Here is a 144,179-nt window from a genome sequence, read left to right on the forward strand (position 1 = left end):
TTTTTAAGATTAGAAACGTATCATGAGGCACTTAACATCCATAGCCTTTCCTATGCATTTGTTTCAGCCATATCTCATACGATAGAGTGTCCTCATTGTATGCAAAGAGCATTATACTGTACCTCATAGTACTGACCGATAAGGAACATAAAAAAATATAGAAATAGCTAAAAATATAAAGTAAAAACAATTTAATACAGTATTGAAATACATCTGATTACAATGTGTAACGTCCATATACATTTTACATCATACAAAAACAAACTTGAGAACACTTTTTTTTTAATTTAGAAAATATGTTCTTGTATGTAACTAATTCTTTTCCAAGGTTGAGGAATGGCGAGAAGCAGACATAAATCAATTACACTCAATAACCATGTTTTGGGAAACATTAAGATATCCAACAAAGGTTATGCAACTATTTAAATTGAGATATTTTCACTGTAAACAAAGCAAAGTTGATAAACCTTTTTAGCTCTGAGGAAACTAATGTTCTCTAACTATTGAAATTTTCGGAATAAAAACTCTATATTTTTTAACGTAAAAGCACTTTAGACATTCCTGATATCTCCTTTCTCAAAGAAAACACAGGTAAATTATAGGGAATCAATGTCTTTGAGCTGAAATTTAACAATAAATACAACTGGAGCATAATTTATCATGAAATGATCTGAAAACTTTTGCAAAACAGAAGTCAAAGAAAGTGCAGCATGTTACATCAAACAAAATTCAGATTTCTGAAAGAATTCTATCAGTATAAATAACAGCATAGCATCATATTAAATACCGTAATTTTACAAAATATTTTTAGCATTTCTACAGGACACTGTTCAGAGATAAAGTTGTACCAGTTTTCAATTGATATATGCAGTTTTAAAGTGAACAAAGCTGTATCAAGTTATATCTTAAACCAGTTACATGTTGCACTCATAAGTTTTAATTATAGCTGAAAATATTGTATATAAATAAAACGGAATAGACCGCAAAAATTGCTCAATGATGAGAAGCACATGTGTGACATAACTTTGTATTAAAAAACAGTCTGTCTGTTTCATAATTAACGATTTCAGATGTATTCAGTAAAAAACAAAATCTCATATCGAAAAAAATTATTTGATTGTTATTTTGATCATCATTGTTCAAACTGAGCATTCAGACTAACATCTAAATTAAAATTAATATATTTTTGTGTTACTCGATGAATATAAATATTAATGAAATGATTGTGAATGTGATGATGTATTCATATAAAAATGATGTGAATGATGATAGGCAAGTGTCAGCCAGTGAAGGACATGAAAGGAAACAATCGCTGAACAGAAACGGATACAGATATTGTTTAGTAGTGGCAGGAGAGGAAGTAAGTTTGACATCAGGAAATCTATTAGACAATAATATTTTCCACGTGTAAGGCGTAATTATTACAAGAATAGCAAATTTTATTAAACGGAAAATATGGAAAACTGTTCGAAGGTACCATTGTGAAATAATACAGAACTGTGTGAAAGTAAATGCTAACTATTAGTGCCTTTATATTCAGTGAAACATACAATTAAATCACATTCATGAGGTAAGAAAGATATAAAACGAATTGTTTCAATAATGACTTGCAATAAATATTTCTGGTGGCATTTTTGTCTTTTTCCGAGGGTAAATTTAATTGGTACTATGCCTATATGCAATAATTTTTATCCTCTAAGGGAAGAAATATTTCCTGGTATTGATGATATCAATTTTCTAGACAACATTCGCCAGAAATTGTCTTAATATCTCTGTTAAAATCTGAAATTTACACTCGTTACTGATTGTATCGTTAGACCGGAACGTTTTCATTTCCGAGTACAAACTCGGGCTAACATTCAGCTAAATAGTTACATCAAATACTGTGGGGAGTTGTCAGACAGACCAGAAAGGTGGATGCAAGCCTTATTCAACTACTGCCATGTGTCAATCAGCGAGCCATGCAATGCTATGAAAAAATATGGCGTAAGTGCAGGCGTCTGAAATCATAGGTCGCATTACCTCTTCAAGGCGAAATTTTGTGTAGAAAAATGGTCTCATACATCACACTGCAATCGCGAAGGAGCAATATCTGTTCTGATTTCTGGTAGCTGAAAAGCGGCTGGAGGCCATTGTCGTAAGTCGCAGCTATTTGAATAAACCTAACAGAATTGGGTATAATGGTTACTGGTTGATGGCGTGACATATGGATGTGCAACGCTGGGGTATTACATGTCCCATCATTTGTTTATGCCTTGGTGTGATTTCGTGATCATGTTTAGGAACTCAGTATTACGATAGCCTAAGTTACTGCTCTAATGGTCTGGAGAGGACATAATGAACTATAGCCTCTGCCGTCCAGATGTAGATGAGGAAGTTTCCGGTAGGTATTTCTACGAAAATGTGTGTTTTGCTGGGTTTGGGTAAACTCAGCATTTACTAATTATGTGTCCAGAAATCGGCTCGCAACGTGAGGCATTAACTTCCACTTAACATCCTATCAAAAATGGCTCACTTTGGGGACACAAAGTATTTTGACAGTGAGCACCTGTACATCACAAAAAAACACAGTTATAGTTGTGCAACGGTGCCTAGTATTCATAGTTTGATCCTAGAGCACTCTACCAGGAGAGACACAGTGCAGTGCCAACAACGGCAGACATATTGAGGGAATTATAACCGCGCCCGTCAACATAATCAACTTTTTCGTCACAGGTCAGTGACGTAGATCAATAGAAATGCTTCTGGACTATATGCATATGAAATGCATATGTTCCGATGCTCACAACACGCCTTGGACATGATCTCGAGATCATTAAAGCTGATTGATACTGGGAGTGAGTGATTAACATACAGTTAATGCAACTGAAACACTTTTATAACCACCATAACAGGAGCCGAAACGAACCAGTCGTAGCTGACTTGTGTTTGTAAAGTAGATACCACACCTGCAATGGTGATCACGCTGTAGGGCTATAGCATGTATTATATCGGTATTTTGTGCTCGTTAGTTGTCTACTATACTCGAGATGCTGTGTAATATGGAAACACACATTTTCTTAGCATTCTCAAACGTTCCAGACATGGGCACATTTAGTCACCATTCCTTTTAATATTCGTCACAGATTTCATAATGAGAAAAGCCATGAAAAAATCCAACATGGGCCAACATTGGAATGAGTGTTATAGGCTTACGGATCTGGATTTTGCTGATTACCTGATTGTTCTGGCAGAAACAGCACGAAGTTTACAACTAACGACCGTCATGTTGTATGCAAAGGTGAGTTCTGTAGTGTTAAAAATAAATGGTGATAAGAGAAACACAATGTGCTTAAAAGGTGCAAATGTATCTACTCAAATTACAGTGAAACACAAGGTAGTACAAGATGTTGACCGATTTTTCGCATCTTGGCTGCCTTATGTGCAATAACAGGGACGTAGCTGCAGATATGAGTAGGTGCACTGGGAAAACTACTCCAGTCTTCCGACGAATGCGATTTTCAAAGCTTCAGCAGTATTTCTGTATCATCCTGTCGACAGCCATATATACATATGAGACCTGTAAAAGTGAGAAAATCGACCACAGAAGCTCAACTTTTTCGACAACGACGCTTGAGCGAATTTTGAAGCTCAGTTACCACGACCACATTTTAAACGGTGAAGTGCTGAGAATAAGTTTTGTACGAAGATCGCACGAAATTAACTGAAGCTTACAGCGCGTTTTCTATGCATGAAAGATGGGAGAATACCAAAATGTGAAAAGCAACAAATGGATACATAAGTAGAGGAAGCCCTCATAACAGCCTTTAGCAAAGGACCTTCAATGAATGGGCATGGAGGAAGCTGAAAACCTGGCAGATGATCAAGTTTGTTGGAGGAATCTTATTGCCCACTGGAGGAGCTAAGATCTAAGGTACTTTAAGAGTTCTTTAAGACTTCTATGGGTTACAGTTCTTTCTCCATCGTTTTTCCAGCAGGCTCCAAGACAGATATGGCAAGGACATTATTAAATATGAAGTAACTTAGTATTAATATGTTTAAAGTAATAATAGATGCGAGTATTGAGTAATAAACATCTCATTTCAATGAACTGGAGCTGTTTCCTAGCTCCATAATTGTAGGCATGTATTACTTAGCGCTGGAGGAGCTAAGATCTAAGGTTCTTTAAGAGTATTTTGGCTTCTACTTACAGTTCTTTCTTATTAAATATGAAGTAACATAATCTGAAGGTTAATTTTACTTGAGTTCCAGTACAGCACTCGTGGCTGCCGCATCGCGGTCACGAAGTAGAGCCAAGGCAGTTTCAGGTAAGTTTTTACAGTCTGACGATAATTTATGGATTGGTAATTTTAGCTTGACGATGTCCACTATGGACAAACGGTATTTACTGCTATTCTGAAGAAGGTTGGGTTATCCCGACTGAAACCTAGGTAAATTCTAGGTAAACGGTGCAACTGAGGCTGTTGATTATTAAAATTAATATTTATACAGTTGCTGACAGGGGCGCGAAACGTTGAAGATATTTAATCTGAAGATGATTAAAGTTATAATAGATGCCAGTAATGAGTGATAAAACATCTCATTTCATGGAACTGCAGCTGTTTCCTAGTTCCATAACTGTAGGGAGCCTGCCAAATTTATTTTGTGACTTAATAGTGTATGGCCTCAGTATGACAGATAGGAGCATTATTCAAGAAATATTGGTGTTCATAGCGATAGGCACTGGTTAGAATGAGTGCCAAGTGAATGCACCGGTCATAGTTAGATGTAACAGCTTCAAGTACAAGTGTTTGAGTGTTGAGAGGAGTAAGTTGAGTTAGGTGAATAGGGAGTTGAAAGAGATGGTTGGAATGTATATGGGATGAGAGGCAGTGGTGCTGAATAAGTTCTCGGCCTGGAGGCCCGGATGATGTCACCGACACTTGACATCAAGGGGTGAGTGACGGCTCTTCCTCCTCAGCCGTGTCGTTGCGGCGCTGGTGGTTGAGGCTGAGCACCTTGGACACGATGTCGATGTCCTCCCGGAGGGCCCCGCCCAGGACGTTGTTCTGCAGGAGGCTGGGCCGCTGCCGGAACTGCTGCTGCTGCTGCTGCCTCTGCAGAGACTGCAGGGCCGGCGTGATGGTGTCGTACTGCTGGGGGGACAGCGGCCGGAAGCCGAAGGGCGGCGGGGGCGGCTGCTGGCGCTGGGGGCGGAAGGCCTGCGGGCCCGGCTGGAAGCTGCCCAGTTGCGGGAACTGCTGGAACTGACACACCAGCTTATTATACCACACGTCCCACTGGGACACCCCACACATACATATTAAAACATTCCCTTCTACGGCGTTCTTGGAGAAGCCCAAGAGCGTTTGTAGCGCCTATGAAGAATTACATTCACACTATGGATCGCTATTGACAGGACTGAAACCTATTCATTCCATCATCCGTGTAAAGGTTCAAAATGGTTCAAATGGCTCTGAGCACTATGGGACTTAACTTCTCACGTCATAAGTCCCCTAGAACTTAGAACTACTTAAACCTAACTAACCTAAGGACACTAAAATGTAGCCTTTCACGGCCGGAAATATCATGTCTATTATAATTATCCGGGCTGTTATGCCGTGGTCGGCTGATGAATTCTGTGTCAATTCCCAACGTTTCGTCTCCGACTGCGGGAGACATCTTCAAGAGGGTCCGTAGCTCGATGGAAGGTCCAACACACCCACTGACAGTAGCGAGTCAGTGGGTGTGTTGGACCTTCCATCGAGCTACGGACCCTCTTGAAGATGTCTCCCGCAGTCGGAGACGAAAAGTTGGGAATTGACACAGAATTCATCAACCGACCACGGCATAACAGCCCGGATAATTCTAATGGACATAACCTAAGGACATCACACACATCCATGCCCGAGGCAGGATTCGAACCTGCGACCGTAGCAGCAGCGCGGTTCCGGACTGACGCGCCTAGAACCGCTCGGCCACACCGGCCGGCGCCGGATGTCAGTTTGTGGGGTGCAGTTCCATGCTGGTTATAGATGACACCGAAGTTGTAATCCGTGCTCAGCTGGAGCATATTGAACAGGTCGGTAAAGAACTGTGGTAAAACTGAGTGTAAGATGCGATATAAAATTATTGTATGAACAGTAAACCGCAATGAAACATTCCTTTTACATGAGTGGCAAACAAGTTTTAAATTTAGTGGGGATATACAGGGTGGTCCATTGATAGTGACTGGGCCAAATATCCCACGAAATAAGCGTCAAACGAACAAACTACAAAGAACGAAACTACCCTAGATTGAAGGGCGCTATGGTTGGCCCGCTAGATGGCCCTGCCATAGGCCACACGGATATCAACTGCGTTTTTCAAAATAGGAACCCCCATTTTTTATTACATATTCGTGTAGTACGTAAAGAAATATGAATGTTTTAGTTGGACCTCTTTTTTCGCTTTGTGACAGATGGCGCTGTAATAGTCACTAACATATCACTCACAATTTTAGACGCACAGGTAGGTTTCTTAAATTAAAATACAGGACGTAGGTACGTTAGAACATTTTATTTCGGTTGTTCCAATGTGATACATGTACCTTTGTGAACTTATCATTTATGAGAGCGCATGCTGTTACAGCGTGATTACCTGTAAATACCACATTAATGCAATAAATGCTCAAAATGATTTCCGTTAACCTCAATGCATTTGGCAATACGTGTAACGACATTCCTCTCAACAGCGAGTGGTTCGCCTTCCGTAACGTTCGCACATGCATTGACAATGCGCTGACGCATGTTGTCAGGCGTTGTCGGTGGATCACGACAGCCAATATCCTTCAACTTTCCCCACAGAAAGAAATCCGGGGACGTCATATCCGGTGAACATGCGGGCCATGGTATGGTGCTTCGACGACCAATCCATGAAATATGCTATTCAATACCGCATCAACCGCACGCGAGCTATGTGCCGGACATCCATCATGTTGGAAGTGCGTCGCCAGTCTGTCATGCAGTGAAACATCTTGTAGTAACACCGGTAGAACATTACGTAGGAAATAGGGCATACATTGCACCATTTAGATTGCCATCGATAAAATGGGGGCCAATTATCCTTCCTCCCATAATGCCGCACCATACATTAACCCGCCAAGGTCGCTGATGTTCCACTTGTCGCAGCCATCGTGGATTTTCCGTTGCCCAATAGTGCATATTATGCCGGTTTACGTTACCGCTGTTGGTGAATGACGCTTCGTCGCTAAATAGAACGCGTGCATAAAATCTGTCACCGTCCCGTAATTTCTCTTGTGCCCAGTGACAGAACTGTAGACGACGTTCAAAGTCGTCGCCATGCAATTCCTGGTGCATAGAAATATGGTACGGGTGCAATCGATGTTGATGTAGCATTCTCAACACCGACGTTTTTGAGATTCCCGATTCTCGCGCAATTTGTCTGCTACTGACGTGCGGATTAGCCACCACAGCAACTAAAACACCTGCTTGGACATCACCATTTGTTGCAGGTCGTGGTTGACGTTTCATATGTAGCTGAACACTTCCTGTTTCCTTAAATAACGTAACTATCCGTTGAACGGTCCGGACACTTGGATGATGTCGTCCAGGATACCGAGCAGCATACATAGAAAACGTCCACTGGGCATTTTGATTTTTCGCTATTGCTAAACGGTCCATTTTAACACGGGTAATATATCACGAAGGAAAAACCGTCCGCACTGGAGGAATGTTACGTGATACCACGTACTTATACGTTTGTGACTATTACAGCGCCATGTATCACAAAGCGAAAAATGTGGTCCAACTAAAACATTCGTATTTCTTTACGTACTACACAAATATGTGATAAAAATGGGGGTTCCTATTTAAAAAAAAACGCAGCTGATATCCGTTTGACCTATGGCAGAACCATCTAGCGGACCAACCATAGTGCCATGTGGTTTCCCCCTTCAAGCTAGACAAGTTTCGTTCTTTGTAGTTTTTTCGTTTCACGCTTATTTCGCGAGATGTTTCTCCCGGTCACTTTCAGTGGACCACCCTGTATATCTCCACTAAATTTAAAACTTGTTTTCCACTCATGTAAAAGGAAAGTTTCATTGCGGTTTGCCGTTCATACAATAATTTTATATCGCACCTTCCACTCAGTTTTACGACAGTTCTGTAACGACCTGTTCAATACGCTCCTTTACTACGCAAAATGCACTTTTAAATTATTTCGTGTATTTTTTATGAAATTTTTTTTTCTTCTTAATTTTGAATGTAAACCACTAAATTCAATTTGTGAAGAGCCGAGCTAGTGGCTCCGGCTTTCTCCTCTCCGTCAATAGATGGCAGCACTTTTGCCACTCTGGTTTACCAATTTGCCTCCTCGTTCACACCCGCTTCTCCCTGTTCTATGCTCATAGGCAGCGCACCCCGCCTGCTACACGCCGGCGCTCGGGGACCACAGCACAGCCTAAGTGTCGTGACACCATTTGTATACATTCCCTACCCAGGCAGTCGTCCATAGTACTGTGTGGTGTCACTTGCGCATTGACATAGGTTTCACAGCACCTAGCCCGACCGGCGGTTTCAAAGTGTTTTTTTTTTTTTTTAAGTTTATAAAAATGTTTGAATTTTTTTTATTTTTATGTGTGTTGCGGCGTATGAAAATTACCTCCCGTCTTTTGCTATTTCCAGTACGATACCTGAAGATGGGCTTATAACAGCCCCAAGCCGGTCGTGTGAAAATAAAGAAATTTACAACTGAAGCGGTGTTTTCGACCTCCGCTGTTCACGATCGGTTTGAAGAACAGTCTGGGCGATTCGAGCGAATGATTCGACCACCCATATCGCCCGGCATGAATCCCATCGAACATTTATGGGATGTAATGGAGAGGTCAATTCGTGCAAAAAATCTGCACCAACAACACATCGGCAATTGTGAACGGTTATGTAGGCAACAGGGCCCAATATTTCTGCAGGATACTTCCAACGACTGTTTGAGTCCGTGCTGCTTCGAGTTTCTGCACTATTACCGCCAATAGGAAGTCCGACACGGTATTAGGAGGTAGCCCATGGCTTTTGCCACCTCAGTATACGAGTGAAAGTTGGCCTTGTCAGTTGCTGTTGTCAGCTGTAACTATCAGTCCACAGTGCTGTAGAAGATGTGTAGCGTACCAGTCTTCTACCGTAAATCAACAACTACAAACAGCCTTGAAAATGAACACCACAGATGGGTATGAACAAAGCTGACGACTAATGGGAAGGTGGGCAAACGATATTGGGAAACGTCTGGGAGCAATACTCATCCCTCGAAAACAGCGGGATTTGACTTTTGTTCAGCAGTTGTTGGAAGATGGCTGATGAGTACAATGACGATATTACTGAAGTAATGGGCTCTAACTGATTAACACTGTTCTAATAACTGGATGACATCAGAATCAGAATATTTGTCGTGGACGTTCTCTTGCATACATCTACATTTTTTTACAAAATCTGCTGTGCATTATGTAAAGCTGAAATACTGTCTGAAAAATTCCACATATCCTTAGTGTCCAGTGTCTTGAAAGGAGGATATAAGACGAACATCAACAAAAGCAAAACGAGGATAATGGAATGTAGTCGAATTAAGTCGGGTGATGCTGAGGAAAATAGATTAGGAAATGAGACACTTAAAGTAGTAAAGGAGTTTTGCTATTTGGGGAGCAAAATAACTGATGATGGTCGAAGTAGAGGGGATATAAAATGTAGACTGGCAATGGCAAGGAAAGCGTTTCTGAAGAAGAGAAATTTGTTAACATCGAGTATAGATTTAAGTGTCAGAAAGTGGTTTCTGAAAGTATTTGTATGGAGTGTAGCCATGTATGGAAGTGAAACATGGACGGTTTGGAGAAGAAGCTTTCGAAATGTGGTGCTACAGAAGAATGCTGAAGATTAGATGGGTAGATCATATAACTAATGAGGAGGTACGGAATAAACCTGGGCAGGAGTTTGTGGCACAACTTGACTATAAGAAGGGATCGGTTGGTAGGACATATTCTGAGGCATCAAGGGATCACCAGTTTATTATTGGAGGGCAGCATGGAGGGTAAAAATTGTAGAGGGAGACCAAGAGATGAATACACATCGGTTGGAACCACCCCGCTACCACACATGGTGACTAAACCGAACCCATATTCAATAGAAACTTCACCACAGGTAATTTTCAACCTTTACTGCTCATCCAGGATGCAAAAAGGCGACGTGAACAAAATTTTACAGTGTTTAGAGAAGGTAACAAAGAAGCACGTTTTTATGTGGCAAAATTGTCACAGTTGCATCGTTTCTCCGCTAAGGGTCCATAAGATTTTGATGATGGTGGAACTCAAGACAGTGTCCAAACTGCTTTGCAGCGAATAATGTTTTTGAGACGTTGATTAGTGTCGTCCGTTACTGTGGTCCATTACTGCATCTGTGCGCTAATTATTGTCTAACGTGCCAAAACAATGAGGCGTTTCACGCATAGTGGTTGCAGCCTTAATGGGAAGAGCAAGCAAGTCTTCAGAGGGTATATCAGTATCTCGTACACTTCATGTTTCCCCACGAAACGAAGCCGGCCGCTGTGGAGGACCGGTTCTAGGCGCTTCATTCCGGAACCATTCGGCTGCTATAGTCGCAGGTTCGAATCCTGACTCGGACATAGATGTGAGCGATGTCTTTAGGTTAGTTAGGTTTAAGTAGTTCTACGTCTAGGTGACTGATGACATCAGATGTTAGGTCCCATAGCGCCATTTGAACCACAAAAAGAAAATCGTAGTAGTGAGGTCATGAGAACGTAATAGCTGCATTATCTCCGTGTTTATGCAAGGACGGCAGCTTCACAGCAATACATCTAAGTTGCGCTGGTTGCCGGTCTGGCAGGCGTTAACCGCCGTCATCAACACCCTACTCGGCGTATCCTCGTCTGTTCCTGTGTAGCATATACGCTACGTGGGTCGTTCCAAAAGTGATGCCTCCGTTCTATTTTTTTTTTTTTTAGGTAACTTTGGATGTCCGCACCAGATGTCGTTGGTGTAGTGTTAATGCTTGAACCTTTCTCTTTCATTTGCAGGTGGTTCCGTTGTTCTGCGGTTGTTGGTGCCAGCAAGGGAGTGCTGCAAAATGGAGTGTCACATGGACAGCGATGAGTGATTGAGTTCCTTATTGCTGAGGAACTGCGCTGATTGGACTCCATCGACGCTTGCTAAAGGGCTATGGAGACGATACATGAGCAATGTGAGGCAACGGATACGGTATTTTCAAAGTTCTGAAAAGTGTATGCATGACATCTACATCTACATCTAGATCTAGATCTACATGGGTACTCTGCAATTCACACTTAAGTGCAGGACAGAGGGTTCATCGAATCATTTCTACCATTCCACTCGCGAATGGCGCATGGAAAAAGTGAACACAAATCTTTCCGTTCGAGCTCTGATTTCTCGTATTTTATTATGATGATCATTTCTCCCTACGTAGGTGGGTGTCAACAAAATATTCTCGCATTCCAAAGAGAAAGTTGGTGATTGAAATTTCGTAAATAGATCTCGCCCGCAAAGAAAACCGCCTCTGTTTCAGTGACTGCCACCCCAACTCGCGTATCATATCAGTGACTCTCACACGCCTATTGCGCGATAACACGAAACCAGCTGCCCTTCTTTGCACTTTTTCGATGTCCTCCGACAATCCTACCTGGTAAGGATCCCGCACCGCGCAGCAATATTCCAGCACAGGACGGACAAGTATAATGTACGCTCTCTCTTTACTGAGTTTGTCGCATCTTCTAAGTGTTCTGCCAACAAAGCGCAGTGTTTGTTTCGCCTTCCCCACAATATTATCTAAGTGGTCTTTCCAATATAAGTTGCTCGTAATTGTAACTTCTAGGTATTTAGTCGAATTGACAGCCCTTAGATTTGTGCGGTTTATCGTATACCCAAAATTAATCGGATTTCTTTTAGTGCTCATGTCGATGACATTCGCACTTTTCGTTGTTTAGCGCCAATTGCCACTTTTCGCACCATACAGAAATTCTCTCTAGATAATTTTTTAATTGGCATTTATCCGTCTGATGATTTTACTAGACGGTAAATTACAGCGTCCTCTGCAGACAATCTAAGGGGGCTGCTCAGATTATCACCTAGATCATTTATGAAAACCAGGAACAGCAGAGGGCCTATGACACTACCTTGCGGAACGCCAGATATCGCTTCTGTTCTACTCGATGATTTACCGTCTATTACTACGATCTGTGACCTCTCTGAGAGGAAATCACGAATCCAGTCACACAACTGATACGATACTCCAGATGCACGCAATTTGATTAATAGTCGGTTGTGAGGAACGGTATCAAAAGCCTTCTGGAAATCTAGGAATATGGAATCGATCTGAGATCAATTGTGGAGAGCACTCAGTACTTCATGGGGATAAAGAGCTAGCTGCGTCGCACAAGGACGATATTTTCTGAATCCGTGTTGGTTATGTATCAATAATAATTTTCTTCAATGTGATTCATAATGTTCGACTACAGTATATGCTCCAAAATCCTACTGCAAATTGAGGTCAGTGATATGGATCTGTAATTCAATGGGTTACTCCTATTTCCTTTCTTGAATATTGGTATGACCTGTGCTACTTTCCAGTCTTTAGGAACAGACCTTTCGTCAAGTGAGCGGTTGTATATGATTGCTAAGAAATCTGCATATTCTGAAAGGAATCTGATTGGTATACCATCCGGAGCGGAAGACTTGCCTTTCTTAAGTAATTTGAGTTGTTTCGCAACACCTAAGGTATCTACAAGCCACGGTCCGTTAAACCCGGCGCAGTTGTCAGGATGAGCGTCTTGATCAACTCATCAGTGCTGATCGGCGGATAACAACCAGAGAACTGTGTGCAAAGCTGAATGTCGGGGGTAATGCCTTGGAAACGATGTTGGAGTATCTCAAAGTCTGTGCGAGATGGGTCCCGCGGATGCTTACAGAAGAACAAAAAACTCATCGACTGGAAATTTTTCGGGACCTGCTGGACCAATACGAAGCTGAAGGTGACAATTTTCTGAATAGCATCGTAACTGGAGATGAGACGTAGTGTCACAACCACAAGCCGATATCCTACAGGCAGTCCACGGAATGGAGACATGTGAATTCTCCGTCAAAGAAGAAATTCAAGACACAGCAGGCGAAGTGATGTGCACAGTCTTCTGGGATAGCCAGCGTGTCGTTCTTTTGGATGTCCTGGAGCCTGGAGAAACTGTCAGTTCAACACGCTACAGGACGACAATGACTAAGCTGAAAGCCCGAATTTCCAGGGTAAGACCAGAGAAAAATATCAACTTCCACCTGAAACACGATAACACCAGGCCCCCCACATCAGTTTTGCGACCGCGCAACACTGCAAAATTCGGATAGGACTGTCTTACCACATCCACCATACAGTCCCTATTTAGCGACTTCTGGCTTCCGCCTCTTTGGCCTCTAAAAGATGGACTTCGTGGCGAACATTTTCAAGGCTCAGATGGTGATGTCAAAGCGGTACGGAAGTGGTTAGCCTCAGCTGGTGCGGATTTTTACAAGGGCGGCATGCAGGCTGTGGTTCGGCGTTGGCAAAGTGCATAACGAATGGTGGCACTATGTGGAAAAATTACAGTCTGTGGCTCTATTTAGCTGTTGTGATTTATGCATCTCCTGCAGCATCCACGAATAAAAATGGGAGGCAATACTTTCTGAACGACCCTGGGACTTTCTTTTCTTGCTCAGGGAATAAACCCAACTCGAAAAAATGCCTCAAATGGCTCTGAGCACTATGGGACTTAACTTCTGAGATCATCAGACCCCTAGAACTTAGAACTACTTAAACCTAACTAACCTAAGAACATCACACACATCTATGCCCGAGGCAGGATTCGAACCTGAGACCGTAGCGGTTGCGCGGTTCCAGACTGAAGCGACTAGAACCGCTCGGATGCTATTGTTCAAGGACTTTCGTACGAAAACTCTCGAGGGCGTGAACTGGCGATGAATGCTTGCGTACGATATATTTGTGACGTTCTACGATCACATCACTCCAGCCTATGAACAATTATTGTGGCTACGTGCTGATAAACGTAGGGACTGCCATACTTTATGTTTACTCCATCGTCTTCTCAATCATCATACTCCCTCTTACTTATTTTCAGCCATTACATTACTATCTGAACAGCACAGCAGAAATACTCCTTCTCAACAAAGTAAGATCCTCTCAGTACCATTACACAACACCGTCATGTTTTCTAAAACATTTTCTGTATCAGGAACTCGACTTTAGGACAATCTTACTCAAAATATCAGAGAAATTAAATCATTTCCAGGCTTCAAAAAGCAGCTAATGGCTCACCTTCTCTCGCAATAGCTGTCTCTCCCACGTATTGGTCTGCAGCCGACACCCTTGAATCCCCCCTCCCCCTACAACTTTCCCTTCTCCTCGCTTACAGAGTTATCTACCTAAATCAAGTCCTCTCCTAACAGCCAATATTATTGTCATTCCAATTTTCTTGTTCTTCATCCTTTCTTTTTCTGACAATACTAAACATTATTTAAGTTCTAAACTAGTCTATATTATTTTTAATACACTTTCATTTATTATTACTGTTGTTATTGTCATTTATTCTTACTTTCATTATTGTCCACTATTAATATGATTATTATTATTATTACTATGCTTATTATCATATCTAAGATTGTTATCATTTTCATGAATGCTTTGGTAATATATATTTGTATGTGTTGTTCTGGTCAGATGTAAGACGGGGCCCTAAGGCCCTAATCTGGACAGGCTAAATAAGCAAATAAAAAAATAAATAAATCTGCAGGATGCCTTTTTCAATGAAACAAAGATTGAATTGTTGATGGTTGAAACTTTTTTTGGATGTCAATCGTTTAAAACATTAATTGGAAGATTCACGATAAAATAAGCAGAAACAGCTGTTCCTACAAAAGTGTTGTCCTGAAATTGATCACTGCATTTAGGGCAACAGATTCAGTCGCTAACGCCAAACGTGACCGTATAAACAAAGTTTGTTCGCTGGGTAACACTGAATGTATTTAGGAGAATATGGTAAAAAGTCCACGGTAATCAACTAGACGTCTATCCTCACAGCTAAATATCTAACGAACGTCATGCCAGATCATGTTGAAGCTGTCACATACGCAAGCATACAAAGTAAGAGTGATGCAATGATTAAAAGGAGGATTACGAATAACGACAACACTATTGCGAATGGTTACTCATGCATGTCGCTGATGGTTATCTGGATGCAAATCACTACTTGACCTCAGACGAGGCATGGCTTCACCTCAGCGGATTCGTGACCTCTCAAACGACACGCTATTAGTCAACAGACAATCCCAGGGAACGCTTTGAGGTGCATCTGCGTGATTGGAAAGTAGGCATTTGGTGGCCAGTTTCCAGCCAACGGATTTAACGCCCCATTTTCTTTAATAACACCGTCAACTCACAAGTGTATGTAAGGGAATTTTGCAACCATTCACAGCGCAGCTAACGGACGAAGAACGAGAGTATGCGGGTTTCCAGCAACACGGTTCTCGATGTCATACGTCCATGAAGCTTTCGGAGAAGAACGTTCAGTTTCCGCAGGTTTATGGCGTTCCACATTCACCGATCTGTCTAGCTGTGATTTTTCATTTGGGGGCAGTTTAAAGGGTAGAGTCTACAGTAACAACGAGCATACAATTTATAGAGTTCAAAACAAACATTCACAATGCGATTGCAAAAATCACACCAGATGAAATGGAAAAAGCTTCCAGAAACATATTGAGACGTGCTGAGTGTGTGCCGAAGTTTATGATGAACATTTTCAGTACCCCTGTGAACTGCTTACCTACTGAATGTTCAGTACACTATTTCTCATAACAATAATTTACTTGTATTCAGTGTTTACAACAGACGAGTGAACTGTCTATGTGAAAGGAGTCTCTTTTATTCTGGCCACCCTGTACCATTGATCAAATAAAAAGTTTGCTTCCAAATTACTGTTGTACTATGTTTAAAACTGTATACACTGACTGACTGACTTTAATAACAGAGTTAATATATGGATACATGGGAGTCACAATTAAGCGTGTTGTTCTCCTTGACCCACTTCTGCCAGTCCAACAACTGAGGAAAATTTAACTTCTTTCATCATATTAGATGTTTCGGGGAATCCTGCAATTGTGTCACTCATGATTTAAGTAATGAAACTGCACCAGTTACTTACGTTTTGATGCTTAGCACAACGCGTTTCGAGAATTTTTTTTCTCATTTTCAAGCGCATTTGTGCATTTGTTTACATGATAATGTTTGGTGATGTTTACATATGTGATTATCCGCCTCTTTTGCGTCTTTTTCCGGTTAGACTGATTAATTTTGTTAGAATTTCTGATTGCAGTCTATCACAAATGCGAGAGAGGCAGAAAATCACACATGCAAACATCGCCAAACATATTCATGTAAACAAATCCACAAATGCACTTGAACATGTGGATAAACTTTCGGAACATGCCGTACTAAGCATCAAAACACAAGGAACTGGTGCACCTTTCATTATTTAAATCATGACTGAGGAAAAGATTGTCGTTTTCTGGCGGCAGTGGGAAACTGTGGTGAGGTCCTGTCATGCTGGAACTCTAATCGTTGTCTTTCTGCTAGTGGGGGACATTCTCCAACATTGATGATAGTACTCCAAGGCTTGAAGGCTAATGTCCACACTTTTCTGACTGCTTTGTATGCGAAACTTTGACCCTGGAATACGATCTGTGAGACAGTTACGTCTTAACGGTACGAAGGGGGGTAAGGATAAAGATGAAGTAACTTCCTCTGTGCGTACTGGGTAGTAAATATGGCCCAATTACATGATCGTGAACAATACCTCGCCTCATAGTGGAACACGTGAGTTTCCTTAGGATTTTCAAACTTCCAGACATGGTTGTTGTGGCTCTTGAATATTACCTCCCTTTTCAGTATACAATACATACGTTCGGAAATCTCGTAGCAGTAACATGAAAATGCCTTACAGATCACATTCCAGGGCCAACTCTTTGCATACGAAGCAGTCAGAGAACTGTTTACCTTACGCTAAGGGAAGGTCTACAAACCACTCAAGAGCCCCAAGCAGGAAACCGGCGCACTTCTCGTATTTGTGTCATGTAAAAGGATGTTTCTTTTAATCTCCCCTAATAATTCTACATATCTGTATAAGTAATTTTGTACACCCTGTATGCGATACTAATCATACATAGCTGATTTCCTGAGACATAATGAATCTCACGTTTAAGAATGATAGTGTTCTACGCTGAAGCAATGTATTAAAATTTGTACCAGCACCAGGATTCGAACCTTTGTTTCCTAGTTACTAGGCACATGTGCTATCCATGACGCCCTCTCGGCACTACAGCTATCACAGCTGCACAGATTACGTTTCCGTCCCTGATATAAACTCCAATTCACCCATCAGACATTGCTAATCTCCATCTAACCTGACTCACATCAGTATTGCCAAGGCATTCCACCTTAGAAATGAGCAAAGTAGGGTTAATCCTGAATATACTTCAGGCATAAATGATATAATAATCATACACTGTTGATGTTCCTAAGATATAATGGGCCTCACCTTATCTACGGTGATGATGCAACTGTGGTAACTGCAGTGCCAGTATGGTGCATGCAGAGCAAGGAGGGGACACGGGATGGATTGTTTCAAATGGTTCAAATGGCTATGAGCACTATGGGACTTAACATCTGAGCCGGCCGCGGTAGTGTAGCGGTTCTGGCGCTGCAGTCCAGAACCGCGGGACTGTTACGGTCGCAGGTTCGAATCCTGCCTCGGGCATGGGTGTGTGTGATGTCTTTAGGTTAGTTAGGTTTAAGTAGTTCTAAGTTCTAGGGGACTTATGACCTAAGATCTTGAGTCCCATAGTGCTCAGAGCCATTTCAACCATTTGAACTTAACATCTGAGGTTCAAAAATGTGTCTGAGCACTATGGGACTTAACTGCTGTGGTCATCAGTCCCCTAGAACTTAGAACTACTTAAACCTAACTAACCTAAGGACATCACACACATCCATGCCTGAGGCAGGATTCGAACCTGCAACCGTAGCGGTCGCGCGGTTCCAGACTGTAGCGCCTAGAACCGCTCGGCCACACCGGCCGGCCATTGTTTCAGCCTGCATCATTGTGTTATAATAGTGTTATGAAAGTAAAATCTTGGTTATCTTCCATTACATGGCGTGGTCCCATGGGGGAACTATGAACATTATTTTGTGTGAATCCCTGCAAATTGCACAAGCTTAAAGGCTCACTTCTGATGGAGTGTGCTACTGACGATGAGAGTGAACCTACCGAAACGTCCTGCGGCTGCGGCTGTACGGGCAGCGAGAAGGGCACTGACTGCTGTATCAGCACCTGCTGTCCCCTGCCATCTGGAACCTGCCTACTCAGCACGGGGCTCGTGCCGGACTGCAGCAGCTGCTGTTGCTGCTGCTGCTGCTGCGCCCGCACCTGCAGAGCAGACACTTCACTTTATATATGTAGGAAGAGAAGATTTAATCAAATATTTCTTTTAATTTACTTACTAGAACATGACTGCAACTAGCATTTCATGTTTGAATGCAGTAACGTTCATGACAGATCTTGAATGCAATGTATGTGCCAAAGGTAAAAAGCTATTTTTTGTGTAATATAACTACAATTTAACAATTTCCAGTTTATTTTACTTTACGTAAGTGGCCTAATCTTGCTTTGACTTAGAAAGTGTAAATCTTTAACACCGACAGGAGAATGTAAAATTAAGGTTTTGACATAAATCTGAAAATTCGGCTAACTGTTTCACACGAAAATAGGTCTTAACAAACTGAGAGACTGACAAATGGATAAAAATAAGAAAAAAATATTTCCCTGAGATATTGTTACAAAGTAACAATTTTTTTATTTTTTCCTGTAATTGTATTGTAAAACCTTGGTACTTGCCATGTTTTACGATTCTAAGTTAACGGAAAGCACCCTATAACTTTTCATGAGTGAGTTTTTGAGTATCAAAACATATGACATAAGTGGCCGAATCTTTTGAGAGCCTGATATATTTTACATCGCTCAGGAACCATAGAATTTAGTTCGTGACACGAATGTAAACTTGATAAGCCAATCTGTTCAAGAGTAAAAGGGAGCAGACGGAGAGACAGACGGATAAAGAAATGAGAAAAAAAATTTGTGTCACATACTTAAAAATTAACGACTTTCTGATATTTCTTTTATCTGCACTGTGAAACGTAGCATCGTGCCAAATTTCATGATTCAACATGAACGGGGAGTACCCTATAGGTTTTGATGAGTGCGTTTTCGAGAAACAAAACATCTACATCTACATAGATACTCCGCTAGCCACCAAGCGGTGAGTGACGGAGTGCACAATCGTGCCAAAGTCATATTCCCCCCCCCCCCCCTCCCCCTCTGTTCCACTCGCGGATCGCGCGAGGGAAATGCGACTGTCTGAACGCCTCAGTACGAGCTCTAATTTCCCTCATCTTTGAATGGTGATCACTGTGCGATATGAAAGTTGCTGGTATTAATATATGCTCTACATCCTCGGCGAAGATCGGATTAACGAATTTAGTGAGCAGCCCCTTCCGTTCAGCGCGCTGTCTGTCTGCAAGTGTGTCCCACTTCGAACTTTCTATGAGATTTGTAACGCTCTCGCGATGGCTAAATGTTCACGAATCTTGCCGCTATTCTTTGGATCTTCTCAGTCTCTTCAATTAGACCCAACTGGTAAGGGTCCCATACAGACGAACAATACTGTAGGACTGGACCAACCAACGTATTGTAAGCTATTTCCTTTGTTGAAGGACTGCATCGCTTCAGGATTCTATCAATAAACCGCAATCTAGAGTTCGCCTTACCCCTTACTTGTGTAATCTGATCATTCCATTTGAGATCATTTCGAATAATCATACCCAGATACTTGACTGATGTTACCGCTTCCAAAGACTGATCATTTATTTTGTACTCGTACATTAATGGGGATTTTCGCGTTGTTATACGCAGTAGGTTACACTTACTAATATTGAGAGATAACTGCCAGTCATTACACCACACAATTTATTTTTTGCAAATCCTCGTTGATTTGTTCACAACTTTCGTGTGATACTACTTTCCTGTAGACTACAGCATCATAACCAAACACTCTAATGCCACTGTCAATACCATCAACCAGATCGTTTATGTAAATCGTAAAAAGCAGCGGACCCATTACGCTGTCCTGCGGCACACATGATGTTACGCTTGTTTCTGTTGAAGTCACTCCATTCAGGACGACATACTGCTCTCTGTCTGTTAGAAAACTTTCCATCCAACCGCATATGTCATTGGATAGACCGTAAGCGCGCACTTTTTGTAGCAAGCGACAGTGCGGAACTGAGTTGAACGCCTTTCGAAAGTCGAGAAATGTGGCATCAACCTGGCTCAAAATGGTTCAAATGGCTCTGAGCACTATGGGACTCAACTGCTGTGGTCATCAGTCCCCTAGAACTTAGAACTACTTAAACCTAACTAACCTAAGAACATGATACACACCCATGCCTGAGGCAGGATTCGAACCTGCGACCGTAGCAGCAGCGCGGCTCCGGACTGGAGCGCCTAGAACCGCACGGCCACCGCGGCCGGCGCATCAACCTGGGAGCCGGCATCTAGAGCCTGTTGCATATCATGCACAAAGAGGGCCAGCTGTGTCTTGCATGACCGCTGTTTCTTAAAACCGTGTTGATTTCTGCAGATGAGCTTCTTATGGCCATATCTTTTGAGTGCAGTGTCTTAGAAGCTTAAAATTCTTACACCGCCAGGGGACTGTAGACCCTAGTATGTGACACAAATTTTAACTTGATTTGTCCAGCTGTTCGTGAGAAAAGTTAGAGAGAGGCAGAAAGATAGAACCCTTATGTCATAGCATTGTTGTCCTTCTGTTTTATCAGATTGACACACAGAATCCTAAAAATCAAGTGGAGGAGGACCTGAAACTAGGAAATTTCTTCTAACTTCATACAAGGTTCAAGATAAACTGACAAAACAGCTGGGAGAGCGGTGTGCTGACCACATGCTCCTCCATATCCACATCCACTGATGCCTGTGGGCTGAGGATGGCACGGCGACCGATTGGTGCCGTTGGGCCTTCATGGCCTGTTTGAGCGGAGTTTCGGATTTTAAGAGTCGAGTTGCTTCGAGAAGTGGCCTAAAGTGCTGCAAACAGAGTTTAATTTTCTTTCCACGTATCTCCTCGGTTTCCTTTACTGCTTGCCTAATGTGTTGTCTGTCGGGTAGTCAGAAACCCATGATGAGTTAGTGTTCAGTTGTTTGTCGGCCTGTGTGGCTGAGATACCTGTTGCTGAGGCGATGCGGGCGTCGGCAGGAAAGCCGGCAGGCGCTGACTCAGCGCTGGGGAAAACCCGCGGAACTGCGCCGCGTTGTTGTTGTTGTTGTTGTTGTTGTTGCGCAGCAGGGGTGGGGGCGGTGGCTTTAGCTCGGCGCCCACGCTGGGCAGCACGTCCACGACGCCGGGGTTGGCCGTCGCCGACTGCTGCTCCTGCCTCTGGGACCTGTCACACACACACACACAGGGTAGCCAACCAGTGAGCCGTCAGGATAACCAACCTCCAAACTTCACTCTACTACTTAGCCTTCTGTGAACCCTTGTGGCTAAGGTTTTGATCGGTTAGTATCCAGTCAGAGAAGAATGCAAAAAAAGAAAGAAACTACTGTAGGGGGGAGGTGGGGCACACTGTAACAAAACAGTTATTTCCTTAAATTTTGAAAAATTTGTTTGTGAAGACATTCTTCTTCTCATACATTTTATCTCCCTTAACAATCATCTCACAGCCTCAGTAAGGATTTGAAACGGATGTAGTTAAAAAACTACTGCTAGCACTAGGATGGGTGATCATCTGGCCTCCCGAGCGCTGTTGGCAAGCAGGGCGCACTCACTCAGCCCTTGTGAGGCAAAGTGAGGAGCTACTTGACTGAGAAGTAGCGGCTCCGGTCTCGGAAACTGACATACGGTCGGCAGAGCGGTGTGCTGACGACATGCTCCTTCGTATCTGCATACAGTGATGCCTGTGGGATAAGGATGACACGGCGGCCGGTCGGTACCGTTGGGCGTTCATAGCCTGTTCTGGCGGTGTTTACTTTAGTTTTACTTCATTATCGATAGTACGAGCGGCGTTCAGTACATAATGACAGACATTCTGTAAGGAGGTTGATTTTACGAGTATTCGGAATCCAAATACATCATATTATTCCCCACTCTGTTGGCTACAAAACCCTGTTTTTCAACATAATCTCCGTTCAATGCGTCGGTCTTACACCACCTTACTGGCACATATGCCTGCACGGTGCCACTCTACTAGCCGACGTCGGAGTCAACGTCTTGCTGGATCAATAACTTCCTCATCACCCACGTACTGCTTCCGCATCCTTCACTCGACACAATAGGTGGAAGTAATAAGATGTGAGACCCGGGCTGTAGGGAGGATGAGGAAGGGCAGTCCAAAGCTCTGTGAGGCCGTTTCGCGTCCGCAGACTTGTATGAAGATTTGCATTGTCATGAGAAGGAGAAGTTCGTTTGCATTTTTGTGGTGAGGAATACGCTGAAATCGTTTCTTTAATTTCCTGTCAAGTAAAAATGTAAACTGTTACAGTGTGCTCAGTGTGGGGTAGAGTGTAACACATATTGTGTATGATGCAACAAGTATTTCTATTGGTATAATTTGTATTACTCAACTGCTTCAGAATACAACCTAAAGGCTAGAAAAAATTAATATTTAAAACCTTTGAAAATAATTTCAGTGTTTTTTATAATTTTCATTGAGCAAAAAAATTTTAAATTGATGTCAAATTTAAGGCATCACTGCTGCCTTTTGATTCTTCTGAGTAAACAGGTGTTTGGTAAAACCATTGCTAAATGTAAACTTGGCTGGAAATTCCAGGCTATTTAGCTGTTTTCTTATGAATTTCTTATTCAGAACCAACAACAAGATATTCCTCAAACTGTGGCATTATACAGCGGAATATTTTAATAAAAACTGTTGCTACACTTTTTTCCATCATATATGTTGTATCGGTTGTGTGTGGATACACAAACGCATTTGTCTTTTTGGCCCTGCTATGGAGAAATGTTACTTCATACTCATCTTCATCTTACTTATTCCTGATCACTTTATCACTCTTCAGATCTTGGAAAGGAACCCTATTGAGGTAGAACTGAGTTCAGCAGCTGCTCTACTGTTTTCTTCCTTGCCCTGCTTTTAATCTTTAATATCTCCGTTTATTTTTGTATTTCGTTGTTCTAGGTAAGTCAGATTCTCTGGAAAAAAGATTTCCCTTCTTGGTTTTAATTTTTAGTATCCTGTATAGTCACTCACTGCCTTGAATGATCTGCAGACACTTTCTTTTACTGGCTTATTTGTTACAACGCATGTTATTCCCTCTGTCTAACTTTTTGTTTGCTGGTTCTTTCATTAGCTTTAGGGGAAGCTTGCAAAATATCAGGACCAACCAACTCTCGGCATCGTACGGCTAGCTCAGTTGGTATATTATACTGAGTTGGGCTTCCTGAGACTCACTTTGTACCTCGTTATTTTTAGTGCCAACCAGAGCAGGGGTTGTACTCTCCACATCGCTGAAACAGTGTTACACTGTGTCCCACATTAAACCATTTATATAATTTTGTAAGTTTCGAAAAAAGTGCAAAACACTACGAATTTTTTTGCGATACAGTATGATACAGTAGTTATTTATTTCTAATTTCTGCTACCAATCACTTTTTTATTTTGTGTTTAATCTAAAATAATACAACGCGTTTCTAACATGTTCTGTTCACCTTCAGGCGTTTATACGTACATACATACATACAGAGAAATGTTACTTAAAAATAAACAGTATTAAACTAGATTAATCTAAAACTGTTTGTCCATTGTTTGTTACTGTAGCGGCTGGTGCGGCATTTGAATATAATAATTATCCTCCATAAATAATTATCCCACACAGTCACGGTTCACTAACATAGCCATTATGGCCGAGAATAATAATTATACAATAGTATACGACTAAGGCAATAATACACACAATTAGAGCAATTTTTCAAGAATGTAAATAACAGAGAAAATGTTATACTATGATACTTCATACACCTCAAAACACATTTTTTGCACTACACACTGAAGATGAATTTTAATCCAAAGCATGATGGCCAAAGGTTGTAACGAATGAAAACCGTAAAAGGTTACTCACAAGGCTACGAACATGTTCACTTACCCACAAACTGGAATGTTACCATGTGTCCCATGTTACACCGTACCCCGCCTTCTCCTATTTATTGAGTGGGTATTACAAGAAAAAATATTCGCCATAAGTTCGAAATAGCAATGTCAACAATAACACCTTAAGCAATACCTTTGTTTATATAACATGATCAATGAGACCCTTCGGGACCCTCCCATACATATGGTATTTTTACATCGTTGTTGCTTAAGAATTTTAATATGATATGTAAAATGAAGTTCTATGGGCACCTAAAAAGGCTAGACTAGAAAAAAATAAGAAACAAATTTTTAACTTTTGCATGCAGACTCAAAAATATCAGTGATGTGGATCAAAGCAATGGAAGCAGAGCTGTGGAAATAAACTACTGGCAGCTCTTGTTCCCTCAGTAGTTTGGAGAAGTGCTTAATTTCTATGGTGTTAATTGATTAGGCTGGGAGAATGCTTTGTGGAGTCTTTTCTTATGTTATTATTAATATTAAACTAAAGCCACAAAACTGTACACATTCAGCGGAATTGAGTTAATAAATATTTTTTCAGGTTTAGGTTCCATCTATCAATGATGTCAAACATACACTTCTGGCCATTAAAATTGCTACACCACGAAGATGACGTGCTACGGACGCGAAATTTAACCGACAGAAAGAAGATGCTGTGATATGCACATGATTAGCTTTTCAGAGCATTCACAGCAGTTTGGCGGCGGTGGCGACACCTACAACTTGCTGACATGAGGAATGTTTCCAACAGATTTCTCATACACAAGCAGCAGTTGACCGGCGTTGCCTGGTGAAACGTTGTCGTGATGCCTCGTGTAAGGAGGAGAAATGCGTACCATCACGTTTCCAACTTTGATAAAGGTCAGATTGTAGCCCATCGCGATTGCCGTTTATCGTATCGCGACATTGCTGCTCCCGTTGGTCGAGATTCAATGACTGTTAGCAGAATACGGAATCGGTGGGTTCAGGAGGGTAATACGGAACGCCGTGCTGGATCCCAACGGCCTCGTATCACTAGCTGTTGAAATGACAGGCATCTTATCTGCATGGCTATAACGGATCGTGCAGCCACGTCTCGATTCCTGAGTCAACAGATGGGGACGTTTGCAAGAGAACAACCATCTGCACGAACAGTTCGACGGCGTTTGCAGTAGCACGTCCTATCAGCTCGGAGACTGTGGCTGCGGTTACCCTTGACGTTGCATTACAGACAGGAGCGCCTGCGATGGTGTACTCGACGACAAACCTGGGTGCACGAATGGCAAAACGTCATTTTTTCGGATGAATCCAGGTTCTGTTTACAGAATCATGATGGTCGCATCCGTGTTTGGCGACACCGCGGTGAACGCACATTGGAAGCGTGTATTCGTCATCGCCATACTGGCGTATCACCCGGCGTGATGGTATGGGTTGCCATTGGTTAGACGTCTCGGTCACCTCTTGTTAGCATTGACGGCACTTTGAACAGTGGACGTTACATTTCAGATGTGTTACGACCCGTGGCTCTACCCTTCGTTCGATCCCTGCGAAACCCTACATTTCAGCAATATAATGCACTACCGCATGTTGCAGGCCCTGTACGGGGCTTTCTGGTTACAGAAAATGTTCGACTCCTGCCCTGGCCAGCACATTCTCCAGATCTCTCACCAATTGAAAACGTCTGTTCAATGATGGCCGAGTAACTGGGTCGTCACAATACGCCAGTACTACTCTTGATGAACTGTGGTATCGTGTTGAAGCTGCACGGGCAGCTGTACCTGTACACGCCATCCAGGCTCTGTTTGACTCAATGCCCAGGCGTATCAAGGCCGTTATTACGGCCAGAGGTGGTTGCTCTGGTTACTGATTTCTCAGTATCTATGCACCTATGTTGCGTGTAAATTTAATGACATGTCAGTTCTAGTACAATATATTTGTCCAATGAATACCCCTTTATCATCTGCATTTCTTCTTGATGTAGCACTTTTAATGACCAGTAGTGTATATAGATGTAGATATAGATCACCACAAACTGTGTGACGTGGTCTCACCTGAATCCCTGCAGTGTCGGCCTGCCAGAGAAGAAGGCCTGCTGCTGCTGTACCACAGATGGCGGCGGCGGCTGCTGTCCCAGGAACAGCTGCTGCTGCTGCTGCTGCCTCTGAGACTCCAGCTGCTGCTGCCTTTGCAGCTGCAGCTGCTGCTGCCTTTGCGCCTGCAGTTCTAGCTGCTGCTGCTGCCGCAGCCGCTGCGCCTCCAACAGCTGCCTCTGCCGGTGCAGTTCCAGCAGCTGCTGCTGCTGCAGCTGCCTTTGTCTCTGCAGCTCCAGCTGCAGGCGCAGCTGCTGTTCCTCCACCTGCCTCTGGCGCTCCTGCTCTGCACGTTGCTGGGCCAGCAGCTGCAACACGATCAGGCATAGAAGCAACACTCCAGCAGAGCGAAACTACACATGTTATAATACAAATTTTTTAATAAAGTAATTATAGAGACAAATTTTGCTGGTACTTAACAGAAGTGTCGGTCAAAAAGTTGCCATTCGAAGGAAGGAAGGAGCATTGGATTTAACGTCCGGTCAACATCGAGGTCATAAGAAACGGAGCAGAAGCTCGAATTGGGGAAGGAAGCCGGCCGTGCCCCTTCAAAGGAACCATCCAAGCATTTGACCAACTGCGACATAATCGCATATACAAACAGTTATCCAATACTGTAAAATGCTTCTTTATTCCAATCTCTGATCGCAATATGAATTCTTTAGGCGATGACCGGTTTCAGTCTGTAATGACCATCCTCAGATCTTTTTTATGCCATGTCCTAAAGTGATATGGCCATAATGGCATCGTCAAAATGCTGATTATATTTATATGTTTTGACGATGCCATTATGGCTGTATCACTTTAGGACATGGTGTAAAAAAGATCTGATGATTTTCATTACAGACTGAAACCGGTCATCGTCTAAAGAATTCATATTGTGATCAGAGACCGGAATAAAACAGCATCCCAGCATTTCTCTGCTGCGACTTAGGGAAATCACGTTAAACCTAAATCACAAACGCGAGTCCAGAATTTTAATACGAAAAGATGAAGTATAATTATATGGATAACTAAACAGGCTACATGGGCACAGAATGAATATTTACCTTTTCTTTACTGGAGCTCAAAAAAATCAAAGATGTGGATCAAAAGAGTGAAGGTAGACATGAGGGGAATGGAAATGTTGGAGGAAATGTTCAGAGCTAAAGTAAAAGGTTTCAGGTCCTTGCAGGAAAAACACATAGGAAGACACGTACAATGTTGACAACAAAGACGAAAAAACAATAGACAAAAAATGGAAAACTACGAGAAAGAATGGATTACGGAAGGAAAGAAGACCTAAGCTACTTCATGTGGTTCTCAATGGGCGAAACCAAGAAAAAAATAGTGACGTTAGGAGATGAAAAATGTATTTCTTCGTGTAAGTGGTATTTTCTGAGACAGCAAGTTCTGATGGAGAGCAGTTTAGGTAAACTGCGCAAAATATCTGTTTTGGGAAATGAGGAACATTTGCTTGGAATGAAAGATACTCTGGTATATCGGTGTATGAGTGCGTACAGGAACAAAGGCAGACATAATTGTTAGTTTATGTCAGCAAGTGTTTGTCCGTGACTGTCACGAAGAGGGCTTCCATGGTGCCGCATAATGGCCGCTTCAGCTGCAAATTATTTTCTTGTAGAGTAGATGGAATATTTCAATAATAATTTTCACTCTCACTCGCACCGTCCCATTCGAAGGTCATACAGTCCAGAAATGGTATACCAATGAGGCAAAATCACCATGGACATTGAGGCAATAATCCCTCAGATACAGTAGTTAGAATATACCTGTTTAGTAGAACACCATGCCCTGGTGAGTAAAGAAGTATGTAACTTTTTGATGCACTTCCTTGACCAACAGGTATCAACGATCCTTCAAGGCCTTTGAAACGTCTCTGTGAAGTCGTTTCATAAGACGCTTGTCGAATTCGGTTCAAGCTATTTATTTTACTACCCGATTTTAGCTCAATTCATGAACTCTTCCACAATGACTGAGCACTCAAATAAGGCATATTGAATATTACAGGTGTGTTTTAATGTGGTTTTCGGTTTTGTTTTGTGGGAATCGCTGAGTTGGTCACCGTCTGCTGGGAGCAGACGATGTTGCTTCTCGTTCAAGGAAGAGCACAGGATGACCAACTTAGGTTTCCAGTACCAGAACAGAGAGGTTTACCCATCTTAGTCGAAGGCTGTTTTTGTGTGTGAGGTTGGTGACGGTAGCTTCCGCTGCACGGGGAGCTAGGTAACCTCGAAAGAGAAAGCGGCACTCTTCGGTGAACGCTTGGTGAGTACGGACCCTAGCTCTTAAGGGGGGTTTCAGGTGATAGGAAGCAGGTTGACTTAGGACTTCGTCATGTTTAACTGGTGAAATATTTAAGAATTTTAGCTTATCTGAAACGTGTGAAGCGAGTTATTTTTTTCAATGATTTTTGATGTTATATTTTGTGGAAATTGCTTTTGTTTTTGTGTGTCGATTTTGTGCCACGTGTTTGGTAATCAATGACCCTTCTGGTTCACCACGGCACCGCAATAGGCTTTATTTTAACAGTTTGCTTGTTTAGTGAGCTACAATTTTTGCGAGGATATCTGTTCTTTCGTGCGCTTTCTACAAATCAGCACAACAGTTTGAGTCAGAATGCACCACGTTTTCTAGTTCGGCCGTTTGCAAGCAGCAGACGCAGTTAGTATGTTAAATAAATGTCTCTGAGCACTATGCGACTCAACTGCTGAGGTCATCAGTCGCCTAGAACTTGGAACTACTTAAACCTAACTAATCTAAGGACATCACACACATCCATGCCCGAGGCAGGATTCGAAACTGCGGTAGCTCGGTTCCAGACTGTAGCGCCTAGAACCGCACGGCCACTCCGGCCGGCGGATGGTTAAATAATTATCGCACAGCCTCACGTATTGGTTAAACCTCTGTCCAGAATAGTGCATGCCTAGAATCGTAATGCAAATCTCACTGAGATATTTTTATGGTATTAATGCAAAGAAGATGATAGTGTAATTGTCTCCCACCCCCGTCTTGTGTTTCTTCTTGCTGTAGTTAAATTGTGCTCTGTTTCATTCTCACGTAATTCTTACTTAAATATTTCGAGTCAGGCACCAGTTATGTGTAGTTAGGATGTGCAACCAAATATTTAGTTACAATAAATAATTTACGTGAAAGATAAATTCTTTGGTGTCGATCTTACCCCCTTACTCTGATTTCCATTTCTGAATTAATCAAGTTGCTTCACGCACGACATGGAGTGCTATTTATGTGGATCCTTAAAGAACTGTGCGTACTTGTAATTAAATTATTAAAGTAATTAAACTAATAACTTTCCGTCGGCCAGTGTGGCCGTGAGGTTCTAGGCGCGTCAGTCTGGAACCGCGTGACCGCTACGGTCGCAGGTTCTAATCCTGCCTCGGGCATGGATGTGTGTGATGTCCTTAGGTTAGTTAGGTTTAAGTAGTTCTAAGTTCTAGGGGACTGATGACCACAGATGTTGATAGTGCTCAGAACTAACCATAATAATTTTCCAGCTCCGTTTTTTCTAAATGGTTAGCAAGAGCTTGGGCTGGTGGCGACCCTGAATTTCTGAATTTTTATCATTACAGTAGAGCGTCGATTATCCGAAGTAATTGGGGGACAAGGGTGTTCGGAAAACTGGTTTGTTCGGATAATCGAACTGTACATATTTATTTGCCAAATAGAAGTACTGTGCAGCAAATTTATTCATAAAAACAGGCATCTCTTTTAGTATTACAAAGTAATACGTTTTCGAGAGCATAATCTTCTTCCCTTAATACGTCCCTTAGTTTGATAGAATCAGCTGCTGAAGAATCATCCGACAGTTTTTCTCCCTGTATTGTAAGCTCACGAATGCCGTGTCTTGACTTGAAGCGTTTTAACCAGCCCGTGCTCGCTTTAAAGTTCGAAGGCCCTCCAAGTCTTTCGTTAGACTGCATTGCCTTCTCACACAGAATGGGACCTGAGATAGGTTTTGCTTCCGATCTCTTTTGTGTAAACCACTTGTAAACAGCATCATCTAGATCTGTGTTAGTGGCGAGCTTCATAGTTTTACGGCTTGTTGATCCATCAGTAGAATCGAGCATAGCTACAAAATTTGCTATGCTCGTCTTTTGTTTTTTCATATCCGTAATTGTCGACTTCCCCTCCTTGTACTCATTTGGCAAAGTGGTTGCAGATTCACCTTCTTCTAACCTTTGTCCCTCATAGAAAGGACAACACGTTTACGTTTAAGCATTTTGTATCATCAAGTTCACTTCTCCACGCAGCAGCACACAAGTGGTCGTAACAGAGAACAGAAGGTGACTGTTTGCACCGCGAGAAGCTCTTCTTGGGGGCGCGCAGTCCTTCAAACTGCGCCTCAACTTTAAGCTGGCGCAGCCGTTGCTGTGAACAGCTTTGATACTGCCGCTACTTCTACTGCCAGTGCCAAGCCGACAGAAGTGTGCCGATTGTTGAAACACAGCGACTGGCGGCTCGGCCGGTCAGGAGCGCCTTCTGAAGGCCCCATCAGAAGCAATGTTCCGCCAGCGGTGGCCCAGTGCGGCGACTACCGTGGGACACTTGGTTTGGGAGTGAGGGGGATGATGGACGGTAGGGTGGGAGAGTAACAGGCGCGAGCGAGTGCACAGTCCGGTTACACGGTCGTTCGGTTCACCGACGTTCGGATAATCGACGCTCTACTGTATTTGTGTGAGAGAAGCAGCTAGAAATGCGTGATAACGTGTATGGATCGATGAGAAACGTCGTAAACATAGTAATACGTTACACCTTTTTTGAGGGACCGAAGGCGTGATAATGGCGTTTGTAGAGACCAGGACTGTTGGGTGGGGCTCGAGTGTCTCTCAATTGAGATGGCATAACTTCGGCGTTACAGCATTTGCGATATGGGGATGTGTGTTACCATGGAGCACCCCTTAACGCAGTTTTCCCGGATGTTTCGTCTTAATTGCACACCATAATTTCTGCAATGCTGTTCACTACCGATCCCCAGTCATGGACACACCAGGTTCCTTGAAGACAATAAGTTTGGGCCCCAGTACTCAAAGGACATGGTGAGGATGAACTCCCAACATTCGACTGGCTCTTTAACTTCTTGAGTCGAGGGGCGTCTTCAAGACATCACTGCCTCGACGACGCTCTTTGTTGCATCTCGCCTACCACTGAGCACCAGCAGCCGAATGTCTGCCAGCAGCACAGCTCAAACACTTGTGGCTCTACTCGAACCGAAGCTGCGCCCAGAAGTCGGCGAGCTGCACGGCTATTGAAAGCATCGCTCCTGCGAAACGCAACTCTTCCTTTTTTCACGTGATATCTTGCGAACCATGGACGAAGGGTATCAGACGGATGCCATATTCCTTGACTTCCGGAAAGCGTTTGACTCGGTGCCCCACTGCAGAATCCTAACTAAGGTACGAGCATATGGGATTGGTTGCAAGTATGTGAGTGGCTCGAAGACTTGTTAAGTAATAGAACCCAGTACGTTGTCGTCGATGGTGAGTGTTGATCGGAGGTGAGGGTATCATCTGGAGTGCCCCAGGGAAGTGTGGTAGGTCCGCTGTTGTTTTCTATCTACATAAATGATCTTTTGGATAGAGTGGATAGCAATGTGCGGCTGTTTGCTGATGATGCTGTGGTGTACGGGAAGGTGTCGTCGTTGAGTGACTGTAGGAGCATATAAGATGACTTGGACTGGATTTGTGATTGGTGTAGAGAATGGCAGCCAATTATAAATATAGATAAATGTAAATTAATGCAGATGAATAGGAAAAAGAATCCTGTAATGTTTGAATACTCCATTAGTAGTGTTACGCTTGACACAGTCACGTCGATTAAATATTTGGGCGTAACATTGCAGTACGATATGACGTGGGACAAGCATGTAATGGCAGTTGTGGGGAAGGCGGATAGTCGTCTTCGGTTCATTGGTAGAATTTTGGGAAGATGTGGTTCATCTGTAAAGGAGACCGCTTATAAAAAACTAATACGACCTATTCTTGAGTACTGCTCGAGCTTTTGGGACCCCTATCAGGTCGGATTGAGGGAGGACATAGAAGCAATTCAGAGGCGGGCTGCTTGATGTGTTACTGGTAGGTTTGATCATCACGCGAGTGTTACGGAAATGCTTCAGGAACTCGGGTGGGAGTCTCTAGAGGAAAGGAGGCGTTCTTTTCGTGAATCGCTACTGAGGAAATTTAGAGAACCAGCATTTGTGGCTGACTGAAGTACAATTTTACTGCCGCCGACTTACATTTCGCGGAAGGACCACAAAGATAAGATAAGAGAGATTAGGGCTCGTACAGAGGCATATAGGCAGTCATTTTTCCCTCGTTCTGTTTGGGAGTGGAACAGGGAGAGAAGATGCTAGTTGTGGCACGAGGTACCCTCCGCCACGCACCGTATGGTCTATTGCGGAGTATGTTTATAGATGCAGATGTAGCAGGCCATCAGAGGGTGACGCTGGCAGCCGCATTGAAATCTCAATCGTCGAGCGCAGCCAGTGTCGGTGTGCGCCGATCGGGACTATATTCTGCTTCCGCGACCCAGGCGAGCAGATGTAGCTCACCTCAAATCGTGGGTCTGAGCTCGCTCTCGGGCAGCACAAGGCGGAAATATCGGCAGCCCGGAAGCCATGAACGTCACCGGAGTCACCGCCGCTGCCAGTGTCCAATCCACCATCCACTGTCCACCACCGCTCTTCGACCGAGAGTCCATGCCCCAGGGGAATGGACTCCAGTTGCTCAGGGAGCGCAGGTGCACTTTTTCATCGTTATGGTGATTGCAGCTAGGAACACTAACTTTTTCTTTATTCATGCTCAGGACAGAGTTAGCGTTCACAACGAGTGAGCTTCATAGTGTGTGTGTGTCTGTATGAAATCTTATGGGACTTAACTGCTAAGGTCATCAGTCCCTAAGCTTACACACTACTTAACCTAAATTATCCTAAGGACAAACACACACACCCATGTCTGAGGGGAGGGAGGAGTCGAACCTCTGCCGGGACCAGCCGCACAGTCCATGACTGCAGCGCCAGAGACCGCTCGGCTAATCCCGCGCGGCTGCTTCATAGTCGTTTGTCGGAACTTTTGCTGTGCCAGTTACATCGTCCAGCAAGGGACATGATTATTTGTTTTCTAATTATTGACGTCCATGGATTTTAATACATACTCCGAATTTTTCTTTTGTTTCCATTACTGTTTGCTCAATATACAGATTGAATAGTATAGGGGAGAGGCTACAACCCTGTCTCACTCCCTTCCCAACCGCTGCTTCCCTTTCATGCTCCTCGACTCTTATAACTGCCATCTGGTTTCTGTACAAATTGTAAATAGCCTTTCGCTCCCTGTATTTTACCCCTGACACCTCACTTTCAAATTCTAAAGATGGTAGGGGTAAAATACAGGGAGCGAAAGGCTCCTCTTTGTGGTACCGATGTATACCTGTCCACAACTACAAGGAATTTTATTTACCCCCGGTGTAGCCGAAGGGTGTCGTGCATCTTTTGCCGATCTTAAATATTCTTTTATTTTCCTGGTGGGTCTGAAAATAGTTTCTACCCCATACTTGCTTAAAACTTTTCCAATGCGATATGTGACCTTACTAATGTACGGAAGAAAAACTTTGCCCTTGGGCGACTGTTTTCGTTGTTGCTCCTGATTCTCTGCCTAGAGCGAAGTGCTCGATCTATATCTTGCTATAATAGCCATTCTTCACGAAAGTTGACCGTAGATGTTCAATGTCATCTTCTAAATAAACAGGTTCACAAATTTTGTACGCCCTGTCTACCAACGTTTTCATTACACCTCTTTTTTGTCAAGGGTGGTGGTTTGAGTATTTATGCAGATAACGATCAGTATGTGTGGGCTTTCTATACACCTTATGGCCCAACGTTGCATCCCGTCGTTTAATCACAGACACATCCAGGAAATTCAATTGCCGATTCCTTTCCGTCTCCATAGTGAATTGGATTTTCGGATTAATGCTGTTTAAATGTGTCAGGAAGGCATCCAGTTCCTCTGCTCCGTGTGTCCATACTACGAACGTGTCATCGACACAGCGATACCATCTGGCTGGTCTCTTACTGGCAGTCTGCAACGCCCGTTGTTCAAAAGTCTCCATAAATAAGTTAGCCACAGCAGGGCTGAGAGGACTGCCCATAGACACCCCGTCAATCTGTTCATAAAAGTTATTATTGTACTGAAAGTAGGTTGTGGTGAGACAGTGTCGGAATAATGCCACATTATCGGTAGGAAAAATATCCACTACGCATAAGATAGCTTTGTTTCCCGGAATCGTGGTAAATAACGACACGACGTCAAAACTGACGAGGATATCATCCGGGCCCTTGCTCGTTTCCTTTAACTTGTCAATGAAATGAGCTGAATTTTTAATATGACTGTCTATCCTACCAACATAAGCCTGCAGCATTGACGCAAGGTGTCTAGCTAACTCGTGTCTTGGTCCACCTATAGCGCTGACAATTGGCCTCAACGGAATCTCAGGTTTATGCACTTTGGGTAAGCCATAAGGTCCAGGTGGATAAGCTTATGTTTTACAAAGCAGCTTCTTATCGTCGGTGGCGAATGAAGACGCTTTCACCAGTTGATTGGTCATTCTTAAAATCTTCATAGTCGGATCTTTCTGGAGTTTTTTGTAATTGGATGTAACCAGAATATCACTGATTTTTCCATGATAGTCCTCACTGTTCAATACGACGGTGGCATTACCCTTATCTGCATTAAGAACAATAATGTTTTTATCTGCATTTATATCCCTCAGCAACTTCCTTTGTACCTGCGATAAATTACTGTTAGGTGGGTTGCATGTACGTAAAATCCTAGCCGTTTCCATCCTAATGACGTCAGCGGACTGCTGTAGAAACTGACGGATGTTAAGGGTCAGTTGCCACTTATAATACACTCAAAGACAACAAAGAAAAAGAAAGACGACGTACAATGACAAAATATCGAAATAGGACGGAAATCGGTAGATGTGACGAAGCTGATTACAATTTCATAAAATGTGGATGATTTATTCAAGGGAAACAACTTCACAAATTAATCAAGTCAGTTACGCACTGATTCACCCCTACCCCTTGTGCCTTATTCGGCTTGGCATTGATTGATAAAATTGTTGCATAACCTTCTGAAGGATATCGTGCTAAATTTTATCCAGAGTATCGCAAATCAGAAAACATCAAATCTGAGCTCCAAATATTACACAAAATTCCGAAAGGCATAACCATAAATGCTTTAGAAGAAACTCGAAATTATGTACATATGCATAATCAACTGCAAAATATTTTAGACGAACAGAAAGACCTAAAACACAAACACTAACTAGAAAATTTTATTGACATTCTAAAACGATAAGCCGTAAAGAATGAAACCTAAAGATTGCACACATAGTCTAACAATTATAGACGAAACCCTGAACATTATCTATGATAAATATAAATAAAAGTAAACACACAGCATCTTTGGAGTACCTTAAATAGCTGTTAAACTTCATTTTAAATAAATAACGTTTCACAACAGATGAAGATAGCAAACAACGATTACACAAAAATGGAATACGCACGTACGGAAAGAAAACCTAGAAGGAATTAAAACTGCCAAACATTTTTTACGCAATTTACCACCACGTGGGTGACATCTATACCGTTCGTATTAATTCCAGGTTTTACTACAAAATAGCACTTACATCAAAATAGGGCTATAGTACAGAATCAACAAACTGTTCAGCAGCAAACTGGAAATATTTTTTATATAATCCACTTAACGCTATTTGACTGTCAATGTTGTTGTCAGGTGCTAATTTTATAGTTGACTGAGATAAGTACACTGCTAGCCATTAAAATTGCTACACGAAGAAGAAATGCGGATGATAAATGAGTATTCATTGCACAAATATACTAGAACTGACATGTGATTACATTCTCTCGCAATTTGGGTGTGCAGATCCTGAGAAATCAGTACCCGGAGCAATCACCTCTGGCCGTATTAACGGCATTGATACGCCTGGGTATTGAGTCAAACACAACTCGGATGGGGTGTACAGGTACAGCTGCCCATGCAGCTTCAACACGATACCACAGTTCATCAAGAATAGTGGCTGGCGTATTGTGACGAGCCAGTTGCTCGGCCGCCATTGACCAGACGTTTTCAATTGGTGAGAGATCTGGAGAATGTGCTGGCCAGGGCAGTAGTCGAACATTTTCTGTATCCAGAAAGACCCGCACAGGTCCTGCAACATGCGGTCGTGCATTATCTTGCTGAAATGTAGGGTTTCGCAGGGATCGAATGAAGGGTAGAGCCACGGGTCATAACACATCTGAAATGTAACGCCCACTGTTCAAAGTGCCGTCAGTGCGAACAAGAGGTGATCGAGACGTGTGACCAATAGCACCCCATGCCATCACGTCGGGTGATACGCCAGTATGGCGATGACAAATACACGCTTCCAATGTGCGTTCACCGCGATTTCGCCAAACACGGATGCGACCATCTTGATGCTGTAAACATAAACTGGATTCATGCGAAAAAATGACGTTTTGCCATTCGTGCACCGAGGTTCGTCGTCGAGTACACCATCGCAGGCGCTCCTGTCTGTGATGCATCGTCAAGAGTAACCGCAGCCACGGCCTCCGAGCTGATAGTCCATGCTGCTGCAAACGTCATCGAACTGTTCGTGCAGATGGTTGTTGTCTTGCAAACGTCCCCACCTGTTGACTCAGGGATCGAGACGTGGCTGCACGATCCGTTACAGCCATGCGGATAAGATGCCTGTCATCTCGACTGCTAGTGATACGAGGCCGTTGCGATCCAGTACGGCGTTCCGTATTACCGTCCTGAACCCACCGATTCGATATTCTGCTAACAGTCAGTGGATCTCGACCAACGCGAGCAGCAATGTCGCTATACGATAAACCGCAATCGCGATAGGCTATAATCCGACCTTTATCAAAGCTGGAAACATGATGGTACGCATTTCTCCTCCTTACACGAGACATCACAACATCGTGTCACCAGGCAACGCCGGTCAACTGCAGTTTGTGTACGAGAAATCGGTTGGAAACTTTCCCCATGTCAGCACGTTGTAGGTGTCGCCACCGGCGCCAACCTTGTGTGAATGCTCTGAAAAGCTAATCATTTGCATATCACAGCATGTTCTTGCTGTCGGTTAAATTTCGCGTCTGTAGCACGTCATCTTCGTGGTGTAGCAATGTTAATGGCCAGTAGTGTAGCATCTGAAGCTGGATAACATAGCAAATTCATCACCACTTGAAATGTATTGGAATACGCAGCCTGTAATTGGACGCTAAGGTTAACTGTAGCAAAACCTCCTCCAGCTGTATACAGTAACGGACAGTTGATGTTAGACGCACCTGCCGCTGCCTCTCCAGCTCGTCTATCTTCTGGCGCTGCTGCTTGAGGAAGACGTGGCGCTGGTGCACGGCCAGCAGCTGCTGCTGGAAGGCGATCGGAGACGCCACTGGAGCCTCCACCAGCGGCTCCACGCTCTGCGGCAGGCCGGTCAGGTCGTGGTGCAGCGTGAACGCCGCCACCAGCGGCGCCTGGAGAACACCGTCACTCACACACGTCACGTCACGCTAGTCGCCTCAGTCTATATTACCCAGTGTCGCCTTGAATGTGACTTTTTTTTCTGTATTGTATTTCGATTCCCCCCCCCCCCCTCCCACGCCCTAGGTCCCTATCCCAGAGGGGGCAGCAGCGTAATACGCCGCTCTGCAGCCTACAGATAAAATTAAAAAAAAACATAATGAGGTGCATCAAATTTTCAACGTAGCTGCTAAGGCTGAGTGACCGCATTAGAATTATATTAGAACAAATAAGCCCTCGGTCTCAAATATTAAGTCAAAATTGACCAGGTTACGACGCTGCTATGAGCGTCGTCTTCAGAATTAGACTAACTGTTCTAAAACATATTAGGTATATAATACATTAATAAAATTAAAGTTTGTACTGACTGGAAAAAGATGCAGTACTTACAGGTCACATATTAAAAAAGGTCTAAGCCGGAAAGGCGACGTCATGAATGGTCGTAAGTGAGATGGCGAGCCGCTAAGGGCTGCTCGTACTGTGAACAAGGGTTGCAACAAGTCTCATAGTAGCATCGAAACCTGGTGAATTTTGACTTAATATTTGTGACCGAGGGCTTATTTGTTGTAATATAATGAGGTGCTGTAACAATAAAAAGAGGTGGTGAAACGGCGACTGTTTAAAACTGGTACATGGCGAAAAAGTTGTGAAGAAAACAAAAAAGAAACACTTAGGAGATAGGAGGGCACAATTAAAAAAAAAGAAAAAAAAACATAGCGACAGGTCTGGTTTCTGTTCGCAACACTTTAAAAAGGCGATGCACGACACTGAACAGTCACGGAAAGCACTGCACGACAGAGTACGAAGGGATATGGGTATGGGGGGGGGGGGGGGCAGCAGAACAGATGGGGGGGAAAGGGGGGGAGGAGAGGAAAAACAAAAAAAAAGGGAGGAGCCGATGGAGGGAGAGGGCACAGAAAAAGGGGAGGGGGGCACGGCGGACGCGAGAAAGGAGTGAGGAAGACATTGGGAGAGAAAAAGGACTCAGGGGGAGAGAATCGACTGAAGGTAGGCGGAGAAAAAACTGGATTGAAGGGGTGGAGAGGGAGCCCAGGAAAAGGACTGAGGGAGGAAGGGGGAGTTAAGGATCATAGTTGATTGGAGGGATAAATGGAGACAGGGCATCATTTGGGAGGGAGAGGGGACTTTCCAACATGAGTTATTCACGTGGGGAAGTGATCAGTAGCAGCTTACAAGCGCAAGTCACAAGTCACACACACACGTCGCGTAAGACGTAACACCCCCTTTATTCCGGGAGCGATTGGACGCATCGGCATGCGGTTTTCGGAGAATCATAGCGGACTATGGGGCACATACGTTGGTAGATGCACAATAATCACAACGTTTATATCGACCGAGATAATGAGGCAAGTACATGTTTTTTAAATGGGACGCTATACTTTTTTTACCATCATTCGAACGCTCTGGAAAAGACGCGTATAGTGATGTAACGCATGTAGCTACTGTGAATCAAACTTTGCTTAAAAGAGGGCGGATGAGGATTTAGCTACGTAGAGTAGGCCGTGCGTGCTGCACAGAGCACGGCAACTCGGACTGCGGGTCGCGCGAGGCGTGTTTACTGTCTGCAGCCGCTTCCGACCGCCTCGACCTTCAATCGTACAATATTTCCCAGCGTCTAAAAGGGAAGTTTGAATCACAATAGCAACAGGCGTTACATCACTATATTGTGCATGCACCAAAGTATGTGCCCCATAGTCGGCTATGATTCGCCGAAAGCCGCTTGTCGATATGGGCAATCGCCCCCGGAATAATGGGGGTGTTACGTCTTACGCGACTATGATTTCCCACTTTATTCTCGTCTTTGGGAGCAGCAAGAGAAACGCGCAACTTGGTTTAAAACAGGTGGTCACTGTTTTCGTGTGGTTGACAGACATGGCATCACTGTATGGCAAACATAACTCTAATGGCTGCTGCGACAGTGAGGATTGATCCTGGTACCAGAAAGTGGGGTACTATCTTCCCTCCAGAATACTTGGTCCAAAAAAGTGCCATCATCATTAAGCTTGCCCTCGGGAACAATAAGGGCCATAGTCTGCCCTCGCTTTCAGCCTTTCGCATTACCACCACATATGGCCACGTTGGCTAATGTCACAAGTCCAGATCCGTCAGTCATCCAGATGGTTGCCACTGCAGCTACTGACCACACTACTGCCTGTCTCCACAGATATCCATGCCATATGGATGCGTCTACACTACGGCCATCTGCACTGTGGAAGCAAGTAAACCAATGCACCTCAGCGAACTTTATCGTTCATGGTGGATCACCAAAGTAGAATGGTGAGCGTACAAAAATAAAATTATGAATATATAAATCTCATTATAGCACAGTTTACTATTTGGAGCTTGCTCAAAATTTGTTATTTATGTAGTTTTTAGTGCTATTTTCTCCACTGGAATGGCTCTACAGTGAAGTCCCTGCTATCCATTTAGATTACGTTATTAGAATAAATGCGCATAAGTTATGCTTAAGTTACGCAAATTACATAGCTTTGTGATATTACACCTTGTTCGTCACATTTCAGTGTTCACATTGTTTGTTATTTACGTAGTTCTGCCAGTGATTTTACTCGTTTTTTACAGCTGGTCATAGGGTTGGTCGCACAATGCACACACACAGCCACTGCCGGGGTCGTGGAAACTCTTGTTCCCGCAGGGAACCCTTTTTCATAGAGGAACTGTGTATCAGGCTCCCATTCGCCGAAAACTCGAATAAACTCCTACATTTACATTACAGATACTGCAGTTATGTAGGCCTATCATTGTTTGATTTACAACAACCTTGGTAAAAGTTTGCTGTTTTGAAGAGCGCGCCGCAGCGCGTAGTGTGAAGCAGTCGCCCTCCGTTTCTGGCGCTGGCGCCGCTGTGGCAATCGCAGCTTTGGTGTCTCCCTCTGGTGGGAAACCGGAAAGGTTGCCTGTTCACGTGCATTTAAGGGGCGGCATGAGCTGAGGAGTCTGCTGAGTTGGTCAGCCGGATCAGTGTGGGGCAGTCAGTGTCTGTCTGTCGTCCGGAGTGCTAGTATGTGTTAGGCCGCCAGTCTGCTCGAGTTTGTTCAGGCAATGGTCACTGGCGGTTGCATCGTTCGGTTGTTCGGTCGCGCACTGAGACACGAGATGACTAGAGCGTCGGCGCATGCGATGTCCCCACGTGAGTCCAGTGGGCCGCGCCGTATAGCGAGGGGTAGTGGCTTCGCGGCCGACACGAGAGCAACAGGAGTCAACCCACGACGTCGCTCTGGCCGGGGCGAGCTGCGACGCCGTGAGACGGGAGATCGGCGCGCCTTCCTGCGTCCGTTGAAGCGGCTGGCAGCGGACGGTTCGGGAGAGCGATTTGGGGGTGCTGCGCCAGGTCTTCGCCAGACATCGCAGCTTATTAGTAGGTAAGTGATTCGTGATATGTTGTTTCATGCACGTGTTAAATACTACTACTTGTTTTCTTGGTCAGTCTCTCGTCCCCAGCTTGCTCGTCTGTCTCTCGTCCGCATCTGTTAGGCAGTTAGTGTCTTTCTGTCTGTCTGTCGGTCTGCCGTACGTTTATAGCTGCCTCTCATGTTTGTCGGATTCGGTGCTAACGAATTTATTGCTTGAAGTGTAACGGCCGAATTCCTGAAACATGTCTTTATCTTGCCTGTCATCTTGAGAGGCGGTATATGTGTAATGTAGAGCATGTTTGTATATTTTATGTAAGACTGCACTTCATGGGTCTTTATTTAAATAATCATTTTAGTATATAAAGTTGCCACCCTTCCACCGTAAGACTTTTCTTAGAAGTTAAAATCAAGTCGCACCTTCGGTGGCAAGGTTAATATTTTAATTGTTAGTGTGATGTTGAGGGTATTAGATTAGGAAATGAGACACTTAAAGTAGTAAAGGAGTTTTGCTATTTGGGGAGCAAAATAACTGATGATGGTCGAAGTAGAGAGGATATAAAATGTAGACTGGCAATGGCAAGGAAAGCGTTCCTGAAGAAGAGAAATTTGTTAACGTCGAGTATAGATTTAAGTGTCAGGAAGTCATTTCTGAAAGTATTTGTATGGAGTGTAGCCATGTATGGAAGTGAAACATGGACCGTAAATAGTTTGGACAAGAAGAGAATAGAAGCTTTCGAAATGTGGTGCTACAGAAGAATGCTGAAGATTAGATGGGTAGATCACATAACTAATGAGGAGGTACTGAATAGGATTGGGGAGAAGAGGAGTTTGTGGCACAACTTGACCAGAAGAAGGGATCGGTTGGTAGGACATGTTCTGAGGCATCAAGCGATCACTAGTTTAGTATTGGAGGGCAGCGTGGAGGGTAAAAATCGTAGAGGGAGACCAAGAGATGAATACACTAAGCAGATTCAGAAGGATGTAGGCTGCAGTAGGTACTGGGAAATGAAAAAGCTTGCACAGGATAGAGTAGCATGGAGAGCTGCATCAAACCAGTCTCAGGACTGAAGACCACAACAACAACAACAACAATGTTTTGCACCATTTCCATCCTCCTTACGGGGTGCATAGTTTATGTGTTTGCGTGAGTTGTTAAAATTCTTAGTTTAAAGCAATCTGGTGTGCTGCAGATTTGCACCAGCGTAGTCTTTCAGAGGCTGTTCTGAGCGGTCGTGACTACGGCCGGGTCAAAAGGCAGTGGCAAGGTTCTCAGCCCGAAATCTCATACTGTCAATATTTGTTCATTCTGCCTCTGTATAAAACTGTAACTTGATATTTTGAGGGTGCTTTGTGATTATAATTTTAAATCTGTTTCGAACAAAAAAAGGGCTTTTAGGAATAAAATTTCCATTTGTTGAAAGAAATTTAATTCTTTTTCATCAGTTACCCACTGGCAACTACTTCCACGCTCACATAGTGTGATGAAAGGTGTTAATGTTCTCGATGAGTCGTTAGTAAATGAAGTATATTCTTAAGAAAAGCTTTTGAGAGTAAATTCACGGTTCAGTATGCACTAAATATATTTCCCGATATTGCACCGAGCTACAAAACACAAGGGTATCACATACTTAGGATATGTCGTTTTGTTTTCAAGACAGCTGTTTACATTTACGAGGGTATTCAAGTTCAGAGATCTCCCACTTTCCTTTGTCGGGGCAGGGAGCACAGAGAGGCGTGCAGTTCACCTTAAAATGTGGGGAACCCCTTTAAGTATGCAAGCCACAGATGGCAGCACGGTACAGCACACGAAACCCCAGCGGTCGGAGTGGTTAGTGATTTTGTTCTAGAAATGGCGAAGGTGTCATTACTCTAGCAACTTGTTATCATCCGGCTTTGTTCGCTTGCATAGAGAACCTGAACGACACCGGAGTTAGATGTGTAGCGATGGCATCATAAATGTTGGTGCCACAGTTCCAACAAAGCCAAACGTTTTGTGGCAACAAAAAACAAACCTGTAAGAATGCAGCAGTATTTAATAATAAATTCACAAGTTTACAGTCACGTCAAGTGATGAAATGACATGAGTCCTCGGCCAAGCACTCCTCAGTCCTGAGTGTGAAAGGTATCAGCTCCATAGTTGGGAACATTCCATGCAATCCTCTACGATGGTCCAAGACTGCGGTGTGTCCCTGACATAGGATCCTTGCATGGTGATAGGCGACTGCAAGACTGCACACTTGGTAATGTTGAACATGATCACAGCATGAATGCAGCTTTCCTTTCACCAGATTTGAGACTGGACAAGACATGGATACAATTTTTTTGTCCAGCGAACAACACAGACTCGCCAGGGCACAAAATAATTTTCGGCAATGGACCAGTGTTGAAAAAATGATGTTGACGACGTGACAGCGTAATGGCATCAATATGTCCCAAAGGGCCCAACAGTAACTGATGCAGTTGGTCGTGGTGGCCGAACGGTTCTAGGCGCTTCAGTCTGGAACTACGCGACCGCTACGGTCGCAGGTGCGAATTCTGCGTCGGGTATGGATGTGTGCGATGTCCTTAGGTTAGTTAGCTTTAAGTAGTTCTAAGTTCTAGGGGACTGATGACCTCAGATGTTAAGTCCCATAGTGCTGAGAGCCATTTGAACCATTTTTAGTAACTGTTGCAACCTAGCAAGGCGCGGTATAAAGTAAGATCATTCCAGCACTGAGGCATGGTGTTTCAGCAAGACGATGCACCAGCAACTTGGCCGAATGCGGTGCGTAAGTTTCTTCATGGAAAAAAAGAAAAACACTTTTAAATGCTTCTCATGCTCTTTATTCACCTAGTCCGGCTTGTAGAGACGACTGGCTTTTCCCAGCAACAACACATGATCTGCTTTCGCATATTCTCCAGTCCTGCCACTATTGCATCAGCGATCTTCCAGTAAACAAAACATACTCCTCAAGAAACATTCACAACAGCCATGGGGTCGACGTTGTGAAAAGAGTGTAAAGCTGCAGGGAGGAAACTATGGCAGATGACAGAGCTTTCAGATTGTCTGAGTTAATATTTTGTGGAAAAGAAAAATTGGGGACCTTAGAACGTAAATGAACTTCGTAGCAACTCTGAGTCTTGATATGGAAACCCCGCGTTAAGCAAGACAGCCGTAAATTCCTCTCCATAAATCTTCGACAGGGTAACCATAAAAAGTCAGCCAACGATATTTCACCCTCGATACCTGCCCATCCTCACAGCTTTATGGAGACGAGAACAGATTGCCAATGTCCTCGCCTCCTTTACAACAGCTTTCATTGTGAGCAGCTGTCAGAATGCTGTCTGCTGAGAGATGTTGTTATAGCCTAGCACTGGAAGCAACCGGTCTTTTGCGAGCAAAAAAAAAAAAAAAAAAAAAAAAAAAAAAAAAAAAAAAAAAAGAAAATCTGATCCGAAAAATGTTTCATCCATCTGAAGATAGGCAAACCAACTTACACTTATAAGCCAAAACATTATGACCGCGACGTTTTATGCAGTTTGGTGGCATTGCGGGCACATGACGCGGAAACAAAAGAATGTAAGCGGAGCAAACATGAATGGGAAATCACCCTAGGAAATATAACGATCCAAATGACGGAATCCATTGAGATAAGAGAGTTTGACAAAGGCTAAATTATTATACGGGGTGTTCAAAAAGTCTCTCCGCAGTGCCGTATGATTGTTAGCCGCGCTTGCCGTTTGCCGCAGTGAATATACCGAAATGAAACTCAGTGAGATACAAGTTATTAACTTACTGAATATTCATTTTTACTATCAAATTTTCGCATTAAATGTTGAAAGTGTCCCCCCTCTTGTTGAATACACAGTTCAATTCGTATAATCATGTTTGTAAACACAAGCTGTAACATTTCTTCTGTAACAGTAGCAGTGAAAGTAGATATTGAAATTTTCGATTCATCGATGGATTTTGGACGGTTTTTATAGACAGTTGCTTTCGCTGCACCCCAGAAGAAAAATTCAGGTGGTGTTAGGTCAGGCGATGGTGGAGGCCAAAGTCCCTGTGAAATTATGTGATTACCAAAAACATCAGCAAGCAGTGACATTGATGGCTCTGAGCACTATGGGACTTAACATCTGAGGTCATCAGTCCCCTAGAACTTAGAACTACTTAAACCTAACTAACGTAAGGACATTACACACATCCATGCCCGAGGCAGGATTCGAACCTGCAACCGCAGCAGTCGCGCGGTTCCGGACTGAAGCGCCTAGAACCGCAGTGACATTGAAACGCGAGCTGTATCCTTGGTTGCACTATCTTGTTGAAAATAACCGTTCAATATTTCACTTAACACAAGTTCTCCTATGAATGGGTACAGAATATCACTGCAGTATCGTTGTGCATTTATTGTTTCGTTGAAAAATATGGGACCCACAATCCGACGTCTAGGAATTGCAGTCCAAATTCCTATTTTCACAGAATGAAGTGGTTTCTTAAGAATACACAATGGATTTGCAGTACTCCATATACGAGAATTTTGCGAGTTCATGTACCCGGATAAATGAAACCACGCGTCATCAGTGAAAAACGTTTCATTAAGAATATCCCTTCCATTTTCTTGAACGAAATTTTTGAACCATTGACAATAATGCAGTTTCTTGCCATGGTCAGTATTTTTCAGTTCTTGCACGACTGTCACTTTGTATGGGAAAAGTCATAATTTTTCCTTACAGCTGTGTGCGCCGTTCCGAACCTAACATCGATTTCCTGGGCGAGTTTTCTTACTGACTTGTTCGGACTCGTGGACATTTTATCGGAAATATCGAGTATCCTCAGACAAAACGCTAGGACGATCACTTCTCGGTGCATCTGTCACTGAACCCGTACTTCGAAACTGGTTAATCAAATCTCGCACAGTATCGCGATGTGGGAGTGTTGTCTCCGGGAAAACTGAATTAAATGTCTGACGAACTGAAACTTTGTATTTACCGACAGTTTCGAACGCTTGTTCGACTGAAAACACACGTTCTTCAATGGTTAGCATTTTAACAGTGACGTAACGAAACAAACTAACATACGAACTAAACTTAAACGTTCACATCAACACGTAACGACCCACACCAACGATGCTACTGACGCTGGCTGAGATAAACCAAACAGTGGAATGTTGGGAGAGTCCACTTGAAGGGAAGTAACCCAGGCAGGCGAACAATCATACGGCACTGCGGAGAGAATTTTTGAACACCACGTAATTATTATTACACAGAGGCTGTGAACGAATAAGTCTAAAACGGCGAAGCTGGTCGAATGTTCGCGTGCTACTGTCGTGATCGTCTACAGAAAGAGGTAGAAGGACGGTGAAACTACCTTTAGGCACTAAATTGTTGTACGTCCATTGCTCTGTAAAGTGGCATAGATGGTGATCTGCGGCATCTCTGCCAAAAGAGCACAATGCTGGTGCGCGCACAAGTGTTTTGGAGCACACCGTTCATCTTACACTGTTGAACATGCAAGTCTGCAGTAGACCATCCTTACGTGCTCACATGTTGACCCAGCGACATTGTCAATTACGACTGCAGTGGGCAGGGGACCATCGGGATTCGACCGCCGATCAATGGAAACGTGTCGACTCTTCGAGTGAATCAAATTTTTTGCTACACTAAGTTGACGGTCGCCTCCACAAACGCCGTCATCGAACTGAACGGCGGCTCGAAACGTGCAGTGCGCCACGGACGCAGGCTGGTGCGATTTGTATGAGGTGCATTCAAGTTCTAAGGCCTCCGATTTTTTTTCTAATTAACTACTAACCCGAAATCGATGAAACTGGCGTTACTTCTCGACGTAATCGCCCTGCAGACGTACACATTTTTCACAACGCTGACGCCATGATTCCGTGGCATCGGCGAAGGCTTCTTTAGGAATCTGTTTCGACCACTGGAAAATCGCTGAGGCAATAGCGGCATGGTTGGTGAATGTGCGGCCACGGAGAGTGTCTTTCGTTGTTGGAAAAAGCCAAAAGTCACTAGGAGCCAGGTCAGGTGAGTAGGGAGCATGAGGAATCACTTCAAAGTTGTTATCACGAAGAAACTCTTGCGTAACGTTAGCTCGATGTGCAGGTGCATTGTCTCGGTGAAACAGCACACGCGCAGCCCTTCCCGGACGTTTTTGTTGCAGTGCAGGAAGGAATTTATTCTTCAAAACATTTTCGTAGGATGCACCTGTTATCGTAGTGCCCTTTGGAACGCAATGGGTAAGGATTACGCCCTCGCTGTCCCAGAACATGGACACCATCATTTTTTCAGCACTGGCGGTTACCCGAAATTTTTTTGGTGGCGGTGAATCTGTGTGCTTCCATTGAGCTGACTGGCGCTTTGTTTCTGGATTGAAAAATGGCATCCACGTCTCATCCATTGTCACAACCCTACGAAAAGAAAGTCCCATTCGTGCTTTCATTGCGCGTCAACATTGCTCGACAACGTGCCACTCGGGTAGCCGTGTGGTCGTCCGTCAGCATTCGTGGCACCCACCTGGATGACACTTTTCGCATTTTCAGGTCGTCATGCAGGATTGTGTACACAGAACTCACCGAAATGCCAACTCTGGAGGCGATCTGTTCAACAGTCATTCGACGATCCCCCAAAACAATTCTCTCCACTTTCTCGATCGTGTCGTCAGACCGGCTTGTGCGAGCCCGAGGTTGTTTCAGTTTGTTGTCACACGATGTTCTGCCTTCATTAAACTGTCGCACCCACGAACACACTTTCGACACATCCATAACTCCATCACCACATGTCTCCTTCAACTATCAATGAATTTCAATTGGTTTCACACCACGCAAATTCAGAAAACGAATGATTGCACGCTGTTCAAGTAAGGAAAACGTCGCCATTTTAAGTATTTAAAACAGTTCTCATTCTCGCCGCTGGCGGTAAAATTCCATCTGCCGTACGGTGCTGCCATCTCTGGGACGTATTGACAATGAACGCGGCCTCATTTTAAAACAATGCGCGTGTTTCTATCTCTTTCCGGTCCGGAGAAAAAAAATCGGAGGCCTTAGAACTTGAATGCACCTCGTATTACGCTATGGGAGACATTCTCCTGCGCTTGCATGGGACCTGTGGTAGTTTTCGGTGACGCCCTGAAACCTATGAACCATTTGAATCCTTTTATGTTTGATGTCTTTGCCGACGGCGATGTCATCTTTCAACAGTATAACTGCCCGTGTCTCGGAGCCAGAACCGTGCTACGGTGGTTTGAGGAGCGGTATAGTTAACCCACGTTGATGTCTCGGCGACCGGATTCGCCTGACGTAAATAATCTGGAACCCATCAGGATCGGTACCGGGCGCCATCACAGCATCCTCAAGTCAGAGGCCCGTTATTTACGTCAGCTACCTGATCTGTGTACCGACATCTAATGCCTCATATCACCACAAACCTACCAACAAAATGCTGGACCCCTGATAGGCAGAATCTGTGATGTATTTCGGGCCAAAGACGGACAAATAAGCAATTAAGCAGGTGGTCACAATGTGTCGGCTCCTCAGTGTGTGTCATCTGCCCTGGGAAAAAATGAAGCAAGTTGTATTGTATGTGACGGTAGTATCTGTTCCCAAAGAACGGTTACCGTAGGTGACCATGCAGCTTTGCTAGAAATGAAATGATAATTAAATGGACACCCTAGCTGCAAACAAGCGTTGATGTACTTCATTGAGGACATGTTGAAAATGTGTACCCCGACCAGGACTCGAACCCAGGATCTCCTGCTTACATGGCAGACGCTCTATCCATCTGAGCCACCGAGGGCACAGAGGATAGTGCGTCTGCAGGGACTTATCCCTTGCACGCTCCTCGTGAGATCCACATTCCCAACATGTCCACACCACTACATTCGTAGTTTGCCCATCATACTCATTACTCGTGGCATTTAATTATCATTTCATTTCTAGCAAAGCTGCATGGTCATCCACGGCAACTGTCCTTTTGGGAACAGATACTACCGTCATATATAGTTAAAATATGGCTTCCCGGCCGTTGACCTTCTTGTGCGAACGCACACGCTATGCCCGAACTCGTACGGGACTTGGTAGATTAATCTGCCACGAGTAATGAGTATGATGGGCAAACATCTATTAGGTGCACTACGAATGTAGTGGTGTGGACATGTTGGGAATGTGGATCTCACGTCCATGCAGATGCACTATCCTCTGTGCCCGCGGTGGCTCAGATGGATAGAGCGTCTGCCGTGTAAGCAGGAGATCCCGGGTTCGAGTCCCGGTCGGGGCACACAACATGTCCCCAATGAAGTACATCAACGCCTGTTTGCAGCTAGGGTGTCCATTTAATTATCATTTCAAGTTGTATTGCCTATCCTAAGGTGCATAAAAAATAAAAACGAGGATAATGGAATGTGATTAAATGAGGTGATGCTGAGGGAATTAGATAAGGAAATGGAACTCTTTAAGTAGTAAGTGAGCTTTACTATTTGGGTAGCAAAATAACTGATGATGGTCGACGTAAAGAGGATATAAAATGTAGACTGCCTATGGCAAGAAAAGCGTTTCCAAAGAAGAGAAATTTGTTAACATCGAGTATTGATTTAAGCATCAGGAAGTCTTCTCAAAGTATTTGTATGGAGTGTAGCCATCTATGGACGATACATAGTTTAAATATCTTCAACATTTCGCGGCCCTGTCAGCAACTGTGTAAATATGAATATTAATTTTAATAATTAACAGCCTCAGTTGCACTGTTTGCCTAGAATTTCTCTAGGTTTCAGTCGGGATAATCCAACCTTCTTCCGAATAACAGTAACTACCGCCTTTGCATAGTGGACATCGTCAAGCTAAAACTACAAATCCATAAATTATCGTCAGAGTATAAAACTTATCTGGAACTGCCTTGGCCCCACTTCGCGACCTCGATGCGGCATCCACGAGTGCTGTACTGACGATAATTTACGGATTTGTAGTTTTAGCTTGACGATGTCCACTATGGAAAGGCGGTAGTTACTGTTATTCTGAAGAATGTTCGGTTATCCCGAATGAAACCTAGGTAAATTCTAAGCAAACAGTGCAACTGAACTGTTAAGTATTAAAATTGAAACTGATACATAGTTTAGACAAGAAGAGAATAGAAGCTTTCGAAACGTGGTGCTACAGAAGAATGCTCAAGATTAAATAGGTATCGAATAGAATTGGGGAGAAGAGAAATTTTTGGCACAACTTGACTAGATGGAGGAGTCGGTTGGTAGGACATGTTCTGGGGGGCATCAAGGGGTCGCCCGTTTAGTACTGGAAAGAGGCGTGGTGGGTAAAAATCGTAGAGGGAGACTAAGGGGTGAATACACTAAGCAGATTCAGAAGGACGTAGGCTGCACTAGGTACTGGGAGATGAAGCAGCTCGCACAGGATAGAGTAGCATGGAGAGCTGCATCAAACCAGTCTCTGAACGGAAGACCACAACAACAACATCAAGTTGTATAAAACTTTTTTTGGGCCTGATTCTTTTTTTTTGTGCTCATACTGTATAAGATGAATGGAAACTGATGGAACGCACCTACAGAGGTTTCGTTTCTCAGTCATCTACGTGAAATCTGACGGACAATGGAAAAGAATCGCCAGTGGACTGGGAGGAAGTAAGAAACGTAGAGTAGTAAAGACGTCCTCGTTGCCAGAATACCATTATACTTTTGAGCATTTTCACAAAACATACAGAAGCTCATGGCTCTGGAGATGCAGAAGGGGGAGACGAAACAAATCAGAACGATGTTGATGATTTGTTGACTGTCATTCATCGCTGGCCTGTCAAATGTATAATTTGCTGATGCACTTGCCGCAGACATCAACTATGACACAGCATATTAAGAAGTCAAGCAGAGAGGATGTACAATCATCTGAATGCAGCCGCGTAATACATTACAAATGTTTGCGCAAGTTACTTAAGTTGTCTGTGAAGTGTTGGCAGAAGAGCCAACACTGTGTTGTTAGAGGAGGCCGAAATGCACGCGTTTAAGCTCACGCAGACTGGCGTGAGGTCTGGAACAGGTCAGAGAAATAAGACTAGCAAAACAGGAGGTAACTGGTAGAATACTTAACTTTAATCCATAATCGGTGTACATCGCTCTTGACTGTACATGTTATAACCTCAATATAAACTGGTAATGGCGCCTTGCTAGGGCGTAGCAAATGACGTAACTGAAGGCTATGCTAACTATCGTCTCGGCAAATGAGAGCGTAATTTGTCAGTGTAGCTTCGCTAGCAAAGTCTGCTGTACAACTGGGGCGAGTGCTAGTAAGTCTCTCTAGACCTGCCGTGTGGTGGCGCTCGGTCTGCAATCACTGACAGTGGCGACACACGGGTCCGACGTATACTAACGGACCGCGGCCGATTTAAAGGCTACCACCTAGCAAGTATGGTGTCTGGCGGTGACACCACAGTCTGACTTCTACTACGTAGCTGGAGTAATAACGCCAATCAAGAGAGACCAAAAAAGCTAAATATCGGGAATAGCTCCTGCAGTAGCAAATTTCTCTACAGTGGTAGGAAGGAGTGCCACGAACAATAGAATAGAAATCCTGACTCGTGAGCGACGAGTGAGGGGTTGGAGGTGCGTTTGAAGCAAAATTGCTAGCCGGAGTGGCCGAGCGGTTGTAGGCGCTACAGTCTGGAACCTCGCGACTGCCACGGTCGCAGGTTCGAATCCTGCCTCGGGCATGGATGCGTGTGATGTCGTTAGGTTAGGTAGGTTTAGTAGTTCTATGGGACTGATGACCTCAGAAGTTAAGTCCCACAGTGCTCAGAGCCATTTGAACCATTTTGAAACATTTGTAATGTATTACGCGGCTGCATTCAGGTGCCTATATCGAATATATAAGGTGCAATGCCGACTAGCAACAACGAACGAAACAGACTTTAGTTTTATAGAAATCTTAAGAGAAAAGATCACTCAGTACTTGAAAATTCGCTTGTGTCAGTCGACTATTATACCAGCAACATTACGCGGATTTGAAGCATTAATATTTAGAAACCGTTAATATTTGAAAGAAAAATACCAAGAAAAACTTTTTGGCTAGTATTGGATGAAGATAACATGGAATGCAGGATAAGAAAAAATGAAGAATTAAGAGCGCTGTACAAACACCGTAACATCGTAGATGTGCTAAAGAAGAGAAGGGTGAACTGGGCAGGCCATATAGCAAGAATGACAGAAAAGAGACTATCTAAAATAGCATTCGGAAGGACGATAGGCGGTAGGAGAGGAAGAGGAAGACCCATAAGTGAGTGGAGAGGATAAGATCCGGGAGGACGCATCTGGAATGAATACGAGCACTGGATGGACAAACAGGGCGCTCAACACAACGCAGTGGAAGAGGTTTGTAGAGCAAGCGTATGTTCCATTAGGCCCTTGCCAGTTGTTAATAATAATAATAAGGTGCAATGTATCTTCCATCCAATTTAAACGACTCTAAAGTACACAGCATAATTGTTTAATTTATTTGTTTATTGGATAAGTCGTGTCAATAGTGTATTTGTTTGTTTCAATATACGTGATGCCCTCTGACCTGCTTTTCCTTCATGTACTCAACTTTATGAATTTCGGCGTTGCTCTTTTATCTTCAGGTAGTAAAAACTTCTAGTCTTTAAAAACGGCAGCAGGTAATGTAATAAGGGCTGCACAAGTGATCCGGGAAAGTACCGTCCAGTACCGTAGGCATGGATGTGTTATAGAAGCTCAGAGCATTTTCTGAGCTCAAACGGAATAAAGTACAGGCTGGCTATAATGAATTTTCGTTACTTCGCCCAGTGTAGACTAAAAACTATTTACGTATGGGTAGCCAACTGTATAGGAATGATGTTCGGACTGTGGGCTGCAGGATTTGCGTTGTTAGTACTGTCAGCGTAACGACTTGGCATTAGGCGCCGCTTCCGGTACGGCGACGTAGACCTGAAGCACAGGCATCACCGTGCATTACAGTTGCAGACGGTCAACACGGTTCTGGACAAGGTGAGCAGGGGTTTACGCAAACTTCTTTTATCAAAACAACACCAACAGTACTGCGGATCTTCGCTAGAATCGCCGCATTAAAGGATTACGGCGAGGTCCTTTTTCTCCACCATGGTTGAAGGACACGATTCAGAAGTTGTAATTAACTGGCGATTTGGGAATTGCTCCTAGGAGCGCCGACTGCCAATTGCGCCACAAACACTGGAAGAAGTTACTGCTCCCGTGGTTGAGAATAATGGAGGCAAAGTGCGATCTTCAAACAGTGCACGGGCTGTATTACTACATCTAAACATTCCGTGGTCCACTGACCGAGAAGTGCTGCGAACAAATGTGAAATGGTATCCGTACGTACTTTACAATACGCACTATTTTTTTCCACGTGACGCAGACGTTCAGATAGACTTTCCTCTTAGGTTTCTTGCAAATGCTGATTTGTGACGACATGTAGCCTTGGAATATTTTGCGAGGGTTGCCCAGAAAGTAATGCACCGCTTTTTTTTTCTGAGCCGGAAGCAATGCTACGAATGCGAAACGTCACGAATGTATTACAGTCTCCTGAGCGAGCGCGCCAAGTTTTCGCCACTTCCGATAGATAGCGTTGACAGTTTCAAAATGGCATCTTTAGGTGATGTACGTTACAACCATGGAGGTAAGAATAAGGGGAGATGGCGCTACGTATCCCAGCCGTACTACGTTTTGAAGCCATGGGGGCGTGGATCGCTGCCATGACACTCTGACCAAAACACTGCCAGTGTGCTGTAGCGCTGCGTGTATTACAGTCGTTAATTGCACCATATATGCATCTAACGACATCAGATTGGTTGTTTCAAAGTTTTTGTTTAAAATAAAATCTCGTAAAGGCGAAATTCCGCGTTTCTTCTGATTAAAAATAGTTTTTAATGTAATATTACGAATGGCTAGTCTTCAATGTAAACGATACAATTTTGTTAATTCAGTAATAAACGTGTATCACAAACTAAATAATAGAAACTGAAAACTAAGTTAGATATACCCTCCCTCCAAAGCCCCATAAATACATCTTGTTCGTGATACGTACTGGGACATTTCAGTTACGTTACACTGCTGGGAAACACTGTTCATTACCACCAATATTTACTGAAATACGGTACATAGAATGGCAAATCTACACAGTGTACTGTTTAGGCCTGTACTTTACGTCAGTTAATGTAGTGTTAGCTTTTAATTTGGTACATGATGAAGACAAAGTGAGTTACTCAACACTTCGCTTATCGACGATACGTACGTATTATACTGAAACGTGAACTTGAAAACTAAGAATTTAATTCTTTGAATTAACATACCTTTTGCAAATGTTTTGGGTGTGTAGGGAAAACTGATGGTACAGCATTTTCTCGGAGCCTTACTGTTGAAAGGGAAGTTCGGTCTATCTCCTCTTCACGGAAATGCTGAGAACATATAGTGCTCCATTTAGACGGACGCCAATTCTTCCTCCTCACGGCATTCTCCCACAGAGCTTTCCGACTTTCATTTTTAGGAAATGTAAAATCATACAGGGGAAAAACACGCTACAGTACAAGTACCGATGTAGCACACGTTCATTCACAATGAAGTTGTAAAATCACACTTAACGAGACAGCTTACACATGAAATGTTATTGCCTTCGATTTCGCATCACAATCAGAACGATTCGTACATCCGAACACCACACAAGTCACCATAATAGCGCAAAATCCTTCCAAAAGCGAGCGACAAGCCTATGCACACAAGCTTACAGCAGCAATGTTTTGGTCGGATTGAGATGGCTACCCTCAGCTTCACATAGCTTCACAGCTGTGACGTCACGGCGTCTCCCTCTATTCTTACCTCCATGGATACAACCAACGTGCCGTCATTGAATTTCTCACTATAGAGAAAGAAGCTGTGTGGAATATTCACAGACGCTCGTGCAAAGTCTGTGGAGCATCTGCTGTCGACAGAGGCACAGTTAATCGCTGGGCACGGAGGGCGAGGTCATCAGAAGGCGGTTCGGCGGAGCTCCACGATTTGCAGCGGTCGGGGAGACCATCCACGGCTGTCAGACCTGACGTGTTGCAGCGAGCTGACGGTGTCATTCGCGAGGACTGACGCATCCGAGGAAGACATTTTGAGGACGATGAGGAGGTGATTCAGACAGCGAAGCACTGACTCCGCCACCAGGACAAGGATTGGTACCGACACAGCATACACGCCCTTGTTTCGCGCTGGAGAACCGCCATAGAACAGGATGGAGATTACGTGGAAAAATAGGGTGTGTAGATGAAACAACACTCGTGAGTATAATTCTCATCATGTTCAATAAACAATTGTTGACGGGGAAAAATGCACTGCATTATTTTCTGGGTAACTCTCGTATGGTGTTTACACAAACAATACGACTATGGGTTATTTTGTTACTTAAAGCCGAAAGAGTAAAAGACAAAGATGAAAACCAAAATAAATCTTTAACTCACATCGCAAGATGATGATACTAAGCTAAAAAGTAGTGCCGCCCTTTCGCTAAAAAGCTGCACGAGCTGCGCCAGGGAAAATGATTTGGGGAGAGGCTGGCTCTGAGCACTATGGGACTCAACATCTTAGGTCAGAAGTCCCCTAGAACTTAGAACTACTTAAACCTAACTAACCTAAGGACATCACACACACCCATGCCCGAGGCAGGATTCGAACCTGCGACCGTAGCAGTCCCGCGGTTCCGGACTGCAGCGCCAGAACCGCTAGACCACCGCGGACGTTGGGGAGAGGAAAAGGTGTTCTACAGAGTAGCATCGCTTGAAGATGTGGTGAGATAGGGTATGTAGTGTGTGAAGGTATACGGACGGTGGGACGTGTTTCTCAAGATGTGGCATCATACCGCGATTTGGGATTACAGGGGAAACAACGGGGTTGTGGGAATGTAGTTTGTGGATAGCGTAGGATATACAGAGGCGTTCAGTGTGAGCGAGGAGCTGTGGGAATTTGATGAGATGATGGTGGGTTAGGACAAATGGATGCAAAACGGAGGCGGAGTGTAAGGAATCGGAGAGACTAATGGAACTCTTGAGAATGTCATGCGTAAATGAGTCGTAAGGTGCGCGAATAATAGCAGAACAAGATAAATATGACAAAAGTGACATTCATACGTTCGCATAGTCCCGCTCGACCAACATAACGAAACTGCAGTATGAGATGATTTATTGGCAGACATAAGTATATGTGGCCCATAGTGAAGCAATACAATTTGTAGGGCACTGCTGCATTAACACGCTGCAGAGAAATCAAAAATGAGTAAAAGGCTGAATTTTATTTAACCGGGAATGAACTTAAATAGCTATATGAAGCATTAAAAAATTTGTTACCTCAAGAAAATTCATCACAAAGATGAGACAAAAACAACGTTTAAGTACTAAAACGGAGTGAGTCACATGCTTTACTAAATTATTTTTACAGTCTTAATATTTGGGAAAAAAGTAGTTACTTTAATCCTTATGTGTCACTCTTAATACCTTTTTCTTGCAACCCAAGGTCCATCAGATACTTGTAACAGAATCAATATGAAAATAAATGGCATTTTGTGAGGGACATAATTTAAATTTTGGCATCTGTTCATTTGCATTTGTACTCGGCTAAGAATGATGTTGTTAAAAGGTCTTTTGTCTCACAAATGAAGACTTCATTACTTTTTTTTTTTTTTTTGAGTGGAACTCTTTCCGACGGTAAGTGGCTGATTGTGAGCTCTCTGACGAACTGGATGTGTGTCAGCTGAATAACGTTGGTTGTCAATATCTTAGCAGTACTGGTTTGTAAACAAGTATTAGTGTTGTTAGTTTTCTGTAGAAAGTATTCACGTAGTGTTGAGCTTGTTTCTTCAGATTAATTAGCTGACATGTAAAAAGTATAGTAATTTTCGAACAGTGAATCTGGGAACACACAACTCTAGACTATGCAGCTGAGCAAATGTCAAATATTTTCAGCCGCATTGCAAATGTAGTTGTGGTTAGCGCGAGAAATCATCATGTGTCTAAAAACGTGACTGACATGGTTAAGACTTTGAAAGGTGACTTATTGAAAGAAATACTTAGCACAGCTCAGAACGCTGAGTGCGTTTCAAGTACCTGGAATATGGCGACCTCCGGCTTTCCGCCGGTGGTGCCGTTGGTGATGTTGTTGGCCGCTGGCGCGCTGGGGAGGTTGGTGGAGATGCTCTTCACCAGCTCTGACGTCACGACGGGCTTCTGCTGGACCAGCGACGACGAGGAGGGGATGACGTTGGAGCGGATGTCTTCGCCGGCGATGCCTGCGCTAGCTCTGTGAACAGAATACACGGACAGATGTAGCGCCAAGTCTCAAATATCCTCTTTGGTACAGTCCACTGTCTGCTAAAAATTTTCGATCTGATGCCGCTTCGGCGAGCTACATATTTCGCTGTTTATTTCCTGAACTAAAGTGCGCGTCATTTACGATGGCGGCCGAGTTTAGGTTCGTTCTGCGCATCTGACGTCACAAAACACAGTCAGCCAATGAACAGAGAACGACGTTGCCAGAGCTCGACTGCAGCACAGGGCATGGATGAGTGTCTTCAGTTTTAGAAGCGTTCAGTCATAAATAAAGTAACTGAACGAAAGTTCAGCAGAATTTCTTTTATAGAAAGTTTGGAAAAAGCATTCTTTATACCAATTGCTTCATATTCTATTAATTAATTAAAGCAAACAAGCCATAAGCCTCCTAATTCAGGCGATAGCTTTTACCCAATAAAGAACAGCCGTAATTGTTTATTTCCTATTGTACTTTGACGAAACGTAATTCAGTCATACCAACAGCGTTTGTCAGTATTTTGCGTCCCTGTTTAAAGTCCTCCAGGAACTGTATTTAATGATGAACTGCGTTAGTGTAATGGTTAAAGTGTTTGGATGCTACTCAAAAGGTTCCGGGTTCAAACCTTATTCTGTGCTTAATATTTTCTTTCTTTAAAAACAATATCGAAGTGTATTACTTCATGAATTTTATTCATTTGAATCTAATTTTCTGAAATTTCTAGTGGTAACTGAAATCAACCATACGGAAAGTATACGCTATGGACTTTTACCTCTGTAAACTCTTCAAAATTTCGTGCAATGGTTTACTACATTTAATGCTGCACAATAACTGCGTTGAACATCGAAACAAAATTAAGTCATTTTTGGGGGGAAGGTATCAGTCAAGAAAATGTGTAAAAATCAAATTTTTGGGCTAAATAGTTTCTGTGAAATCGAATGATAAGTGTGTCAAAGCAGTCGGAACACCGTGTGTCTGCACAGGCGAGCAGTGCAGTGATGACAAAATCGCGCACAGCGCGGAATGCGGGGAGCACGTCTCTGTTGCAGCGAAAGGGCTAATGCGGCCGTGGTGGCTTTACTTCATAAACTGCGCGCTCCCCCCTAAACATAAGTTTGCGAACTATACTATACTATGGCGCTGCGTCGTTTGCAACTGGCAACGCAGCAATCTCCCGCGTCTGGGCGGGCATGCGCGAACCGCCAAGGTAAAAGAATTGAACTATAGATTCTCACTTGTTCGCTAGGCGCTGGCTAGGCCACTTTCAATACATTATCACTGTACAAAAATCTCGATGTCATGACCCAGAAACGAAGACTGAGGACGAACCAGAAATGTACAATGGAGTAACGAATCTTTATTTGTTCATGAGACCCAGAAAATATTGGATACAGGCTCCCAGGTGGATGCTATTTTTCTTGACTTCCGGAAGGCGTTCGATACAGTTCCGCACTATCGCCTGATAAACAAAGTAAGAGCCTACGGAATATCAGACCAGCTGTGTGGCTGGATTGAAGAGTTTTTAGCAAACAGAACACAGCATGTTGTTATCAATGGAGAGACGTCTACAGACGTTAGAGTAGCCTCTGGCGTGCCACAGGGGAGTGTTATGGGACCATTGCTTTTCACAATATATATAAATGACCTAGTAGATAGTGTCGGAAGTTCCATGCGGCTTTTCGCGGATGATGCTGTAGTATACAGAGAAGTTGCAGCATTAGAAAATTGTAGCGAAATGCAGGAAGATCTGCAGCGGATAGGCACTTGGTGCAGGGAGTGGCAACTGTACCTTAACATAGACAAATGTAATGTATTGCGAATACATAGAAAGAAGGATCCTTTATTGTATGATTATATGATAGCGGAACAAACACTGGTAGCAGTTACTTCTGTAAAATATCTGGGAGTATGCGTGCGGAACGATTTGAAGTGGAACGATCATATAAAATTAGTTGTTGGTAAGGCGGGTACCAGGTTGAGATTCATTGGGAGAGTGCTTAGAAAATGTAGTCCATCAACAAAGGAGGTGGCTTACAAAACACTCGTTCGACCTATACTTGAGTATTGCTCATCAGTGTGGGATCCGTACCAGATCGGTTTGACGGAGGAGATGGAGAAGATCCAAAGAAGAGCGGCGCATTTCGTCACAGGGTTATTTGGTAACCGTGATAGCGTTACGGAGATGTTTAATAAACTCGAGTGGCAGACTCTGCAAGAGAGGCGCTCTGCATCGCGGTGTAGCTTGCTCGCCAGGTTTCGAGAGGGTGCGTTTCTGGATGAGGTATCGAATATATTGCTTCCCTCTACTTATACCTCCCGAGGAGATCACGAACGTAAAATTAGAGAGATTAGAGCGCACACGGAGGCTTTCAGACAGTCGTTCTTCCCGCGAACCATACGCGACTGGAACAGGAAAGGGAGGTAATGACACTGGCACGTAAAGTGCCCTCCGCCACACACCGTTGGGTGGCTTGCGGAGTATAAATGTAGATGTAAATGTAGATGTAGAATGCCCGTTGGTACCACAAATTCTGTTTCTGCTACTGCGATGTGGTTCAGCACGACACAAATAATGGAAATTGCAGACGACTCGAACGTGTGATTAAAGACGTGGGTGCAACATTCAGTTGATTGATGATGTCAGCTGTTCCTGCACACAGGTTGGGTGCGACAGCGCAGGCAGTGTGACAGTCTCTCCACTTTGTTTGCTTCACTGCTTTCGTCTGCATCTACACGCTGCAAGCAAAGTTACGTTATGTGGCGGAGGGTACTTTGTGTAGATTAGATAGATTAGATTAGGTTTTCGTTCCATAGGTCCCAGCTGAGGAGATCCTCGTGGATGTGGAACATGTCTTTTTTTTAAAGCTGAAATAACAATACTAATAGTATGAATATATACAATAAATCATTTGTTTCTATTAAAAAATTCGTCAATGGAGTAGAAGTAGTTGGCCACTAGTAAGTCTTTCAGGCTCCTTTTAAACTGATCTTTATTTGAAACTAAATTTTTTATGTTTGTTGGCAAATTATTGAAGATGAGTGTTCCTGAGTAGTGGACCGCTTTTTGAACTAAAGTAAGTCCTTTTAAGTCCTTGTGCAGATCATTTTTGTTCCTGGTATTGTATGTTTGAACTGAGCTGTTTGTTGGAAAAAGAGATATATTATTTAGGACAAATTTCACTGAGGAGTAAATATGCTGTGAGGCAGTAGTTAGTATACGCAGTTTTTTCAAGAGGTTTCTACAGGACGTCCGTCAATTTACTCCACAAATAATACGTATTACACGCTTTTGGACTCTGAAAACTAAATACTTTGTGTCTCCTTTCCTCTACCAGTCGCGAACGGGTCACGGGAAGAACGATCCACACGTCCGTGTGGACGCGACTCGCTCTAACTTTACGTTCATGGTCTTTTCTCGAGATATAAGTACGCAGCAGGAAGCAATATATTGAACTTACACAGCAGACCGAGCCGTGTTTGCAGACTTCCTCTCTTGCAGTCTCTGCCACTGCAGTCGGCTGATCATCCCCGTGACGATTTCGCGCTTACTAAATGAACCTGTTACAAAACGCGCAGCTCTTCTTTGGATCATCTCTGTGTCCTCAATAAGTTCTGTCTGGTTCGGATCACAGACAAGCGAGCAACATTCAAGTATTGATTGTTAAAAAATATATCAGCTCAACCACTTGTTTATAGTGTAAAAGACTTAAGACTGACGCTTTTTGTGAAGTCAAACTTCCAACATCAGAATAATAAAAAGTAAAAGAACCTGTTAAAACTCGCTAAAATGGAACATGCACCAGGCACAATAAAATTAAAACATCGTGGCCACTTCCCTTGTTGCAGCCGTGTCTTCCAAGGTGCATCTCCACATAGTCGTCAAAATATAAAAAACTCTAAAAGTATTAGGAAACAAAATGGTAGGCAAGTTTTTAAAATATTTAGGAAACCAACGACAACTGATGTGTTGATACAAACGTTGTCAATAAATTGATACGACAGAAACAGCGCGCGAACGCAAGGAAGAATACCGCAAATAATATTACGAGAGTCACAATACCATACTTCGGTGATATTTCGCAAAAAGTGGCTAACATTTTCAAACCTTTTAAAGTTGATATCGCTTTTCAGACCAATAATACGGTGCGGTTTAAACTAAGAAATAATTTACAGCAGGAAAGCGATAAATATGAGACAGCTGGGGTCTATAAAATTCAGTGTAACACGTGCAAGGCAAGCTATGTAGGCCAAAGTGGTAGGTCCTTTAAAGTACGTTACAAAGAACATAGCGATGCTTTCCGGCATAAAATTTCGAAAAGTCAGCTGTAGCCACGCATATTTGGGAAACGGGACACCCCATGTTGGGAATAGATCAGGATCTCGTTATTTTACATAGACAGGACAAAGGCAAAAAGCTGGATCTACTAGAACATCTGGAAATTACGATACATAGCGTGGATAATCAGAATACACTGAATGAACAGGTAACTGGCAATACAAATAACTTTTTCAAACTTTTCACTGGTTTATTTTAGTAACTACATTTTTAGCAGTTGGTAGGATACCATCATTTAATGAGGTCCTTGGAACATTTATACGTTATCTCCTTGTATAGACATCTCTGTGACTTCCTTGTTTACTTGCGCGTGAGCTCATTCGCGGTTCAGTGTCGTGTTTGGCTACTTGGTGTGTGGTATCAACGAAGTCGCACGGGCGGTTTACGACGATAGAGGAAAGAGCCACCTTGGAAGACACGGCTGCAACAAGGGAAGTAGCCACGATGTTTTAATTTTATTATCACTTTTATTGTACCTGGTGCATGTTCCATTTCAGCGAGTTTTAACAAGTTCTTTTACTTTTTATTATTCTGATGATGGAAGCTTGATTTCCCAAACGCGTCAATCTCAGTGTTTTATACTATAAACATGTGGTTGAGCCGACATATATTTTTAAAATGAACATTCACAACCACGACCTCTCATCCAGTATGGATAAAATCAAAACTCAAGTATTGGTTGAACGAAGGTTTTGTTAGCCACCTATATCGTGTGCGCATTGCTCTACCTAGGCAGTCTTCCGCCGATCTTTCTCGCATCTGCCTTAGTTGCGATTAGTTTTGTGTGGTCGTTACATTTTAAATCGCTTTGTACTCTTGTATACAGGGTAGTTATAATTCAACTTTCGATACTTTAAAGTGCTCCTTTGAAAAACGAGTGGTAAGTAAGACGAAGAAACTTTGCGGAAGCATTTGTAAAAACACGCGAAAGAGAAATAACGAATAGGCCATTGAGGAGAAACACATTTCAATTTCGATAACAGAGGGTAACATTTGTTAATTGGGTACCATGTTTACGTTCGAGGTAACGAACGTTGTTCCGTGTGCATCCATGATAGACTGGAACCGACTAGAGATACCATTTCACAACTGTTCTCACAACTTTCGAACTGTGGGCCATCGAACGTTCAGCTGTCTTAGCTCGTCCACTACTTGAATATCGCGCATTGCGACCAGCATTCTCAGCCATAGCAACAACAGCTTCTTCAACAATTTGTCGCGCAATTGGCAGTCGGCCTCATTGCAATATTGTACGGAATCCAAAATATGGACAATACTTTTCCAATTACTTAGGAAGAACCCTACGCGACCCTCCTGGCAGCTGTATCTTCAACAGGTAGAAGAAGATAACCTTTGATTGAGCTGTCTAGAACATGTCCGATTCTCGGTGGAATAACATACGGCATTCGTGAAGACGTACCTGGATGATGCAGCGTGAGTAGCGACAACCCTTCTGCATCGTGTACGAAGCATATTTTTCGTTTCTCCATATATATTACCTCGCTATAATAAAGTGCAGAGACATTTGTCTTGCTTACTCAGTGCACGATGCAGTACTAGCGTGTGTACTACGGTGTGGTATAAGGTAAATACAAATTACAGGGTGTACTACTTTGCTTCTGCCGTTTCTTCCCCAACATTTGAGGCTTTAATGAAACAAACTGGTTACACATGTATCACTGAAAGTATTTTCCATCCTTGGCCACTACCTTCTCCCATCTTTCGGGCAGTATAAGAATCCCGCGTCGAAAAAATTGTTCAAATTTTGAAGCGATCCACGAATCTATCCAATTTGTGACTTCTTCATGAGATCGGAAGTGTTAGTCAGCCAGGCCACGCGCCATTGATTTAAACTGGTGACAGTCAGAGGGAGCAATGTCTGGAGAATACGGCGGGTGGGGTAGGACTTCCCGTTTTAACGTCTACAAGTACGTTTTGACCTCTTTTTGCAACGTGGGGTCGAGCGTTGTCGTGATGCAAAATCAATTTATCGTGCATCTCGCTGTATTGCGGTAGTTTGTCTTTTAATACTCTGCTCAAACGCATTAATTGCGTTCGCGAACTAGCACCTGTGATTGTCTCGCTTGATTTTAACACCTCATAGTACACGACGCCGAGCTGGTCCCACCAAATGCAGAGCATGATCTTGGAGCCGTGAATATTCTACATCTACATACATACTCCGCAATCTACCATACGGTGCGTGGCGGAGGGTACTTCGTACCACAACTAGCATCTTCTGTCCCTGTTCCACTCCCAAACAGGAGGAGGGAAAAATGACTGCCTATATGCCTCTCTACGAGCCCTAATCCCTCTTATCTTATCTTTGTGGTCTTTCCGCGAAATGTACGGTGGCGGCAGTAAAATTGTACTGCAGTCAGCCTCATATGCTGGTTCTCTAAATTTCCTCAGTAGCGATTCACGAAAAGCACGCCTCCTTTTCTCTAGAGACTCCCACCCGAGTTTCTGAAACAGTACTCAAGAATAGGTCGTAATAGTGTTCTATAAGCGGTCTCCTTTACAGATGAACCACATCTTCCCAAAATTCTACCAATGAACCGAAGACGACTATCCGCCTTCCCCACAACAGCATATTACATGCTTGTCCCACTTCATATCGCTCCGCAATGTTACGCCCAAATATTTAATCGACGTGACTGTGTCAAGCGCTACACTACTAATGGACTATTCAAACAAACGGTGTGGCCGTCGACGTGCAAGCATGGCCGAGATATCTCCATGATTTTTTTTCGTTTAGGGTTACCGTAATGAACACATTTTTCGTCCCCGGTCACAATGCGATGAAGAAATCAGTTCCGTTTTTTGCCTCTGAAGCAACTGTTCACAAACGCCGTTCAACGCCTCTTGGTTTCAGCTCACACGGGACCTACGTTCCTTCTTTCTGAATCATGTCCACAGCCTTGAGACGTTTTCAAATGGCTTGCCGTGTCACTCCCTCTAATTGTTCCAATTCTTCTTGAGTCTTCACTCAGAAATGACTCCAATTCTGCATCTTCGAAAACATTCTCTCTTCCACCACGTCTATGACGTTAAAACACCGTTCTTGAAGCCTTTCTAACAACCCTAACACAACAAAGGTCAAAAATTAATTATGATTGTAGTGTTGCTCACGCTGGTAAATTTTGCATTTTCGGGCAACAACAAAGTTATTATGTGGCAGGTGTCATTAGAGCACAGTTAATAAAGTCATTTCATGTAATAATGAATAAACTAGGCACTCATCTTTTCGTGTTTCCCACGCTGGTCTCGTTGTGAACTCATGGCTCAATAGTCGAAAATCTAGGTGGTGATGATTCCAACCTCGGATGCAAAGAGGCCTAGGTATTATTCTGCGATATTCAAAAGTTTTATATATGCGTTTCATAAACCATTATTGAAGATTAAACTTTTGCAAGTTAGCAGAACGGTGATGTAAAAAAATAATCAGCACTCCGAATTTAAGTCACACTTTTTCTTTATTACTTTTGTTGCACCATCACTTCAGAAATATGTTAACTATTTTACAGAAACTATTTTACAGAAACCTCTCGTATCGAGAGGTTGAGGTGAGGTGCCGCAAATGGTTACGTAATTCGAGAACTATTACACGTTGAAACCACTCATGACACGTTCTTTCACTGATAGCGCCCGTACGATACGTACTTGATAGCATTCTATGAGACTCAACCGCTGTTTTTTTCGTATAGAAACAAAACAGTAACACCTCCTGCAAATGACGAGAATTACGCTTGTAAACTGACATTTTCAGTCAGAACAATTTAATGATGCAAACACATCTACATCTACATCTACATGATTACTCTGCAATTCACATTTAAGTGCTTGGCAGAGGGTTCATCGAACCACAATCATACTATCTTCCTACCATTCCACTCCCGAACAGCGCGCGGGAAAAACGAACACCTAAACCTTTCTGTTCGAGCTCTGATTTCTCTTATTACACTTTGATGATCATTCCTACCTATGTACGTTGGGCTCAACAAAATATTTTCGCATCCGGAAGAGAAAGTTGGTGACTGAAATTTCGTAAATAGATCTCACCGCGACGAAAAACGTCTTTGCTGTAATGACTTCCATCCCAACTCGCGTATCATATCTGCCACACTCTCTCCCCTATTACGCGATAATACAAAACGAGCTGCCCTTTTTGCACCCTTTCGATGTCCTCGCTCAATCCCACCTGGTAAGGATCCCACACCGCGCAGCAATATTCTAACAGAGGACGAACGAGTGTAGTGTAAGCTGTCTCTTTAGTGGACTTGTTGCATCTTCTAAGTGTCCTGCCAATTAAACGCAACCTTTGGCTCGCCTTCCCCACAATATTATCTATGTGGTCCTTCCAACTGAAGTTGTTCGTGATTTTGACACCCAGGTACTTAGTTTAATTGACAGCCTTGAGAATTGTACTATTTATCGAGTAATGGAATTCCAACGGATTTGTTTTGGAACTCGTGTGGATCACCTCACACTTTTCGTTATTTAGCGTCAACTGCCACCTGCCACACCGTACAGCAATCTTTTCTAAATCGCTTTGCAACTGATACTGGTCTTCGGATGACCTTACTAGACGGTAAATTACAGCATCATCTGCGAACAACCTAAGAGAACTGCTCAGATTGTCACCCAGGTCATTTATATAGATCAGGAACAGCAGAGGTCCCAGGACGGTTCCCTGGGGATCACCTGATATCACTTCAGTTTTACTCGATGATTTGCCGTCTATTACTACGAACTGCGACCTCCCTGACAGGAAACCACGAATCCAGTCGCACAACTGAGACGATACCCCATGAGCCAGCAGCTTGATTAGAAGTCGCTTGTGAGGAACGGTGTCAAAAGCTTTCCGGAAATCTAGAAATACGGAATCAACTTGAAATCCCCTGTCGATAGCGACCATTACTTCGTGCGAATAAAGAGCTAGCTGCGTTGCACAAGAACGATGTTTTCTGAAACCATGCTGATTACGTATCAATAGATCGTTCCCCTCGAGGGAATCGACTAACGTTTGAATAAGGTTATGTTGACAGAGGTGCAAGCTAACTGCCTGACGTCTGCGATCTGTTTCTTTCTACCGCTACTTACCCTTATCGCCACCTATCGGCAAACAGCGGAACCAAACTTTTACAAATATGTCAGAAAATTAAAAAAAAAAAGACAGCCAAATGGTAAGGCGACCGCTCACGATAAACGGGATCCCAGGTTCGAGTCCCGGTCCGGTACAAATTTTGTTTGTCGTCATTGCATTCTACAGGTGAAGGTTGTGAAAATATTTAATAAAACAGGTTCAGTGTAAGTGGCTTACCTCGCGGAAGGTGGCTGCGACAGCAGGGTCGCCGCCGTAGGCAGAGGGCTGGCCGGCAGGTTGAAGGGCAAAGGGCGCGCCGGTTCGCTCTCTGGGCGGTGGTTGCGTGGGATGGCCGTTGGCGGCAGTGCCGTCGTGCTGCAACACCCAGCCCATCAGCAGAGTACGAAACCCCTCGATGAGCGTCTTTTCATGCATTTATGTAACCTTATCCCCTTCTTTCTCATGTCGCTCATATGAAAACAACCTTATCGATCCTTACAATTTTGATAATTTACACTACTGGCTATTAAAATTGCTACACCAAGAAGATATGCAGATGATGAACGCGTATTCATTGGACAAATATATTGTACTAGAACTGACATGTGATTACAGTTCCATGCAATTTGGGTGCATAAATCCTGTGAAATCAGTACCCAGAACATCCACCTCTGGCCGTATTTAACGGCCTTGATACGTCTGGGCATTGACTCAGACACAGCTTGGACGGCGTGTACAGGTACAGCTGCCCATGCAGCTTCAACACGATACCACTGTTCTTCGAGAGTAGTGACTGGCGTATTGTGACGAGCCAGTTGCTCGGCCACCATTGACCAGACGTTTTCAATTGGTGAGAGATCTGGAGAATGTACTGGCCAGGGCAGCAGTCGAACATTTTCTGTGTACAGAAAGGCCCGTACAGGACATGCAATATGCGGTCGTGCATTATCCTGCTGAAATGTAGGATTTTGCTGGGGTCGAATGAAGGGTAGAGCCACGGTTCGTAACACACCTGAAATGTAACGTCAGTGCGAACAAGAGGTGACCGAGACGTGTAACCAATGGCACCCCATACCATCACGCCGGGTGTTACGCCAGTATGGCGATGTGGAATACACGCTTCCAATGTGTGTTCACCGCAACGTCGCCAAACACAGATGCGACCATCATGATTCTGTACACAGAACCTGGATTCATCCGAAAAATGACGTTTTGCCACTCGTGCACCCAGGTTCGTCGTCGAGTACACCATCACAGGTGCTCCTGTCTGTGATGCTGCGTCAAGGGTAACCGCACTCACGGTCTACGGGCTGATAGTCCATGCTGGTGCAAACGTCGTCGAACTGTTCGTGCAGATGGTTGTTGTCTTGCAAACGTCCCCATCTGTTGACTCAGGGATCGAGACGTGGCTGCACGATCCGTTACAGCCGTGCAGATAAGATGCCTGTCATCTCGACTGCTAGTGATACAAGGCCGTTGGGATCCAGCTCGGCGTTCCGTATTACCCTCCTGAACCCACCGATTCCATATTCTGCTAACAGTCATTGGATCTCGACCAACGCGAGCAGCAATGTCGCGATACGACAAACCGCAACCGCGATGGGCTACAATACGACCTTTATCAAAGTCGAAAACGTGATGGTACGCATTTCTCCTCCTTACACGAGCCATCACAACAACATTTCACCAGGCAACGCCGGTCAACTGCTGTTTGTGTATGAGAAATCGGTTGGAAACTTTCCTCATGTCGGCACGTTGTAGGTGTCGCCACCGGCGCCAACCTTGTGTGAATGCTCTGAAAAGGCAATCATTTGCATATCACAGCATCTTCTTCGTGTCGGTTAAATTTCGCGTCTGTAGCACGTCAACTTCGTGATGTACGAAATTTAATGGCCAGGAGTGTACTTATGGGACACTGAAGTAACGCAAAATTAATTTTACATCTCAGTCCGGATTTTATAAGCACAGAAATATAGCATGTCCTTCAGTACTACGACGTAGGGTTTCCGGCACCCTTGTGTGAGAATGGAGACACTTTATAGCATATTTGTCCGTGATACGTGTCCTCGCACCAGAGTTTATGTGCCCGTTTTAGGAGTACAAGTAAGATAATTTTGTACCCCTGTATCCCGGAAATATAACTATGTAAAGAAAATTTTCAGGTTTTTTAAAGTCAGAATTTTAGAAATATATCGTAAAAATTTCAGCCATTTGTTGTGCATAGACGTCTTTGAATCCGCAGCTTTGTTATGGTACGAAAAAATGGTAAAAAGTTTTTGTGGTTTTCTATGGAATCGCTCATGAACTAATTGTACCTGTATAAGCCCATTAAGGCCCACTGTAGACCACATCACGTGCAAAAGAGCCAACTTTTTCGCTCCATTCGCCTAAGCAGGAACAAGTGTAATATTGATACTTTCACCTTGTACTGTACGTTAGTGACACTAAGACGATCCTTCTGTTGGGTATACAAATGGTCCCTAGCCCAAGAGCTGTGTGAAACATTTGACCCTACCTTTTTATCAACAATAGCAACCAAGGTATAAGCCCCAGAATGATCCCGTTTTTGTGCACAGAGTTTTGGAACATATCACATAGCGCACACTGTCGCATACATACCGATACATGGAAACTGGAGTGGACCTGGTACTGAAATATGGGGGGGAGGGAGGGGCATCACACATTGTACTGTGCACAGGAGACGTTGGTGGAGCTCACGACCAGCATACAACGCATTATCAGGTTTCAACCCAAAAGAACAGTGTCGTTTTATTCGTAGGTCACTGGAGCTTCATTTACACATTCGCACATGAAGAGTAGAAATGGATCTAGTACTGAACCTTAGGGGACACTCCACATTTAATTGCGCGGCAGAGCCGTTGGCGGCGCTGTAGTCATGTTGGGGCAACACATTGAGTGTGACGTACTTCTCATTGTTCAAATGTGTGTGAAATCTTATGGAACTTAACAGCTAAGGTCATCAGTTCCTAAGCTTACACACTACTTAACCTAAGTTATCCTAAGGAGAAAAACACACACCCATGCCCGAGGGAGTACTCGAACCTCCGCGTGGATCAGCCGCACAGTCCATGACTGTAGCGCTCTAGACCGCTCGGCTAATCCCGCGCGGCGTACTTCCCATTATTCACAGCTCACAACAGTCAAACATCAGTAGCATGTCGATTGCTTCTGACTACAAGTTCTTTGGGTTTCTAACCTACATCTTCGTGTATTCATGTAATACAACACTGACTCTCGACTACAACAAGATTCCTTGAAATTTCCTGTCCCATTTCGTAACCATCACCTTACGTAAAGTTGCTCACTCAGTAGTCTACAATGATTGTAACTCGAGTTTTTTACAAGTAATTATGCATAACATTACTAACATTTGTTGGCAGTCAGAACTAAATTTTATTTGCAGCGGTATAATACTTCCACGACCTAATCCCATAAGATGGTGCCCCACTTCGTTTGAGGCCCTGCGTAGAAACAGCTTTTTCAAGCAGCTGCAGCAGTCACAGGCGGCCAATACCTCTATTCACAGGCCTTATTCCCAGCACAAACCAATATTTTAATTAATATGAAAAATTCAGAACCAATATGAGGACAAAGAATACATTTCACACACAGAACCTGGAAAAATTCATATTCCCATGATCTAATGCAATTGTTTCATATGCGCGACCATAACATTCAGTTCAGATTTAATGTTGGCAATGCTTTGGAAGAACTTGCTTTCTTAAATACTTCTATAACTACTATTCAGCCCTGTTAAATTACCATCTTATAAACATCGGTTGCATGGATGAAAATGGTTCTGCGCGAGTAGGCCTACCTTTCCTTTACACTACAAACCACTGGATTGTGTAGTAATTTGGCCCAAGCCTTCATCTACGGAAATAAAAACGCAATTGTTCATCCGAAATCTCCGAAACTTGTTGACCGGCTCCTTTGAAATTTAGATTAAAGAAGTAGATACTTAACAACATATCTATAAATATATGTCGTTAAGTATATATATATATATATATATATATATATATATATATATATATATATATATTTGAGATGTTTTTGTAGCAATGTTTCCCTATTTTTAAATTTATAAAAAATATATAATAAACATATTAAAATAAAGACACACATGTATTCCAATGCAACAGTGCATCATAATTTCAAAGCATTCGATCAAAACCTTTCTGAGATTTGTTAATAGGAGCATTTGTATTTCTATATAAGAACAAACGTAGATGTTCATTTCTTCATAATCTCAAATCTCCGAAAGTACTTTACGGATTTCTTGACACATCATTGTATTGGAATATTCACGTGTTTTTACACACCCACTAGAACGTCATCTGGTATACATGTAATGTACATATAATAAAAGGGGGAACATTATAAAAAGGTAAATGTTGGAGGCTGATAGTTCTTCACCGATTGCTTTGAAATTTGGACAAATCATTTAATTCTAATATGGGCGTGTTTTGAGATACATATTTCTTTAATATATGTATATTTTTAAATTTTTAGTATATATATATATATATATATATATATATATATATATTTTTTTTTTTTTTTAAACATTATAATTCAGTTATTAGGACACAAGCAACATATGGATCAGAGTGCGTAACATTGAATAAGAAAGGCGAATTAAGAGACCTAGAAAAAAGAGAGAAAAATATTAAGAAAAATTCTAGGTCCTGAGAAAAACAAGGAAAATAGGTGGATTAAAAGGAGAAATGAAGACCTATACAAAAATACAGAAAAGATCACAGATACAATGAGGAAGAGACGGCTAAAATTTTATGGACATTTAAAAAGAATGGAAGAAACACGGATTACAAAGAAAATTTTTAATTACGTTAGTAAGCTGAAAAACACTGTAGGATGGATAGAAGCAGTAAAGAAAGACGCCAACAAAATAGGTGTTACAGAAGAAATACACTCCTGGAAATGGAAAAAAGAACACATTGACACCAGTGTGTCAGACCCACCATACTTGCTCCGGACACTGCGAGAGGGCTGTACAAGCAATGATCACACGCACGGCACAGCGGACACACCAGGAACCGCGGTGTTGGCCGTCGAATGGCGCTAGCTGCGCAGCATTTGTGCACCGCCGCCGTCAGTGTCAGCCAGTTTGCCGTGGCATACGGAGCTCCATCGCAGTCTTTAACACTGGTAGCATGCCGCGACAGCGTGGACGTGAACCGTATGTGCAGTTGACGGACTTTGAGCGAGGGAGTATAGTGGGCATGCGGGAGGCCGGGTGGGCGTACCGCCGAATTGCTCAACACGTGGGGCGTGAGGTCTCCACAGTACATCGATGTTGTCGCCAGTGGTCGGCGGAAGGTGCACGTGCCCGTCGACCTGGGACCGGACCGCAGCGACGCACGGATGCACGCCAAGACCGTAGGATCCTACGCAGTGCCGTAGGGGACCGCACCGCCACTTCCCAGCAAATTAGGGACACTGTTGCTCCTGGGGTATCGGCGAGGACCATTCGCAACCGTCTCCATGAAGCTGGGCTACGGTCCCGCACACCGTTAGGCCGTCTTCCGCTCACGCCCCAACATCGTGCAGCCCGCCTCCAGTGGTGTCGCGACAGGCGTGAATGGAGGGACGAATGGAGACGTGTCGTCTTCAGCGATGAGAGTCGCTTCTGCCTTGGTGCCAATGATGGTCGTATGCGTGTTTGGCGCCGTGCAGGTGAGCGCCACAATCAGGACTGCATACGACCGAGGCACACAGGGCCAACAGCCGGCATCATGGTGTGGGGAGCGATCTCCTACACTGGCCGTACACCACTGGTGATCGTCGAGGGGACACTGAATAGTGCACGGTACATCCAAACCGTCATCGAACCCATCGTTCTACCATTCCTAGACCGGCAAGGGAACTTGGTGTTCCAACAGGACAATGCACATCCGCATGTATCCCGTGCCACCCAACGTGCTCTAGAAGGTGTAAGTCAACTACCCTGGCCAGCAAGATCTCCGGATCTGTCTCCCATTGAGCATGTTTGGGACTGGATGAAGCGTCGTCTCACGCGGTCTGCACGTCCAGCACGAACGCTGGTCCAACTGAGGCGCCAGGTGGAAATGGCATGGCAAGCCGCTCCACAGGACTACATCCAGCATCTCTACGATCGTCTCCATGGGAGAATAACAGCCTGCATTGCTGCGAAAGGTGGATATACACTGTACTAGTGCCGACATTGTGCATGCTCTGTTGCCTGTGTCTATGTGCCTGTGGTTCTGTCAGTGTGATCATGTGATGTATCTGACCCCAGGAATGTGTCAATAAAGTTTCCCCTTCCTGGGACAATGAATTCACGGTGTTCTTATTTCAATTTCCAGGAGTGTAATACGTGACAGGAATAACTGTAGGCTACTTATAGAAAACGCAAACTATGAAGAAGATGCGCCAGAACCTCGACCCAAGAGAGACGAGCAGTTGGCGAGAAAATGAAGAACTACTGGGAAGAACGGAAGAAAAAGAAACACCATAAGTCTTAAGTTGTATGCGGTCCATAGCTGGCCAAATTCATAATTATATATATATATATATATATATATATATATATATATATATATATATATATATATATATATATATCCTTTCTTAAACAACGCCTACAGTGTGAGAGTCACACCTTCTGCAAATTTCAAGTTTCTGTACTTAGCAATTTGTCTGGGCAATGAGTCAGTCAGTCGTAACTGGAAAACATTGTTACGAAATATCTCAAAATTTTCCTTTCAGATTGACTTCAAATTTTTATACATTGCTGTAGTAAACGTGTAGACAAATAGACACATGTCCCTGTGTACAACAGCCAATGTCCTGATTGACTGACTGACTCATCGCAGAGCCAAACCGCTAAGCGCAGAAACTTGAAATTTGGAGAAGTTGCGATTCTTACACTATAGACGTTCTTTAAGAAAGGATTTTTCGAAGTATGCATCGTAAGGGGGTGCAATAGGGTATGATGGGTTTTATTGAAAAATGAAGGCAAGTTTGAAGTTAGACTTACAAAAATTGGTGTTTGGATTCTCAGTCAGAACTAAGGAAATATGTTTCACCATTTTTGGAAATTTAACCCGATGGGGTAAAATGGTGGATGAAAGATTTTTTTGACAACATATCACTATTAAAAGAACTATTTTTAAAGGTACATCTATGAACATTGATATTTGATTCCTCGGTTACAAATAAAACAACAGTTACATGTTTCAGTGTTTCTGGAAATTTGACCCCTAAGGGAGTGCAATAGGAGATGAGATATTTCGTGAAAATATTTTATTGTGTACGCATTTTAAAAGCAAAATCTATGAATAAATTTGGCTTCTGAGTTACAAACAAAAAAAGTGTGTTTGACTGTTCTTGGGAATTCAGTCCCTAAGGGGGCGAAATAAGGTCAGACTTATTCAATGACCCATCATCGATCAGGCAAAACCGCGAAGGATAAAAACTTGTAGTCTGGAGAGGGTGTGGATCTTATACTGTAGGCATCGTTTAAGCACGAATTGCACGAAATTCCAGTCCTAAGGGACTGACATAGGCGATGAAAGGCTTTTTGAAAGTAGGTCGGTATTCAGGGAATTTGGAAGCTGGAACTACGAAAACTGGTATTTGGTTTCACAGTCAAAATACAAAAAATACCTGTTTCAACGGTTTTGGAAATTCAGCCACCAAGGGGTAAAAAAGTAGTTGAAAGTTTTTTTGAAAATAAATAATTGCTAAAGAACTAGGAAGAGATTCTTAAGGTTATATCTGTGACACTTGGTATTTGACTTCTCGGTTAAAAATAAAAAAACATACGCGTTTCAGTGTTTCTGGAAATTCAACTCCCAATGGAATGCAGTCGGACATGTAAATTTTTAAGGAAATATTTCGTTAGATAAAAAAATTTTAAAGCTTAATTTATGAAAATTGGTGTTTCACTTGTCGGTTAGATCTAAAGAAATATTTGTTAGGAGATGAAAGTTGCTACGGAACTGTCTCCACAAGAACGCAGAAGGCATGATTAACAAAAATTTTGAACTGCAGCTACCAGAATCCCTCTATGGCCAGGAGTATACTTCAAAAGACCATGCTAATATGGTCTTAATTAGCGCGAAAAACTTAGGTCTTGCAGTTTTTTAACAACATGAAAATTCGATTAAGTAAAAATTTTAAATAAAAATCTGCATGCCAAACAGTCTACGTGAGCTGGCGCTAAGCTAGATCTTCATATCCAAGAATGTACAAATAATAACTGCGATTCATGTTTAACCTGAATGAGTTCAATTTTACACAGAGTACGCGAAGGCACTTGCCCCCCTTCTTGCAGCGGTGTACCGTAGGTCTCTAGAAGAGCGTAGCGTTCCAAAGGATTGGAAAAGGGCACAGGTCATCCCCGTTTTCGAGAAGGGACGTCGAACAGATGTGCAGAACTATAGACCTATATCTCTAACGTCGATCAGTTGTAGAATTTTGGAACACGTATTATGTTCGAGTATAATGACTTTTCTGGAGACTAGAAATCTACTCCGTAGGAATCAGCATGGGTTTCGAAAAAGACGATCGTGTGAAACCCAGCTCGCGCTATTCGTCCACGAGACTCAGAGGGCCATAGACACGGGTTCCCAGATAGATGCCGTGTTTCTTGACTTCGATACAGTTCCCCACAGTCGTTTAATGAACAAAGTAAGAGCGTATGGACTATCAGACCAATTGTGTGATTGGATTGAAGAGTTCCTAGATAACATCAGAAGTTCACTGATGCTTTTGTCGATGATGCTGTGGTATATCGAGAGGTTGTAACAGTGGAAAATTGTACTGAAATGCAGGAGGATCGGCAGCGAATTGAAGCATGGTGCAGGGAATGGCAATTGCTGCGAATACATAGAAAGTAAGATCCCTTATCATTTAGCTACAATATAGCAGGTCAGCAACTGGAAGCAGTTAATTCCATAAATTATCTGGGAGTACGCATTAGGAGTGATTTAAAATGGACTGATCCATATGAAGTTGATCGTCGGTAAAGCACATGACAGACTGAGATTCACTGGAACATTCCTAAGGAAATGCAGTCCGAAAACAAAGGAACTAAGTTACAGTACGCTTGTTCGACCACTGCTTGAATACTGCTCACCAGTGTGGGATCCGTACCAGATAGGGTTGATAGAAGAGATAGAGAAGATCCAACGGAAAGCAGCGCACTTCGTTACAGGATCATTTAGTAATCGCGATGATAGATAAACTCCAGTGGAAGACTCTGCAGGAGAGACGCTCAGTAGCTCGGTACGGGCTTTTGTCGAAGTTTCGAGAACATACCTTCACCGAGGAGTCAAGCAGTATATTGCTCCTTCCTACGTACATCTCGCGAAGAGACCATGAGGATAAAATCAGAGAGATTAGAGCCCACACAGAGGCATACCGACAATCCTTATTTCCACGAATTATACGAGACTGGAATAGAAGAGAGAACCGATAGAGGGACTCAAGGTACCCTCCGCCACACACCGTCAGGTGGCTTGCGGAGTACGGATGCAGATGTAGATGTAGAGTGATCCCGAGCCATGTTAAGAGAAACACCCTGACAGCATCGTTGAACAACATCCTAAGAATCTAAAATGAAAAAAATGAAGTTTCTGATTAGAGATTCGACCTCATGACTCTCGCGTTACCGTTCTCCGTCGCGCCAACTGGTATCTGGAAACCACCGTCAAGTAATTGGCTCATGCTTGTCCGATCCCCACCAAAAATGCTCTTCTTTCTGAACGCTAGGCCTTCTAGATCTCCCGCATCTGTTATTTTCGTTACTGGCCAAACCTCGCGTGTACTATAAATCTGAACGAAAATGGTGATGACAGGTAGGTGCGGTCCCCTAGTAACCCTCATATGGCTCATCGTTTTCAGTATTCTGTCTCATCCTCTCTTTTTTTTTTTTTTATTCACCCTCTTTTAATTTCATCTGCATTTCCTGCCTACTTTGCCCAAAGCATCACCACACTTGCGTCGTTGTCAGGGACAAATAACGTTGTGGTCTTCGGTTTCTGCCCCCCCCCCCCCGCCCCCCATTTTGGAAGCCGGTACGCGGGGCGAGAAAGTCACACCTATGACACGGCACGTTTCGCGAACATCCATCGGCGGCCACATTACCGCAGCTACAAGCCTAACACCTGGCCTCCAGAGTATACGTGCCCCTACACGTGACCCCTCGCCTTCTTCATTCCTGGCCCGGCTCGGCTAAAAGCCTCTCCTTAACAGACAGGGCCCCTCCGAGTGGGTGACGAAGCGGCACGCTTACCCAGGGGTACAAGTGGGACGCGAAAAGCTTGTCAGCAGATAGCGGCCACCACAAGTGTTTGCTCTCTCCCTCATTACAGCCCCTGCCCCCCCCCCCTCCCCAACCCTGCCTCTAGCTCCCAGCGTGCCGTTTCATTGGTGTGCGGACATTTGCCACGCCGGACATTTGCCTCCTCCTCCTCCTCATCGCTTACGAAGCCTTTCCGCTGGTTTACTTAACATAGGACCAGAATCTCTTTGGATTTTCCGCCACATTTCTAGAGAGACTTTCGTTGTGGAAACTATTAAATGCATCTCGCATCGAAATCCGCACCAGATTTCGAGCCTCAGTAAAACTTCGCCAATCTTGGAGATTTCGCGCTCGTCTAAATTATACGTGCCTTTTTCGGGGCTCCTGCAGCAGCTTTCTGTCTTGTTTTGTGTACCGTGGGGGATCAGTTCCGTCTCTTATTAATTTATTTGGTATGAATCTCTCGAGTGCTGTTGATACTATTGCTTTGAATTTAAGCCACATGTGGTCTTCACTTACGTATTTTGGAAGGATTGGAGACTGTCTCTTAGAAAGACGTCAACCGAATTTTTAGTTGCTTTTGTAAATATATATATTTCGCGTTTAGTTTTGGTGAATGTCTTTGTTACGGAATTTGAGCCTCGTTGCAACTGTGTTTTCACTAATCCCTGTATCCGTCGTGATGCTCAGGATTATTTGTGGCTAACAAGGGGAGGCCGCCAATTGTGAAATTCAGATTCGGTTCATACTGCGCATAATAAAAGCTCATGCCCAGAGGTGTAATGTGGCAAAGCACCAAGATGCACTTCTCAGCCGTTGTAGAGAAAATCGACAGTTAAAATAAACCGTTGCGGTGAAATACTCTCTACGATTAATAATTTTCTACAGCGTCGTGGCGCTACGGTAAGTGCTCGGGTTCGTAATCCGAAGGTTGGGGGATCGAATCTCGCGCCATGCAACCTTTTTTTTTAGTATTTGTTTCTTGTAATTCAAATGTGTGTATAAACACACACACACACACACACACACACACACACACACACACACATATATATAATTCCCGGCAATCAGTTGCAACAATTATGCATATAATAAGTTGTTGAAAGTTGTTAGTCGTGGACAAACTGCCGACTTCGAACATCATTATGTTTTCCGCAAACAAAGTTGTATTTCACAAATGTTATTAATTGTCTTCATAATGTTAACCACGTATAGTTAACGGAAGACGTAGAAACCATATTCCGAAACGAATACGTATAGCGCAAGTCAAACGTTCGAATTAGAATAGAAACCCCACAAACACAAATTTGCTGTGGCAGGTATGAAACATAAACTCCGTTACTCGCTCGTTACACTTGAAGGACAGATGTTGAATGGGCCGAAACGAGCCGCCGCATAACAGCGTAGTTGCCTGCTAACTTCGAAAGAAGGTTGATGCGGTCCCTAGCGCAACTTATAACATCGTCGAAAATCAGTGCGGACGTGAGAGCTTTGGTACACCCTGTTAAACAAACGGAAAAATGGAGGCGGTACAATTGGAGAGCGATCCGCCTTCACCAACATGCATAAGCAATTCATTAATAGTTTATGTGTGTATACACACACACACACACACACACACACACACACACACACACACACATATATATATATATATATATATATATATATATATATATATATATATATATATATATATATTTGAATTACAAAAAACTAATAATAAAAAAATGTTGCATAGCGCGAGATTCGATCCGGCGACCTACGGATTACGAACCCGAGCGCTTACCGCTGTGCCACGAAGCTGTAGAACATTATTAGTCGTAGAGAGTATTTCACCGCAACGGTTTCTTCTAACTGTCGATTTTCTCGACAACGGCTGAGAAGTGCATCTTGGTGCTTTGCCACATTTCACCTCTGGGCATGAGCTTTTATTATGGGCAGTATGAATCGAATCTGAATTTCACAATTGGCGGCCTCCCCTTGTAAGAGGTCAAGTGTGTTTTCGTAACCATTTACAATTTGAATGGCCTCGTCAACTAACTGTTCAAAATAATTTTATAAAAACCATTTAGAACAATTATGAAAGTTGTTTTCTATCTACAATAGGGACTGAAAATGTATTTTTGTCAACATACGGAAGGTAGATTGAAGTCACTGCCAACTATAATTGTATGCGTAGGGTACCTATTTGCGACGAGACTCGACTTTTCTCTGAACTGTTCAGCAACTGTTTCATCTGAGACCGGGGGTCGGTAAAAGGAGCCAGTTATTAATTTATTCCGGTTGTCGAATATAACCTCCGCCCATACTAAGTCACAGGAACTACCTGCTTCAATGTCGCTTGTGAGCTGGAACACACACTAAATTATTTTTCTTTAAGTTGTGCTTCTTGTTTCTGTTGTAGTGCAGATCATTACAATTACGGCTTTTCGCTCCAAAACCTACGAAGGTTTCTTTGTGACCCTGTAAATACCAGAGCTAAACAATGTAGAACAACAACGTACGTTACAAGCATAGCATTCTGTATTACTTCATTTCCTTATTTCTAACATTTTAAAATTGTACGTCGACTTTAGATGACATGTCAATCATAGATGTTCTTATCTCTGTTTATGAACGTACTTTGAGTCATGTTTTGAACACTGTCCCGCTACACTTTATTAATTAATGTTTCGCCGCAAGGGATATCGGATTATAGAGAGCAAATTAATATGCAGTTCGTCGTTTTTCTTTTCAAACATTCACATACCCATTTCTTCTTTCCGTATTGTCTTTTGGACATGCAGTTGTAGTAATTAAAGTAGGCACAAATGCAGCGATCAAAAAGAAAGTATTAGGTTACATTCGTATTCTCTTTACATCGTTCCTTTCTTGTTGCTCCCATGTAGATCGGCTGCTTCTATCGCAATCGGTAAACGTGAAAGGAAGCTACCGTACACTCAGAGGCATCTATATTTATACTTGACAGAACTAGTTAAATACTGACATAATCGTCGTAATTGCATTCGTTTCCCAAAAGTTATCAATATTTCTATTTCGGAAAAGAAGCTCTGTATTTCGCCAAGATGTCGAAGAAGAAGGTCCATGGTTGCATCGAATAAGACTTGGAGACGGAGGTTTGAAAGCGGACAGAAGAAATACGAGGAAGAGCATCCCTTACCTGAGGGATTGCTACTCAAGCTACCTCGTGAAGGGGTAAGTGTGGCAAATGTCCGGCGTGGCAAATGTCCGGTATTCGTTTCATTTTGGACCTTGTTACGTACCAGACAATCTCGTCAATATCAGCACACTCAAAAGCGAGTGGCGCAATGGTAAGACACGTGACTTGTATAGACTAGTGGAAACCAGTATAAAGGTAAGATTCCTACGAAACTAATATACAATGTCTGAAGCATACACTTCTCGAATTTACTTTCAAAGTACGATATTGCAGTGTCTGTGATACTCTGTATTGCGACGGAAGGTTCGTTTGAATATTCATGCATATGGCGCTCAGCTCATAGTCTAGCTCTAGTGGCTAGTGCTGCTGCCTCTGGACCATGGGGTCAAGGGTTTTTTCGGATGAATGCAGGTTCTGTTTACAGCATCGTGATGGTCACATCCGTGTTTGGCGACATTGTGGTGAACGCACATTGGAAGCGTGTATTCGTCATCACCATACTGGCGTATCACCCGGCGTGGTGGTATGGGGTGCCATTGGTTACACGTCTCGGTCACCTCTTGTTAGCATTGACGGCTTTTGAACACATTTGAGATGTGTTACGACCCGTGGCTCTAGCCTTCATTCGATCCCCGTGAAACCCTACATTTCAGCAGGATAATGCACGACCGCATCTTGCAGGTCCTCTACGGGCCTTTCTGGATACAGAAAATGTTCGACTGCTGTCCTGGCCAGCACATTCTCCAGATCTCCCACCAACTGAAAACATCTGGTCAGTGGTGGCCGAGCAACTGGCTCGTCACAATAAGCCAGTCACTACGCTTGATGAACTGTGGTATCGTGTTGAACCTGCATGGGTAGCTGTACCTGTACACGCCATCAAAGCTCTGTTTGACTCAATGCCCAGGCGTATCAAGGCCGTTATTATGGCCAGAGGTGGTTGTTCTGGGTACTGATTTCTCAGGATCTATGCACCGAAATTGCGTGAAAATGTAATCACATGTCAGTTCTAGCATAAAATATTTGTCTAATGAATACACTTTTATCATCTGCATATCTTCTTGGTGTAGCAATTTTAATGACCAGTAGTGTAGTAAGTCAGTACACATTTCAATGATACATTAACGGAATATATGTTTCTTGCAGGTACTACGACAGAATTCTAACCAAAGTAGAACGAATCGCTGTTGTTTCTTCTGGTCTATGTGGAATGGCGTATGGAGATGTGTGGACAGACTTTCCCCGTGCCGGCCAGTGTGGCCGAGCGGTTCTAGGCGCTTCAGTTTGGAACCGCGCGACCGCTACGGTCGGAGGTTCGAATCCTGCATCGGGCATGGATGTGTTTGATGTCCTTAGGTTAGTTAGGTTTAAGTTGTTCTAAGTTCTAGGGGACTGATGACGTCAGATGTTGAGTTCCATAGTGCTCAGAGCCATTTGAACCATCTTTCCCCGTCGATTCCGGTAAACAGGCCCCACCAGGCTTGCTATGAAGACCCTTCTCAATAAATTCCAGCCTACTGGTAGCGTTGTAGATGAAGAACGTCCAGGGAGGCCGGCCAAAGCGCCAGACACCGTGAAAAGTGTGCAGGATGCGATCACACGTAGCCCTTCCGTATCTCCCAAGTAGGGAGCTTGGTATTTCTCAAATCACTGTGTGGAGAGTTCTTCGTTACAAGCTGCACAAACGTGCGTACCATATCCAGGTCGTATATAAGCTTGAAGCGGAGGACTACTCAGCCAGACAGACTGTGTGTCATGACCTGCTACAAGCTGTGGAAAATGATACTTTGATGCAAAATGTCTTGTTCATACCTGTGGACATGTGAACAGACACGACTGCAGGATCTGGGCAGACGAACAACCAAGTGTGCTGCGGGAGTGGCAATGGGACACAGCAAAAGTGAACGTCTGGTTAGGGATAACGAGGTCAACAGTGTACGGGCCCTCCTTCTTCGCACAACAAACCGTTACTGGAACCACAGAACTAGATATGTTGGAACAGTTTTTGGAGCCCCAGTTGATATATGATGGGATTATGGATACCGTTGTTTTTGAACGGGATGGTGCACCACCCCATTTTGTCCTCGTTGTTCGGTATTATCCGGATCAAGGAATTCACGGCAGATTGTTTGGTCGTGCCTCTCCACGGATGTGGGCACCCCGCTCTCCTGACTTGACACCCTTACACTTTTTTGCATGGGCGTTTATCCAGTCTACGGTATACCAGGTGAAGATCCGCAGCACTGAACACTTAACACAGCGGATTCGAGCCGCAGCTACTGAGACTACACCAGATATGCTTGGGCAGGTTTTTCGGGTCTACAGTAGAGCGCTGGAGGGTGTGCCTAGACATGCAAGGTGGTCACATTAAAATGTACTGAAATTATGTCCTATTGTAACATACGTTGGCAGTGCCATTACATATTGGTTAATACAATTTGTTTAGGTACAAAATTTATAGTGACTTCAGAATCACCATGTACATTACACGTATTCGCAATTGCGAGTGTGGACAACTATCAGCTGTAGAATGGAATGACGACAATGATATTTTGTTCCGGACCGGGGGGACTCGAACCCAGATTTCCCGCGAGCGGCCGCCTTACTGTTTGGCTACCTGTGCATGATTCACAGCAACACCCAAACTTCGACATCTCATCAAATATGTCCACAATGGATGTTCGAGTACAGGCTGCAGACGCATGGTTGACGACATATGGAAGTTTGCTTGTGGCCGTGATTCGTGCACGAACAGCCAATGGTACTGACAAAAAGAAACGAATTGTTGTTTGAACTGAATATTCCCATCTCTGTAATTATTTAGTAAAAATATTCATATTACAGATTAAATAAACCGAAACCCACTGATAATGGCACAGAGGTGCTGAAACATGTTTCGGAACGTGAAAAAAGACGGTGTCTTTTATGACTTGCGGACCTTACATCCAACAGTTTTAACTGCAGAGACGGAAAACACAGGGAGCTGGAAATCCAAATGATGAATATACGACGTTAAACGTCTTATACCACCTTACAGTCTACAACTCTTTCTCTGGGTTGACAAACTCTGCCCAGGTACCAGAATTGTTGCGACACATATTGAGAGGCGCATAAACTGGAAACATTCTTAGAGCTGGTTACCTACAACGGCTGTGATGTCCTTTCAGCTAGCAGTTGTCCGCCCCCGGTAGCTGAGTGGCCAGTGCGACGGAATGTCGATCTTAAGGGCCCGGGTTCGATCCCCGACTGGGTCGGAGATTTTCTCCGCTCAGGGACTGGATGTTTTGTTGCCCTAATCATCATCATTTCATCCACATCGACGCGCAAGTCGCCGAAGTGGCGGCAAATCGAAAGAGTTGCAGCCGGCGAACGGTCTACCCGACGGGAGGCCCTAGTCACACGACATTTACATTTTAGCTAGCAGTATGACGTGCCCCTGCAGCCACGAACGCCGACAACCCACCTTACGTTAGAGTTCTGAGGTCACGAAGCGCTAGGCGCAGTCTGCGATCCTCTTGAATACATGGAAAACGTTCGTACGAGCGAAACTGAGCATGCAGTGATAGAATACAATGAGAACAGTATTTATATAGCGATATAACATAACATAGACCCAGGTGACGGAACTCGTGGGACAGCTACAGGGTTATTACAAATGATTGAAGCGATTTCACAGCTCTACAATAACTTCATTATTTGAGATATTTTCACAATGCTTTGCACACGCATACAAAAACTCAAAAAGTTTTTTTAGGCATTCACAAATGTTCGATATGTGCCCCTTTAGTGATTCGGCAGACATCAAGCCGATAATCAAGTTCCACACTCGGCGCAGCATGTCCCCATCAATGAGTTCGAAAGCATCGTTGATGCGAGCTCGCAGTTCTGGCACGTTTCTTGGTAGAGGAGGTTTAAACACTGAATCTTTCACAAAACCCCACAGAAAGAATTCGCATGGGGTTAAGTCGGGAGAGCGTGGAGGCCATGACATGAATTGTTGATCATGATCTCCACCACGACCGATCCATCGGTTTTCCAATCTCCTGTTTAAGAAATGCCGAACATCATGATGGAAGTGCGGTGGAACACCATCCTGTTGAAAGATGAAGACGGCGCTGTCGATCTCCAGTTGTGGCATGAGCCAATTTTCCAGCATGTCCACATACACGTGTCCTGTAACGTTTTTTTTGCAGAAGAAAAAGGGGCCGTAAACTTTAAACCGTGAGATTGCACAAAACACGTTAACTTTTGGTGAACTGCGAATTTGCTACAAGAATGCGTGAGGATTCTCTACCGCCCAGATTCGCACATTGTGTCTGTTCACTTCACCATTAAGAAAAAATGTTGCTTAATCACTGAAAACAAGTTTCGCACTGAACGCATCCTCTTCCATGAGCTGTTGCAACCGCGCCGAAAATTCAAAGCGTTTGACTTTGTTATCGGGTGTCAGGGCTTGTAGCAATTGTAAACGGTAAGGCTTCTGCTTCAGCCTTTTCCGTAAGATTTTCCAAACCGTCGGCTGTGGTACGTTTAGCTCCCTGCTTGCTCTATTCGTCGACTTCCGCGGGCTACGCGTGAAACTTGCCCGCTCGGGTTCAACCGTTTCTTCGCTCACTGCAGGCCGACCCGTTGATTTCCCCTTACAGAGGCATCCAGAAGCTTTAAACTGCACATACCATCGCCGAATGGAGTTAGCAATTGGTGGATCTTTGTTGAACTTCGTCCTGAAGCGTCGTTGCACTGTTATGACTGACTGATGTGAGTGCATTTGAAGCACGACATACGCTTTCTCGGCTCCTGTCGCCATTTTGTCGCACTGCGCTCTCGAGCACTCTGGTGGATGAAACCTGAAGTGCGGCTTCAGTCGAACAAAACTTTATGAGTTTTTCTACGTATCTGTTGTGTCGTGACCATATGTCAATGAATGGAGCTACAGTGAATTTATGAAATCGTTTCAATCATTTGTAATAGCCCTGTACGTCCACACATATACAGATGGCGGTGGTATACCGTACACAAGATACAAAACTGCAGTGTATTGTCGGAGCTGTCATTTATAACCAAGTGATTCACGCGGAAAGGCTTTCGACATGATTACGCCCGCAAGATGGCAATTAGCAGACTTTGAGAGCGGAGTGGTTGTTGGAACTAGAGGCACGGGCCATTCCATTTCGGAAACCGTTGTTGTTGTTGTGGTCTTCAGTCCAGAGACAGGTTTGATGCAGCTATCCATGCTACTCTATCCTGTGCAAGCAGCTTCACCTCCCAGTACCTACTGCAACCTACATCCTTCTGAATCTGTTTAGTGCATTCGTCTCTTGGTCTACCTCTACGATTTACGCTGCCCTCCAATGCTAAATTTGTGATCCCTTGATGCCTCAGAATATGCCCTACCAACCGATCCCTTCTTCTAGTCAAGATGTGCCACAAATTTCTCTTCACTCCAATTCTATTCAATACCTCCTCATTAGTTCTATGATCTACCCATTTAATCTTCAGAATTCTTCTGTAGCACCACATTTCGAAATCTTCTATTCTCTTGTCTAAACTCCTATACATGGCTACAGTTAAATACCTTCAGAAACGACTTCCTCACACATAAATCAATACTCGATGTTAACACATTTCTCTTCTTCAGAAACGCTTTTCTAGCCATTGCCAGTCTACATTTTATATCCTCTCTACTTCGACCATCATCAGATACTTTTCCCCCCCAAATAGCAAAACTCATTTACTATTTTAAGCGTCCCATTTCCTAATCTAATTCACACAGCATCACCCGATTAATTTTACTACATTCCATTATCCTCGTTTTGCTTTTGTTGATGTTCATCTTATATCCTCCTTTCAAGACACTGTCCATTCCGTTCAACAGCTCTTCAAGGTCCTTTGCTGTCCCTGACAGAATTATAGTGTCGTCGGCAAACCTCAAAGTTTTTATTTCTTCTCTATGGATTTTAATTCCTACTCCAAATTTTTCTTTTGTTTCCTCTACTGCTTGCTCAATATACAGATTGAATAACATCGGGGATAGGCTAATGCCCTGTCTCACTCCCTTCCCAGCCATTGCTTCTCTTCCATGTCCCTCGACTCTTATAACTGCCGTCTGGTTTCTGTACAAATTGTAAATAGCCTTTTGCTTTCTGTATTTTACCCCTGCCACCTTCCAAATTTGAAAGAGAGTATTCCAGTCAACATTGTCAAAACCTTTCTCTAAGTCTACGAATGCTACAAACGTAGGTTTGTCTTTCCTTAATCTATTTTCTAAGATAAGTCGTAGGGTCAGTATTGCCTCACGTGTTCGAGCATTTCTACGGAATCCAAACTGATCTTCCCCGGGGTCGGCTTCTACCAGTTTTTCCTTTCGTCTGTAAAGAATTCGTGTAAGTATTTTGCAGCTGTGGCTTATTAAACTGATAGTTCGGTAATTTTCACATCTGTCAGCACCTGCTTTCTTTGGGATTGGAATATAAGTCCGAAGGTATTAAGAATATAAGTCTGAAGAATATAAGTCTGAAGAATATAAGTCTGAAGAATATAAGTCTGAAGAATATAAGTCTGAAGAATATAAGTCTGAAGAATATAAGTCTGAAGAATATAAGTCTGAAGAATATAAGTCTGAAGAATATAAGTCTGAAGAATATAAGTCTGAAGGTATTTCGCCTGTCTCATACATCTTGTTCACTAGATGGAAGAGTTTTGTTATGACTGGTTCTCCCAAGACTATTAGTAGTTCTAACAGAATGTTGTCTGCTCCCGGGGCCTTGTTTCGACTCAGGTCTTTCAGTGCTCTGTCAAACTCTTCACGCAGTATCATATCTCCTATTTCATCTTCATCTACATTCTCCTCAAATTTTGTCGTCAAGAACATCGCCCTTGTATAGACCCTCTATATACTCCTTCCGCCGTTAGCAGTTTTAATATTCCGAGATTCACAGTGTCAAGAGTGTGCCGAGCCATATTTCAGGCACTGCCTCTCACCATGGGTAACGCAGTGGCCGCCGTCGTTCACTTAACAACCCACAGCAGCGGCGTTTGCGTAGAGGTGTCAGTGCTATCAAGCAAGCAACACTGCGTGAAACAACCGCAGAAATCAATGTATCCGTTAGGGCAGTACGAGTACGACGGAATTTGTTGTTAATGGACTGTGGCAGTAGGCGACCGACGCGAGTGCCTTTGCTAACAGCACGACGTCGCCTCAGTGCCTCTCCTGGGCTCGAGACCATATCGGTTGGATCCTAGACGCCTGGAGAACCGTGCCCTGGCCAGATGAGTCCCGCAGCTGGTAAGAGCTGATGGTAGGGTTCGGCTGTGGCGCAAATGACACTGTGCAAGCTGGTGGGGACTACATAAGGGAGTGGGCTGTGTTTACATGGAATGGACCGGGTCCTATGGATGTTCGGTTACTTGTAGGCCATTTGGAGCCATTTATAAATTTCATGACCGCAAACAACGATGCAATTTTTGTTGTTGTTGTTGTGGTCTTCAGTCCTGAGATTGGTTTGATGCAGCTCTCCATGCTACTCTATCCTGTGCAAGCTGCTTCATCTCCCAGTACCTACTGCAACCTACATCCTTCTGAATCTGCTTGGTGTATTCATCTCTTGGTCTCCCTCTACGATTTTTACCCTCCACGCTGCCCTCCAATGCTAAATTTGTGATCCCTTGATGCCTCAAAACATGTCCTACCAACCGATCCCTTCTTCTAGTCAAGTTGTGCCACAAGCTCCTCTTCTCCCCAATCCTATTCAATACCTCCTCATTAGTTATGTGATCTACCCACCTTATCTTCAGCATTCTTCTGTAGCACCACATTTCGAAAGCTTCTATTCTCTTCTTGTCCATATTAGTTATCGTCCATGTTTCACTTCCATACATGGCTACACTCCATACAAATACTTTCAGAAACCACTTCTGACACTTAAATCTATACTCGATGTTAACAAATTTCTCTTCTTCAAAAACGATTTCCTTGCCATTGCCAGTCTACATTTTATATCCTCTCTACTTCGATCATCATCAGTTATTTTGCTCCCCAAATAGCAAAACTCCTTTACTACTTTAAGTGTCTCATTTCCAAATCTAATTCCCTCAGCATCACCCGATTTAATTTGATTACAATTCATTATCCTCGTTTTGCTTTTGTTGATGTTCATCTTATACCCTCCTTTCAAGACACTGTCCATTCCGTTCAACTGCTCTTCCAAGTCCTTTGCTGTCTCTGACAGAATTACAATGTCATCGGCCAACCTCAAACTTTTATTTCTTCTCCATGAATTTTAATACCTACTCCGAATTTTTCTTTTGTTTCCTTTACTGCTTGCTCAATATACAGATTGAATAACATCGGGGAGAGGCTACAACCCTGTCTCACTCCTGTCCCAACCACTGCTTCCCTTTCATGGCCCTCGACTCTTATAACTGCCATCTGGTTTCTGTACAAATTGTAAATAGCCTTTCGCTCCCTGTATTTTACCCCTGCCAGCGGAGTCGTCTCTGTTTCAAGATAGCTGAAATACTGTTGCAGTTAGATAGGGAAACAGTTATTACTTATCGATAACCACCGCTGCTGCCACTAGTGGACGGGCAATGCTTTCGAAACTGAGTGGCACCTGTCAGTACGAGAAGATTTTTACGGATGACAATGTGGCGTGTCACTTTTCCACAATTGTTTGCGACTGGTTTGAAGGACATTGTGGACAGTTAGAGCGAATGATTTGACCACCCAGGTTTCCCGACACGATTTCCATCGCACATTTGTGGGACATAATGAAGAGGTCACTGAGCCGTGGTGCGGCTCGCGTTGCCGCTGTTTGTAGGTTTGCGTCCTCTGTTTGAGGCCAGACGGTATCATTTATTTGGCATGGTTGCCGTTGTTTGTCTTCTTCTCGTGTTGACTGGTGCCACTCTGTTTCGAAAGCATTGCCTGTCCACTAGTGGCAGCAGCGGCGGTAATCGATAAGTAGTAACTGTTGCCCTATCTAACTGCAACAGTATTTCAGCTATCTTGAAACAGAGACGACTCCGCTGGCTGGGACACGTCCACCGTATGGATCCTGACAGATTACCACGTGAGGTGATGCTCGGAGAGATCTCTACAGCCAAAACACCTGTAGGACGTCCTGTATTGAGGTTCAAGGACTCCTGTAAACGAGATACGGAGGGCTTTGGAACCGACACAAACAGATGTGAGGCACGGGCTAGCACGAGACCAGAGTGGCGTGATGATATATCATCTGGAATGTCGAAGCATGGTGAGGGCTTGTTAGACAGATCAAGGCAGAAAAAGCTTCGCAATGCCACCACTGCTTCCGCCTCAGCAGCCAGATACACTTGTGACAATTGAGGCAAGAGATGCCGTGCTGCCATTGGCTTGACAAGTCATATGAAAAAATGCAACCCATTAACACACAAACACTGCAACAATCATCTACCAAGGTGTCGTGGCCAATATATATATATATATATATATATATATATATATATATATATATATATATATATATATATATATCTTTGGGGCGACGTCGTTGTTTTTCCGGGTCGTGTGAGTGTGGCAGTTCGATTGGGGACTCAGGTGGAGCCAGGTCCGCGCAGTGCGAGAACACGTCGGGACCACTGGAGGCGCGCATGGACTGCCAGATGGAAAGGCTGTGGTCACGAGGGTGCACGACCTCGTCGTAAACCGGATACGGCAAGCTTTAAGATGAGCGCATTTCAATCCAAGTAGAGAAATCTCCACCACTGCGATATCCCGCGATTCTCCAGTGACTTGGGTTCGTGTTGCTGCTCGTAGTGTCGCCGAGACGAAGAGCAGCGAGTGGAGTGCTTGGTGGAGGCGGATCTGATTAGCTTTGCTCGACTTCTTATTACTATTTACTGCGTTCAACTTGTTACAACTTGTTAAGTTCAACCAGCGGTATTTTCGCTGCCTTGTGGCTGCTAAAGCCCCAGTTACCTGCCCTGGGGGTTCGTGTACGTAACGGCAGTGTAGTTTTGACAGCTTTCTTGATTGTAGGCCGTTTGTGATACTTCTACTTTAGTGGTAGTGTTTCCTTTCTCGTTCCGGGCGCTCTAAGCACAGTATTCTGGGGACGGAGTGCACATCGCCGGTTCCGGCCTTGGCGTATTGTTTCACTGTTGCATTTGGTTTATCAGGCGTCAGGTATCTTCAGCGAGATTGTCATTAGACATTCGTTCGACTGCCACTAGTCTTAGTTACCATCTTGTGAAGCGACTGCAACTCTTGGCTGCCTAACTTATCGTTCGCGAAAGTGTTTGCTGCCGGACCTTCTCAGAGGTCGATTCCTGGAGCACCGTGTGTGGCCCCTGGGTTCTTGTAAAACATGTGTGTTCTAAAAAGGAGGTCTGATGGCCAGTAGTGCAGTGTAACGCTCCATCAGTCCACGCCTTCTGCGGGTATAATCTGCCTCAGTACCCTTTAAGGGTCCTTGTGTTTTATTATTGTATTATTTATTACAGTACCTTGTAATGTCTACATTAAAGGTTACAAATGTCTAGTTACTCGTTCTGGTCGCCTTCTGGAATAAACCTTGCAGTCTAGTGTTCAGTGGATGTTAACGGTTGTCTTACGAAGTTTAGCATCATCTTATTTCACTCGTTTGGTGATCAGTTGCTTGCTTTTTTAATTAACCTTTGCTGTTATATTTGCTGTTTTACAGCAGGTTTCTAAATGTTTTATATTCTTGCCGTTCCTGCGGTGTTAGGTCTTCAGCCTTGATTGAGGTAATTTGCCATAAAATTCTAATTTGATATTTGTATTTACGCAGTAAGCCTTTAAAACCTTATTTACTGCCCTTCCTGGCGTCTAATGTCTTCTGCTGTGTTTGTGCCGACTTGCCTTTAATATTTCAATACCTGTGATTTGTAAGTTACGCCGAGTTTTAAACAATTCTTAATTTATTGCCATTCCTGGCGTGTAAGGCCTTCTGCCCAGATCACAGTGGCTTGCTTTTAAAACATTATCTGCTGTATCTGTATTTAATGGTGATTTGCTAAATTGTAACTCAGTGAAAACACTACTATTTACACAGTTGTTTATTCCTTCATTGACAACGCGTGCTATTTTTATTTATTGTTGAGTCTGGAACTACTGGTTTAAAATAAACTGTAACTGTAAAAGGTAACCGGTAGTAACAGATTACGACCCCGTCCACAATCGTAACCGAACCCTGCCTTCCCTTGACTACCAGGTTTCAGTCAGTTCGTGCACAAAATCCTGCGTGGGCAATGCTTTCGCAAGTCTGGACGCCTATAGAGGCACCACAGCGCAGTATTTCTGCCGTGGATTTCCAACGACTTGCTGAGTCCACGCCACGTGGAGTTGCTGAACGACACTGGCAGAGAGGAGGTCCTACGCGATATTAGCACTTCTGTTACCTCCGTGCGGGACGGTACGGTACGAAAAGAAATAACACATTCATTCAACATCAACTTCACAATTCAAAGTCTTGTCTTCTTCGTGTGTTTTGCTGTCCTTCGGAGGATTGTTTGACGCAACATCCTAAGCATGGCTACAAGTTACCTCTCAGCCCCTGCAGTTCCATCGAAATTAGACATTTCCTTTCATTTTCTTATTTAGGCGCAAGACGTGCGATTTCTTCGATAGGCTGCAGCTCTACGATATATCCTTTATAAAGCAAATACATCTTTCTAAAACATCGTAGATTTTCCCGCTACTGATTTACTGACACTTTGAATTACCCATCAGTTGTTATATACTATGACAATGATTTACGGACTTCCTTAAGGTCTTCAAATACTTCTCTGGGTTCACAAATTCTGTAAAGCTATCTATAGTGATTGTACACATTTTGAGAGGTGCATCAGTTGGAAACATTGTTAGTGCTGGTTGTCTACGTGACTTCGTCTCAGATAGCAGTTCGATGTGCGCCTGCAGTGAATAGCCACGACAACCCACCTTACGTCGGAGTTGTGCGGTCAAGAGGTGCTAGGCGCTTTCTGTAAACATAGAAACGGGTCCGACGAACGAAACTGAGCATGCACAGATACATCTACATCTACATGGTTGCTCTGCAATTCACACTTAAGTGTCTGGTAGAGGGTTCATCGAACCATTTTCATACTACTTCTCTACCACTCCACTCTCGAATGGCACGTGGGAAGAAGGAGTACCTAAATCTTTCCGTTCGACCTCTGATTTATCTTATATTATTACGATGATCATTTCTCCCTACGTAAGTGGTCGTCAAAATATATTTTCGCATTCGAAACAGAAAGGTGGTGATTGAAATTTCGTAAATGATACAATGCGAATAGTATTTATATAAAGACACAACGTTACATTTGCTTTTTTAATGGACATCATATTCGACGTTGACTGAAGAAACTATGTACTTCTTTATTGCAATTTTGGCCTTTGGACCATTTCCATGTGGCACTACAAAATATTTTGCTTCAGTACATATCAGACTTCAAAATCCTTCGACATGGACATATATCGAAGGATTTTGGCCTTTTCACTGTAGAAATACGGTAACATCAGCCGAGAGTGACATGATACATGTCGGGGGATTTTAAAGTATGACATGTGCTGAAGCGAAATATTTGTCAGTACCATTTGAGAATGGGTTAAAGGTCGAAACTTGCATTAATGAAATGAATAATTTCTACAGTCAACGGCGAATAATATGTCCTTTAAAAATTTCTACATGACTGTGAACCCCGACCATGGGAAGTTAGCCGGCCGCTGTGGCCGAGTGATTATAGGCACTTCAGTCTGGAACCGCGCGACCGCTACGGTCGCAGGTTCGAATCCTGCCTCGGGCATGGATGTGTGTGATTAGTTACGTTTAAGAGGTTCTAAGTCTAGGGGACTGATGACCTCCGATGTTAAGTCCCATAGTGCCTAGAGCCATTTGAACCATTTCAGCCTGATGATATAGCTTCCAGGCTACGAAACCGATCGTTAAATAAATAAATTATTATATGTTATTGTCACTATACAAGATAGTATATGATAGAGAGATGGGATTGTCAGGTATGTGGGACACCTTTTAGGTTCCTCACGAACTATAGTCTGTTAGTAACTAACCCTTTCACGTTTTCGGGTAAGATATTGAAAAGGTGTGGCGTGAGTAATAGACATCTTTCTGGATCAAAGAGAAGTTTGTAATTATACCTGCCTTTTATTATGTGAACTGAATTGTTATTCTGAAAAAGTTACACAACACGAGTTTTTCATTAAAGAATAAGGGTACAGGGAACAGTACGTAACACATACACAAGAAAATCACGTCGCAATCGGGTTTTTGTATTTTTTTGTATGTATGACACGTGAACTTCGGAAATCAAATACCACTCAACGAAAGCATTCGATGCAACCCCCAGAAATTCGCTATTACATAGTCTTTGAAGTTTGCTGAGCGTATTTCAGTACAACAGTGTAAGATCATATTTCGATTTCCGCGTTCTTCACTAGAGCAGTCTCCTTAAATTTCCTTTCCCCAGAACTCGCTGGAAAGGAAAACATCTATTTCGTACAACTATAATTTCTCTTTATATCTTGCATTACTACTATTGTTACTATTGTAATTTTTAATATTATTCTTATTAATACTACTATCACTACTTGCGACAGCAGCGGCTGTAGTACACCTGCTACAATTCCAGAATGAGATTTTCACTCTGCAGCGGAGTGTGCGCTGATATGAAACTTTCTGGCAGATTAAAACTGTGTGCCGGACCGAGACTCGAACTCGGGACCTTTGCCTATCGCGGGCAAGTGCTCTACCGACTGAGCTACCCAAGCACGACTCACGCCCCGTCCGCCCAAAGGTACCGAGTTCGAGTCTCGGTCCGGCACACAGTTTTAATCTGCCAGGAAGTTTCAACTGCTACCATTATTAACTATTAGCCACCATCAGTTACTCACATTATTTCTATAAACACTGAAATCATGTTAATACTGTTTTTCATTTTAAAATTTTTGTCACTTATGTAATTACTGTACAATGTGAAAGAGGTACTGTATATGTATAAGCCTGGTCCGATACAATAGAAGGATTGATGGCGCTAATCCGATCAAGTTTTGTAAATAAATGCTGGTCTCTGCACGCCTCGGCCAGAATACCTTGTGGTGGTGGTGGTTGTGGTGGTCGTGCTGGTCGTGCTGGTGGAGACAGGTTCTGGGTCCCTGCTGGCCTCCGCAGTGGGGCGGCCCCCCGGGCTGGTGAAGTAGTTGAAGTCGCCGCCGGCACCGGAAGTGCCGCGTGACGTCACCTGGACTCCAGTGTCCGGTCCGGACGCAGGAGCTGTACCAGGCAGACCACTGGCCGAGGGCCGCACCAGCTCTGGTGAGCCCTGCAGACACCACAACACTTTGCTCGCCTCGTTCTAGGTACCTAACTTGAGACAATAACATATGGGAATTAGATCTTCTCTTGATATCAACTGCCCCAGTCAGCCGCAAATTTGACACAGTCAGCTGATTTCGGCGATGTGTCATTTTTAAACACATATGCATATATTTACTATTAAAAACAGTCTTGATCACGATTTATTTATTAAGGTGACCGGTTTCGACCACTGCTGTGGTCATCTTCAGACCATTGAGAGGAACCTCTTTCAGTTGTTGAATCACTACTCAATGGTCTGAAGATGACCACAGCAGTGGTCGAAACCGGTCACATTAATAAATAAATCGTGATCAAGACTGTTTTTAATAGTAAATATTCGTAACACATCGATCATTACCACTCCCATAATGCATATCTTCGTAGTTAACAAAATCATCCTACGTGAATTAGGGCTCGTACAGAGGCATATAGGCAGTCATTTTTCCCTCGTTCTGTTTGGGAGTGGAACAGGGAGAGATGATGCTAGTTGTGGTACGAGGTACCCTCCGCCACGCACCGTATGGTGGATTGCGCAGTATGTATGTAGATGAATTAGCGTCCTCATGCTGAGTTATGTGGACGATCTGTAAATATTCGGCTTGTGGCAAGACAACCTCTCAGCGTAGATCGCATTTGTAAAACCTTTATATACGATGACTGGTTTCGGTAAAACAGAGTTACCCACCATCTGATCTCAGTAAAGGTTAACACAAGCGCCCAATAAAAGGTATATAGTCCATATCGTGATTAGCCGGATAGTTGCGTACAGTAAGTTTCGGCAAATGCATCCATCCCATCTTACAAGCCATCCTATGTGATTGCATACAATATACGTCTGTAATTCAAGTACAGGGTGATTTTGCTAATAGGAGACGAAGTATAGGAAATGATGCCTGAGAGGATAAGGAGCAAAGAAAGCTCATACGGACATATTGCCAGAAATGAGGGAGGTAAAAGATCTTAGACACTGCACGTGTCGACGTATGAAAGAACATATGAGGACGCAGCTGCAAGTGGGAATGTTGTGTATGTTCACATGGTAATCTGAAATATATAAAAGTACTTGGTTAATGTCCTTCAGTATTCGATGAATCCATCGATACTAGCTTTCTGCCGGCCGGTGTGGCCGAGCGGTTCTAGGTGCTTGTCTGGAACAGCGCGACCGCTACGGCCGCAGGTTCGAATCCTGCCTCGGGCATGGATGTGTGTGATGTCCTTAGGTTACTTAGGTTTAAGTAGTTCTAAGTTCTAGGACTGACGGCCTCAGATGTTAAGTCCCATAGTGCTGGAGCCATTTGAACCATTTGTACTCGCTTTCTCAACTGAAACTACTGCTACTGTCTCCCGTAATTTCGACGGCGCGACTCGTTTATTGCTGTGGACCTCCATGTAACCACAAAATTTTCAGTCATTATAATTCCTATGTCGTAAGTGACGTTTACCTAATCGTTTTGTGTACAGGGTGAATCAGCTACCCCTACCGCTGTCGTTTTATGCAACACGCAACACACGGCCTTCGAAAACCACGCGCGAATATTCACATTGTTTCTCTCGCTAAGTGCAAACTAGTGGCCCTACAGAAAAATGAAGCGGACCTTTTCGTAGAAAATTTAATGTAGTTAAATTTTGTTTTGGTATACGTTTTTGCTGGAGGCCGCTGTTTACGAGATATTCAAGAATAACATACGAAATTTACCTTCAAATGAACCTCAAACCCCTCACTAATCCCTCACCAGTCAGGATTTCTAGTATATCGTTCGTGGCACTCCTTCCTACCACTGTACAAAAATTTGCTACTGCCCGAGCTATTCCTGATATTCGGCTTTTTTGGTCTCTCTTGATTGGCGTTATTACACCAGCAACATAGTCGGTTATTTTCTCAAAATTATTAATTTTAACGTGACCGTGAGAGTAACGAAAAAAAGACTACTTTTGTAAACGTTACGCTAAAACTAAATGCTTTGACAATTCAATCCAAATTAACCCTCTCAGAGGTAGTAGTTTCATTGGCGGAAGGCCTGACGAATGCAACGATGTAATTGTTCATTTAATGCTGCTAAAATGCACGAAATTGCTATGTAAAATTTACACTAACATAAATTTTACACTGAAGTTAATATCTTCTGGGTTATTAGGCCGCGTCATATTCCCTCTAAAATGATCGATGGGAGTCTCGTGTCTGACAGTGTTCTAGCAGTACTGGACACCGGAAGATCCAGAGGAAGATCCCAGCAGAGGGGTCGAAACGTCGATCATTGTAGAGGAAATACGACGTGGCCTAATAACGCTGAAGATTTTAACTTCAGTGACAACGGCCACGAAATCCTGCAGACTTACATATCAATTGCAGAATCTGTACGTGCTCGATGAAGCAGGTGGCGGAATAAGGCCAGTCAATGAAGACCAAAATAGCTCTAATGTTTGAAATGATTTGTGGAGCCGCAAATTTTTGTGCAATGGTTGGAGGGAGCGCCATGAACAACGCACTGTAAAAGAAATCCTTACCGGTGGGGACTGTGTTTGGGAGTGAGGGTGCATTTTGAAGGTAACTTTTGTACGGTTTTCTTGAATAACTCGAAAACTACGGCTTGCACGTATCACAGTACAAAATTTAGCTCCATTACATTTTATACAAAAAAGTCCTGCTCCTTTCCTGTAGGACTAACAGTTTGTGTGTAGCGAAGTGAAAATATGATGTTCTCACACGTGGTTTTTGAAGGCCGCATATAAGATTGTGGGGTAGATAATGCGACATCGCTAGGGCCAGATGAATCACAGTGTATACTGAGAAGCCGTAATTACGGTAACCCCCTACACGTTCTGGTTCCACCAACTTATTCCCTCTTCCCTGTTCCACTCGCGAATCGCACGTGGGAAGAATGACTGTCGGTAAGCACTCTATCGGTTATAATTTCTCGAACTTGTCTTTTCGAAGGCGTATTTGGGAGGACGTAATATGTAATATATTGTCCAACTCTCCCTGCAAGGTATTCTCTCGAAATTTCAGCAGTAAACCTCTCCGTGATTCACAATGCCGCTCCTCTAGCGTCTTCTTTGAGCGTCTCTGCAGCGCTCTCGAATCGACTAAACGCTTCCGTGACGAAACGCGCCGCTCTTCTTAGGATCTTCTCCATCTCTTCTTTCAGTCCTACGTGGAAAGTGGTCCAGACTGATCAACAGTACCCAAGAATTGGTCGAAAAAGCTCCTTGTAAGCCCCTTACTTCGTGGATAAGTCACATTTCCTCCCCATGTTGCCGACAGAGAATGCGCTCGAATAGGTACTAGCAGGCCAAGGTGGACAAGTAAAAACTAAAAGCAATACAGAAAGAGCAAACAGGGTCTTTTAGAACGGAAATGCCGCGTTCTGCAAAAAAGGAAACAGTCCGTAGCTCCTTAGCAAACCGATCCTTCGAAAAATACATATATAAATAAATAAAAATAAAACAGTCGCATTTTCTCGGTGTGCGCATATATTTTTAATGATGACTGGATACAGTTAGGTGGATGTGAAGAGTGGTGGCATGAAGACCTTAAGTGTTATGGAGGTGTATGTGACCACTGGTGGAAGAATTTCATGTGTGAACGCTTGTCTGATTGAATCACAAATTGCTGACACTGATGACAAATCGCTGGAAACAGGGTATATCGTAAAATATCTAGGAGTAAATATCCAGACTGACTTCAAGTGAAATGATCTCGTAAAACAAATAGTAGGAAAAGCAGATGCAGGTTGAGATTGTATGGGAAGAATCTTAAGGAAATTTGACTCATCGACGGAAGAAGTGGCTTACAAAGCGTTTGTTCGATTATTGAGTATTATGTGGGGCCTATGCTGAAGATTAGATGGGTAGATCACATAACTAATGACGAGATATTGAATAGAACTGGGGAGAAGCGGAGTTTGTGGCACAACTTGAGCTAGAAGAAGGGATCGGTTGGTAGGACATGTTCTGAGGCATCAAGGGATCACCAATTTAATGTTTGAGGGCAGCGTGGAGGGTACAAGAATCGTAGAGGGAGAGCAAGAGATGAATACACTAAGCAGATTCAGAAGGACGTAGGTTGCAGCAAGTACTGGGAGATGAAGAAGCTTGCACGGGATAGAGTAGCATGGAGAGCTGCATCAAACCGGTCTGAGGAGTGAAGACCACAACAATAACAACATATGAGGCCTAACCAGATAGGCCTGATACAAGAGGTAGAGAACATCCAACGAAGAGCGGCGCATTTCGTCACGGGAGTGTTCAGTCGGAGCGAGAGCGTTACAGAGATGATCAACGAACTCAAGTGGCAGGAGCTACGAAATTTCGAGGGTAGTTTCCGAGAAGAGTCGGAATACATAATAATTTCCACTCCCTCCCCTCCACACACATACATCTCGGCAAATTACCACGACGAGGAAATGTGAGAAATTAGAGCTAATACACTACTGGCCATTAAAATTGCTACACCACGAAGATGACGTGCTACAAACGCGAAATTTAACCGACAGGAAGAAGATGCTGTGATATGCAAATGATTAGCTTTTCAGAGCATTCAGACAAGGTTGGCGCCGGCGGCGACACCTACAACGTGCTGACAGGAGGAGAGTTTATAACCGATTTCTCATACACAAACAGCAGTTGATCGGTTTTGCCTGGTGAAACGTAGTTGTGATGCCTCGTGTAAGGAGGAGAAATGCGTACCATCACGTTTCCGACTTTGATAAAGGTCGGACTGTAGCCTATCGCGATTGCGGTTTATCGTATCGCAACATTGCTGCTCGCGTTAGTCGAGATCCAATGACTGTTTGCAGAATATGGAATCGGTGGGTTCAGGAGGGTAATACGGAACGCCGTGCTAGATCCCAACGGCCTCGTATCACTAGCAGTCGAGATGACAGGCATCTTATCCGCATGGCTGTAACGGATCGTGCTGCCACGCCTCGATCCCTGAGTCAACAGATGAGGACATTTGCTAGACAACAACCATCTGCAGCAACAGTTCGACGACGTTTGCAGCAGCATGGACTATCATCTCGGAGACCGTGCCTGCGGTTACTCTTGACGCTGCATCACATACAGGAGTGCGTGCAATGGTGTAGTCAACGACGAACCTCGGTGCACGTAATTTTTTCGGATGAATCCTGGTTCTCTTTACAGCATAATGATGGTCGCATCCGTGTTTGGCGACATCGCGGTGAACGCAATTTGGACGCGTGTATGCCGGCCGGAGTGGCCGTGCGGTTCTAGGCGCTACATTCTGGAGCCGCGTGATCGCTACGGTCGCAGGTTCGAATCCTGCCTCGGGCATGGATGTGTGTGATGTCCTTAGGTTAGGTATAAGTAGTTCTAAGTTCTAGGGGACTGATGACCACAGCAGTTAAGTCCCATAGTGCTCAGAGCCATTTGAACCATTTTTTTTTTTGAAGCGCGTATTCGTCATTGCCATAGTGGCGTATCACCTGGCGTGATGGTATGGGGTGCCATTGGTTACCTCTTGTTCGCATTGACGGCACTTTGAATAGTGGACGTTACATTTAAGATGTGTTACGACCCGTGGCTCTACCCTTCATTCGATCCCTGCGAAACCCTACATTTCAGCAGGATAATGCACGACAGCATGTTGCAGGTCCTGTGCGGGCCTTTCTGGATACAGAAAATGTTTGACTGCTGCCCTGGCCAGCACATTCTCCACATCTCTCAACAATTGAAAACGTCTTGTCAATGTTCGTCTTGTCAATGTTCGTCACAATATGCCAATCACTACTCTTGATGAACTGTGCTATCGTTTTGAAGCTGCATGGGCAGCTGTACCTGTACACGCCATCCAAGCTCTGTTTGACTCAATGCCCAGGCGTATCAAGGCCGTTATTACGGCCAGAGGTGGTTGTTCTGCGTACTGATTTCTCAGGATCTATGCACCCAAATTTATTGAAAATCTAATATGTCAGTTCTAGAATAATATGTTTGTGCAATGAATACCCGTTTATCATCTGCATTTCTTCTTGGTGTAGCAATTTTAATGGCCAGTAGTGTACATACTCTTCCCTCCTCCCCCCTCCCTCCCCGATTTGTAAATCGCAAGTAAAGTTGACAAGGGTAGTTAATTTAGTGGTACCACATGTATCCTCCACCACATACCGTCAGGTGGCTTGTGGAATATTGATGGAGATGATGTAGATGTAGACGAATGTCAACTTTTACCTGTTTATGCAGACAGCAGTCTGCAGATAATGATTTTGTAAGCTAGCTGTGATTTCGTACGTCTCAAGAGTAAATATGCGTTTATTTTAATAATGATTAAAATGTAGAGGCTGAAATAACATTTTAACAGCATTATTCGTAAGTACATACGAGGTTTAAAACGACAGCAGCTTCAAAACTATCAGTCGTACAGAAAACAGATATTAGTGGACAGGGCATGATCCAACTTCTTAACCCGTAATGCAATTCCTCAGTATGGGCACCATTTCTACCTGTGCATCCATGCGACACGTCAATACCGGAAGATGTTAGGTGCGAGCATTGCATTGAGTCAGGACTCTTGCAGCCCGCTGTGCAGACCTGTTTATCCGGTTGCCTATACGCAGGCGCGAACTAACTCGACGCGACGGTACGGAGCGGATGCCTTGTCTATATCCTCCGACATGCCTACTTTGAATCGAAATTTGCAGAGATTCTCCATCAGCTGGTACGTGTCATTGGGTCGTCTTTGTTCAATTGTCCTTTGAAACCCCACACGTGCTAATAAACAACAATTTATTTGTGAAATAGAATAAAATATTAAGTGCACATCCACATTTTAACCCTTATCTGCGTTTCTTACCCTAAAGTCTCTTAGTAGTACAGATCAGTGAAGAAGCTAATACTACCGCTATCCACGACATTGTTACGAAACATGATACAAATCAATATCGCATTTAGTTTGTCACCTGAATCTACCTGACACCTAAAAATCTTAGCAACTCAGGCATTTATAAAGTGACATGCAGTTCTTGCAACAAATACTACGTAGGCCAACACGATATAAATTTTAAAACTGATTTTAAAGAGCAATTACTGCATCAGTTTGTAACAAACACAATAATTCAGCAACATCTAAAACTATCGGCAAAATAGAACACAGTGTTACAATAGATGACAGTCTTAAAGTACCGCACACTTTCGAGATGAGAAATATATTGCTAGAAATGGAAGTAACCACTCTTGGCCAAAAGTGTAAACTTAAAAAGAGGAACGAAAGCACAGGTTTCAAGAATTCATTGCTCTTCGTAAACTTTAATTCGGTACTGTTAAAGTAGAAATTCCATTGTAAGCAATAGTACGTATGAATCTGTATGTCCAATAGCTATATCGTTGTAATTTTGTTTTTATTTATGGCCATAGTAGGTGTTCTACACTAATTAATACTATTTTTTTAATATTAACTGCACAGTAGTTTAAAAGAGTTTTACACCAGGTTGTTACACCACATGAACATAAAATTATCACCAAAGACATAGACATGGAAATCAGGAAGATCAGCAACGAAAAACTTCTTACTGTACTAACTGGGTCCCAGTTTTGATATCAAGTTTATCGCAAATTTCAGTTTTGCTGCCCCTCACTACTTTCGACTTTTTCTCTTTTACTCCCAGTCCGTATCCTGTAGTCATAAGACAGTTCGTTTACTTCAACAGGTCTCGTAAGTCGTTTTCACTTCCACTGAGCACAGTACATAATTCATAATCGTTGACACTTTTAATCCAGTTTCTCAACGTTTCTCTTTTCAGAATATTTACCTCCACTCTTTCTTACATTACGAAATTCAGGAGTCCTTGATATCTCAGAAGGTATCATATCAATGCATCTCTTCTTTTACTCAGATTGTACCATAAATTACTTTTCTCGCCAATTCTATTCAGAACCTCATGTTTAGGTTCTGCAGTACATTTCAAACGCTTCTATTCTCTTCCTGTGTGAACTGTATATCGTCCACATTACACTTCCGTGCGAGTTTAGATTCCAGACAAATACTTTCAGAAAAGATATGCTAAAACTTAAATTTATATTCGATGTTAAAAAATTTGTCTATTTTAGAAATGCTGTACTTGCAATCAGCAGTCTTCATTTTATGTGCTTATACTTTGTGCCTCATCAGTTACTTTGCTTAGCAAATAGAAAAACTCATCTACCACCTTGAGTGTCGCATTTTCTAATTCAGTTGCCTCAACTTCGCCTGTCTGAACTCAATTATAATCCGTTGCCCAAGTTAGTTGTATAGATTAAATAACTTTAGGGATAAGCTCTAAAATTATCTCACTTGCCTCTCAGCTACTGCATCGTTTCCATGACCTTCGACTTTTATAAATGCAGCCTGGTTTCTGTACAAATTGTCTGCAATCTTTCGCTCTCTTTTAAAGAGTGTATTCCATGCAACATTATGAAAAGTTTCTTCTAAATCTACAAATTCTATAATGTTATGTGCGCCTCTCTTCTAGCAGTCCTGTAACTCGTAGATTCAGTATTGCCTTTGTCGGAACCCAAACTGATCGTCCCTGACGCCAGCTTCCACTAGCTTTTCCTTACTTCTACAAATAACTCGTGTCAGTATTTTAAAACCATGTCTTATAGAACTGATAATCAGCACCTGTCGCATTTGTGGTGCAAATAATTGCCATCTCCTTGATGTCTGATGTCGACTCCAGGCGCCTTATTTCAACTTAAATCTTTGGCTCCTCTGTTTTTGCTTATTTCATCTTCACTTTTTGTAACATTGACTTCATTTAACTCTATCTAGCCCTTAAGCATACTCTTTGCACCTTCCAGTTCTCTGTTCTTCGCTATGAACTGGCTAACGATTTTCTCAAACGGTCTCTTTAATTTTTCTACAGGCAGGATCTATCTTTCCACAAGTTATGCTTGCTTTTGCAGCCTTGTATTTGTCCTGCAACCATTCCAGCTCATCGGTTTTTCAGTACCACTCAATCTCATTTTTAAACTTTTTTACTCACTTTTGCCTGGTTCATTTGTTGAACTTTTATATTTTATCTTTCGTCAGTTAAATTCAATATCTCACTGCTTATCTGAGTATTTCTGCTGGGCCCCGTCGTTTTGCTCTTTCATGCTGCGTTCATTCTTTCATCTCTCAAATCTACCCATTTATCTGATGTATTCCTGTTTCAATGAATCGTTGCCTAAGGGTTCATTTCTAGCTTTCAGCAATCTCTGGTTCTTTCAGTTTACCCAGGTCTCTCCTATATCACTTTCTGTAAATCAAGACTGATTGCTGTCATCACAGTTCTTACCATTCTTCACTATTAGCTCGGTAGGTGTTCCTAACTAGGCTGTTTAATAGTGTAACTTGTCATATACCTAATGTACAAAGACTTAATGAAAACTTTGATTCCTGACATCGTGTAGTACAATACCTCACTTTAAAATGATTGGTATTCTGGTGATTTGTGAATTTCATAAAAGTAACACTGAATTGGAGACTAATTAGCAGACACTATTACAAAATAAAACAAACAACAATGTATTTTAACAAACTGTGGCATTCATTGTAGTAATGGGAAAGACTTGAATTAGTGAAAATGGTAGGAATAAAATAAATGGTATTAATCACCAACTGTAACTATTAAAATAATTGGACTTTAACAAATGTAGTTTACTCATTCAAGAAGTTATTCTGTCGCTTGCAAATGAAGGCACATATTTTAAAACGTAAATTTAGGATGAAAGCTGTAAAGAAAATTCCGTCTTAATGACTTTATTAATTAAACTCGTATTGTTGTAACGAGATATACGCCTAATTATTAAATTCTAGGCATCTGTTACAAATCCTGTCAATCGAAACCTGTTTCGTTTCACCCTCTTAACTTCAATTATTGTTCGGAATGTGAGTCGTTGTGTAATTAGCGTGTATGAATTAATTTTGTGAAGTTCATTATTGTCCTCATACTTAGATGGAATTTTCACATTTAAAAACATTTTTACATTATAAATTTCACATATTATTCAATTTTGTAATTTTAGACGTATCATTCTGCGTAATCAGAACATCTTAGCTTTGGAACTTTTAATTGTAAATGTGATTAAAAATATATTGTCATTATTAAGTAATAATGGTCCAAGTGACCATCCATTATTTAGAATATATAAATAGGGAAGCAGCGAGGCTGCTGGGACGGGCATTTTGAGCTGATATCTCGAAGTGTAACCTGTGTTAGTGTGGTGTGTGTACTGTAAGACCTTCGGTACACACACCATCAGATTATTTGACTTGTCGCTCTAACGAAGTAGGCGAGTGTCAGCAATATGTCTCGTGGTCTTATCGTGGCGAGTTTATCTTCTGCCGTTAGGTCAGACGATAGAAACGCCACTTGCACGCTTAGAGTAGCAGATTGACGGTGACCGACTTTAAACAGAACGTGATTAATTTTCACACACATTTATTGAAATAATAAAAATCATGAACCTTACTTAACTTGATTCTGGATGCTATTAACAATTGACAATCTGAAGTTCCTTTGGTCTTGGTACGTTAATCTTATTCTCACATATCTCTGATACTTGACAAAAGTGCCTATACATTTATCTTCATGGCTATGTACAGGAATATGATAATCTTATTAGGCGCAGACTGAAACTTGACTATAGACTGGTACAGAGAAATACAGACTAATGCAGTGTAATGGAGACTAATGCAGAGTGACTAATCGGAGGTCTGTACTCTCGTTATAATACCTTGAGTGTTAAGGTATCACTGCGCGAGTGTGATCCATGAGGAGAAAAGGTTCTACGTTAGCAGCGATCTCATTGGCTGTATTACATATTAATACGCGGATCGGCGGAAGCAGAATTTGGTCCGTCTCTAAGGCAGCGCCATCTTGTAGTGCGGAGATGGACGAGCGCTGCGCCTGCGCTGTTGTGCTTAGCGGGGCGCGCTCTAGTGGGAAAGTTGTGTATGCTCTGACTACGCGGAACTATGTACACAACAGTTACTTACATGAATATTAATTCACTAAGATTTATAGTTGTGAAAAAGTATATTTCTTGATTTGTGAACCAGTCAGTTGTTTAGGAAGACATACTGTACAACTCGGCCTCTTTGCAAGGTGTCTTGATGGATTTGGTCAGCTGTTACAAACGGAAGAATAAATGTTTAAAAACTGGAGCCGCTTTCACTGTGAACCACACACTTCGTGGAGATCCAGGTAATCTACGAATATTTCAGTTATGTCGAGAAAAATTTCGTTTAAGCCTTCTACTTATGATTCTAGATAACATCAGATGACATGCACTTTTGATAAATCAGCTCATCTGTCTTCGAAGTTTTGAGGATTACCTTACCGACGAGTAGATAATAATGAAGAAGAAGTGTTAAAAACTGTTATGTGAGGAGCGAGTGGCCCATTAGATAAGAGCGCGGCGACGTTTCGGCCCACCTGCTGCCGCTCCTCCTCAGCGAGCTGCTCCTGCGCCTCTTCTTCCAACTTGGTGAGCGCCTGCAGCAGCGCCTTGCGCAGCCCCGGGTCTATGTTGAGTGGGGGTAGCGGACCCAGGTCTGCGCCGGCCGTCGGAGATCCTGGCGCGGTCGCCACTGCTGCCGCCGCCTTCTCGTCGACCTCGCCTGCCCCGTCGGCCGTCGTCGGCTCGTCGGGACCCGACGAGGAGGGTAGGCCGGGTGGCGGTGCGTCAGCTGTGAGGCAGGCGCCGAGCGCTGCCACGGCCAGCACGCTTATACACTGTGGACAAAATCGTCTCATCAGTCTCTACGTCTCCCTATCGTCGACCTCAGCATCCTCGTCGGCCGTCGTCGGCTCGTCGGAAACCGACGAGGAGGATAGAGCAGGTGGTAGGTAGAATGTCAGCTATGAGGTAGGCGCCCGTCACTTCCAGGGCCAGCACTAATACACTGCAAACAAAACCGTCTGCATCTCCTTTGAAGCATACGACACAAAGTGAATTGACCGAGTGAGCACCATGGTGAAGGGGAATGTGGGCATAGCTGTAACTTTCGGTGGAATAGAAATATCGAACCTGTGGATAGCAACCATCTCCTTTGACAGTGGACATAAAGTACGTATCGAAATCCAGTACAGGGTGTCCCAAAAGTAACGAATCATTCCAGAATGAGATTTTCACTCTGCAGCGGAGTGTGCGCTGATATGAAACTTCCTGGTAGATTAAAACTGTATAGCTCAGATGGTAGAGCACTTGCCCGCGAAACGCAAAGGTCCCGAGTTCGAGTCTCGGTCCGGCACACAGTTTTAATCTGCCAGGAACTTTCATAATCAATTCTTGTTTTATAGGTCTCTGAAATGATCCATACAGAAGAAACAACAGCTGCTGATTCCCGATTACTGGAAATGCGTGAGCTCTACTATCAACGATACGGAATATACTAACCAACATGGACCAGTATCATCCTTCAATTCAGATGAAGAGGAACTGTGATCAGTGAGGAACTTACAAGGCGACCATCAACATGGTACGACGCAGTCTGGAGCATTGAAGAGGCCATCGAAAGGAGCCTAAGTGCTTCTGTTTGTCAGCTGAACATTCCACGATGCACTAAGTGGCTTACTCTCAATTTTGCGCTGAAAAAGACTGGGCATGGCATTCATGTGATGCATCACCTAGAGGAAGAAGATAATTCCACTCATATGGAAATGTGTCCTAATATTTTGGAGGCTGTGGAAATTGAAAACGTATTAGGTAACTCTCTCTGCACAGACAAGGCCACGTTTCACATTTGTGGTTTTGTGGACCGTAAAAACTGCCGGAAATTGGGCGCCAACAGTCCTCGTGAGGGAACAAAAATGGAAGGGAAACACCTCAAAACTGACTGTATGAATATGGATGAACAAGACTAAGATTTGTGCATCATCCTTTTTTTTTTTTTGCAGAGCAAACGATAACAGGTACAAGTTACCTTGACATGTTGCGGCAATCTGAGTTCAATGAAATTCTGAATTCTGTTGTGTACCACTCCTCCTCATTTTGCTCTCATTATTCGAAATAAGACAAGGACTTAAGCAAGGAAGTATTCTATCCCCTGCAGTTTTTAATGTTGTGATGGAGGGAATGAATAGAGCAGTTAAAGATATAGTAAAAGAAAAAGTCAAAAAGATGATTTTTGCAGATGATATGGTGATAGGGGGTGATAAAGAGGTAGATGTACAGTTACAGCTTGATGCGTGGAAGGAAATAATGAAAAGGTATGGATTAAAAAGAAATTAAGATAAGAGTGAAGTAATGGTATTTGGAAGAGAGAAAGGGATCAACGGAAATATTACCTTGAATGGAGAACCCCTCAAAGTGGTAGAAAGTTTCACTTATTTAGGGATTGAAATATCTAGGGATGGAAAACAACTAGCGAAATTAATAGGAGATTATAGAAGGGAGGCAATTTCTATGAAACAATAAAACACCTGATTTGGAATAATGAAATTTCAGAAAAAGCAAAACTACTTATGTATAAGAATTATTACTTCCCTATTGTCACCTATGGTGGAGAAACATGGACTATGACAGAAAGGTACTGGAGCGGACTGCAAGCAGGGGAAATGAAATTTCTCACAGCAGTTAAGGGAAAAACAAGAATGGACAGAGTTAGGAATGTAGAGATTATAAAGGACCTTAAACAAGAAAGCATGAGAGAAGAAATTGAAAAAAAAGAGATTAAGATGGTATGGGCATGCTAAGAGGATGCATGGGCAGAGACTCCTCAAAATTATGGAAGAACTAAAGATGGATGGGGAAAGACGTAGACGGCGCCCAAGAACACGGTGGAAAGCGGGAGTGAGAATATCTGTGGAAAGGGGAGGTGTGACCTGGCAGCAAGTGGAGCAAGAAAAGTGATGGGAGGACCGAGCCACGTGGAGAGGACTCGTCAGCACCCAGACCCACCAGTAGCTGGAGCGGGATTTGGATATAGATTCGATATTACCTCAACGGCAAGCAGACAATATGGCGCATTGGAAAGATGCTTTCGAGAGAACTTCAGTGACGTAACACATATGGCACTTGATCAAATAGTATGAAGATAACAGCGCCGCAAACTGAAGTCCTGCCGTCAGGAGAAGAGGTTTCCACAATTATGTGCCCAGTTATACCAAATGTAAGCAAACATGTGACTCTGGTGTGGTTCTTGTCTTTACCTGTAAGCTTGAAGTCTTTCAGCCTGTCTTCTGCTGTTATAGCTCGAAAAGCTATTGAGACACTCTCAATGTATACGACAGTCGAAAAAGTGAATATCGTTTATGCAGAATGTCGCCAAAGTACTAGAACACCGGCGCCGTAGTAAGCTGGAGGGCATCCAGATCGTGTCATACACCCGCGGTCTTTCTTCCGAACATTATAAAAAGAGTTGTAGAAGTAGCAAGTGTGGAGAATATAACGTGCCAAGGAAAAAGAAGAGCAACTGGGGAAAGGAGTGAAACTACCATTTTAGTAGCAGTAACACACAGCGCAAATATTAGTAAGAGCCATATCAGAAGTACAAGAGGGACCAACCAAACGAGTGTTCTGCGAACCATACATCCATCGCACCTCATCCTCATCACATTTCGCTGCATCTAACGCTGCATGTCAAGGCTTGGTTAAACTCTCCGAATCTTATCTACCAAAAGTACAAAGCTATGCGGCACATCTACGTAAAATTTTGTTTAAGAAAACAACATCTTTTGCAAACCACGGGCAAATCAATATTCGCAATATGCAATAATCGTCCGCTGAAAATCCACGCTGAGTCAAAGAAGTGGACAAAAACAACGCCATTGGTCCATCAAGGTTGGGTGCGTGTTTTCCAAGACCCGCATCATCGGGCCCTGTTTAATTGATGGGACTCTAAATACACTCATTTCCTAAGAGTTCCTAAGATACGTTGCTGCCGCAGTTATTGGAAGACATCCCAATGACACACAAGGTAATTAGTTCGGTACCAACATGACGGACACCTCTCCCATTCCGAACATACAGGGTGAAGAAAATTTCGCGCAGTCGTACATCGCAGCGTGATTCCTCACATACTAGCAATACAAAAATGTCTCTCACAAAATTTCGTCCTGCGCAAAATTCCGGCCGTAAATGGACTTTAAAGATAGGCAGTCTGTCAACACTCTAATCACGTGTACGGTAGCTACCTCTGTCAACAAGTAGAAACAGCCCAGTGTAGGGGATGCAGTGGATGGCGTTTTGGGTCAGCATGCAGGAGGTCAAGGCTTCAATTCTCGGTCAAAACGTATTTGTTTTTATTTGCTAAATGTGATCTGCATGGTACGGTATCTGGTGTCTTAAACGTCACGCAGCGATTACAGTGGGTCAGTTCCTTACCACTAACACAAAAATGGATGTAAAATCGTTTTCACTGGTCAACTTTTAAAGAAGTCTTCTGCACGTCGTGTAGGCGAATTGTTTCACACCACTACATCTGCGTTCTAGGCGCTCAGTCCAGAGCCGCGCGAGTGCTACGGTCGCAGGTTCGAATCCTGCCTCGGGCATGGATGTGTGTGATGTCCCTAGGTTAGTTAGGTTTGAGTAGTTCTAAGTTCTAGGGGACTGATGACCATAGATGTTAAGTCCCATAGTGCTCAGAGCCATTTGAACTAGATCTGCTAGATTCCAAACCTGTTTTCTGTGTACCGTCCCCCAATCATCCTATTGATTACTACGAACAATTAGTCTTTTGCACGTTCAGGTCCATTATATTTCGTCATGGTCTTATGCCCCTCCACCCCCACCCCCACCCCCTTGAACCATGGACCTTGCCATTGGTGGGGAGGCTTGCGTGCCTCAGCGATACAGATGGCCGTATCGTAGGTGCAACCACAACGGAGGGGTATCTGTTGAGAGGCCAGCCAAACGTTTGGTTCCTGAAGAGGGGCAGCAGCCTTTTCAGTAGTTGCAAGGGCAACACTCTGGATGATTGACTGATCTGGCCTTGTAACAATAACCAGAACGGCCTTGCTGTGCTGGTACTGTGAACGGCTGAAAGCAAGGGGAAACTACAGCCGTAATTCTTCCCGAGGGCATGCAGCTTTACTGTATGGATAAATGATGATGGCGTCCTCTTGGGTAAAATATTCCGGAGGTAAAATAGTCCCCCATTCGGATCTCCGGGCGGGGACTACTCAAGAGGACGTCGTTATCAGGAGAAAGAAAACTGGCGTTCTACGGATCGGAGCGTGGAATGTCAGGTCCCTTAATCGGGCAGGTAGGTTAGAAAATTGAAAAAGGGAAATGATTCAACAAAGATGGCTCTGAGCACTATGCGACTTAACTTCTGAGGTCATCAGTCGGCTAGAACTTAGAACCAATTAAACCTAACTAACCTAAGGACATCACACACATCCACGCCCGAGGCAGGATTCGAACCTGCGACCGTAGCGGTCACGCAGTTCCAGACTGTAGCGCCTAGAATCGCACGGGCACACCGGCCGGCAGGGAAATGGATAGGTTAAACTTAGATATAGTGGGAATGACACTAAGCAGATTCAGAAGGATGTAGGTTGCAGTAAGTACTGAGAGATAAAGAAGCTTGCACAGGATAGAGTAGCATGGAGAGCTGCATCAAACCAGTCTCAGGACTGAAAGCCACAACAACAACAACAACAACAACAACAACATGGTCTTAAGTCACAAGTAGTGCTAACAATGTGCTTTGCGAATAATTTGCAAACATGTACAATGTAAATGTCGAATACATGTGGCTTAACAAGCGGTGTACACTATAGTATTGTATTGCAGACAGAATTCGACAAATAAAAATAAGTACGCTTCGGCCCAGACTCGAACCCTTGACCTCCTGCATGCTAACGTAAAACACTATCCACTACGCCAATGCACAGCACTACGAACATAATCTGGCACAGGCAGTTACCGTACGTATGATTACGATTTTGCCAGACTGCCAGTCTTTAACATCCATTTACTGCCCGAAATACGGACAGGACTAAATTTTGTGCCGGCCAGTGTGGCCGAGCGGTTCTAGGCGCTTCAGTCTGGAACCGCGCGACCGCTACGGTCGGTGGTTCGAATCCTGCCTCGGGCATGGGTGTGTGTGATGTTCTTAGTTAGGTTTAAGTAGTTCTAAGTACTAGGGGACTGATGACCTCAGATGTTAAGTCCCATAGTGCTCAGAGATATTTGAACCATTGTTTTGGACTAAATGTTGTGAGAGACGTTTATGTATTGCCAGTATATGAGGAATCGCGTTCCGAAGTCCGAGTGCTCGAATTTTTCTTCACGTTGTATAATGATACGCTCTCTCAATAGAACATTTCGAGATCATTGGAACAGCCGTTCAGGAAACGCAAAAGGGTCTACACGTCCACCAAACTTAACACCCGCGAAAATTAACACGTCTATTATGAAACACCGGCTACTCACGAAGGCGTACGCCGCGACCGCAATATACAAACTTTTATCGTTCCAACATCGCGGGGTCCAAGTGTGTGCTTCATTTCGTACCATACGGACCACGCCCTCAGCAAAACAAGTGTAGCTTACAAATACCTTATAACACGGGCTGTGCTACGTTATCTCCAGATGGCATTCAACGTACAGTATTGTTTCTCCAGAACCACTTTATGGCGTGTAGCAACATTTTCAGCACTTGGTATGATAATCGTGATAATAATCATTGGAAACGTTAACTAACTGACTTCTTTGCTCGCTTTTCGTGTAATAGGGCAGACTTTGGTGCAATCTCTTCTCCTGGCGGCGGAACAGTGGTTTGCTACGCTGTTATCTTGATACTATGTTATGTCGCTGAAGTTCTCTGAGAAGTTTCTTTCAAATGCTACAGATAAAATAAACTGTTCCATTAGAAAAAAAAAGGAAAGTTATCTTCGTAATTTGGCGACTGTAAACGATAAAAATCATTTACGAACGACAGGAACGCAACATTATCCGCTATAACTTTGCTCAAAACCGCACCTCGATATACACTAAGGGATCAAAAGTATCCGGACACCCACAAAAACATATGTTTATCGTATTAGGTGCATTGTGCTGCCACCTACTGCCAGATACTCCGTATCAGCGACCTCAGTAGTCATTAGACATCGTGAGAGAGCAGAATGGGGCTCTCCGCGGAACTCACGGACTTCGAACGTGGTCAGGTGATTGGGTGTCACTTGTGTCATACGTCTGTACGCGAGATTTCCAGCTCCTAAACACCCCTAGGTCCACTGTTTCCGATGTGATAGTGAAGTGGAAACGTGAAAGGACACGTTCAGCACAAAAGCTTACAGGCCGACCTCATCTGTTGACTGACAGAGACTGCCGATAGTTGAAGAGGGTCGTAATGTGTAATAGGCAGACATCTATCCAGACCATCACACAGGAATTCCAAACTGCATCACGATCCACTGCAAGTGCTACGACAGTTAGGCGGGAGGTCAGGAAACTTTGATTTCATGGTCGAGCGGCTGCCCATAAGCCACACATTACGCCGGTAAATGCCAAACTACGCCTCGCTTGGTGTAAGGAGCGTAAACATTGGACGATTGAACAGTCGAAAAACGTTGTGTGGAGTGACGAATCACGGTACACAATGTGGCGATCCGACGGCAGGGTGTGGGTATGGGGAATGCCCGGTGAACTTCATCTGCCAGCGTGTCTAGTGCCGACAGTAAAATTCGGAGGCGGTGGTGTTATGGTGTGGTCGCGTTTTTCGTGGAGGGGTCTTGCACCCCTTGTTGTTTTGCGTGGCGCTATCACAGCACAGGCCTACATTGATGTTTTAAGCACCTTCTTGTTTCCCACTGTTGAAGAGGAATTCGCGGATGGCGACTGCATCTTTCAACGCGATCGAGCACCTGTTCATGATGCACGCCCTGTGGTGGATTGGTTAGACGACAGTAACATCCCTGTAATGGACTGGCCTGCACAGAGTCCTGACCTGAATGCTATAGCACACCTTTGGGATGTTTCAGAACGTAGACTTCGTGCGAGGCCTCACCGATCGACATCGATACCTCTCCTCAGTGCAACACTCCGTGAAGAATGGGCTGCCCATTCCCCAAGAAACCTTCCAGCACTTGACTGAACGTATGCCTGCGAGAGTGGAAGCTGTCATCCAGGCTAGGGTGGGCCAACACCATTTTGAATTCCAGCCACGAACTTGTAAGTCATTTTCAACCAGTTGTCCGGATACTTTTGATCACATAGTTTATTTATTCATTCTCGTCTTATTTCGTCACCTCGAATACCCTCCTTACAGCGTGACGTAGCTACAACGTCACCAAGAGGGATTCCAACTCGCCGTGGGCACCATCAGAGTGTTTTGGTTCATCAGTGTAAGTGACGCATGCAAGCTTCCTAACCCGAACGTATACCATGACGTCACACGTACGTCGTTGATTGGGTCGGTTGTATACTGTCGTCCATATTCTGAGTTTCTGTCTGTAGCGATAGCGTGCCAGAGCAACATCGTTAGACATTCGTATATCTCTCTTACATCTGAGCCAGATAGTTTCTCCCTACAAACAGGTAGCAACCACATCGGGCGGCAACATCAGCCCACATAGAAAGTGGAGTGATTAGCCGCTGGACTCACTGGCGGATGCCACACGCATCTCCTTACACCTCTGTACCAGCTCGTAAGGAACAGATCGGTTTCTCTTTGTGCGTCGTAACTTTCTATCACTTTCTAACGTTTCAGATGTACCAACCTACACAGTGGGCGGCTGGGAATCTAAAGCTTGTGCCACAGTGTCTCGTATCGTGTGTTTTACTATATTCCGTAAAACCTGCATTTGTTTTTTTCTGAAAAACACATAAAAAACGCGACGCATCTTTAGAGTGACCCATTGCTTACACTACTGGCCATTAAAACTGCTACACCAAGAGGAAAAGCAGATGATAAACGGGTATTCATTGGACAAATATATTATACTGGAACTGATACGTGATTACATTTTCACGCAATTTGGGTGCATAGATCCTGAGAAATCAGTATCCAGAACAACAACCTCCTGCCGTAATAACGGCCTTCATACGCCTGTGCGTTGAGTCAAACAGAGTTTGGATGGCGTGTTCAGGTACAGCTGCCCATGCAGCTTCAACACGATACCACACAATTGACCAGAAGCTTTCAATTCGTGAGAGGTCTGGAGAATGTGCTGGCCAGGGCAGCAGTCGAACATTTCCTGTATCCAGGAAGGCCCGTACAGGACCTGCAACATGCGGTCGTGCATTATCCTGCTGAAATGTAGGGTTTAGAAGGGATCGAATGAAGGGTGGAGCCACGGGTCGTAACACATCTAAAATGTAACGTCCACTGTTGAAAGCGCCGTCAATGCGAACAAGAGGTGACCGAGACGTGTAACCGATGGCACCCCATACCATCACGCTGGGTGATACGCCAGTATGGGGATGACGAGTACACGCTTCCAATGTGCGTTCACCGCGATGTCGCCAGACACGGATGCGACCATCAAGATGCTGTAAACAGAACCTGGATTCATCCGAAAAAATGACGTTTTGCCATTCGTGCACCCAGGTTCGTCGTTGAGTACACCATCTCAGGCGCTCCTGTCTGTGATGCAGCGTCAAGGGTAACCGCAGCCATTGTCTCCGAGCTGATAGTCCATGCTGCTGCAAACGTCGTCTATCTGTTCGTGCAGATGGTTCTTGTCTTGCAAACGTCCCAATCTGTTGACTGAGGGATCGAGACGTGGCTGCACGATCCTTTACAGCCAAGCGGATAAGATGCCTGTCATCTCAACTGCTAGTCATACGAGGCCGTTGGGATCCAGCACGGCGTTCCGTATTACCCTCCTGAACCCACTGATTCCATCTTCTGCTAACAGTCATCGGATGTAGACCAACGCGAGTAGCAATGTCGCGATACGATAAACCGCAATCGCGGTAGGCTAGAATCCGACCTTTATCAAAGTCGGAAACGTGATGGTAAGCATTTCTCCTCCTTACACGAAGCATTACAACAACGTTCCACTAGGCAACGCAGGTCAACTGCTGTTTGTGTATGAGAAATGGGTTGGAATCTTTCCTCATGTCAGCACGTTGAAGGTGTCGCCACCGGTGCCAACCTTGTGTGAATGCTCATCAAAGCTAATCATTTGCATATCACAGCATCTTCTTCCCTTCGGTTAAATGTCGCGTCTGTAGCACGTCATCTTCGTGGTGTAGCAATTTTAATGGCCAGTAGTGTATTTATATCGTCTTCTTACTTTTACGTAATTCCATGTGAAACCCTGAAGGTAGCAGTGGTAAACTGCAGGGAGCGGACGTTATCTTTTTCGAACACGAACAATTTTCAACAAAATGGTAATTTTCTATAACAATAATTTCCCTCTTTACAGAAACACTTTGCACTCCAGAGAAGTATGGGAACACATAAGGCAATGCTTAGCCTGTAACTTCTCTTAGAGAATAGTTTACGAAAGGTAAACCTTAGCTTATAGCATTCGTGGATTTAGAGAAAGCTTAGCCTGCGCGGCTAGCCGCCCGGTCTAACGCGCTGCTTCCCGAGCGGGAAGGCGTGCCTGTCCCCGGCACGAATCCGCCCGGCGAATTAGTGTCGAGGTCCGGTATGCCGGCCAGTCTGTGGATGGCTTTTAAGGCGGTTTTCTATCTACCTCGCCGAATGCGGTCTGGTTCCCCTTATTCCGCCTCAGACTATGACGGTGATTACTGCGCAAACACTGTCTCCACGTACGCGTACACCATAATTACTCTACCACGCAAAAATTTGGTTACACTCGCCTGGAATAAGACGTTCCCGGGGTGGGGGGTGTTCCGAACCGCACAATGACCCTGGGTTCGGTGTGGAGCGGCGGTGGGGTGGGTGGACTGCTGTGGTCTGTTGTGGGTTTGTGAACCACTGCGGGCAACGCCGGGGACGAAGCCTCTCCGTCGTTTCTAGGTCCCCGGTTCATAGAGAAAGCTTTTAACAATGTTGACTGGAATACTCTCTTTAAAAATCAGGAGGTAGCAGGGGTAAAATATATGGCGCGAAAGGCTATTCACAACTTGCGCAGAAACCAGACGGTAGTTGTAAGAGTCGAGGGGCATTAAAGGGAAGTAGTGGTTCAGAAGCGAATGAGTGTAGCCTGGTTCCGATGTTATTCAATCTGTACATTGGGCAAGCAGTGAGGAAATCAATAAGAAACTGAAAAACGGAGTTAACGTTCAGGCGGAGGAATTTGGGACGTTTAGGTTTGCCGATGGTAGTGTGATTTCGTCAGAGGCAGTGAAGGACTTATTATGCACAGAGGTTTGGAAAGGAAATGTAACATGAACATAAACAAATCTGAAACAATGGTAATGAAATAGAGTCGAAGTAAATCAGGGTGCGTGAATAACACTAGGAAATGAGAGATCACGACTAGTAGATTAGTTTTTTATTTGGTCAGCAAAATATCTAATGATAGTAGAAGCAGAGGGATTATAAGCTGCAGACTGGTAATAACAAAGAAAACATTTGTAAAAAGAAGAAATTCGTTAACATCGTATGTAGATGTAACAGTCAAAAAATTTTTCCTGACGTTATTTGTCAGCAATGTAGCCTTGTATAGAAGTCGCACGTGGACGATAAGCAATTCGGACTAGTATATAGTAAAAGCTTCTGAGATGAGTTACTACGGAAAAATGCTGAAGATTAAGTGTGCAGTGCGGATAACAGATGAGGGTGTACTGAACTGAATCGGGAAGAAAGAAATTTATGGGGTAAAATAAGTGAAAGAAGGAACGGGTTGATATAACGCGTCCTGAAGCATCAGGGGATCATTACTTTGGTCGTGGAAGAAAGTGTGGGGAGGGGACGTAAAAGTTGCGTGTGTGTGGGGGGGGGGGGGAGGGGGAGGGGACCAAGGTGGTGGTGAAGGGACTTGGACAAGATGACTAGCATGATGAGCTGCATCAGAGCAAAGATTCGGACTGAATACCACCATCACAACAACAACATCTGAGGTCGTAAGTCCCCTAGAACTTAGAACTACATAAATCTAACTAACCTAAAGACATCACACACATCCATGCCCGAGGCAGGATTCGAACCTGCTACCGTAGCAGTCGCGCGGTTCCGGACTGAAACACGTAGAACCGCTCGGTCACCGCGGACGGCAGAACAGATACATTCGTATACAAGATCAGTAGTTGGTACCACTGTAAGGTATATGAAACAGTACTCCAACACTTTGCAGGGTCGACACCTTGATATATTGCTGCTGTTTCGAGGTACATATCGAGGGTTGTGGCGCAGTGGTCAGCAACATGTAATCGTACAGTGCTACCGGGCATCTAGGTTCAGCATTTCCACGGTATTCCCAAATCGCTCACGCAAACGCTGGGACGGTTCCTTTGAAACGCATGGGCGATTTAGTTCCTTATCGTTGGAATAATCCGGTCTTGTGCTCCGTCACTAATGATTCTGTAAGGTTTCCGTACGTTTTCTGGCATCGTAAATAATTCTCCTTTCCTCTACTAGGACAAAGATGAATGAGCGCGCTACACGTATAGAGGATAAGATCCTTGATTCTGTGTTTAATGAGATCTGTGGTGCACTTGGTCGCCTGTCATTTGTCAGCTCTGGGCATTCTTATTTGAGGCATAGTAGCCAGCAGTGGAGGTTTTAGAGAAGGAGCCACGCGGGAGTAGCCGAGCGGTCTTAGGCGCTGCAGTCATGGACTGTGCGGCTGGTCCCGGTGGAGGTTCGTGTCCTCCCTCAGGCATGGGTGTGTGTGTTTGTGCTTAGGATAATTTAGTAATTTAGGTTAAGTAGTGTGTAAGCTTATGGACTGATGACCTTAGCAGTTAAGTCTCGTAATATTTCACACACATTTGAGCAACATTTTTAGAGAAGGAGATTTCATACTAGTGAATCTGAGAGAAATTATCTGGCACAACTATGTTACTGAGTCTACTGTTGGAGAAGATTTTTTTGGAGCAATATTGCAAGGTGACAATGTATGCGCCAGAATGAAATGTTTCTTACTCAGGACCATTAATTGCCGGGCCTGTGGCCGAGCGGTTCTAGGCGCTACGGTCGAAGGTTCGAATCCTGCCTCGGACATGGATGTGTGTGATGTCCTTAGATTAGTTAGGTTTAAGTAGTTCTAAGTTCTAGGGGACTGATGACTATAGATGTTAAGTACCATAGTGCTCAGAGCTATCTGAGCCAGGACCATTGATTGAAGGAAATCTTTGTCCGTCAGGTAACTAATGCTATTCATGATTGGTGTTAATTTAATCTCTTCGTTTTTATTATGTCACAAATGACGCAATTGGTTGGAACCTCTGTAATGTTTCTATTGAGAGAATTTCGCAATTGTTAGGATCTTCTTATGTTCTACAGTCTTCTTAACAATAACCAGAATTTAATTTCTCAAGAACGACTTTCTTCAAAGCAAAATCTTCCTCCATCATTCTCAGTAAAATTTTGAATATTTTGTCATGTATGCATTGCCTCTTCTCAGTACAGTTTTGAATATTTTCTCATGCCGGCCGCGGTGGTCTCGCGGTTCTAGGCGCTCAGTCCGGAACCGCGAGACTGCTACGGTCGCAGGTTCGAATCCTGCCTCGGGCATGGATGTGTGTGATGTCCTTCGGTTAGTTAGGTTTAAGTAGTTCTAAGTTCTAGGGGACTGATGACCACAGATGTTAAGTCCCATAGTGCTCAGAGCCATTTTATTTTGTCATGTATGCATTGCCTCTTACGGCACACGAAGCCACACATTGTTTCTGACAGCAAAAAACTAATTTTGAAGTGAGTAGTTTATCTATTTTTTCTTTAACTGCTGCATCTGCTGATTTCAATTTGCTTTCGAGAACCTCAGTACACAAGAGACACAAAACGGCATCCTCAGCATGAGGTCAGTTATGTTTCAGAGCAGACCCCACTGTGCATACAGGGTGATCAAAAAGTCAGTATAAATTTGAAAACTGAATAATTACGGAATAATGTAGATAGAAAGGTACAAATTGACACACATGCTTGGAATGACATGGGGTTTTATTAGAACCAAAAAAATACAAAACGTTCAAAAAAAGACCGACAGATGGCGCTTTATCTGATCAGAATAGCAATAATTAGCATAACAGGGTAAGACAAAGCAAAGATGATGTTCTTTACAGGAAATGCTCAATATCTCCACCATCATTCCTCAACAATAGCTGTAGTCGAGGAATAATGTTGTGAACAGCACTGTAAAGCATGTCCAGAGTTACGGTGAGGCATTGGCGTCGGATGTTGTCTTTCAGCATCCCTAGAGATGTCGGTCGATCACGATACACTTGCGACTTCAGGCAACCCCAAAGCCAATAATCGCACGGACTGAGGTCTGGGGACCTGGGAGGTCAAGCATGACGAAAGTGTCGGCTGAGCACACGATCATCACCAAACGACGCGCGCAAGAGATCTTTCACGCGTCTAGCAATACTTTTTTTTGTTCTAATAAAACCCCATGTCATTCCAATCATGTGTGTCAATTTTTACCTCTCTATCTACATTGTTCCGTGGTTTACTAAGTTTTCAAATTTATACTGACTTTTTGATCACCCGGTACTTGTCAGCAAAGAGTACACGGTCAGAATTTTTCACGCATTGTGCTTATCAAGCAGATTAATTTACAGCGAACAGTGTAGGTAATATTAAACAGTTATTTTTTACCGAGGAGTATTGTATTTCTTAGATATTTCGAGCCAAACTTTGATGTTACGCAACTTTAATAACGTACTTCAAAAATGGTTCAAATGGCTCTGAACACTATGGGACTTAACATCTGAAGTAATCAGTCCTCTAGAACGCAGAACTACTTAAACCTAACTAACCTAAGGACATCACACACATACATGCCCGAGGCAGGATTCGAACCTGCGACTGTAGGGGTCGCGCGGTTCCAGACTGTAGCGCCTAGAACCGCTCGACCACCCCGGCCGGCAACAACGTACTTCAGTATTGAGTTACAGTTAAATGATTCTCACTAAGTACACTATTATTTTCTTTTGGGATATAATTAGATTTATTTTCATTATTTTAAATTTAGTATTTCAGCAAGTTTAGAGTTTTGTTTCACGATCCTGTTCAGATCCGCAACTCGGGGGCAGTCAAGAGTCAGTATTGCTCAACGGTTGAATACGATATCTGAAGCAGACGAGGAGAAAGTTTTTTGAAAAAAGAATATTCATTCTTTCATTTATAGATAAATTTATATAGAAAGTTTACAATCTCGATGACGACGGGACGTTAAACCGTAATGTTCCTCACTTCCTTCGAGGGCCGATTCGTTATTAACGTCAGTGTTGCCAATTATTTTGGCCACAGAGTGTAACAGCGTCTCTTTGACGCGGTGGGAGCCAGTTCTGGCAGAATCCACCGACACGCCACCCTGACGCTGCCGTCCAAGCATTTTGGGCTGCGTGGCACGCGTGTGCGTTTCTGACCGCGGTCACGACACGCATCTCGCATTCCCCACGCGGGGCTACGCGGCGGCTGATTCAGCGGGCGGCGGAAAAGGAAAGCGCTGTTGGCCTTTCTACAGCCGGACTCGAGTTTATCCCAGTCGCACAGCCGGTGCCGCTTTCGTTGGCAGCCGTGCTGTCGAATGCCGCGCATCGCGTGACCGCGCTCAACCAGGCTGGCCACTGCCAAGGTCGTGACTTCCGCCCATCCGCTACATACGGCGGACTGCGGCAAGCAATAGCCTGCGTTTCCACAGGCAGCGACTGTGACGTCACAGCGAGTGAATGCCGCATTCTACAGCACGGGCGGCCCGCTAATGCATTCAGCTCATCCCGCGGAAGAAATTAATGGGTGACAGAGAGATAAAGGCCGGCCGTGGTGGCCGAGCGGTTCTAGGCGCTAGAGTCTGGAACCGCGAGACCTCTACGGTCGCAGATTCGAATCCTGCCTCGGGCACGGATGTGTGTGATGTCCTTAGGTTAGTTAGGTTTAAGTAGTTCTAAGTTATAGGGGACTGATGACCTCAGAAGTTAAGTCCCATAGTGCTCAGAGCTATTTGAGCCTGCCATTGTAGCAGCAGTAACTGTTCTAATAACTTTGCCAGACACTTTTTCTCTTATACAGGCGTCGCCGAACATAGCACCATATTCTGTCTGTTTACATATTTCTGCATGCCTATACCAGTTTCTTTGGCGCTTCAGCATAGAATAGTGAAGCTATTGAAATTGAAGTCAATTTTTAATGAAATAGCGGCAACCAGTTGTTTTCACAAGTATTTATTTTTATGGGGTGAGATTACAAGATGTTTATGTTGTTTACATGTTACGAAATCGTATCGTTAGTGTGGTGCGCGCACTGTAAGACCTTTGGTGCACACACCATCAGATTAGTTGACTTGTCGCTCTAAGGAAGTAGGCGAGTGTCAGCAATATGTCTCGTGGTCTTATCGTGGCATGTTTATCTTCTGCCGTTAGGTCAGACGATAGAAATGCCACTTGCACGCTTAGAGTAGCAGATTGACGGTGACCGACTTTAAACAGAACTTGATTAATTTTCACACACATTTATTAAAATAATAGCAAGCATAAAAATTACTTAATTTGATTCACGATGCTGTTTACAATTGACAGTCTGAAGTTCCTTTGGTATTGGTACGTTAATCTTATTCTCACATATATCTGATACTTGACAAAGTGTCTATACATTTATCTTCATGGCTATGTACAGGAATATGATAATCTTATTAGGCGCAGACTGAAACTTGACTATAGACTGGTACAGACAAACGCAGACTGGTACAAATACAGAGTGACTAATCGGAGGTCTGTACACTCATTATAATACCTCGTGTGTTCATGTATCACTGCGCGAGTGTGATCCATGAGGAGAAAAGCTTCTACATTAGCAGCAATCTCATTGGCTGCGTTACAAATTAATACGCGGATTGGCGGAAGCAGAATTTGGTCCGTCTCTAAGGCAGCGCCATCTCATAGTGCGGAGATGGACGAGCGCTGCGCCTGTGCTGTTGTGCTTAGCTGGGCGTGCTCTAGTGGGAAAGTTGTGTACGCGCTGAGTACGCGGAACTATGTACACAACAGTTAATATCAGTGTTGCAGAATTTTGCAACACAAATTTTTAAGACTGTGAATCGTCGTAAGGGAACAAACTACGTTCACAACACTTAAAGAAATGTATACATCTGAATATGAGGTGAACATAAAATAAATGTACTGTATGTTTTGACGCATATGTAGACAGAAAACTGGTGCTGTTCAAATCTCTGCGTTGCCCCATCGTCAGGCCGACGAGGAAGACAGACCCTGGTGCGTACGTCACAGCACGTGACATCACAGGTATTCAGAGTGCCAGCAGTCATCTCCGGCAGGGAGCGAGTAAGTATATCAGACGAGTTTATTAATTTAAATTCATGTAAGTCCTCAACAGCACATGATGAAATTGAGAGCTTTAGTGGGTACCTCTTCAATTACCCATTGACCTCTTGCACGGAGCCGAGCGTTCGTCGCGAAGAGTGGCGGACAAGGCGACTAGTATGACGTCACAAGCTCGTTGCAGGGCCCGTACATCTCGTTGCCCCTGCTCCCCCCCCCCCCCGTCCCTTTGCCGGGCCGCCTGCATTTCCATCCACACCGCCCCCACCAGTCAGCCCGCACGCTGTTCGTTCGTTTCTTTCGTCAGTCGACGCGACTGACACGAGTTATCGAGTGGTTGTACTTTAATACGTAGCACGCACGTCCATGTCATCGTATTTTATGCCTTTCTGTCTGGCCGGCCGGAGTGGGCGAGTGGTTCTAGGCGCCACAGTCTGGAACCGCGTGAATCCTGCCTCGGGCATGGATGTGTGTGATGTCCTTAGGTTAGTTAGGTTTAAGTGGTTTAAGTGGTTAGGGGACTGATAACCTCAGATGTCAAGTCACATAGTGCCATTTTTGTGGTGTCACCGCCAGACACCACAATTTTTTTCCACAGATGACTATCTATCTCACTTTACAGACAAGCATCCGAAACCCGCGATCTGCGAAGAGTCCTGGACGACAAACCGCTTTAGTTTCACTGTCCTTCTACCTCTTTTGGTAGATGCTCACGACAGTAGCACGTGAACAATCGACCAGCTTCGCTGTTTTCGAGATACTCGTTCACAGGCTGTGCATAATAATAGTCTGACTATCAGAGTCGTATCAGTGGATTTTCCCATTTCCAGATCTTGGCTAGGGTGATCCCCCGCCCGTGTGTGAACCGATTACACACTTCTGTACCGAGCGAGGTGCCGCAGTGGTTAGACACTGGACTCGCATTCGAGAGGACGACGGTTCAATCCCGCGTCCGGCCATCCTGATTTAGGTTTTCCGTGATTTCCCTCAATCGCTCTAGGCAAATGCCGGGATGGTTCCTTTCAAAGGGCACGGCCGACTTCCTTCCCCGTCCTTCCCTAATCCGATGAGACCGATGACCTCGCTGTCTGGTCTCCTTCCCCCAAAACCAACCAACACACTTCTGTTACCACGTCACGTGCCCTCAACGCCACAAGGTGGCTTCCAACGTCGTGGTGAGCGGTAGTCATAACATTTTCTGCTCGTCAGTCTATTTTCAGCAGGTAGTGTAAGATAACTGCCAACGGCTTTGCCGCAGTGGTAACACCGGTTCCCGTCAGATCACCGAAGTTAAGCACTGTCGGGCTGGGCTAGCACTTGGATGGGTGACCATCCGGTCTGCCGAGCGCTGTTGGCGAGCGGGTTCCACACAGCCCTTGTGAGGCAAACTGAGGAGCTACTTGACTCACCAGGAAAGTACTTGGGCTCGAACAAACAGATCTGTACGAACGTTTGGTTACAGGACCATTATGTACCTCTGAATGTGCTGGCGGGTGTCGTTTTTCTGCAAAACTCTGCAGTCATGTTCTAGATATCACTGTAGATGTAATTGTAGACGCCATACGCAATGCAGCAATCTTAACTGTAAATGTAAATGCGGAATGTCAATAAAATGCTCCGAGCAATACGAATGACTGCAAAACGCACAGTGAAGACATGCAAGTTGATCGCATGGCATATTTGCACAATCTACAATATCAGTGTTGAACGCCACGTCAATGACACTTTTGAAGTTGTTCACAAATATCGTAGTCAGCGTTCTGCCACGCGTAACGAAGCATTGGTCTGTATACTCCCGCAGATAACTGTTTGTAAATGACAGGATGCATATTCATGATAAAGAATCTGTCGTGCAATTTCGGCTGCATATTACTGGAACGTAGTTTAATGAAGTCTTTTATTCTCTTGGCATATATTTTATATTGCCTGCAGAAATACACATCCAGAGGTTGTGCATATTTTGTAGTTTTAGGCGAAATGATATTTAAATCTACATGTTTTCCTCCAGATGCTTCCAGTAGCACTCGTTCATCCTTATGTCCAAACCAGGAGTCACAAAGTACTAATGACTTTCTCGACAAATGTGGATTCAAAACTGACAGAAAAAACGTCTTCAGATGTTGTTTCGTCATCTTCCCACTCACATTTGCATCGACGACGACATTTGGAGGGCACCGCGTTTCTATTTCCCTTGACACGCGGGGTCCAAACTTTGCACTGGATTCTTGGAAGCAAATATAGAGTTTGTCTGCCAATCGTCCGTCCACTGATATAGCAACATCGATCGTGTAACTATGTGTTGCACAGTTAAGTGATTGCAACATCGCGTCAGTGTTTCTCTCCCCTTTCATGGATAGTGTTCTGTCACAAGAAAGTTCATAGTTGAGCTGACTCTGATCACAGTTCCATACAGAACTAATATCGATGTTTCCTCTCGTGATATGCTCATTGACGTCAGCAACAAACGTTTGAGCTCTTTCAATCAGCTCTTCTTCGTCATCCTTATCTTTTCGTGCTTGGAGCATAGTGATACGGCGTGATGTTATCCTAAACTCCTTTTTCAAATTAGTAATAAATCCTAGTGAAGCCGTAAAGTTTGTACACCCGAGATTTCTGGCTACGTCCAATGCCCAACGTTGTAAATGCCAATAATGAACGGCTGAAGCGCATTCTCGCGCTTCATCGAATTTCGCCATTACACGCTCCTTGATGGTCTTGAACAGCAGTGTACGATTTCCTTTGGAAACTGTATTTCCTTCTCTTTTCTTTGCCACGTAATCCAGTATGTTTTTAATATTGCTTTTAGACTTCAGTTTAGGGTATCTTTTCAGAAGCTTGTCGTACGTGTCGAAACCTCTTACGTAATAATCATCGTACATGTTGTCCAGTGTGTTGTCATCAAACGAGGTGATGATACTTGCAACTTTAACCCTCTTCTTGGGAGACGGTTGGTATTCTGTCACTGCTTCCATCGCCTCTTCCCGCACTTGCTGTAGCACTGCCGTTTGCAGTGAGTTGTTCGTCATTATCATCCCTGTCATCATCATTATGTGTTAGTGTTACAACAGTATATGTTTCTAACTTATGCATATATTTCTGCACTATAATAGATACCAGAAAACATGCGAATGATTCGTCTTCTACACCAATACCATCTTCACGAAGAAGGGTTCTTCGTAACTTCATCTCAACCAATCGCAATAGATTAGCAGGATTGATTACCAATCGCCGAGCCACCTGACGCTTCAATACACAAACAATGTCACAAAACGCAACTTCAGAGGCACACTGCACCGTCCCTACTGGTCCCGACTGGCGTACCGGCAGGCCAGTGTGCAATGCGGCACGGCATACGCAGAGGCCTCTAACGGACGACTGCAGAGTTTTGCAGATGCGGGAGTGTCACTAGTGCAATAAGAGACCTTTACATTATTTCTCACACGATTTTGGTGTATTTGTTCGAGCCCAAGTACTTTCCTAGCGAGAAGCAGCAGCTCCGGTCTCGTAAACTGGCATACGGCAGGGAGAGCGGTGTGGTGACCACATACCCCTCCACATCCGCATCCAGTGACGCCTGTAGTCTGAGGATGACACGGCGGCCGGTCGGTACCGTTGGGCCCCCATGGCCTATTCGAACTTTAGTTTTAGAATATGATAACTCTCGGGCTACTGCTTCGTTCTCTAACAGTCTTCATTATTCTCACTGTAATTTGGGAGACGGGAGCTAGCAAGGGCACAACTTAGCGCCTACTCCTAAGAAGTAAAGGGCAATTTTGAGTCCTGACAAGTGGCAAGAGTTGCAGAAACAAGCTGCAGTCGACAGCATCTGATCTGCCGTGCGTGAAAGTCGTGGCTGCATCGCGTGGCCTTCATCTAACCGCGTCTCTCCGATTGTACGGCGTGCAGCGCGGTTACGTCAAACTATCCGGGGATTACTGAATTCTGCGCCGGTGGGGTGAAAGGTGTGATTTGCTGAACGCCTCGGGTAATTCTAAAAATGTGGAACGCTACCGTTAATAGCCGCAGATTACATCTTTACCACGTCATTACCCGCAATAGCGTGGAGCGTTTATATTAACCGCGCTTGTAATTCTGCTCGTTGCGTTGTGGTCGCAGCGGTACCGACTTCGGGGGATTCCGCCGACAACCGACATCGCCCGAAGACGACCGATCTTTTCTAAGCATTAAGCTAGTGCGGGCTCAGTGCAATCGATCTAAACACCCGAACGCACAGCCTCAAATTGGTTTGTTTCATTCGCACGAATCGGGTGACTTTTCCAAAAGCAAAGAATGGATTGTGATAACTTACACTACTGGCCATTAAAACTGCTACACCAAGAAGAAATGCAGATGATAAATAGGTATTCATTGGACAAATATATTATGCTAGAACTGGCATGTGATTACATTTTCACGCAGTTTGCGTGCATAGAGCCTGATGGTTCAGATGGCTCTGAGCACTATGGGACTCAACTGCTGAGGTCATTAGTCCCCTAGAACTTAGAACTAGTTAAACCTAACTAACCTAAGGACATCACAAACATCCATGCCCGAGGCAGGATTCGAACCTGCGACCGTAGCGGTCTCGCGCTTCCAGACTGTAGCGCCTTTAACCGCACGGCCACTTCGGCCGGCGCATAGAGCCTGAGAAATCAACCACCTCTGGCCGTAATAACGGCCTTGATACGCCTGCGGCCGGCCGTTGTGGCCGTGCGGTTCTAGGCGCTTCAGTCTGGAACCGCGTGACCGCTACGGTCGCAGGTTCGAACCTGCCTCAGGCATGGATGTCTGTGATGTCCTTACGTTAGTTAGGTTTAAGTAGTTCTAAGTTCTAGGGGACTGATGACCACAGATGTTAAGTTCCATAGTGCTCAGAGCCATTTGAACCATCTGATACGCCTGGGCATTGAGTCAAACAGAGCTTGGATGGCGTGTAGGGTACAGCTGCCCACGCAGCTTCAACACGATACCACAGTTCTTCAAGAGTAGTGACCAGCGTATTGTGACGAGCCAGTTGTTCGGCCGCCATTGACCAGACGTTTTCAGTTGGTGAGAGATCTGGAGAATATGCTGGCTAGGACAGCAGTCGAACATTTTCTGTATCCAGAAAGGCCCGTACAGGACCTGCGAAATGCGGTCGTGCATTATCCTGCTGAAATGTAGGGTTTCGCAGGGATCCATTGAAGGGTAGAGCCGCGGGTCGTAACACATCTGAAATGTAACGTCCGTTGATCAGAGTGCCGTCAATGCGAACAACACGTGACCGAGACGTGTAACCAATGGCACCCCATACCATCACGCCGGGTGATACGCCAGTATGGCGATGACGAATACACGCTTCCAATGTGCGTTCACCGCGATGTCGCCAAACACGGATGCTACCATAGTAATGCTGTAAACACAACCTGGATTCATGCGAAAAAATGACGTTTTGCCATTCGTGCACCCAGGTTCGTCGACGAGTACACCATAGCAGGCGCTCCTGTCTGTGATGCAGCGTCAAGGGTAACCGCAGCCACGGTCTCCGAGCTAATAGGCCATGCTGCTGCAAACGTCGTCGAACTGTTAGTGCAGATGATAGGCACGGCGAACGCCAGGTTTGTTGCAGGCAGAAACGCCTGGGCGTGCTTATCACTATAAATCTCTTATTTTTGGACAAAACGTTTGGTGTTGTTTTTGGATTCTGCAGTTTTATTTAGATGAAAGATTTTCTTACTATCGTAAAGCTACAAATGAAGATCACAGTTCAGTATTACTGAATCCTGTCGAAACAAACGTATATCAATATGAGAAGATGCTTTGCCCCACTGCAAGCTTCGGAATTTTTACATTCAAGAAACTATATTTACTTGATCCATTTTTTTATCAAAACTTACCCCAACCCCCTTACAATTAACTCGTTTCTTTATTTATTTATTGTAGTTTAACATCTTCACTGGAAATGTGAACTAATTTACATGTGTAAATGTCCAACTGTTGCCAGTCATTAGATTACAGTCGTTTTCAACGAAAGGAATTCTAAACAGGAAACAAAATAGCTACATACATCGAAAATACTGCTGAGCTTAACCTTTTTTAAACATGCACATTAGAAAAGATAAATATTCCCCTCTTGCAACTGAAAGGAGAAACTTTATAAGATTAAAAAAATTTATTTCAAAAAACAATTATCTCTCTTTTGCCTCTTCTTCTGTCCCCCACCCGCTCCCCCAACGTGTACAATCGCAAGATAATTCATTATCATTCATTGCTCCTCACCCCATAGTCAACCAAGATACCTAAAGAAGGGCACCAATATGTTCACAGTTTCTTGTAAAAGCAACCCAGTACAAATGTAACTTCCTCAGATTTAGAAATAAGGTGAAGAAGCTCGATTTCTGTTGCTGCTGGACCATGAAGTTGTTTTTGTATGTCAATCCTTAAAACAGGTGGAAATTTAAGTTCAGGAGTACACTATTTGTTAAGAAGTGTAATGAATTGCACAATTAACTGATTTTAGAAATCTCTCGGAATAATGTGTGTTGGTCAACTACTGCCAATAGTTTCCCATTTTCCTGTGTCAGGGAGGGAGACACCACCATTATGAGTATGCCTTGCCTGCAACAGACGTGGCGTTCGCCGTGCCTAGCTGACGTGACGTCACCAACAAGCGCCGAGGCCTTCCTTTGAGTCGGTGTTGGCAGAGTTTTCCGGGTAGCCCCAGATCCACAGTGGCTGTGTGCACAGCCACAGATGGTGCAGAATGGCAAACATTCTCTGTGTTGGAGGGCGATAGGAAGAATGGAAGCAGGACAGTCGCGGACTGATGCAGCCCGACGGATTAACGTGAATCGTTGTTTCTCCGATGTGGCGACAGTTTATACAGACCGAAACTGTATCTCATAGACTGGGATAAGGCCGACCAAGTATGACGTCAGAAAGAGTGGACCGTTGTTTAGCGGTAAGGGCACATCGGTACCGCCTCAGTACTGCCCTGCAACTGGCATCTGACCTCGCACCATCCACTGGACGTGTTGTATCGAGGCAGAGGGTGTACATAAGGCTTCAACAGAGAGGCCTTTACTGTTGGAGACCTGCTGCCTGTTTACCTTTAACGTATCTTCACGGAAAAGAACGTCTAGAGTGGAGCCGTCAGTATGACACCTGGATGATGCAACGGTGGGCCAGTGTTCTTTTCACTCGGTGTGGAGACTGATTCTCGACGGATTCGCATCTGGATGGAATGTAGAACACGATTTCGGAACCCAAACATTGTGGGAAGAGACCGACGTCGAGGAGGAGCCGTAATAGTGTGTGCATGCATTATGCTGACCATGAAATTGTACTAGTGAGTCGGTAAAGTTTGGCTGCTGTCAAGTATCGTGACGAGATGTTTGGACCTCACGTGCTGTGAGCCCAAACGTCGTACCAATGGACGATAATGCTGGATCTCATGGATCACGGGTGGCTGATGTTTTGTTGGAAGCGGAAGATACTGCACGCATTGTGTGGACTGCTCGTTCTCCCGATGTGAAACCCATAGAGCACGTCTGCGATACACTAGGAAGGCGGGTTGCAACACGTCAGCACACGCCAAACATTCGCCAAGACTTGCGAGGAGCGCTGCAGGAAGAACGGGCGTTACAGAGTCAACGCGAGATTCACTGCATGCTCCGTCTTTTGTCAGGCCTCTATTGCTTCTAGAGGTGGTCACACCCCGTACTGAGCCCATCAACCAGTTGTCGGAATGTGTGTGCAAATCTGTTAAGTTGGTAAAAACGGGTAACATTCTTGTCCACCGTTACGCATGTTGCATTTGCTTACGTTTTGTACTCTCTCCATTGTTTCTACTGTACTGTCATCTATTTATATTGTTTTCTGGAAAGATAAACGCAACCTTGCAAAATTTCCGTGTGTTGCTTTAATTTTGGACAGTAGTGTATTTAAAGTGTCAATATGTAGTGAGCCGTGGCTGCCTGATGCTATGCAATGGATTAAACCTAGGTTGCTATTCTGCGTTTAGTCTCCTGTGGTTCTCGCGATCATGCTGTTACCCTCTCTTTCCTCGGGTGGCAGCAGCGGTGTGTATCGATATTCGCACCTCGTACTATCTTTCGCCTGGCGCGTATAGTTTCCGGCTGGGCTGTGTGGGGGCAGTTTGGTCGGTTAGCATGGAAGAGCGAGGAAGTCTCTGCGGCGCGTGGTTTGGCCGGGCCCGCTGGCGACCTCTATGCGGTGTCGGAGTATCGAGTGCTGTTCCCATTCCTACGAGGTTCGTGGCTCACCGATCCTGGACATGAAACTTGAGTTTTCACTTAATCTGCCAGCGAATCACGACTGTTCACTTTGTGTCGTTTGGAATTCGTTGTCCACTGTTGGGATATTCCCACGAGCAACAACGTTTGTGCTGGCCGCGGTGGTCTCGCGGTTCTAGGCGCGCAGTCCGGAACCGTGCGACTGCTACGGTCGCAGGTTCGAATCCTGCCTCGAGCATGGATGTGTGTGATGTCCTTAGGTTAGTTAGGTTTAAGTAGTTCTAAGTTCTAGGGGACTGATGACCGTAGATGTGAAGTCCCATAGTGCTCAGAGCCATTTGAACCATTTGAACAACGTTTGTTTTCAAGTCGGCAAATTTTAGTCACCTTCCGCTGGAGTTTAACTGTACTTGGTTATTTTGAGTTACACCAGCAGAATTTTCTGCTTTGTGGCCGTAAACGTTCCGATCACCTGCCCTGGCCGTTGACGTAAATTCAGTCAGTGAATTTTCCTCATTGTGTTGTCGCTGTCCAGCACGGTGTGTAGTTTGACAGCTCCGTGTATGATTGGCTGTGGGCGGCAATACCTTCTACGTTGTTCCATTGAACTCCCTGTTGTGTGCTGGTTGGGTCAAGTGGAGGTTACCTTGCCGGTGGGTCCGTTGGCTGTCTGTCGGTTGGGTTTTCGTCGGATCAACAACGGCAGGGCCGACTGCCTGTCTCACCTAACCGAGCGATAGCGTTTCAATTGCAGGCCAACGCTCGCAACTTGTGAGCGCCTTTGAGTGTACTGCCTTTTCTTGCTTGTTCTTCTTGTTTGTACTTGTATAGCTTCTAGCCTATTTTTCGATTAAGGTTTTTTTGCCCTTAGTGCGTCAGATGGTTTAGGCCTTCAGCCTAAGAACTGTTTTACGTAAACCTTTGGCATTTTTAAAATTAATGTTACTGAGTCATAAGAGTTGGGCCTTCAGCCGATTTTGAATTTAAGTAGTTTGCTCTTAAACTGTCAGATTCTTTGGGCCTCAGCCTAATTAAGGAACTGTTTTAAAATAAGGCTTTGCCTTTTAAATTTCTGATTTTGGTTGTGTTAAAAGTTATTGGCTTTCAGCTGTTTTTGAATTAAAGTGATCTTGCCGTTAAGGCATGAGATTCTACGGCGCATTCAGCCGCTAAATAAGTTCCGGAACTAAATATGTGCCGGCCACAGTGGCTGAGCAGTTCTAGGCGCTACAGTGTGGAAATGCGCGACCGCTACAAAAAAAAAAGTTCAAATCGCTCTGAGCACTATGGGACTTAAATTCTAAGGTCATCAGTCCCCTAGAACTTAGAACTACTTAAACCTAACTAACCTAAGGACATCACACACATCCATGCCCGAGGCAGGATTCGAAACTGCGACCGTAGCGGTCGCGCGGTACCAGACTGTAGCGCCTAGAACCGCTCGGCCAACCCGGCCGGCTGCGACCGCTACGGTCGCAGGTTCGAACCCTGCCTGGGGCATGGATGTGCGTGATGTCCTTAGTTCGGTATAAGTAGTTCTAAGTTCTAGCGGACTGATGACCTCAGCAGTTAAGTCCCACAGTGGTCAGAACCATTTGAACTAAAGCCGTGTGTGTTTTTTTTTTTTTTTTTTTTAATTTTTCTTGGCTCTTGTAATGTTCGAGAGTAACTGACAGCCGCTTACTTTGACCCCTTTCCACAACTTAAACTACCTGTCCTGTCCTGCGAGTTTAGCAGGGAGCCTCATGTAGAGCATAACGAAATCCGTGGTACTGAGAATATATAATTTTGTGACTTAGCTTATGTGGCTGATTAACCCGACTGTACTATCTATACACGTACTGAAACGAATCGTGTAATGTACTGGATATACGAATAATGATTTCTCATTCTGTATTTTATTTACTTGGGAAGATTGTACACCGAGTTGCCTCTGTATGTTCATTGTTTTTGGGTCTGACGATGGTCATCGTTGACGGAAGTCAATTACCTGGTTTTGCAGTCAGTGACTGGTTTTAGGATAACTATTTCCTGGATCGCTGTGAAAGTTTATTGCGAATATCTCGCAAATTGTATTACGTCTTAAATCGATTTCATATGCGAGTTCAGGTAATTTGATGGCACACTGTGTATCGTCGGGCTGGTGAAACGCAAGTGAACGCCATGAAAGCGGCACAGCTGCCGTTCCAACGGCTGGTTGCGCTGGAGAAGGATGGCGGGCTGTCCGTCAGTTTATCTGAGTGCCGGCGGCGTGGATGCGGTGTCAGCCTGCAGTGGTATCGCTATCGCAAAGCGAAAGGCGCGTGTTAATGGCCCGACGCACTACGGGCGCGGGTTGCCCGGCGCGGCGAGCCGGTGAAAGTCTCCTAACAGAGAAGAGCCGAGGGTGTCAGGGACGCTATGTGTCAGCCGCACACACAGCCTGTATGGTACTTCAGGAGTTACGGTCCAACCGCGCAACTAATGGTGCTACCTGTTATCCTGCGTTTTAGTAACGACCTCAGAGTCCGCCGCTTCGCTCTGGTACACTGTGTGGCGTACTCAGACCTCCTTCTTTTTCGTTATTGTTTAATCGGATCTTTAACCTGTTCGCAAATTGCAACACCTAAACTTTTCACGCAAATTAAGGCCTTAGAAGCAATATACAGGGTGTTACAGAAAGGTACGGCCAAACTTTCAGGAAACATTCCTCACACACAAAGAAAGAAAATATGCTATGTGGACATGTGTCCGGAAACGCTTACCTTCCATGTTAGAGCTCATTTTATTACTTCTCTTCAAATCACATTAATCATGGAATGGAAACACACAGCAACAGAACGTACCAGCGTGACTTCACTTTGTTACAGGAAATGTTCAAAATGTCCTCCGTTAGCGAGGATACATGTCTCCACCCTCCGTCGCATGGAATCCCTGATGCGCTCATGCAGCCCTGGAGAATGGCGTATTGTATCACAGCCGTCCACAATGCGACCACGAAGAGTCTCTACATTTGGTACCGGGGTTGCGTAGACAAGAGCTTTCAAATGTCCCCATAAATGAAAGTCAAGAGGGTTGAGGTCAGGAGAGCGTGGAGGCCATGGAATTGGTCCGTCTCTACCAATCCATCGGTCACCGAATCTGTTGTCGAGAAGCGTACGAACACTTTGACTCAAATGTGCAGGAGCTCCATCGTGCATGAACCACATGTTGTGTCGTACTTGTAAAGGCACATGTTCTAGCAGCACAGGTAGAGTATCCCGAATGAAATCATGATAACGTGCTCCATTGAGCGTAGGTGGAAGAACATGGGGCCCAATCAAGACATCACCAATAATCCCTGCCCAAACGTTCAAAGAAAATGTGTGTTGATGACGTGATTGCACAACTGCGTGCGGATTCTCGTCAGCACACACATGTTGATTGTGAAAATTTACAATTTGATCACGTTGGAATGAAGCCTCATCCGTAAAGAGAACATTTGCACTGAAATGAGGATTGACACATTGTCGGATGAACAATTCGCAGAAGTGTACCCGTGGAGGCCAATCAGCTGCTGATAGTGGTTCAAATGGCTCTGAGCGCTATGGGACTTAACATCTGAGGTCATCAGTCCCCTAGAACTTAGAACTACTTAAACTTAACTAACCTAAGGACATCACACAAAACCCAGTCATCACGTGGCAGAGAAAATCCCTGACCCCGCCGGGAATCGAACCCGGGAACCCGGGCGTGGGAAGCGAGAACGCTACCGCACGACCACGAGCTGCGGACAGCTGCTGATAGTGCCTGCACACGCTGTACACGGTACGGAAACAACTGGTTCTCCCGTAGCACTGTCCATACAGTGACGTGGTCAACGTTACCTTGTACAGCAGCAACTTCTCTGACGCTGACATTAGGGTTATCGTCAACTGCTCGAAGAATTGCCTCGTCCATTGCAGGTGTCCTCGTCGTTCTAGGACTTCCCCAGTCGCGAGTCATAGGCTGGAATGTTCCGTGCTCCCTAAGACGCCTATCAATTGCTTCGAACGTTTTCCTGTCGAGACACCTTCGTTCTGAAAATCTGTCTCGATACAAACGTACCGCGCCACGGCTGTTGCCCCGTGCTAATCCGTACATCAAATGGGCATCTGCCAACTCCGCATTTTTAAACATTGCACTGACTGCAAAACCACATTCGTGATGAACACTAACCTGTTGATGCTACGTACTGACGTGCTTCATTCTAGTACTGTAGAGCAATGAGTCGCACGTCAACACAAGCACCGAAGTCAACATTACCTTCCTTCAATTGGGCCAACTGGCGGTGAATCGAAGAAGTACAGTACATACTGACGAAACAAAAATGAGCTCTAACATGGAAATTAAGCGTTTCCGAACACATGTCTGCATAACATCTTTTCTTTATTTGTGTGTGAGGAATGTTTCCCGGCGTTGCCTGGTGAAACGTTGTTGTGATGCTTCGTGTAAGGAGGAGAAATGCGTACCACCACGTTTCCGAGTTTCATAAAGGTCGGATTGTAGCCTATCGAGATTGCGGTTTATCGAATCGCGACATTGCTGCTCGCGTTGATCGAGATCCAATGACTGTTAGCAGAAAATGGAATCGGTGGGTTCGGGAGGGTAATACAGAACTCCGTGCTGGATCCAAACGGCCTCGTATCACAGCAGTAGAGATGACAGGCATCTTATTCGCATGGCTGTAACGGATCGTGCAGCCACGTCTCGATCCCTGTCAGCAGATGGGGACGTTTTGCAAGACAACAACCGTCTGCACGAACAGACCGACGACGTTTGCAGCAGCATGAATTATCGGCTAGGAGACTGTGGCTGCGATTACCCTTGACGCTGCATCCCAGAGAGGAGCGCCTGCGATGGTGTACTCAACGACGAACCTGGGTGCACGAATGGCAAAACGTCATTTTTTCGGATGAATCCAGGTTTTTTTTTACAGCATCATGATGTTCGCATCCTTGTTTGGCGACATCGCGGTGATCGCACATTGGAAGCATGTATTCGTCATCGCCATACTGGCGTATCACCCGGCGTGATGGTACGGGGTGCCATTGGTTACACGTCTCGGTCACCTCTTGTTCGCACTGACGGCACTTTGAACAGTGGACGTTACATTTCAGATGTGTCACGACCCGTGGCTCTACCCTTTATTCGATCCCTGCGAAACTGCACATTTCAGCAGGATAATGCACGACCGCTTGTTGAAGGTTCTGTACGGGCCTTTCTCGATACAGAAAATGTACGATTACTGCCCTGGCCAGCACGTTCTCCAGATGTCTCACGAACTGAAAACGTCTGGTCAATAGTGGCCGAGCAACTGGCTCGTCACAATACGGCAATCACTACTCTCGATGACCTGTGGTATCGTGTTGAAGCTACATGGGTAGCTGTAGCTGTACACGCCATCCGAGCTCTGTTTGACTCAATGCCCAGGCGTATCAAGAGTGTTATTACGGCCAGAGGTGGTTGTTCTGGGTACTGATTTCTCAGGATCTATGCACCCAAATTGCGTGAAAATGCAATGACATGTCAGTTCTAGTATAATATATTTGTCCAATGAATACCCGTTTATCATCTGCATTTCTTCTTGGTGTAGCAATTTTAATGGCCAGTAGCGTATCTGTGAGAGCTGCTGCAGCTGCATGTTGGGAAACAGTAGCGCCCAGTGGGGCAGGGTGTACGCTGATCTCCCATAGGCGCCCTTTCGACGTCGGCGCAGGTTATCGACCCCGGAGCTTTCTCGCTCGCCCGGAGCATCATCCATTGCGAAACCAGTGCAGCCGATACGGCCAGGCGGCGGACGTATTGCCGCGTCGGCGTTGCCTCACCGACGGCCGCCTTATTACCGTAGCTGCAGCAGCTGCGGCGCTGGACATGTTGCAGTTTGCCTTTCACTGACCTGCAGTCGCTCCTGGGCGCTCTCGCAGCACATCGTGGAGGAAAAGGTTAGGGCGTGCTGATGAAACCGTTTAGTGAGGGAACCTAACGCGTAACAAGTGTGTAACATTTCTGGCTGTACGAGCCATGCCTTTACTCCCACATTATTACCTCTCAGCCGAGTGAAAAAAGAGTAACTGGCGTATGGCAGCATACCGAGGGCGTGGGCGCAGTGCTTAGCATGGACTCGCATTCCGGAGGACTCCGGTTCAAATCCACGTCCGACCACGCTGAGTTATTGCAACAAAATTAAACACTGTCAGCAGCCTCTATGATTTTATTTATTTTGTTGCAACCAGTTTCGGCGCTTCAATACGCTATCTTCAGGCTGTAGTTGATGCGAAAGGGGTTTACACGATCCCTATATACTGGGTGATCATAAAGTCAGTACAAATTTGAGAAGTTAATAAACCACAGAATAATGTAGATAGAGCGGTAAAAATTGACTCACATGCTTGGAATGACATGGGATTTTATTAGAACCACCCCATATTGCTAGACGCGTGAAAGATCTCTTGCGCGCGTCGTTTGGTGATGATCGTGTGCTCAGCCGCCACTTTCGTCATGCTTGACCTCCCAGGTTCCCAGACCTCAGTCCGTGCGATTATTGGCTTTGGGGTTACCTGAAGTCGCGTGTGTATCGTGATCGACCGACATCTCTAGGGATGCTGAAAGATAACACCCGACGCCAATGCCTCACCATAACTCCGGACATGCTTTACAGTGCTATTCACAACATTATTCCTCGACTACAGCTATTGTTGAGGAATGATGGTGGACATATTGAGCGTTTCCTGTAAAGAATATCATCTTGGCTTTGTCTTACTATGTTATACTAATTATTGCTATTGTGATCAGATGAAGCGCCATCTGTCGGACATTTTGTGAACTTTTATATTTTTTTTTTATTCTAATAAAACCCCATATCATTCCAAGGATGTGTGTCAATTTATACCTCTCTGTCTATATTATTCCGTGATTTATTCAGTTTTCAAATTCACACTGACTTTTTGATCACCCGGTACATTATGTGACCAAAAATATCCGGACACCTGGCTGAAAATGACTTGCAAGTTCGTGGCGCCTTCCATCGGTAATGCTGGAATTCAGTATGGTGCTGGCCCACCCTTAGCCTTGATGAAAACTTCCACTCTCGCAGGCATACGTTCAGTCAGGTGCTGGAAGGTTTCTTGGGGAATGGCAGCTGATTCTCCACGGAGAATCTCATTCTGGAAACATCTCCCAGGCTGTGGTTAAGCCATGTCTCCGCAAAATACTTTCTTTCAGGAGTGCTACTTCTGCAAGGTTCGCAGGACAGCTTCTGCATAGAGCTTCTGACCATGTTCGAAGTCCATGAGTTCCGCAGAGCGCCCCGTTCTGCTCTCTCATGATGTGTAAAATCTACTGAGGTCTCTGATATGGAGTACCTGGCAGTAGGTGGCAGCACAATGCACCTAATAGGAAAAACGTATGTTTTTGGGAGTGTCCGGATACTTTTGATCACGTAGTGTACATCGCATCCGTGGTTAGAGTGCTAACATCTAACTTTTCAGATAATCTGCGTATCCATTTCTGCTGGCCACTGACGTTATATGTATAGTGATCGTGTCAATCCCTTCCACATCAACTACAGCCTGAAGATGGCGCACTGAAGCGCCGAAACTGGTTGCAACAAAATAAATAAAATCATAAGGTCGGCTGTAGGTGTTATACTTTGTCATAATGGGAAACGGCCGTCGTCCCAGAGGAATCTTGCCAAAAGGATGGAGATACAAAAAAACACGCTGAGTTAGGTTTTCCATTATTTCCCTAACTCACTCCAGGCAAATATTGAGCTTCCCCACTCTTTCGTAATCCGAGCTGGTGCCCCATCTCTAGTGACCCCCTTGTCGACTGCACCTTATAGCCTAAACTTCCTTCCTTCCTCTTTTCATGACGTCGTAAGATAGGGACGACAGATGTTAGCCTACCACCCCGTTACACCTACTGCATCCACTTGTGTTGCGTTTGACAGATGTATACAGTTCAGTGACATTAATGGGACTACCACCAATATATGATGTCAACAAGCAATTACCAGTGACAGCACCAGAAGCTGTATAAAGCGTGTCGGACGGACACGAAGGACAGTGCAATAGTTGTCATTATGTGAAAATGTAGCGATTTATCTGACGTCCAAAAGAGCAAGTTCTTCGGCTTTCGCGACAAGGATGGAAGAATTTCCGAAACAGTTTTTAAACTGTTCGGGTGCCGTCGTGGTTTAAGTGTACCGTGCATGGCAGAATGGCGCTATCCAAAACCGAGGCAACTTTTGTGCACCACGCCCCATGAGATGGCACGGCCGAACGACGTCTGCGGAGATGTGTACAGGCGAATAGACGTAAAAGTCTTGAGCAACTGACCACCCACATGAACCAATGGTCTACCAACAGCGTCTCCCCAAAGACCATCCAGTCAAAGTTGCTGCGTATGGGTCTCCACACCAGCCATGCTAATGGTTGTTCACGGGCAACAAAAGCAACGTCCACTGATGGGTTTTTTCAGATGAATCACGTTTTATGCCCCATTCGACTGATGGGCGTTGGCTTATCCGGTGTGGAACGTCTGAAAGCTGAAAGCCTGCAACAATCGTCGGAAGGGTCCAGGCTGGAGAAGGGTGCATTATGGTCTGGGACATTCCCTCAGTGATCTCGTCCTTTTGGAAGACAAAATGGATCAACACAAGTATCCATTTATCCTTGGGGAACATGTCCACTTCTAGACGCAGTTTCTTTTTCCTTGGCACGATGACATCTTCCAACAGAACAATGCATCGTGTCGCACATCTCACAATGTACGGGCATGGCTTGAAGACCACCAGGTTCAGTTTACCATTGTCCCACGGCCACCAGGTTACCAAGATTACCTCTATCATGCGTTTGCGCCATGGGTCCTCAACAGGGAAAACTAGCCCAGCTGGAGATGGCATGGCTCCACATCCGTTTCTCACTGACTCTTCTCCTGCGTGTCACGCAGCAGTCCACACTGCAGAAGGTGATCATTCTCACTTTTGGCAGGCAGTCACTTAAATGCGAGCGGTCAATCAAAATGATGGAAGGACCAACCTCTGGCCTTCAATCTAAAACTCATATTTCCGTTTATCAGTCTATACACATAATTTAAGTCCCTCGCAAAGTTTTTCTCTCCGTACCTGACATCTAACCTCGGGAGACGCCGTACCGATTTTGGTATGGATTTTACTAGTAGATAGACTGATTCACGAGGTAAGTTTATGTACTGTATTTATTACCGTTGTAACGTCCTTACACACAATATACATTCACAGGAACACGTCAATGATTTTTGTCTAAGAAACTTAAGTAAATCCATATTTTCCATATTTCTAGCAGAAGGTGGCCGATATAGGTCACAGCTTACAACTATTCCACCTATAAAGTAGAGAAAAAATAATTATCTTGCTTTAAGAAATAGAAATTTATTCTCACAAATGTCCATTCCCAAGTGACATATCAAATGGCCAGAAAGAGTTACCGAACAAAATTTTCTAACGAATTTTCATCAACTGCTCCTACAACAATACACTAAGTACGGTCGTGATGAAACATAATCCGATCGCCGCCCAGCCAATGCATATACTAGTTATACATCATGTAAGTAGGTTGTTCTACGATTACTGTTTACGAATGTCACTCCAACTGTGAGTAAAATACTCAATACTAATTCTTTTATTTGTAACTTACTATATTATTTTTATAGCGGCTTGTGAAAGGCATTACCGAATTTTGCTGTACGTTGTTTCACTATTATTGCAAATTGTAATGAATGAAATTTGAAGTTTTACCATTAGGGCAATGTGTAAGCTGCAAAGCTGCAGCAAAAACCTACGTTAGTAATTTTACGGAGACATCTGTACTCTAGACGGCGTTTTCTGCGTTCCGCGGGAAGATTAGTCCAGTGAGATAACAATAAGCTCCAAGGTATGGTATACGCACAGTACAGCTTGGCCCTTTCGCACAGAATGCTGGGAGCATCTTAGGCGATGTCAACAGCATGTCAGAATTTTGGAAAATGCATAAAACCCTTCCTCACCACTCTTTCCCCGTCCCCCTTAATTTCATTTTCACTTCTTTACGTCTTACTGTGCTTCATCCAGTTTCTAAACTGATGTAATATTAGCTGACTTTTCTTAACTATATCCCCCATTTTTTACTTGGTACCATGAATGAATGTCAATTCAAACATTAATCATTTTGGCTTTCTGGTCAGTAACTGTGATCAAATTCTATGTAATAGCATCTGTGTTCCTTTTTAATTTACTTTTGATAAGAAATAGCCCGCATCTCGTGGTCGTGCGGTAGCGTTCTCGCTTCCCACGCCCGGGTTCCCGGGTTCGATTCCCGGCGGGGTCAGGGGTGTCCTTAGGTTAGTTGGGTTTAGGTAGTTCTAAGTTCTAGGGGACTGATGACCATAGATGTTAAGTCCCATAGTGCTCAGAGCCATTTGAACCATTTGATAAGAAATACCATGTGTGTTAGACTGGCTATGATTATTTCGGTTCCTGTTTTCAACATTTCTCTACGTTCTGTAGATTTTTAGCGTCAATGTGTCTTAGTTCGGTACTCTGGTAATTTTTTATGACTGTATCAATTTTTAAAATCATGAGTTTGTAAGTTTTATCGTAGATTTAACTCCTTTCCCTCATCCCCTTCGTATAAACACCCTCCCATCTCAACAATATTTCATTAGTTTGGCAGTTATATTACTTTTATAGTATGTTTAAGGTCAGCTTACCCACTTTTGGCTGGTATTGTCAATATACTAAAAATGGCATATGATATTATCATTTCTCTGTATTTTCATTTTATAATCAAGGATTGCCTTCCTTTATTAGTTTTTACCTGTTTCCGAGGTAGATTTCGTGATGTGACTGTGTAGTAATTTTTATGAAATATTTTTGAACCGATGTGTTAACGTATAGATTTGTACCATGTCTCTTTTAATAATTTTCAACTGTATCACATATGGAATTTTAATTCCATTCTTCGGTTGCCTGGACATTCGGACGAAATACTTTTCTAAACAATGTGTTAAAATTTAGATATATATTATATTTATTAAAAAAAAAATTTTGGTTACATTTTGTGATATGTATAAAATTATAGATGGTTTGCATCTACATGTTCTACATCCCTTTCATATTTTCCTTCACTCCTAAAAAATGTATTTTCTTCACATTATTTTAATTTAATGTGAATTTCCGTCTGATATGGCTTGACTGGTTTCAGTTTCATGGACTGATCTGGAGCTTGTATTTCACATGCTTACGTTTTTTCAATGGATTGTAAGCTATTTAATGTTCTTACATTCATCAGTCTTGCTTTTCTGGTACCCTGGAATTTCAAAGGAGTGTAGAACTGTTAATACTTCAATTTTGTAATTTGACTATCACATAATTATTTAATGGAAACTTCTTTGGATTCGATCAAGACTGCCATCTTTGACTCTGACGTTCTTTGACTTGTATTACTGCACATCACTTGCTGTCCATGTGTCAATGTGCCATCAGATTTTAATCTTATTACAGTTTTCGATTTTATGTTATGTCAGCAATTATGGTTTCCTGTGATGACTTATTTTTAAAGCATGTGTGACATCTGATAGATCTGTGATAATTTTCATGAGTATTTTGATCGATTTTAGACTTCTTCTGTTTTTCTTACTTTAGTTTGGCATCGTCACATTGTCCACTTTTGTATGTTATACAGTTGCCATTGCTGACGGTTCAGAACCGAAACCAGTAGCAAAATAAAATAACATTATTACAGACAGCATAGTATTGTGCATTTTTAAAATGCAGGGAGCGTAATAACGCGATCGGTGCCTGGTTTATGATCTGCTGTAGGGACAGTAGGGGTGTAGGGTAAACAAGCCCCACGTAGGCGGTACACGAATCAGCTTCACGTAGCCCAGTACCTGCTGCTACTGGACAACTAAGCTGGTCACGTGGCGTGGTACAGGCGTGTTCCAGTTCTAAGTAGCGTTAGTTATCATCTCATTGGCGAACGCAAAAAGTGGGACATCGTAAATACGCTCGCAGGAAGCTCCGACAGGTTGGTGTTAACGCCAATAATTTCACTCGCAATGAGAAGGAGAAAGGTGCGATAGTGCCGTCAGAAAAGATGACGTAACGTGCAAGCAAATGTTGACAAACGACACTTTAAGTAACTCAATGGATGGACAGGGTTGGAGTATGATTCAGTTATCTACCACAGAGCAGAATAAGTAAAAATTACACCACAAACACACTACTTGCCAAAAAGGAATGCATATGATAAACGGGTATTCATTGGACAAATATATGATACTAGAACTGATATGTGATTTCACTTTCACGCAGTTTGGGTGCATACATCCTGAGAAATCAGTACCCACAACAACCACCTCTGGCCGTATTAATCGCCTTGATACGCCTCGGCACTGAGTCAAACAGAGCTTGGATGGCGTGTACAGGTACAGCTGCCCATGCAGCTTCAACACGATACCACAGTTCATCAAGAGTAGTGACTGGCGTATTGTGACGAGCCAGTTGCTCGGCACACCATTGACCAGACGGTTTCAGTTGGTGAGAGATCTCGAGAATGTGCTGGCCAGGGCAGCAGTTGAACATTTTCTGTATCCACAAAGGCCCGTACAGGACCTGCAACATGCGGTCGCGCATTATCCTGCTAAAATGTAGGGTTTCGCGGGGATCGA

At 43.9% G+C, this 144,179-nt stretch overlaps 1 protein-coding gene, 1 non-coding gene and 1 pseudogene across 2 annotated transcripts; 2 read left to right on the top strand and 1 right to left on the bottom strand.

The window, feature by feature from the left end:
• Positions 1–488: 488 nt before the first annotated feature.
• LOC124552663 (serine/threonine-protein kinase Warts-like) lies at positions 489–121,522 on the bottom strand. The gene is made up of 10 exons (XM_047126987.1): positions 121,295–121,522; positions 106,383–106,682; positions 94,707–94,936; positions 67,353–67,490; positions 57,495–57,687; positions 37,773–37,961; positions 26,348–26,445; positions 21,383–21,599; positions 18,355–18,513; positions 489–5,246 (listed from the first exon to the last, which is right to left on the bottom strand). Exons 1-10 carry the CDS (start codon positions 121,520–121,522, stop codon positions 4,929–4,931), a joined length of 2,070 nt encoding a protein of 689 aa, XP_046982943.1. The 3' UTR covers positions 489–4,928.
• On the top strand, positions 49,590–49,664 carry Trnat-ugu. Its single transcript has one exon. It is a non-coding gene; the product is annotated as a tRNA-Thr (tRNA).
• Positions 121,523–124,497: 2,975 nt separating the features above from the next.
• Positions 124,498–124,615, top strand: LOC124552929 (annotated as a pseudogene).
• Positions 124,616–144,179: the final 19,564 nt, after the last annotated feature.

Source organism: Schistocerca americana, chromosome 10 (genome assembly GCF_021461395.2).
Source record: "Schistocerca americana isolate TAMUIC-IGC-003095 chromosome 10, iqSchAmer2.1, whole genome shotgun sequence".
NCBI lineage: Eukaryota > Metazoa > Arthropoda > Insecta > Orthoptera > Acrididae > Schistocerca > Schistocerca americana.

Coding starts and splice junctions, on each gene's coding strand:
- LOC124552663 (XM_047126987.1), bottom strand. CDS start 121,522: ATGCGCGGCATTCGACAGCACGGCTGCCAACGAAAGCGGCACCGGCTG. Junction 26,446..37,772: donor AGCTGGAGAGGCAGCGGCAG/GTGCGTCTAACA, acceptor AGGCAGCAGCAG/CAGCAGCAGCTGTTCCTGGG. Junction 21,600..26,347: donor CCGACACTGCAGGGATTCAG/GTGAGACCACGT, acceptor TGTGTGTGACAG/GTCCCAGAGGCAGGAGCAGC.